The sequence below is a fragment of the Doryrhamphus excisus genome, linkage group LG20 (genome assembly GCF_037039965.1).
Source record: "Doryrhamphus excisus strain RoL-2023G ecotype Guam linkage group LG20, RoL_Dexc_Guam_v1.1, whole genome shotgun sequence".
Lineage (NCBI taxonomy): Eukaryota > Metazoa > Chordata > Actinopteri > Syngnathiformes > Syngnathidae > Doryrhamphus > Doryrhamphus excisus.
In genome coordinates this window covers 14,903,065-15,047,243 of record NC_136376.1, presented here as the reverse complement: position 1 = coordinate 15,047,243, position 144,179 = coordinate 14,903,065, and the positions used below count along the sequence as shown (strand labels likewise).

Below are 144,179 nucleotides of genomic sequence, written 5' to 3'. Positions count from 1 at the left end.
GAAGAACTACTTTGTGCAGATGCGCAAACCAAGGCAGAACCGAGTCCACAGAACCGAGTCCACAAATAGTATTCTAGAAATGTCAACAGTTTGAAACATGCACTTCTGACACCTCCGGGCCTTAAGTGGAACAACGTCAACCCAAAACAAATACAAGTGCTCACTCCTTGTGAAAGTGGATAAGCTCGGTACACAAAACGACATCAAGCCCCCGACATCGTGTGCGCTCTATGAGTGTTGTGGACCAGATTAGCCGGCACCGTCCTCTCTGCGGTCAGCTAAAACGCCACGCATGATTGAACAAGGGCGGAAAGCCTTAAAGACGGAGATGTTTCCAATCAGTGCTAAACAGACAGAAGGTACCCTGGCAGTATTTGGACACAAAAAGTGTTTCAATGCTATGTGGAATCTCATCCACCCAGGTCTGACCACCTGACGAGGATTTGTATGGCGTTCTATCAAAGTTTTCCTCCAAAGTGAAAGTGAACACTTGGTCAGCTTCCCCAGCAGAACAGTGACAGTCCTGCATGAGCTGTTTATGAGGCATCCCTGCCTCTACGGAGTAAAAGCTTTTACAGGGACATCTCCACTCCATTAAGGCATAACCGTGACATCCCTGAAGGACGCCCAAGGTCAGTCAGTGCGCTGCAACCCTTTAGCCTTCTCTCCCATGCTCGTATACAGAATGCACTGTTGTTTATTGTTGGCTTTTTTGCTGTATAAGTCTATGTTGTGGGCTATCTGGAATGAAGGAAATGCCCGGAATGCCCGGAATGCCCGTGACCCTCTTGAGGATAAGCGGTACAGAAAATGAATGGATCAATTATTTCAGATTTTAGATCAACTATTTTTCTTCTACTTTTTATATTCTGATGAACAGCCCGTTAAAGGTTGTTTACAAGAAATTAATTACAAAAAAATGTGAGTACCAGTGGTGCAGAAAATGGATGGATGGATTGTACGTGCAGAAGAGCCGCACCATGCAGCTATCTCCCATTTATAATTCAGAATCCCATCCACCGTCCATGTGAATAACCGTTAGTTGTACTCAGTCATTGCACTAATCCTTGCTGATTCAAACTTCATCCTCTTCCATGGCCTTTTCCCTGTAGCCAGACACAAGCCTAAGATTTGCACTGCCAGCTTAAAGCAGGATCACACACAGGACTGTCATTGTGAAGATGTGATCAAAGCCGTTTGCACAAGGCTCCAGTGCTCCACGCTAGCAGCAAACCTTCAGTGCTACTTTACAGTCAGAGACCTCAGAACAGCAGGGGAATACCAAAACCCCACTGATTCATAATACACTAGATGGCCTTACTGCTGGCAGCACATATTCTACGACTGGGAAGTCATGGAAATCAGGGAGTCCATGACCACATCGCAAAGATATGTTATGATTATGGATGGAAATTCTCCAAACAAAGCTGATTTTTTCACCATGAAAAAAAACCTCCTTTAAAATTGAAACAGGTGACTTTGGTAATGGTAATGGTAATGGTAATGGTAATGGTTTTATTTCATTTGAACATGCATCCCATAATCAGTTCCCAGTTCCACATGTCCAAAAGGAGTAGGAAGAAGCAAAGCTTATTAAATCCTACCCCTCCATCTGGTACTTTTACAATCACTAACTGTTACATTTGTTCACTTCCTGCTTTCCATGATACAGTTTAAGGCTTTTTTGTTTTTTTTTTTTAAATAATGTACCTGGTACCGAAGTACTGGGTGATATGAGCATCCAATGCCATAATGGGTACCATAGTGCGTGTCAATATAGTGATATATATAGCACATCATGACTGGTTCAAGACTCTTCATCCTTGTATTTAGCAAACATCAACTGCTTGTATTGTTTCTTGAATTGGCTCATCGTTGTGCATTGTTTGATTTCCTTACTCAATCCATTCCATAGTTTGATTCCACATACTGAAATGCTATGGCTAGCATAACGTAGTCCTAGCATAGAAGTGTTTCAAATGTACTTCTTCCCTGAGATCATATTTCTCCTCTCTTGTAGAGAAGTATTGGATGACATTTTTAGCTAATTGCTTATTTTTAGCCTTATGCATTATTTTAGCTGTTTGAAGATGAACTATATCAGCAAGTTGAAGTATTTGGAGTAGTATGTTCTCTGTAGGCGCCATTATGAATTATCCTTACTGGCCTTTTTTGCAGTACATTTAGCAAGTGAAGATTGCTTTTGTAGTTATTAGTCCATATTTCCACACCATAAAACTTTAAACTGCTACAAATTCTTTAATAATTGTATTGGTCTGACTTTTTCTTATCGTTGTGGTAAAAATTGCTTCATCAAGTTAAATTTGGGGAAAAAAATAATTGTCTGTTTTATGATATTGCAGCCCAAAGATACATTTAAATTAAAAAAAAAAACATCAGACAGTACTGCAGTTTTTAATATACATGTAGGCTGGTGATGCGCTACCAGACATACACAAACATTTACTGACATTCTACATGAGTGCTAATTTATGTGAGCACCGGTGCAAAAGAAACATATGGCCACCCGCAAATTATTCGTACAAATTGCACACTTTAAAAAGAAAAAAAACTAATAAAGGCGGCTTAGTGAAGCGAGCTCTATTTTACAGTACATTACATCTTGAGATTGTGACACAGGGAGTGAGAGAGACACACACACAGAATGTGTTGTCATGGAATGCATCGCTTTGTTTTGTTTGTCTTCTCCAGAGCACCTAGCAAATTTTGGATAATTTTGGATTTTGGATAAGAAATTGGGTTGAAAATATTAGCACTTGTCTTCGCTATTGTTTATTTTGCTTTGCTATGTATGCTCATTTGTTTCCTTGATATACACAGTGTTCCAAATTATTATGCAAATAGGACGCTAGTATCATTAACATATTTTTTGTTGTTTTTCAAATAAATTCATGGATGTCATTGTGTCTTGGGGCTCTTGGGATTACTGATATCAATCCCTGATATCAAAAACGTAAGCGCGATCACCGTACGGCAGCTGAGTTTGTGCTGACAAAGGCTGATATATGATAAGAAAGGTAAGTTTATCGACTCAAAAAGAGCGCCTGCTAAAAAGCCATTACAAAGCAGCAAAGTGCTTTTTGAAGCTGCTGCTGCCTCCGACGTCCCATGAACCTCAAGGTGTAGGATTCTCCAGAGGCTTGCAGTTATGGATAAAAGTACTATTTGGCTTCCCCCAACCCATACTCACAAGCACAAACAAGTGCGGTGGGCAAAAAAATACATAAAGATTAATTTGCAAACAATCCTGTTTACTGATGAGGTCCGTGCAACCTTGGCTGGTCGGGATAGATGAATGGCCAGTACGGCCAGTATATCTCAACGAGGCTGTGATGTCAGCTAGTCGTGTTTTGGATTGGAATCATTGGCAGAGAGCAGAGAGATCTTTTTTTTTTTATTTGGGCAAATATATGAAACATTATAGTGCATTTCTTACATCAATCAAAATATAACTTTCCATTATTTACATTTGTATTCAATTATCTGATCACAAGCCCGAAAGGAGTAGACTGAAGCAAAAGCTTATAAATGCCTACCCCTTTTTGCAAGATATAATCATGTTCATGCCACTGTCTTGTTTTCCCGTTATTATTATCATTGTAATATTATTATTGTTATTATCATTATCATTATGTTATAATCTTTAGCATTATTACCATCATTATAATCATCATTAATATTACCATTTTCATTATTATAGTTAACAATTTTTGGATTTTTTAAAAATTATTTAATTTTCCAGACTTCATTGCTTCTTGTAGAGTGCTGTATCATTCCATCTGTTGTTTTCTGAAATCCGCAGTATTTGCTAGATACACAGCTGAAATGGTCCTACAGATGCTGGATGAAATCATTCCTGTGTGGCCCTAAATATAATACTAAATATCATACAAGTGATTATTCCTAACCAAAATGGCAAAATTGGCATAAAAAGGCATTGATTCTAGTATGGGTCATATTTGAGCCACTTATGGAGTCCAGTCACTCGTGCATCTAAGGGTTAACAACTAGTGAAATGCTTGTTGTGCATCATAATGTGGAACAGTGCATAGTAAGTTATTATTTTGGAACAAAAAGTACTATTATTATAGGGATGTTTGTTCAATAACATCAAATTGATAACTTGAAAATGATGATGACCGTAATTTATATTGACTATTTAGCAAAATCAGAAAAAAAGTATAATTTGCATAATAATTTGAAACACAGCGTATACTGTGTGCTGCTTTTTACTCAGCGAATGTGAGTCGGTATCAGCTCTCGGGGTCATGAACAGGAAGCTCCTTTGTGGGTGTAGCAGCATTCATGAAACCCACCTGACGCCATATGTGGACCTTGAAGTCTTGCGCGCTAAAATATATGTGCATATGTTTGCATGCCAACACAAACCTTGACTTGGGCCGGGGCTCCCGTAACTAACACCGGTTGATTAATGGAGGGAGCCAGTCATGCTCGAGGAGGAGATAAGCAGCCACTTTCTGCTTGACCTTGAGAGGCAATACTGTACATGGAAATAGACCTGGGGCAGCTATTAGTTCAGCCCTTGCTCATTTGGCCTAGCTCCAGTGTTAAAACCACTGTCTGCTCAAAGTCATATTACTGCCTCAAGAGCCAGCCGTTGAGGAATGACACCGGAGAGATTTGGAACTGGAAAACATGAGCTCCTTGGTCGTAAATCCGTGAATAAATACATTTCAAGGGTCAGTTCATCCAGCGCGCACAAATAGCCTTCATATTTCCTCCACTCTCACACACAAAGACAAGCGATCAGATCATCTTGGTGTGATTTGGAAATAGAGGCCGAAAGGAGTTTGGTGGCAAGTGAACAGCGCACTTAAACAACCGACTGGCGTCATTATGGAATCACTTTAACCGCTTGAAGTCATTTTGTCGCTGCCTCACTTAACCACAGTCATTCACATGTATTATTTCACCAACACCTTCACAGATTATAAACCATAAAGGGTTGGACCCTTCTTATCTTCTATATATCATCAAATGACCTTGACATTTGAGAATTTGCCATTTTCAATCAGGAAAACGGTGCATTCCAATCTGATGCAAGAAACTACCACTGAAGGTTTGAAGACTGATGATAAAAAAAATGAAAAAAAAAGTCTTAGAGGTGCCCCAGCGGTGTGTTTGAAGTGTATTAGCCTTTTAGTGTCTAGCTTGAATGCTGTCACCAATACACCCCAACTCTCGCCTGACATCAACTGGCATAGGCTCCTGCATGCTGGAGCATACCCCATACCCTAGTGAGGACAAGCGGGAAAGAAAATGAATGAAGAAATACTACAAACTTTAAATTATTGTTATTTATTCTAAATTATTTAAATTATTTGAACAAATTACTGTTTATGCTGTACATTGTTGTTCGTATTTATTCTCCACATTATTATTTATTTATTTATTTATTAATTTATTTATTTATTATTTATTATTTATTATTTATTATTTATTATTTATTATTTATTATTTATTATTTATTATTTATTATTTATTATTTATTATTACATGGGAGCCAGGCAACGACATTTAATTGGCAATTTCACTGCTGTGTTATTGTGCAATGACAATAAAGAAAGTCTATGTCTGTCTAAGGTTGAAATGTCTAATTTAAGGTTGAAATGTAGATCGGTGCCTCTGGTCATGGTTAGGCCAGCAGAGAAGGCCCTGACTGCACACCACTGCAATAATCCCTGAAATTCAAGACTACGTCCGATGACAACAACTGGCTTATGTTTGACAAATCACACTGAGCTGTGATCAAATTCGTATTAATGATATTAATGATGAAACAGGACATCAGCTGAGTGACCCAAAACGGATATTTGCTTGTGTTTTAATTGGTCCGTCTTATCTCCAGTGACGTTTGGCTGCGGCCGTGTTGGATTGCAACAGCAGAGGGACTGAAAGGTCAGTCTGTCTATTCAGGTCTCATCTTGAAAGAAGAGTGTGGCGCTGGAATATGACGTGAATGTGCCGTGTTTTATATGTTCAGATATATGGATATGGTCAGATTGGATCATTAATCAGTACAAAAACATTTGAATTAGCCTAATTATGCACATATGTATAACAAACACATTTTTACACTTCTATTGAGTGGATGATCAAGCTGATATTTGACAAGCCGCATATGGCCTCTTTATTCGTGCTGACAGCTGGAAGACATACGAGATGAAGAAATGCATTTATGTCTAGATCACACATTTCTACACAAGCGCGTAGAAACGTAACCTTTCAACCAGTCAAGCACGTCTGTCATGTTACATGGAGTCAAAAAGATGTTTGCTGTGACTTCACGTGACAGAAAAAGGCTGAAATGTGAATCATGTTCTTTTCAACAATGGCATTCGGATCAATATGAGCTGCATCATTTGCACACTAGGAAGTTTGTTTTAGTACACACGGTGCACTCAAGACAGTGAATAAATAAATAAAATATATCTGGCATGCCCTCTGAACCTGATAGCAATTAAAACATGACAAGGTTTAAAGTTTAAGTACCTTTTGAGTTAAACCTACATTTATTTTTTATTATTTTTTTTGCAGTGTTCGATCACCGCCATGCACGTCATTGTGAAAAGATTACTGTGCAATGTTAAGTTCATGAAAAATAGTGACAAAAACCTTGCACTCACCAAAATATATGTCAATGATAACAATCGTGATGATTGGACACCGTATGATTTTTACCTCCTTGCATTCCAGTTGGTGTGAAGTAAAAGGAAAACCAAAGGCGTTCAAGACGCTTCCCAAGCTTAACACTTGCATAAATTGCTGAATAACACCCCTCCAGTGGTATTCAATCTCAGTTATCTGATGGTGTCAGAAGCTTCAGTAATTTTTTTCATAATTAATGTTTGTTTACTATGTTTTGGGTGGGGGGGCAATATTGACCCTTCATTACCTAGAACCTCAACCTAGTCGATGTTGCTGTTAGGGTCAATATTCTGGTTCCTGAAACATTCAGAATAACCGTTTACATGTCTGAGCAAACAGGGTTATTCCTGTTTACACGATCATTTCATTGACTGAGAGCTAGATCATTTCAGTATTGAACAAAACAAAATTTGTTCTCAATCAGAAATCACTCCACACTCTTTATTGCTCTCTGGTTCTACCATATCTTACTTATTGTGTGGAAATATGGGCTAATAACTATAAAAGCAATCTTCACTGGCTAAATGTACTGCAAAAAAGGCCAGTAAGGATAATTCATAATGGCGCCTACAGAGAACATACTAACTCCTTATTTCAAAGCCATAGCATTTCAGTATGTGGAATCAAACTATGGAATGGATTGAGTAAGGAAATCAAACAATGCACAACGATGAGCCAATTCAAGAAACAATACAAGCAGTTGATGTTTGCTAAATACAAGGATGAAGAGTCTTGAACCAGTCATGATGTGCTATATATATCACTATATTGACACTTACTATGGTACCCATTATGGCATTGGATGATCATATCACCCAGTACTTCGCTACGAGGTGCATTATTAAAAAAAATTAAATAAAAAAAACCTTAAACTGTATTATGGAAAGCAGGAAGTGAACAAATGTAACAGTTACTGATTGTAAAAGTACCCGATGGAGGGGTAGGATTTAATAAGCTTTGCTTCTTCCTACTCCTTTTGGACATGTGGAACTGTGAACTTATTATGGGATGCACTCAATTGGAATCTGATGCATGTTCAAATGAAATAAAACCATTACCATTACCATTACCATTACCATAATTGTAAACAATCGGGATATCCCGCTCCAAACAGCGACGCAATGTGCATCATTTTCACGTCTTCTTCCTGTATACAAAAACAACACCAGAAAGGTGTATAATGAACAACCTGGGCCCGGTAGTACTTGCCTATGCAGAAATGTTCATCTTGATGATTCCTACCATCCATGACGTGTGGATGTGAACGTCTGTTATTGTTTGTGAGTGCTGATAAAAAAAAAATGTCATTTAATCTAATAATGAATGAACTAATGCAAGAGTAATGAATGTTTACTAACACTATCTCTCAGTCAATTAATCATATGTATCATGTAATTAATCATCCAATATATGACACGGGTGGACTCCTTTTCATTTTTGTTCAGTAAAGCTTTCACAAGAATGTCCTTTGTAACTTTGCAACATTCCTATTTTAGAGCCTTGTCCTCTCAAAGACACGTCTGCATTTATGTTGTGAGCCGTGGTGCAAATACAAGAAGACAGCAGAGACGGTCAGTGACACCTCCAGTCAGCCTCGGGCAACATGTGTGAGATGCTCCACCCCAAACCCCCACTGAAATTGTCATCCATGTCCTCCAAATATGACAAATATATTTGCTGTGAGTCTACAATGGTCGAGGTTAGCAGTGGTCCACCTCACCATCGACAAATCCTGGTTTGAACCTTGATTTGAACATATCTGTGTGGACTTGGTATGTTCCTCAGTTAATTTCATTGAAATTAACTGGGTGTGTGGGTTTTTTGGAGGGAGGGGGGTCTCTAGACAGAACACTTACTACAAACGGTCACGTAAACACATATAGGGCAATTATGTGTACTATGGGAAATAAAAAACAAAGGGGACCCATTATGCTCATTTTCGGCACTTTGTATTGAATTGTGGACTCCCACAGATCAGCTACACAATAACCCACATAGAAAGCTTTCTAGATCTTCCAGAATCTGCACTTATTCCAGTCAGATTTCCTTGGATTTCCAAAACTGGCTGTTTTAATTTATTGCACTCATGGCCCACCTCCGAGTAAGGTACAGCTTGTACCCGAACACGCCCATATAAGGAAATCCTGTTCACTGTGACGTCACAGTAAGCTGGTGTTAGAAGTTACTCTCTGAAACCTGATATTCAGAGTCATGCCAAAGTTCTTTCAGGTCTAACTTCCGAATACTCACATTATTATCTGAAATGTTTGCATAGTTTAACCCGAGAATGCAACATTTATAGGTCAGAATACTGGAATAAACTCAAAACACATCCGCAATTTTAGCAACTTTTTACAAAACAAATGCCACAAAGCCTGCAAGGAAGCCAGAAGCACCCTCGATGCCAGCTCCCAGCATGCCTCACCTCATCTACAGTCGGTACAACTTGGACATTCATTCATCCCAGAATGAAAGAAGAAATATTCCAACTCATTGCACTTTTGTACTTCCTGTAGTATCTGAACCTTACACTAATGACGGTACAGTTCTCATCATATCACTGAATAAATGCATTATATTGGTGAATAGTACTGTAATATGGGGTTAATTGTTTCTGAAGACCTTGTGCAAAAGCATCGCCCTCTCCCTTGTGTCACTTTTAAGGCTTTGATGGATGCCTTCACCTCGTAAATAGAGTGTATGAAGAAGCGAGGTTGAATACGTCGGGAGAAGCTAATTACCTCTAATCTTTCTCTTTGTGTCATGAAAGAGGGCATCATTTCCCAGTGCCACCTTGGACTTTTGCAGATTACATTCAAAATTAAACGTGACATGTTCACCCCAGCTGCAAAATGGTATTAAGTGCAAATAATAAGATATGACGATTTCTACTCTGAAGCACAGTTCAGGATGCTCCATTGCAGATCATTTGACATTGATCAACCAAGCAAGAAAAGGAACACTGGTATGCAGCGGCAGCAGCAAGCGGCTTATGTCATGGTCATAGTGTTTTGCTGCTGCTGTTCCACTTTGACAGTCGGGGCGAAGGCGACCGCTGTGCCTAATGAGACAAGCAACACATGACTATCTTCTTCAGCTCTGAGTACATACTGTACTCGGGGCATACTGTATACCAAAATATTGATGAGAATCATCGCACGTTTTGTTGCATTCCTGCAGTTCAGGGTGCAGACCGTCTGCTGGGATGGGCTGATCAGAATTCACAGCATTGAAAATTGATGAATGAATAGCATTCCTCTGAGATAGATTGCTTCAGTTCTCATGTTCTCGCCATGGCTGCAGTCTGAGAACATAGAAGAGGAAATCGCCCATCATTTACAAAAGCCTGCCTGTTATTGTCGGAGACATGCTGTTCTCTAAGACCTGCATACTGTCAGTATAAACGCATTCTGTAAGAGTGTTGCACAAAGGGAATGATGCAAGAAGGACACAATGACAAACCGGTTTGCGCTTTTAGTCACTAAGTTTATCAACTAAACAAAGTCATCAAAGAATGGACCAAAGAAATCCTTCAAGATGCCATAGGTCTTAGCGCTTTACCTTCACCACAGCTCACACAGAGTTAGTCATCTATAAGCCAGGCATACATTTTTTATTAATCACATTTCCTGCAATATGAACTCACAGGCTAAGATTTTCATATACATACTGTGAGTCTGCGTTGATTACAATTCCTAGGCATATTTCCATAGGGTTACTTACTATCAGTCCAAACTAGTTATTAGAGTCTGCCAAAAATCTATAAAACCCAATTTTCAAATAGAAATGCACTCCACTTTATTCTTCAGTGAACGAGGAAAACACATAAACCCATACCATCCCTGCAAACTGAGAAAAATCAATGAAATAAATGGGTTAATAAATAAAGAGGTTGAAACAAATGAGTTATAAAGAGGTAACGCAAAAAATATTGTATGAATTGGCATAAAAACATTTTTTAAACACTTGTGTAAACACCTTAAGGAGATGGTATTTAGATTAGCATACTTAGATTTTGCGGTAGGATACTAGGTCTGTTTTTTGCATGCCTGTGCGACCAAAGAGCAAGCGGTGTTCTGCCTGGACAGGTAACGTGGAATTAATTTTGGCCAGGTGGGTCATTATTGTGTTGAAATTGCTGAATGTTCGATGTACGTATGTACACCAATATTAGCCGTTCAAGACAATATGTGTCTATTTGCTGTGGTTGTAACGTTAGATCCAATCTGAATTGCAGCCGAGCCATTTACATATGTGGAGAAAAAGGGTCTTCCATGAGAGGCAGTCCAATTAACCTAGCATGTTTTTTGGAATGTGGGAGGAAACCGGAGTACCCGGAGAAAACCCACGCATGCACGGGGAGAACATGCAAACTCCACACAGAGATGTTTGAGAGGAGATTTGAACATCTTGCTGATCCAACTGGTCAACTGGTCTTGAAATTGTGATCAGGAGTGAATAACACAAAAGCCAAGGTGTTTTTATTCGAATAGCTTTAGCAAATGTTGACCTGCATTAAACTGGTTTTAGCAACTGGTTTTAGAAATGTATCAAATTGCCCCTGAATAAACCCTGGACTAGTCGCCAGCCAATCACAATGCAGAAAAATTCAAACAATCCTTCACACTTATGGTATGATTTAGAGTCGCCAATTAACCTTGCATGAATATGTTTGGAATGTGGGAGGAAACCGGATGCCCAAATTTTCACACATATCTTCCCGATCTACTGGCTGTATGGTCGACATACTAACCACTAGGCCACTGTACAGCCCACTCACACAAGTCATGCATATTTGCAGTAAGACATGGAGACAATGTCGCCAGGTCATCACAAGAGAAACAATCGACAAGCTCTTTAAAAACATCCTCACGACAACAGAAACTTGGGAATTCTGAAGCAAACAACAGAGAACTTTTCCAAAATAATAAGCAGCTGCCTCGGAGGAACCAAGTTAACACGGCATGAACTGTACGTTGCCTTTCTTGAGTGTCGGGGTGATGGTCAAATCCCACACGGTGCAGCGTTACATCTAAGCCGTCACTGCATCAAAATGAGCGAACATAAAGTGACGCCACAGCTCCAACCAAAATATAGATGATCATTTAGTGTCAAACTAGCTCAGTGACCTTTACACTCTCGTTAAAGAGATGGAAATGTGCTGATTAATGGATGAATTATGTATTGGAGGATAAAGCACCACCACTGCCATGGTGTGAATTTCTCCTACAAGCATACAAAATGTTAGTCACACTTATTAGCATATTCTAGCACAAAGTGTGCGTGATGGGATTGTGTTTTTTGACTCACAGTGGGTGTTTTTTTATTTACTGGTTGCTTGTTTTTAAGTAGGCACATAGGTGTTTTTTTTTTATTTTAATTCACCATAACTGTGTTGTTTGGGTATGCACACTATGTGAATTGTATCACTTCAAACATGTAATTGAACTCCAGTCTTAGTTGTGTTTACAACATATGTTGTCTCCTCAACCGCTTCTCTGATTGCACACACAAGTTTGATAGCAGCGGCAAAACAAACACCAGGTGAATGTCAGACTGATTCCCTCTAAGCCTCGTTGCTCTTTAGATGGTATTTGAGATTCAATGTGACATTTACTGATTGCTGGAACATTCTAAGAACTATTATACTGTAACTCCCGTTCATTCAGAGAAACATTTCATCGAGAAAGAGAGGATTGTCATTATGTAAATGATCATTAGGCTTCACATTCAAACCTGAAGTCAAAGTAGCACAAAACGAAAACAATTTGATCCCAAATGGAGCGACCATCCATCTGTGCGGCTTCACTGCTCTTTAATTGGGTTCAATCTTCAAACAGGAGGCTTTGGACGTGAAGAAGCCTGCCGGTGTCCATTTGACCACAAGCTTAAGGGGTGGAGGCAGCTCCCTTGATCGAACCCCCCCCAGTACCCCCTTTTATTTTAACCTCACAAGGGGGATATGAAGGGTGACCACATGGGTGTTCATGCGATGCTCTCTGTCTTTGAAAGGTGCTTGTTATGGGATGCAGGCCAGCAGAGAGCAATCTGCTCCAAAGGCACGGTGACCTGATTTAAAAGCTGCTCTCCACTCTTCTTCCAACTCGTTGTGTGTGTATATGTGTGTGTGTGTTTTCCATAACCCACTTTAACCTTACACTGTACGACAAAAACATACACCTGTAATGATGTTAATGACTAGCTGCAGGTAAAAATGTTTCTTCATTTTGGATGAAAACCTCTTTATGACTTTCTAAATATGTTTTTTAACAAAAGAAATTAAACAACACTTTTACATTGCTATTGTTTACACCACACAATCACCGCACGGACATAATAGCATAATAGCACCGCTAGCATAGCAATCTACCAAGCAAACTCGTTAACCTCTAAGATTTATTCATTCTAAGCTGAAAATGGGTTTCATACATTGTGGGGAAGGACAAAGTCAGAAGCAAAAAAAATGACCACTTCCACACTTTTTTTCACTCTATCATGTAAGACATGCCATGCAGGTTCTCATCAATGTAACATTACAGATACCCAGTGACCACAATGCTACGTACATGTATTTTTCAATATTTTTATAATAAGCCATAGCCAACCAGTAGTATTTTTAAAAACTGCTTTAACTACGATATAGTAAGGGATGACTAAGCACATTTTAGACAAATCACCTGAAATGAATAAAGGTGGAATGATATACTGGAAGGTGTCATAAGGTGTACGTAAGGTCATGGTACCAAGGCCCATTTTCAGCCCACAGATTAAAAAAAAAATCATCATTAAATTAATGAATGATTAATATTGTGTATTATTAGAAACTGATCAAAAGCTCCCAAAGACCATAAATAAAAACATTTGAATGACTCAGCTGTGCCAATCTTTCAATCACCTGAGATATTGGTTTGGGGAGGCTTGATGCCAGTTTTTCCAGGAGGCGAGTGGGAATGTTGCTGCATTTGGTCAAGACGGATTCACAGTGGGCCTAAATCCATCTGAAACTTTCCATTCATCCTCAAATCTTCTCCACTGGATTTAGATCAAGGGAACCTGCAGGATGGTCAAAAAAAACGAGGTTATTTCCCTCGACAACTCCACATAGCCAGGTGCCATTTAACGCCCCTGCACAACCTGAAACGCCATTGTTCCATTGAAGAAAAAAAAATCCCAGATCATGACGGCGACCTCTCACCCCTCACGCCCTCACTGTGCCGTGTGGAAAACATCTCAGATGGGATCTCCTTGTCGCCAAGCTCTGCTTTTGTATTTATGTTGTTAGCAATGGCTCACAGGAAGTGTTTCTTTGCGAGTCAGGAAAAGCTATATTTGTTTACGATTCCTAACGGTGCATCAGGCACAAGTGGTTGGAGTTCCTGATTCCCTACCAGCAAAAGAAAAATATTTAAATATGTCAATAGCATTTCACACCGGACTGTTCCGTGAAGATGGGCCACTATGCAGCTGGACTAGCCGACAAACTGTTGCTGAAACCTGACCATTTTCCAACATTACTTGGTCATGTCGAAGAGTCAGACGAGCAAACAGTAAGTAACAATTTATAAGTGTCCTAACTATGTATCATTATAGAGTGTGCATACAGGAAGCAGGGTTGCTAATTGCCATTTCCTGCCACAATCAATGGGTCTACCCAAGTTTTTTAAACACTGGTAGTCCCGTGAAAAATGTAACATGTAATTACACGTTACTAATGGTGTAGAAAACCTAATGCTAAAATGCTAATGCTACTTACAATTGAGAGACTTCTTAAGGTAATCTCTTTTCTTGAGAAACTATCAAGTCTTCCAGTCTTCGGGATCCGATTTGGGATCCAACACATACACATGCTATATGTTAAAAGCAGACATTTTGAAATATAAACCACTGTTACTCTTATACTATTTATTAACTCCTATAAAATTGGGTTCACAGCTAGCGACACAGCACCAAAAGTCCTCCTAAGCATTTGAGAGTATGACAAACCACAGCAGAGTGGTCCTGCCTGGAGACGGGCCGTGGGTAGAATCAATTAAAACAGACCTTTTTTTGCGGGAAACACAGAATTCAGAGAAATACAGCTGGAATAGGTGCAGATTCCGGAAAGTCTAGAAAGCTTTCTGTGCTGGTTATTGTGTGTAGATGCTCTATAGGAGTCCACAACTCACTACAAAGGGCCGAAAATGAACATAACAGGTCGCTTTTAAGCTACCCATTGCCGACTATTTGGAAAAAAAAGACAAGCATTGAACAAACAATTTTAATCCAGCGATAAAACAGAACATTAATAAAGTATTTACACCGAGATGGCTGGGGCATGGTAAGGGTCAACTATGAAGCAATACCTTTCCCATCACACTCGTGCTGTCGGGCATTGCTGTGGGCTGAGAGACCTGCCCTGGCCGGTCAGGAGAAATGTAAAACAACAACTGGTTTTGCCCTCAGGCATGTTCACGGGAGCAGCTGGTGCACACATAGTACATACGTATGTACCTGACATGCTTTGACCACTACACAGTTACATAGCAGCGCTATATAGTCTCCCTTGAAGGGAGCAAAATATCTTGATCTTGAATTGTGAATTAAGTTAGAATGCAAAATTTTTGCGTGCTGTACACATGCTGTACACTAACCAAGGTTCTAACCAGGGCTGTACACTAACCAAGATGAAGTATAAATGAATGCCAGACTGATCATCTGTTTCTCCTTTTTGCCTTTAATCAGAACCCCATGAAATATCAGAAGATAGCAAGCAACCTCCATTGGTATTGAAAGTGACTTCCATTAATAGCAGTCGTTCCCTTGATGGATAAGTGAGAGCATGCAGACAACAACATAGTCTCGCTCTTGGTAATGTTATGATCCCCGAGGAGAAGGTGATAGTCTGCTTCCTCATGAGTTGTCTGGATGAAAAGCATCGCTGGTGTTGCCTTGCCGCCTTCAGACTCCAGGCGGGGCAGCCTGCCACCATGTTGATAAAGTGAGTCATTGTGAACACGGGCAAGATTATTCTCAAGGACAAAGATTAAAATAGTTTCTGTCTGAGTAACAAACCCTCACCTCCTCCCCTCAATACCATTTCGAATGATTATTTTCACTGTTAGAACAGCATGAAGTTTATATTCACTTTTGCAATGACACATTTTCTATTAGAAGAAGCACGGAAGAAGGGGTGTCCAAACCTTCTCCACCAGAGGCCATATAATGAAAAATGAGAGGATGCGAGTTTAGAGTTCAAGAAAAAAATAATTGATTAATTTAATCAAAGTTCAAAGATAAAAGTGGTAAGATTTTGCTCTTTTTCCCATTTTTGCTGTTGTGTTTGTTTTTTTAATTTTCCAAATATTGCAACATTATTTTTAATAAATAAATCGAAAATTAATGAATGAATTAAATATTGCAACATTATTTTTAATAAATAAATTGAAAATTAATGAATGAATGTTTTCCTTAATATTATATATATATATACCCATAATATGGTTAATTATATTTAAATTTTTCCTCAAACTAATTTAAAAAAAAATACAACTTTATTTTGATTTTTTTGTTTATCACTTTAAAAAATATGTATTTTTTTTAAATATTTCAATTCTATATTTCTAAAATTTTCTAATAATATTAGGTTTAAGTTAAGTGGTTTTTTGCTTGTTCGAAAAAGACATTTTTCTTTTAATACTTAGACAATAACTGTTCCACCCATGCTACTTTTTTTTGTTTACATTTTATAACTATTTCAATTATATTCTTATAAAATGTCTTCTTGTAATTATGACTTTATTCCCACAATATTTGGACTTCATTCTCAAAACCAAATAACTTTTTCCACAAGCTAAATTTTAAAAAAATTATTAGTTTCTTTTTTATTAGTTTTCTTTCTTATATATATATTTGGGGAAAAAAAGGTGGCCTTTTTTCATATTTCAACGTCAGGCTACGAAACTTATGATCTTTTTAGTCATAAAATAACATTGTGACTTTTTCTTAAAACTTTTTGAATTTGTTTTGTAAAATTACTGTTGATTTTGTAAAATGTTTTATGTTAAATTATATTTTAATTAGGTTGCACGACGGTCGAGTGGTTAGCGCGCAGACCTCACAGCAAGGAGACGCGAGTTCAATTCCACCCTCGGCCATCTCTGTGTGGAGTTTGCATGTTCTCCCTGTGCATGCGTGGGTTTTCTCCGGGTACTCCGGTTTCCTCCCACATTCCAAAAACATGCTAGGTTAATTGGTGACTCCAAATTGTCCATAGGTATGAATGTGAGTGTGAATGGTTGTTTGTCTATATGTGCCCTGGGATTGGCTGGCCACCAGTCCAGGGTAGAAGCGGTAGAAAATGAATGAATGAATATTTGAATAAAAAAATAGACATAGATGTATGTAAAACTCTCTTCACTGGGTGGTCAGTGCTCATTTGGGAAATTCACCTGCTTAGCGCAAGGATAGGATGGAAAACTGTCCCAAATTCACATGACGCAGAGGTGAAAAAGAAAAAATCTGGAGTAAAAAAAAAATCCTGTAGCAATCGCCTGTGCCATGTACAGTATACTTTATGTCAGCTGCTGACAAGATCTTTGTACAGTATTCGTTGCACCAAGCTGTGTACATAAAACATAAAAGTATGACCCATCATGAAGACCTGTCTTCATTATACCGTAGGTGTCAGTCTCCATCTTTCCTTCCATCCATCTTCTTCCGTGTATCTGAAGTTGGGTCACGGGGGCAGCAGTCTAAGTAGAAGCCATGACTTCCCTCTTTCCTCAGCTCCCTCTTCACCATCATGGACCTACTGAGTCCACATCAGCGTATGTGGCGCACAAATCCACTGTGACGCTGAAGAAGACGACTTTAGTGGTTTTACTACACAAAATCCAGTTTAGAAATGAAACTTTTTCAAGGAGAAAGAAAAACCAAACACGTGGCCCTGTGTGAAAAAGTGATTGCTCCCTCAACGTAATAACTGGTTGGGCCACCCTTTGCAGCAGCAACTGCAATCAAATGTGTGTAATAACTTGCAGTGAGGCCCTTACATAGCAGTGGAGGAATTTTTGCCAAATCATGTTTACCAAATTGTTGTAATTCAGCCACAGTGAAGGGCATGGGCCGCCTTTTTAAGGTCATGCCACAGCATCTCATCAGGATGTAGGTCAGGACTTTGACTTAGAGGTGGTCTTGCTGGTGTGTTTTGGATCATCGTCCTGCTGCGGAACCTAAGTTGGTTTCAACTTGAGGTCCCAAACAGATGACTGGACATTCTCCTTCAGGATTTTTTGATAGGCAGCAGAATTCATGGTTCCATTTATCACAGCAAGTCTTCCAGGTACTGAAGCAGCAAAACAACCCAGACCATCACACTACCACCACCATATTTTACTGTTTCTCTGAATGTGGTGTTACTTTTATGAAACATGTAATGGGACACACACCTTCCAAAAAGTTAATAATAATTAATAATAATACATTTCATTTGTATAGCGCTTTTCAAAATACTCAAAGACACTTCACAGAAGAATGGAGTTGAATAATAACATTGATTGGTTAATACACAGTTAAAACATGAGTAAAAGCGGGGAGGGGCGGGGCACAGCAGTCAGATATAAAAAGTTAGACATTAAAAACAGATTTAAAGAGGTGGCTTTTTAGTTGTTTTTTGAAACTGGGAAGGTCAGGGCAAGCACGGAGTGAATGGGGCAAAGAGTTCCAGAGGGTGGCGGCAGCGATGGAGAAGGCTCTGTCTCCCCAGGTTCGGAGCTTGGTCTTACAGGGGAGTGCCAGGAGGTTGGAGTCTGAGGATTGTGTGGATGGAGCAGGTCTGTGAGATAGGTCTTGGGGGTGATCATGTTTAAAATTAAGATGAGCCTTAATGTTCTTTTTGTTCAGCGACGTCTTTCACCTTGAATGCTGTTTTTGTCCAGCGTCTTTCTTGTGGTGAAGTCATGAACACTGACTTAATTTAAGTGATGCAACTGAGGCCTGCAGTTCTTTGGGTGTTGTTGCGGGGTCTTTTATGGCCTCTTGGATAAGTAATCGCTGCACTGGGTCATTTTGGTTGGTCAGCCACTGTTCCATTTTTTCACCATTTGCAGATAATAGCTCTCACTGTGGTTTGCTGGAGACCCAAAACTTTAGAAATGGCTTTATAACCTTTCAATGCAAAACCCGGTAGTCTCTTCAATGCACATTTAACAACTCCAGCAAGATGACACACAGCACCCTCTTTTCTTGGCTGCTACTTATCAGAGCAGAAAGCTTTAATTAATTCATGGCTGGCTGATGTTCTGCACACTATAACTGGGATTCAACAGACAGCATTGTGCCTTGTAAAAATAAAACATTTAATGATGATGATTTTAATAACGGGATATGATTTTGTGTTGTACTGCACTGTATTACATATGTAACATTATTATGTCCACATAACATTCCTTTAGATCCGGTTGTTGACATTTTATCAGATGCACTAAACCACTTTTATTGATATTTGAGTATTTACTCAATGTTGCATATGTCTTTCATACCGTGGAGGATTTTTAAAAACGAGTTTTAAAAAGTCTATGAGCCGTTCCATATTAGTAGAAATTGCCTTCTGGGGTCATCCACTTACAGCAACGCTTTGGCTACTGATAATAAACTAAACTGAAACAAGGTCTTTCCACAAATAGCAGTTATGAAGAGGAAAAATATCCGCTTTTGGCCCTGCAGGACAAGCCTCTCTTGTGGAAAAATGTTATTTTCTGGGTAAGCAAAAACATATTGAGGCCTTTTAGAATTTGAGTAGATATCTCATAATTTACTTGTTGCTCAAGGGGGGATATTACTTATTAACAGCATGAATATTTATGTGGCGTATACAGTATATATATATCTGCCAACAACACTCGGGTTGTTTAAGGCTATTAGAAAATAATTGTGCTTGTGTATTGAACTTCAGCGACTCCCACTGGATCCGTACTGACTTAACCACTTTTATGACTTTGTATGTCAAAACCCACCACTTTAAACTGGCCTTTAATGTTTCATCCTTACATTTTATTATGTGTTTATTTGTTGTTTTTTGCTCACAAACTACACAGAGTCTAAACGTATATACTGTAGAACAGGGGTCTCAAACTCAATTTACTTGGGGGCCACTGGAGCTAGGGTCTGGGTGAGACTGGGCCACATCAGGTTTTCCAAAAAAAAAAACACATTTATTAAAAACAGACAAATATACAAACTTTTTCAGTGCTTTGGTTCCAATTTTCTACAATAAAAGCTCTGATAAAACATTCCACTGTTCTCAAATATCTTAATTTTTATTTTTCTGCACAAAATAAGATGAAAAATAAACAAATCAAATCAGTAATAAATAAATATAATAATAATAATAAAACAGCAAATAATAAAAACTTAAGAAAGCACATATAGTTGGTGGTGACAAATTATTTTTTCAGATTAAAATGAACAAAGCATTATTAGAGCCCTGTAGACATGACAAAACACGACTATAGTCACATTTATACTCTTTTTATTTACAACATATTGCGCAACTGCAGGGTCTTGAGACACATGCTAACTCGCAAACTAGACAGCTAGCGACCTAAACGGTAGCCTTCGAGTTATTTCCTTTCAACTTAAATAGCCAAAAACTTACCACTTCCACACGGATAGGGAGGATAACTATTAACAGTTATTTAACCTTTAACATGAACATTAATGAAACGTAATAATTTTTTCTGGGTACATGATACCATACAGCATCCATATCAAACTTGCATGGGCCGCACTAACATTAAACTTTCATATCAAGGCGGGGGCCTCAAACTAGTGTCCTGCGGGCCACATTTGGCCCACGGGCCGCGTGTTTGAGACCCCTGGTGTAGAAAGTTCTGTTTGTGTAGAAGTAGGAGTTATGCTTGTGTGGATGAAAATCATAAAGCTGCAGTGTCTCCTAGTATTTTTAGATCAGTCATATGTGTAACTGTGATTGTGCTAAGTATCTGTGGATGCGTGTGTCATGGAGGCCGTGAGTGAAAGCCTCTGTGAGAAGCAATTAGACTAACAATGCACTAAGCTAATTAGACTGGATCTAAAGGTGTAACGTTATTATACTGTATATTATTCACCATAACAATATTTAACAAATAGCTCATTTCTGACTAATACATTTTACCACAGGATTATGATCAGGATTATTGTTGTGGTTTGTGTACTTACTGTACATACAGCCATCGGCCAGCCTAGATGTCTAGATGAACCCAGCTAGATGCTTTTTATGGCAAAATGTTTGGACAGAAATAAGTAAGATACTTTGGTCTTCTGCAGAGAGAAAAAAGACAGCAGAGGCTGTGGAACAAATTGCAATTTTGAAACAGTAATATTGTTATAAAGCCACTTCATTTCAAACAGGAGTAATTAGTGTGATATAACCTTGGCTAAAACTACAAGAAATTGTACTTTGTCATTAATCCTCGTGAAGCTTAAGGCTACCAGAAATCGTGAAAGGACCGTTATCTGTAGAATACACTGAAATGTCCTGCAATTTTTACCCACTTACTTATGTTTCCATCAACGAAGGGTTTTACTGTATTTACTCCCAAACACTGGTGATTAAATGAAGGCGCCTGTGGGTGTTACATTCCAAGAGTTCAAGAGCAAACTTTAAATAGCAAGGTCATCTAAAGAGGATTGTGGAGGAAAGTACTGCGGTGTAATGTCACAAAGATGGATGTGGTTCATTTACTATTCGCTCAGGTTCATTTAAATTGCTATATCATGAAAAATACTTCCTATTAGTAATACGTTCTATAAAATTAGAGAAAGTTCAGGAGACCCGTGTAAGAGAGGCAAATGTAATTTGGTAGAGTCATTATCTGTTATCTTCATGGCATGGTTAATAATATAAGAATTTAAAACCAGAACTGTGTAGAGTTTATTAGCAAATTTTCCAAGTTCATTCAAGTTGTCATGTTCGGTTATGTTGGAGTTAATTTAAGGTCAAATTGTATATGACACCTTCTCCGAATCGGCAAAAAACCTGAAAAGGTCGTCCAAATTTAAAAAGCACAACTTGATGTTCATGAAAAACACATGGTTTGTTCATTTCATCTAAATTTATATTTATGGGTGAACCTAAATATTTATGTGAAGCCAGTGCTTTAAAGGGCAATCGAACATGAAAGTGACATTTTTCATTTAAGCAAGGCACACAGCGTATATGCTTTCCACTTTAACATATAAGTGTCAGTAGAACTGATTCTTGTGCACATAATTACAGAAGAAGAAGTCCTATGCGACTTTTTAACACAAGTACGTACCTAAAAGTGAACATAATAATACTTAAATGAAGCCATTGGAGGGTATTTTGTTACATAACCTATACAATAGGGCAAGATGGAGTTTTTTTTATTCAACAGTATTAATTACAAGTGTGCATATTTGAACAACAGTATTGATAATAATCATGTTCATGAACTGTAGAGTTACTTTTGGGGGGAATTGTGCCCATCTTTCACAATCCTGATGTGAAACAGATGACATTTTTCCGTTTCTGTGCATTTTAACAAACGAAAACGTCTTAGTATGAGCTGGCTAACAATGCACGTCATTGGGACGTAACTTATTTTGACTACGGATCCCCCTAAAAAAACATCTAAGAACATTTTAGCATTTGATATACATGGTGTGATCATGCATTAGCAAGTACACTGATGATATCAGTAATATTATCACTGATAACATGTGATACTTGCAAAAATGTAATAATTTTAAGGCTTAAAACGGTACTAAACATGATCTCTTCTATTGTGCGTATGCATCATCACCTCTTTTACGTCATTGGGATGGGGTTGACACGGGGTAATGAATGAGTTACTTGCCGTAATTTCCAGTTTTTTAAATGGCTCGTTTTAGTTTAAGTGGTGGGGCTAATATGTGGTCACGTTCTGGTCTTACAAAATCTTGTGTTCCGACATTTCTGCTACTACGAATAATACTCATTTGCATTAAAATGATCTAAATGTTTACTCGTTGATGGTCGATGTCTGCAGAGGATTGTTCATCAAGTTCCAGGCTGGAGAGGTAGGATTTAACTTTATGTTCAGTCATAAAAACAGGGATTCTAACTTTATGTTTAAAGATTTCACACCACTCCCAGATCCTCAGGCGGACTCATGCAGACTCTGCCGACCATAAAAGCTAAAAGCTGCCTCCCAAAACCTTTTAGTTGTGCACTTCTGGAACAAACTGGCACCGGAGGACCTCAGGGGCCGTACTAGTTCATGAACTCCACTTTTAAGAGACTCACAAGTCTGAAAAGTGACTGACAGTTCTGTTTTAGGACCAGATGCGGCCTGCTTACATTTTCATATTTCTGATTTTTTTTTAACCTAAAACAGTATGGATGCAAGGGGAGGAGGCTGGAATGATGGAACAGAAAAAGAAGAGAGCAGAATGTGTCGTGATCTAAAGCACATCAGCTGCCAAAATCCAGTGATTTACACGGTTTATTTCTGGCAACATTTGTTGTTCTTTGTCTGTTGATTTGTCAATCAAATCGAACTTCAATGTGTCTAATTCTAATTCTTATTGTATATTTCCATATGACTGGTACCTCAGATCATTTTATTTTGGTATCCTGTATGGCTTATGCACATGAAATCAAAAATCTATTTTCTTTTGCACCAAACAAAACACAATTGTACTCCTTGGGAGGGGCTTAGCATGGCTTTGGTATGAACCAGGGGTCGGCAACCTTTACAATCAGAAGAGCCATTTTAACTCCCTCGCTTACTAAAGAAAAATAGACTGTACTAAAAATAAAATATACTGTAATAAACGTGATTTAAAAACGATATCTTATAAACTTTTGAAAGTTTGAAGGTTTTTTTTAATTGTATCAGTTTTAACAAGTGCAATGTGTATGTATGTGTAATGGATGCCAACTCATAGGTTCATGACAGAATCATCGTGGTTAAACCACAATACCTGATGTCTGAAGAAATGTGCAGGGACATGATCACATCCAGAGAGAATTGCGGGTCTCCCAAGATTTTGATTGACTGCTGGATTTGGAGGGAATTTTGGGGTGTCAAAGTAGTTCAGAGGAGAAAAAGCGGAGTCGATCGAGTACTCTTGCTAGTATCGGATCTTGCTAATATTGAAGATAAATGTAATCTGTTTAAATTTTATGTAAAGTTACTTGGTATATTTACTCTGGCGCCAACAAGTTCCCATGCCACTGCTTTTTTCCTTATAATAATAATAATAATAATAATAATTATTATTATTATTATTATTATTATTATTATTATTATTATTATTATTATTATTATTATTATTACCAATCAGGACTTAGTTGACCAACCAATGAGCGGAAAGGATGGTAGGGTCTCATAGGTCAGATTTCCTGGAGTTATTTGGCTTTTATTAAAATAATAACAATTATTAATTATTAATAATAATAATAATAATAATAATAATAATAATAATTATTATTATTATTATTATTATTATTTATAATAATTGTTATTATTTTAATAAAAGCCAAATAACTCCAGGAAATCTGACCTATGAGACCCTACCATAACAATTATTAATTATTATTATTATTATTATTATTATTATTATTATTATTAATAATAATAATAATTATTATTATTATTATTATTATTATTATTATTATTATTATTATTATTATTTATAATAATTGTTATTATTTTAATAAAAGCCAAATAACTCCAGGAAATCTGACCTATGAGACCCTACCATAACAATTATTAATTATTATTATTATTATTATTATTATTATTATTATTATTATTATTGTTATTGTTATTAATAATAATAATAATAATAATAATAATAATAATAATTATTATTATTATTATTATTATTATTTATAATAATTGTTATTATTTTAATAAAAGCCAAATAACTCCAGGAAATCTGACCTATGAGACCCTACCATCCTTTCCGCTCATTGGTTGGTCAACTAAAAGTCCTGATTGGTCCTTATCTGGGCGACAGCTATCTGGGGTTGCCTCACGATTTGCAAGCCAGAACTCGGCCAGGTTTCATTCACAGAAAGTTTGATTTATTTTTAACTCATTAAAAAGATACATATTTTCCCTATTTGGGTGTGTAAAAAGTACTAGCGAAGGGAGCCACAACAGCGACTCTGGAGCCATGGGTTGCTGACCCCTGGTGTATACCATACAGCCCTAGAACACAATCAAAATCATAAAAAATGGCCAGTACCAAGTGAGAAAAACATTCAATGCAAAAAAAGGCACTTTTTTTTTTTTTTACAAAATGTAAAACACATGTTTGACACATGTGTCCTTCCAGCACACAGTAACCTTGCCACCATTTCCTGATTGAGTGGAGCAACACAATAGAGAAACGAAACGAGGTTAGCATCATTTAGCTGCCATATGCTGGGTCGTTCCCATCACACAAACATCCAGTATTATATGCATGCCGCCAGACCTTCAAACTAGGACACACACCGTACATGACACGGTGCTGCGTTTGTTTGATTTCTTTCACCATGAGCCACTGTACATATTCATGTCATGACTGAAATATTTCAGACTTCTATCTAAGTCATGATCCCATCCACAAAGCTATCATCGCCCATTTGAATCTCCTGAATAGGCGTTGAGGTCACATCAACGTCTTCCTGCAAAACCGGACCTTGAAACTGCCAATATCCTCTCCAATCTAGTTCTGTGCAGGCTCTCAATCAAAAAGAAACTGTTTTTGCATTCAGCGCCCGCATAATCAAATATCCCAGAGGACGTGCAGGGTCAGTGCAAACCCAACCATGGGCATGGAAAATAAAAGTTATGGAAATGTGACCAAATTCGGAAGGCAGCAGTAATGCCCAAATGAAATTCAGTGCAGAGTGGCCTCCACTGAAATCCTCACAGACGAAAAAAGGAATCTATCCTTGCCGCACACGGGCCTAAACCACAAATGATACCTTTGTTGTACAGCACTAATTAATTAGTGTGTCCATTTTACCTCTTCTTGTTTGGGACAGAAAGCTATTTGAACTACATTCATGTCATTCATAAAAGAAACATCCCTTTTTTTGGCATATTCTTTGTCATCTTGCTTTTTCTTAAAGTAGGGATGAGCAATAATAACGGGCTGCCGATAACATTGGCCCAACATCCGCATAAAAATATATCAGTATCAGATTTTTTTCCCGAAAATGAAAACCGAAAAATGCCTAATAGATGATAGGTGACCACGCCACTGTTATTATTAGACCAGCCTTGTTTCTTCAATTTCTTGTTTAAATGGCTGGTACCATATGTGATGTTACACGTCCGTATCGGCTGATATTGGTATCGGAAATTGAGAGCTGCACAATATCGGCATATCGGTTATCGGCAAAAAAGCCAAAATCGGACATTACTAATCTCATTTTAAAACGCATGGCGCTACTGTGACGAAACATTATGTCATTCATCCACGACCATCACCTTATGTTGCAGCACGATTACGCACGGCCCGTGTTGTAAGGTTCCTTACACAATTCCTGAAAGCTGAACATTTCATTGTTTTGTTTGTGCAGGTTGCGTACGTAAATAACATGGCGATTGTTACGCTGAGTGGCACTCGTGCCAGGTGTTGAGGACTCCAGAGGAGACCAAGGCAATCATAAACGAAGGCACTCACAGAGGAGGAAAAACAAAGTACAACAAAAGACACTAAAAGTACAAACAAAAGAGTACAAAGTAGCAAATGAGGATGTACAAAGTTGCTCAACTACAGAGAGTAGGCACCAAAAAATACAAGTACAAGGCAGAGAGATAAAAGGTCAGCAGTAAAAATGAAGCGTGTAATGTGCAGGCAGGACGAGGCATGGCAAGGCAAGCGATGTGGAAGTGGAGTGGTACTTGAAGGCCTAATAGCTGATGAGTAACAGGTGTGCAGACCAGGAGAACAAGGCAGGAGTCTGCTGAAGGACAGAAAAGAGACACCAGGCGGCAGCAGACCAAAACAATTGCTAACATTGACAGTGATAACATTACATTACAATAACATTACATCGTGGCATAGTAAAACTAGAAAAAAACTTGATTTTAGATATTAAATCGTGCTTAAATTTAATAAGTTTCAATGCCGAAATGAACGCATAATGCACACGCTCCCTAAGTGGATGTTTCATTTACAAAGAGAGCAAAAAAGTGGTGTGGTGTTTTGTTGTCACTTGTTAAATTATAGTTGTTGTTCACTCTTCTGCTTGCTTTTCCCGCTGTTGTCCAAATGGATTTGTGCGACTGTTGTGTCAGGTCAGCAGATGTCGCCTGGTGATAGACACCGACTGGCGAACACGACGACTCTGACAAGGCCATCCAAATCTGATTAAGAAGCGCATATAGTAGAACGTCCTTGATTAAGCGCTGCGTGGTTATTTACGTAGTTACACGGGTATTGGAGATGAGCAGCCGATGTAAATAATCATCAACTACTGACTGTATACCGCCACATCATAAAGAGCACATAATGTACATTAACTTCAACATCAAGCAATTACGGCGCCAAGAGGCTGTAATGTATTTTATGGCTCTTTATTTTTGAACAGCTGCTGGACTCAAATGGCCGCCACGTAAGAACAACAGCTCATCTGAGAGGAGCAGGGAAGAGTAAAAATAGACAGTCCTTTTGGGATTGTTTTTATGAGAGCATCATCATTATTCACAATTCTTTAAAGGGCTTTAAGGATGCCAGTTCCCAAAGGATATTCTAATGGAGATATTTTGTCTTAATCACAAAGGCTCGCAGTAAAAATTCATGACAGAAGAAAAGTGAATAATTAACACTTAAATGCACTTGTGTTATGACCTCATAATCTGCTCTTCTGCAGGCATTTCCCCAGTTTTTATGGAGGCAATTTCCTTCTTTGCTACTGTTCCCAGACACTTGTCTCACGCCAGACCTACTTTCAACTGTTTGCAAAGTTCATCCTCAATACTGCCTCTGTTCTTTCATTCCAACTGTGAAAACAAAAGATCGGCTGTCAACTGAACAAACTAGCCTGACGGAAATATGCTTGGCGTGTTATTTGAAAATTAAGTTTGATGTGTGGCTGTACGGCTCGAGTAAGGAGATGATTGGATTACCTTAGCCTTATATTGGAAGCGAGGGGATAAGAAATGACTTTCTCATAGCGACAACACAATGAGTACCACGATAGAAATTTTTGCTTCTTAGCTCGGCCACGTCACATGGGAAAATGTACGTCAAATTCATTTGGGTGACAAACGGGGCGACGGATGTCCATTTGTACCACGACAATAGGTCGCTCTACTGTATGCACATAACTACTGTATCACCCACCGTAGGCCCCGCTGCTCCTCTTCAAGGATGGATAATCTCCTTATGATCCACGTTGATAAAACCACTGATCCATCACTCTCAGATCTGCTGTCAAAAGTTGATGTGGGGCGAATGTTTAAAAGCCGTCAGTTTGAGTACTATGGAACCTCGAATTCAGTTTTTGAAGAAAATCGTTGCTGATTTTCGTACACTGTCACCACTGACCGCACGGTGGCCCAAATCAAGCATTCACACGTTGGTGACTCAAATGCATCATGGTTGTTTTATAGTTGGGAAAGTCTACACTATAGATTTGTCTTTATTATGTGTGTGTGTGTGTGTCCTTTGTGTGTTCGTAGAATACACCCAAAAAAATAACTCATATCTGTCTCAACAATCTGTCTTTTTTCAGGGCTGAAAAAATGCCGGAATATTGACAAAGAAAGTGGACAACAATATTGAGTTTAAGAAAAAATTGTACCAAAAAAAATAAATTGTACCAAAGTACAAAGGTAGATAATAGCAAGGAAAAGCAAGGAAACTACTGTGTTAGAGTGTTCAGTATAGTACAACATTTGGTAATGGTAATGGTAATGGTAATGGTAATGGTAATGGTAATGGTAATGGTAATGGTTTTATTTCATTTGAACATGCATCAGATTCCAATTGAGTGCATCCCATAATCAGTTCCCAGTTCCACATGTCCAAAAGGAGTAGGAAGAAGCAAAGCTTATTAAATCCTACCCCTCCATCTGGTACTTTTACAATCACTAACTGTTATATTTGTTCACTTCCTGCTTTCATAATACAGTTTAAGATTTTTTTTTTGTTTTTTTTTTAATAATGCACCTCGTAGCGAAGTACTGGGTGATATGAGCATCCAATGCCATAATGGGTACCATAGTAAGTGTCAATATAGTGATATATATAGCACATCATGACTGGTTCAAGACTCTTCATTCTTGTATTTAGCAAATTTGTTTTATTTATTAATTTATTTTATTAATTTTTAATAATTTTTTGGGTGTTTTTAAACATTTTTTTATTTTTTTTATTTTTTGTCCCGTACCAAAGTACTGGGTGATATGAGCATCCAATGCCATAATGGGTACCATAGTAAGTGTCAATATAGTGATATATATAGCACATCATGACTGGTTCAAGACTCTTCATCCTTGTATTTAGCAAACATCAACTGCTTGTATTGTTTCTTGAATTGGCTCATCGTTGTGCATTGTTTGATTTCCTTACTCAATCCATTCCATAGTTTGATTCCACATACTGAAATGCTATGGCTAGCATAACGTAGTCCTAGCATAGAAGTGTTTCAAATGTACTTCTTCCCTGAGATCATATTTCTCCTCTTTTGTAGAGAAGTATTGGATGACATTTTTAATTTGAATAAAACGTGGGCAGTCGTGACTCAGGAGGTACCGCAGGTCATCCAGAAACCGGATGCTTGGTGGTGCCACCCAGTCCCCGGACAAGACACTTCACCCACCTTGTCTCCAGTGCTGCCCACACTGGTGCATGAACAGGAATGAATGTCTGTTGGTGGTCGTAGAGGCCGTAGGCCGCGATTTGGCAGCCACGTTTCCGTCAGACTACCCCGGGGCAGCTGTGTCTCCAGATGTACAGTAGATTCCCACCACCAGGGTGTGAATGAATAATGGGTTCACTTCATTATGAAGCGTTTTGGGTGTTTTAAAAATGAACTTCACAATTGATCTCATGTCCAAGCCATTGGAAATCAAAGACGTATTAAACTTTCAACCTTTTGACACAATATTAATTTAGATGACAGTGTGTGGCATGTTCATTTGTTCGGTTAAATTTTCCAATTAATTATCCATCAGAAGATTTGATAAGGTGGAGGTTATAAAACACTTAACATCTGTATGGAGGATAAAAGCGTAGATACTGAGATTTAAAAAGGTACATGCAATGTACCGGCGGCCTCTTCTGTCAGCACATCTTTAAATAGCCGACGTTAATCACCGTTAGAATCCCAGAGAGGCAGCAAGCAAACTGGCCTGGGTTCTCCAGTGGTTCTGGTGATACACCTTGAGGGAACCATTCTTTGCTCTTCCCAGATGCTTAGCTCTGCTCCATTTCACACCAAAGCAAATGTTGATCAAGTCTTGACTTCATCACACTCTGGTGTCTAATTTTTAAAGAACCATGACAAGAGGAGACCGTTTCATGCGCTACTTCCTTTTCCTGCATGATGCTTTGTGCAAGAAAAAATTGATTGATAATTTGCTGAGAATATTGATATGGTTCAGCCTCGACTTCTAAAATTGAGGTTGTTAAATATAAAATCTTACGGGTATCCAGCAATTGCCTTTGTGTCTTTGATTGCATGTGGGAGACATATTGGATTGCAGAGTTGCAAGAGAAAAGTCTCCATTGGCCATAATGGCACTATATTGATGATGATGATGATGATGATGATGCAGGACTTTTCACTTGATGTCTCCAAGCTCCCCAGTTGAAAGAAAGTGGGGCACTTTGCTCTTTTTGAGCCGTGACATTCTCATAGTGTCGTGTAGAACAACCTGCCCTGCTTAGTTTATGAGGTGACATTTACTCCAAACACTACATCTCACTTCAGCTCACTATGGTGCACAACAGGAACATGTGGTGGGGACACAAGAGCTTCTGAGATTAAAACATTTCTTGTTGAGAAAAAAGCTGTTTAACGGGCACACCACAAAAAGAGGCTGGCCAAATCAGAAGCTGAAGTGCTCATTTCATAACATCAATATTAGCTAGTTGCTCATGTAGTCATTCATCTGTATTGGTTGCCATAAATGGTTTACAGTATCTGATTACCTTTCTGTATTCTGTTGAATAATCCATCCATTTTCTGTGTCACTTATCCTATGCTGGAGCCTATCCCAGCTGTCTTTGGCTCAGAGGCGGGGTACACCCTGGACTGGTCGTCTGCCAATTGCAGTGTTTAATCTTTCAAAAAGAAAAAACATGGTAATGGTAATGGTAATGGTAATGGTAATGGTAATGGTAATGGTAATGGTAATGGTAATGGTTTTATTTCATTTGAACATGCATCAGATTCCAATTGAGTGCATCCCATAATCAGTTCCCAGTTCCACATGTCCAAAAGGAGTAGGAAGAAGCAAAGCTTATTAAATCCTACCCCTCCATCTGGTACTTTTACAATCACTAACTGTTACATTTGTTCACCTCCTGCTTTCCATAATACAATTTAAGTTTATTTTTTAATTTTTTTTTTAATAATGCACCACGTACCGAAGTACTGGGTGATATGAGCATCCAATGCCATAATGGGTACCATAGTAAGTGTCAATATAGTGATATATATAGCACATCATGACTGGTTCAAGACTCTTCATCCTTGTATTTAGCAAACATCAACTGCTTGTATTGTTTCTTGAATTGGCTCATCGTTGTGCATTGTTTGATTTCCTTACTCAATCCAATACTCAACTCAATTCAAGATTGGTTGCGGAAACCAAAATAACTTATTATGAGAATGATTTGCTCAATTTTAACACACAAAAGTATCCCTTGTTCTAAAATGAAGGTTATACTATAAAGTCGAGAAACAAATAGTCCTTAAAATTAAGGAAATTATCTAACACGTCTAAAAATGCGATTTTAAATCTTGGCAAGTGGCAAATCATTTGTGGCCTGGAATAATAACACATGAAATAATTAATGACACAATAAATGACATTTTTCATTGCACTTTTGTGAGAAGTAATGTTAAAGTCCCATTTCTTCGACCCAATTCTCATTTTGTGACCCAGCTAAAATGAAAGGAAAGGTATACAAAACTATGGTGAGACCAGCCATGTTGTTTGGCCTAAAGACAGTCCCACTGAGGAAATAACAGGAAGCAGAACTGGAGGTAGCAGAGATGAGGATGCTGAGGTTCTCATTGGGAGTGACCAGGATGGATAGGATCAGGAAGGAGTACATCAGTGGGACATTACATGTTAGAGGCCTTAAAAAGCCACCTCTTTAAATCTGTTTTTAATGTCTAACTTTTTATACCTGACTGCTGTGCCCCGCCCCTCCCCGCTTTTACTCATGTTTTAACTGTGTATTAACCAATCAATGTTGGATTTTAATGTATCTTTGAGTATTTTGAAAAGCTCTATAAAATAAAATGTATTATTATTTTTGCATGGATGAAGAAGTAAAGTAGCATCTTGCCAGAAGTCCAAATTTGACTGTTGCATATCCCGTGAGAGTTGGATGGTATAGCTTCCATAAAGTGGTGCAGGAGTTCCCGTGGCCTTAAGCTAGCGGTGCCACATGCTATCAGCAGCACAGTGAGCAGCTGCTGGAAGCCAGATGGCCCTTTGAGCTGCAGAGGGAAAAATCCTCATTAAAAAAGCTCATGGACCATTGGCCCAAAGACCTAACTGCTTCTCTGATGGTCTGCATTATCCCTGATATATTCTCACCAAGTGGACCAGGGAAACCACTTGTGTGTTTGTTGCTGGAAGTAAATCTGCTATATTGCAAGCATATTATGTACAATAAGGTGAGCTCATATCTAGATTGGGAAGGGCATGAGGATGCAATTTTTCAGTTTTATTATATGGTTACGAGCCAATAGGAAGTCAGTGGAGGTCTTAGAATTGTACTAAAATAAAGTTTTCTCAAAACAGTTTTACTGTGCTTATTTATTTTTATGCTTGTGTGACAAGAAACAAAAGCAAGTCCTCCAATCGGCCGATATCAGTTAAAAGGCACAGTATCAATATCGGTTTGTACTTGTTTTAAAATGCTGATACCTTCCGTCAATTAGCTCCGCCCATTACTGCAGTATCCAGAACAAACAAGTCTGCCTTGTGTGGGACTTCCTGTCTTTGTGAGAGTTACAGTATATAAGTTTTGCACCCTGCAAAATGTGCCTCAAAAAATATCTCACCAGGGTGGCGCTTTGAAAAGCTTTAGATTAGGGTGGAGCACTTAGCAGGGTGCGGCGAGTTTGAGGCTAACGATGTGCTCATCCATCAGGCGGCAGTAAAAGCGCCTGTCCCAACCCGCTGGACTTGCAAGTGTGGGCAAAATTACTGAGTACCAACTCAGGACAGATTTGGGAGCATTCAGACACAATGTAGCACTTTTAGTGCAGGAGGAACTTTAGTTGGATGCAAGGCTGCGTCGGGCTCTCTGCGTGCCCTCTGTAACCACTTCTTACTCAATGGGGGGTGCACATCAGTCTTGGCTTGACTGTCTAATGAGCGCGACGTGACGAGTGAGTGTTTGCCCCGCACTTGAAATGCACGTTCTGCACACTTATTTCAGCAGTGGTGCCAAGTTGACGGATGAGTGCCGGCATTTTGTGTTCTCCCCCGGGAACAAAAGAGGGAGTCGACTGCATTTGCGGTTTAGAAGGCAGCGGATGCAGCTGGAGGGGCCTAGCAGAGGCGGGCAAACCTGCTTTTCATTCAAGTTTTCCGTTAATAATGTGAGAAGACTAGAAATAAATGCGTGAAATAAACGTAAAATACAAAAGGTGAGTTGTGGATACCAGCATTGTGTAAATGTTCATAATGTTAATGTTGGCTTGAAATAAGCTATGAAAATTCCAAAAATGAGTAGCATAAAATCCTAAATATAGGGAAGATATGTGAAAATATCACAATCTGCATCCCTGCTTAGTGTGGCAACAGTGAGTGATTCGGGACAGCACTACACTGTCAAAAAAGTACTTAAGATCCTGGATGGAAGTTAAACAAGGCAACGATACTTGCCGCAAATTTCCAGTCATCTAATCACATATCTAATATTTTCTATTAATTTAGCAGACATTACAGCCTAAATGGATTTAGATTTGAGTGACCTTGGCACAACACTGGGCAATTGTCTTTGTCTTCCTCTGAGTGTTTTAGCACGCACGTGATTCATCTGGAGCTTCTTGATATTCAGCAGCATGTTGAGTGAAGTGACAGCGCATAACAATGAGTGCGATTAAGTTTCCATGTTTTTGGTGATCCGACTTGAATGCCTAATGGAAGTCATGCATCCTAACGCAGATGATGACAAAGACTTTTTTTAAACTTGATAAATGCATGATTACTCAAAAGAGGACATTTCCTTTCACATAAGATAGTTGAACTTATGGCAGTTACATATTTGAAATGTATGGAAGGACAGTTAGAACAGTAAGACAGTAAGAACATATCATACATTTTTAGAGTTTTGTACTCAATAGGCACATATATTTAGAGTCATTACCGAGGAACTAATAAAGAACTAATTAATGGTAATGGTTTTACTTCATTTGAACATGCATCAGATTCCAATTGAGTGCATCCCATAATCAGTTCCCAGTTCCACATGTCCAAAAGGAGTAGGAAGAAGCAAAGCTTATTAAATCCTACCCCTCCAATGTAACTTCTTCGTCGTTCTTCATGAACTATTCTTGTTTTCAGGCTGTAAAACCTTATTGTCATGCACGTCATGGCCATTTTTCAGACAGGCATTAACATTTTCTCACATTTTTCTCTTTTTTTAAAACACTACCCAAAAATGTCAAATGTTGAAACATTGTGAGAATGTATATTTTGCATATTTGGACCTTAATGGGTTTTTAAGTAGAGCTATAATATTCAAAAACAAGAAGGGGGAGTGAGACAAAAACATTTGGAAAGTGTAATTAAAAATAATAATAATAATAATCAACTGAAATGGGTTGTTTTTCCACCTAATTTGATATCACAGGCTATAAAAGTCTGTTCAAAATTCTTATTTTCTTTCAGGCATCTACACAGTCATGCCCTCCTGATGGCTAAAGCGAAGAAGCTTTCTCTTCTTGAACGTGGTTAGATCGTCGAGCTGTTGGATCCTTGTTAAAACATATTGCTGCAGTGCAAAACAACATTATTTTTTCCATACGGCGCCCTACTTCGACATCCTTTCAGCATGCCCACAAGTCCAACGTTTTGTGTGATGGTTAGCATCCTTCTCTGCCTTTTGGGCACAGAACGTTTTGTCGACATTGTGTTTTTTTTCAGTGAAAAACTTGCAAACATACAAAGACTGCAAGCGAGCAAGTCTTTGTAGCTTGCAACAACACAGGAGACACGGCAGGGCAAGGAGATTGATTGACAATAGTCTGCAGCCAATCAGTACACAGAACACAACGGACGGTGCAGACTGAGAGGGAAGACACGGAGACCATCCCGCTAAAGCACAGAACGACAAACCTCAACTTCACACGATGCAATTATTTCTTAAAGGGACGGGCTCGACTTGTAACGGCGTTCATAAGCTTTAACAAACTGACTGGTGTTTGTTTTCATTAGTCCATTTTATGTATTTATATGCATTTTGAATAGTTTTCTGCTTCTGAAATTATAATTGTAGGGCTTTAAAAAAAGTTTTATGCAAAAGTTTGATTCAGCTAACGTTCGTTTCAGTTACAGTCAGACCTTCTAGAACAAATGAATGATTCTAATGAAGGTTCCATTATTTATTTCCCTTAATCAAATACAAATTCATTGCTAGATTTTATTTAATATTTTATTTAATAATTTTTAGATTCTGTCTCTCACTGTTACAATAAACATACAAATCTTTCCAGGCTTACAAAATCAGCAGGAACTCAAAATTTTCCCCACTGCACTTCCATTGCATAAGAACATATACTGTATGTACATAAACAAAGTAATAAGAACGCAGACATGAGTTTGAACAACAAACAGGAATAAAAATTGTGTCTGCCTGATGATAAATAACACGACTACTGCGACAGCATTTTAATTGGCAACCCAATAAAAATGGACTAATTTGGGTCCCGACCTTAAAGACTTTGTGAAACCCTGCAATGGAGGATGGTCGTGTAACCTTATCAATAATTCGTGACATTTTGAATGCTTAGTGAAATGTTAAGACTTGAAATACTGTAGCATTAAAAATGCAATTTGGACAGTCCATTCAACCAAACCACTACAGGATTACAGTTAATGCAGACCATTTATGGTGATTGCTAATATTGATTAGCCATTATTATATATGGAGAGTGTGGATTAATTCCATGAATTGAATTATTACCATGAAAAATGACTTAAATTAAAAAATAATATGCTATTGATTACTGCTAATAAATAAAATAATATATATTATTTATAGGTCGCTGTACAAAACAAGTTCAATCACAATAAATGGAACATTCACAAAGTAAAAATGAATTTAAGTGTTATGAAATATTATTTTGTGTGTGTGTGGGCAGTACATGATGGCAGTGGTTTTAAAGTGCGACAACTGCTTATGTTGACGGGAATGTCAGCTTAAATCGGGTCTCTGTAATTTTGTTTGCAACAGTTTCAACAGTAAGGAAGTCAAACAATGCACAAAACTTGTCCTCCTTCACTACATCCATAAACCTCTTTGGTCTTCCTCTACGCCTCCTACCGAGCAGCTCTAAACGCAGCATCCTTCTACCAATATATTCACTATCTCTCCTCTGGACACGTCCCAACCATCTCAGTCTGGCCGATAACTGACTTTATCTCCAAGGCCTCTAACATGTAATGTCCCACTGATGTACTCCTTCCTGATCCTATCCATCCTGGTCACTCCCAATGAGAACCTCAGCATCCTCATCTCTGCTACCTCCAGTTCTGCTTCCTGTTATTTCCTCAGTGGGACTGTCTCTAGGCCAAACAACATGGCTGGTCTCACCATAGTTTTGTATACCTTTCCTTTCATTTTAGCTGGGTCACAAAAGGAGAATTGGGTCGAAGAAATGGGACTTTAACATTACTTCTCACAAAAGTGCAATGAAAAATGTCATTTATTGTGTGATTAATTATTTCATGTGTTATTATTCCAGGCCACAAATGATTTGCCACTTGCCAAGATTTAAAATTGCATTTTTAGACGTGTTAGATAATTTCCTTAATTTTAAGGACTATTTGTTTCTTGACTTTATAGTATAACCTTCATTTTAGAACAAGGGATACTTTTGTGTGTTAAAATTGAGCAAATCATTCTCATAATAAGTTATTTTGGTTTCCGCAACCAATCTTGAATTGAGTAAGGAAATCAAACAATGCACAACGATGAGCCAATTCAAGAAACAATACAAGCAGTTGATGTTTGCTAAATACAAGGATGAAGAGTCTTGAACCAGTCATGATGTGCTATATATATCACTATATTGACACTTACTATGGTACCCATTATGGCATTGGATGCTCATATCACCCAGTATTTTGGTACAAGACAAAAAATAAAAAAAATAAAAAAAAAATTTAAAAACTAAAAAAAAATTTATAAAAATTAATAAAATAAATTTATAAATAAAATAAATTTGCTAAATACAAGGACGAAGAGTCTTGAACCAGTCATGATGTGCTATATATATCACTATATTGACACTTACTATGGTACCCATTATGGCATTGGATGCTCATATCACCCAGTACTTCGGTACGTGGTGCATTATTAAAAAAAAACAAAAAACCCTAAACTGTATTATGGAAAGCAGGAAGTGAACAAATGTAACAGTTAGTGATTGTAAAAGTACCAGATGGAGGGGTAGGATTTAATAAGCTTTGCTTCTTCCTACTCTTTTTGGTCATAATTGGCCACAATTTGAAAACAGCCTGGTGTGACTTTGTTCTAAGAAATAACACATCCAAGATCCCTTCGTCATCTAATTAGTGTTAATATTGTACCCAAGTGAGCAAACAACTACCCTGAAACGAAACTGTCTAATAGGAAGAAACCTTATTTAGTTGCGTCCCCCCCCCGTGTGCGCGATCAGTGATGGTAGTTGTTATATAATCCTTGATGTCAGCCGTTACCACACTTATAGGTCAGTGCTGTCCATTAACAGCATGTCTATGGAAATACTACAGCAAAGGTCATTGCCTCCAGGAGCAGTCAGAGACGGCAAGGGGAGAAACGGGCCCGAAATAGCTGAAGCAAGGTGCAATGCTGATAGGGTGCTTGTGTTGTTTGCCATTGAACCATTAGTGAGCGTAGTTGGTAATCCCTACGGCTCTCATCCCCTTTTTAACCATCATTTATTCATAGTTTTATAGCTCTAATTTTGGTTATTTAACCAGCAAATTAATGATAAACTGGTGATTTTCATCTTTTTTCCCAAATGTGTCTACTCTGGCTGGTAGTCTTGTTTTCTGACAATGTGTCTCTTTTTCTCCATTCTTTTTATTAAAGCCCCGATTTAAAAAGGGAGCATGGCATAAAAAGGCTCTGCCTGAGTGCTAGAAATGAAATGAAGGTGATAAGTGATAGTTCACGCTTCAGCGGTCCCCAGTATCCACCGTGATAGTGAGCTCAGATGAGCTGGGTCTAATCCTTTGGATTTTAGGTGTGCCGTGAAAGAAGATGGAAAACTGCTTTTTAATTTCTTTAGTCTTCTCTGTACTTAATATTTCAGTTATATTGTAGAACTGAAACCTTGGTGATGTCGGAATGATTTACAGTTAAAGCCAAAATGATCACATCGTGGACACATTTGAAGTTAAAATTGCTAGAAATGATGATGGGAAAATATCTCACTCAAATGAAAAAGACAATGAAAAAATTGTATTAGAGATTTTTTATATTCATAACCCAAATCTTCTTCCCATTAATCTTCAGACTTTACATGCACAAAATGTTTCGGAATTAACCAGAATACACGCAAACACTCTTTTCAGAAAATCAAGAATCAAGAATTTGTTGTTTTCTGGTTATTAATGCAGCCTTTTTTCAAAATGTAACCACCTCAGCACCGATTTGGACTGACTTTTCATTTTGCTCTAAGGCCGTATAAACATGGAAACCACCAAAAGAAAGATTAGACTCTCGTCTGTCATCAGAAAAAAAGGTTTGTTTCCGGTAGAACATGAATAAGTTTCAGGAAAATGTTACTTCCCAACAAAAAAAAGGACAAAAACAGCTTTTTTTTTGCTTTTGTAAGCTCAATTAAGCTCAAATATTTAAACAATTGCACCACAACATAAACAACACAACAAAAGTTTGTTTCACATGGAAATAGCAATTTATTTACAAATATAACACCATGAATGATTTATAATTGTCACATTTGGAACTTATGTAACCGTGTATGTGCGAAGCATGACCTTCTGCACGCTACACTTTTCCACTCTTTGTCACCTCCTCCTTTGCTGTCTAGCATGTTAAAACATGGAAAGCATGCATGCAAAGTTCTCATCAGCACTTCTGCCATCTTGTGGACATTTTTACTGCTTAAAACTGCCTGAAATTCAGTTTTGTATTCATCTTATACATATAAACATTCATTCATTCATTTTCTACCGCTTATCCTCACGAGGGTCGCGGGGGTGCTGGAGCCTATCCCAGCTACATTCATTCATTCATTCATTTTCTACCGCTTTTTTCCTCACGAGGGTCGCGGGGGTGCTGGAGCCTATCCCAGCTACATAATGCTCAATATTTGCTCAATTGTGCTAGCTAAAGATATAAGCTAAAACAAACATATAGTCTCACAAATACAGACAAAAGATACTTATACACGCACCCACACAAAAAAAGGACTAATGTGACAACTGACAGTTAAGGTGGAAACATCGAGTAAGCATATGACAGCTTGCTTTGCAACAAAGGAAAAGCAGAAACTTCCAGACGCCTTGATGCCCCAGCGAACAAACGAAAGGAGAAACACCATGAAAGCGTTCAAGCAAGGGCAGTGGCGAAAGCTGATTGGTCCAGGACTCCAGCCTCGAGTGTATAAAAGACCAGGCAGGGAAAAAAAGGGTGATTTTTTTGCAGCTGCGCTGTAATAATACCCGCTTACTTGTAGGCATACAGGGACTGCAGATAAGCCCGGACGTCTGTATAAGGTATTGTTGTCAGGAATAAACAATCTGGTTCTCATTCTATAATTTGGTTCTTTAAGATTCCCTTATCCTCTATTCGAAACCCACTTGGAGTCCTCGGGGGAGGATTTCTACAATATAAACAGTTTTGTTAAAAAAAAAAAAAACTCTTTACCCTGTATGTGTTTTGTGGTATTCCATGATGATTGAGGATTTTAGCTTTTTCTTTCATGCTGACTCTGACATTTTTGCTACCAAACTAAAAACCGTGGATGTCCTCACCCTGAGCTATTTAAAAGCAGGGCACCTTGTTGGCTTCTGGTGGGAGCAGCGGCCCAGTTTATGTCACAATTGATTAGGGCCTTGAAGTCAAAGAGCAGCAACATAATAATCTTATCAGTAACAGATGATTGAAGTCTTCAAAGGCCCTGGTCTGCTTTGGCGTCTGCTCATCCAACTGGCTGAGGAATGCAGGCTGATCAAAGACCTCCAGAACATGGCGCTTCAGCGGTCCACATAAGTCGTCATCTGTAGCATTAGTACTGACAGGTGTCACATCTTGCTTTGCTGGCTGGTGCAATCTGACTACTGATTTGGGAGAGATTAGAATTTCATCTAAAATAACCAGTGTTGACGTTAACATGGTGTACTTTATGCATTGTATCATATTTCTTCACACATAACCATTTCCCCATTGGCATCTGGTGGATCAATACAAACATTTGTAGATAGAAAAAAAACAGCGATGATTTTACAAGAATTAATTACAAATATTTTGAGAAAAAGTTGTTTATTTAAAAGAAAAAATGCTGCAATTTTACGAGAATAAACGAAAAATAATGTCATTGTAGTAGCATAGAGTTGAAATATTAAAGAAAAAATATGTTACTTAACATTACTTTTAGTTTGTATTATTCATTCATTTTATTCACTTCGGGCGAGAGGCGGGGTACACCCTGGACTGGTGGCCAGCCAATCACAGGGCACATATAGACAAACAACCATTCACACTCACATTCATACCTATGGACAATTTGGAGTGGCCTATTATAGTGGCCAAAGTCATATTATAAAAGTTCTCCTCCCATTCCGTGTGGAAGTGGTACGTTTTGGCTTCAATTTGAGGCTGACTGGTTAGCTCGCTTGCTTGCTATCTCGCTAACAAGCGACTATCTGGAGTCCCTGCAGAATAAGAGTTATGCAGTGTGTTGTAAACAATCAATAATAAGAGTGTCAAAGTGATATAGTTATTTCATTTCATTCTCTAATAATAATAATAATAATAATAATAATAATAATAATAATACATTTCATTTGTATAGCGCTTTTCAGACAAAGACACTTTACAGAAGAATGGAGTTGAAATTAAAATACAACATTCATTCGTTAATAAACAGTTAAAACATGAGAAAAGCAGGGCGGGGCACAATAATGTTCAGAACATTTATTTAGCAAGTGACAAACAGGTTTTCTATGCCCTAATCGTCAAAATGGCTAAACTTCCAAGTCAAATGCATGAATGGTTTTTATGCAACCATGGCTGGGAATTGAACCCATGCCCTCTGCCATGAGAAGCAGAAGCGTGGTACCATTACACCAGTCCCTAGGTTCTCCTAATTATTTGCTGAACACATTGAGATTTCTTCAAGAATACAAAGAACGTTGTAGTGCTTGATCAAGACAAAGCGTACTAGAATAAATGACTCACTAATCAACTGAAACGGACGGTGTGATTCAAACGATTCAAACGATTCAAACTACCATTTGAACTACAGTTGAAGAGGGTACTTGGTTATAAATAGAGCATTATCTAGTACGGCAAGTTAGCATATTCTTGCTCAAATCAAGATGGGGCACCAAGGTGATGGATTTTCATAGGTGTCTTACTTGATGGCACATCCATATTGAATTTCAAATGAGAACGCGTGGTAAAAAATAGAGCTGATCGTTGCACCGAGGGCACGTTTATGAAGTTCTGTTCAGACACAGTGAGCACATTTTTTTTCAGCGTGGGTTTCAGCCCAGGGTATGAATATATAAATATTATACTGTATTTTGTCTCTGCTTGGTTTCTCTGTAACGGAGAGCTTATTTGATACCTTGAGTCCTGTTCAGTGGACCTTCTAAGTTTGAACGCAGTCCATTCTGGGGACTTCAGATTTCAAAATAAATTTCTCCCTTTGGAAAAGATGGCAATAAAAATCATTCAACCTTTTCACTGTATGAACAGTGTTATATTACATGTTTCACTGATAAACAAAGAAATGAGAAATGTTGTTATCTGAACTGAGGAATTGAAGATTTATTGACTACATTTCAAACTGGAGGCGTAACTACACAGGCATTTTTCCTGATTTAGTTAGAATTCCAAATAGGGGGAGGCACTGGATTTGTTTTTCTTCTATAAAAAGATAAGACATTGATATTCCAGAGCACAATGGCAACAATAATAACAACAACGACAAGACCCAACCCAGAATTTCCCCTATTGTTGGAAATATCTCCCTTGCTGATAGAGTCCCAATGATCTCTGATAAGACTGCTAAACCTAAGATTTGATTGTCTGGTGTAGCCTGTAACCACTCTAATGTGCTGGGAAAGAAAATGTGCAATTAGTAAAAACATCATGAGTGTCAGAAACCTGTGTGTTGTAATTGATTGTGACACATGTTTATTATGCATGAACACACACGCTGCAGCTCACACTCCCCCAACACGGTCTGCAAAGGCTGGTCTTTGCCACTGGCTCCATCTCTCTTTGTGTCGCCACGCTTTAAAGACATAAAGGTTAGCGCTTTATCATTTTCAAATCACATCAAGTATATTTTCTTATAGTTAGTATTTTATTCTGCGAAGTTTCTTGGCACTTAAAGACACAATATGATATACACATATATGTATGCATATGATTTATCAGAAACAAAGATCAAATATAGGACATCAAAGGTCAGTTTAAATAGTAAATCAATTTTCCACAAGACAAACATGAACAAATGACTATAGAAGTGAAAATCAATTCATTTTGCAGCGGTCATGTTATTACTTTTTTTTTAAAAAAAAAGTGTTTACATACATGTGTGTCATTTTGGGATTCAGCAGCTGATCCTAGATATGGACTTTCTTTATTGTCATTGCACAATAACAGCAGTGAAATTGCCAATGAAATGTCGTTGTCTGGCTCCCGTGTAATAATAAATAATAATGAGAATAAATCCTTGAGTTTGGCTGGGCATCATGTTCAAGGGGCATAATAGGACCCTACTTTTGTCATCCTCATTAGAAGTCTGGGCGTGTCTTGTCCTGTCAAAGCAAACAACCATGGTTTCACATGTCAGAGCTCCACTCATCTGAAGCTGCTGAAAGCACCTATTGCTCTACCGTCGCTCCCCCACTCCTCCCTGAGGAACCTTGGTGTCAAATAATAAAATAAAAGCAGAGATGGGGGCCCTGTGAGAGTCCATCAACGCTGAGCGTTACAGTGGTGCTAATTGGATCAGGCCAAGGGTGTCGTTCAAATGGAACGGATGTTGCTCCGTCGTTGTCTCTCATTTGTTTACAGTTGCTTGACGCATAATTACCATTTGATCTTTATAAGTTGTTGACAACATGGCTGAATGTTAATGTGAGCCTGCAGCGCATTTGTTTATTTAAGGTTTGCGCATGTAAAGTCATTTACATGCCTTTTTGTCTCATTTGAATAAGTTCCATGTGCGACTGATAAGGATACACTCACAGTCTCTTTGAGCATCTGGTCTTGTAATTCCTGCGTCATTTAGAAGTCCAAGCTGGGCGGCTGAAGGAGGGCTGAACCGGTGTGACGGCCACCACGTATTCCCATTAAACCCATTAAGTGGGAATCTGCTGCCACTTGCTGTTTGGGTCTGATCCGAGCCCTTACGCCACAACACTTTCTGCAGCGTACAAGCCGAGTTTGTGACTGCTACATTCAGTAGATTCCCAGGTTGCGATCCCAGACTACCTTGGAATACCGAATAAATGTGAGTAATTGGGATGCCCATAAACAAGAATATCACATTTTTGAAGCTACTTTTCAGATGACAAGATATGAGCTTTTGCGGGGTTGCATGGTAGGTGAGTGGTTAGCGCTCAGGCCACACAACTAGGAGACACAACTGGGTTCGATTCCAATCTCTGTGTGGAGTTTGCATGTTCTCCCCGTGCATGCGTGGGTTTTCTCCGGGTACGCCGGTTTCCTCCCACATTCCAAAAACATGCTAGGTTAATTAGCCACTCCAAATTGTCCATAGGTATAAGGTATAAGTTATTTAAGTTCAAATGGTAGTTTGAATCGTTTGAATCGTTTGAATCACACCGTCCGTTTCAGTTGATTAGTGAGTCATTTATTCAATATGCTTTGTCTTAGTCAAGCACTACAACATTTTTTGTATTCTTGAAGAAATCTCAATGTGTTCAGGAAATAATTAGGAGAACCTCGGGACTAGAGGGCATGGGTTCAATTCCCAGCCATGGTTGTATAAAAACCATTCATGCATTTGACTTGACAGAGAAAACAAGGAAGTTTAGCCATTTTGACCATGTTGAATGAATATAGGTGAAATTTACCAGTGGATATTCAGTTTTAAAATGATAAACCTGTTATGTTATATTGAATATTTTGGTAGTTAGGGCATAGAAAAACTGTTTGTCACTTGCTAAATAAATGTTCTGAACATTATGAGACAATGAAATGAAATAACACGTCTATCACCTTGACACTCTTATTATTGATTGTTTAATACACACTGCATAACTCTTATTCTGCAGGGACTCCAGATAGTCGCTTGTTAGCGAGATAGCAAGCAAGCGAGCTAACCAGTCAGCCTCAAATTGAAGCCAAAACGTACCACTTCCACACGGAATGGGAGGAGAAATTTTATAATACGACTTTGGCTGCATGGTGGAAAGTGGTTAGCGCGCAGGCTACACAGCTAGGAAACCCGAGTTCGAGTCCACCCTCGGGCATCTCTGTTAGGTTAATTGGCGACTCCAAATTGTCCATAGGTATGAATGTGAGTGTGAATGGTTGTTTGTCTATATGTGCCCTGGGATTGGCTGGCCACCAGTTCAGGGTGTACCCCGCCTCTTGCCCGAAGACAGCTGGGATAGGCTCCAGCATGCCTGTGACCCTCGTGAGGATAAGAGGCATAGAAAATGGACGGGCTAACATCGACATTCCAATGAGTTGCATTTGAAAAAATCCAAATTGTGCTGTTCATGCTGAAAAAAATCAGATACAGTCGTGTGAACGTGGCCTTTTAAAATGAAATGATATATTTTCTCGCTTATTGACAACACAGCATCAGGATCAACTGCGGGTTCAGTATCTTCGCCAAGGATGGGCTGGGGATCAAACCAGCAACCTGCAGGCAGGGAGACAAGCGCACCACCACCTGAGCCATGCCACCCCAAAAATAACGATCCTTAACAATGATTTTTGTGCAATTTTGATGTCACCTTCCCACAAGCGCAGAGGCAATTGCTTCATATTTCTTACAGCGTGATTCATTTTTGACTGACAAATGAAGTGTTTTGATTGCCTATCTATATTTAATATCCATCTCACTGAATAGCCAGTGCCTCCAAGTCGTGATTGTAATTGAGTATAATTTCCTTTAATGTCAAATGCTCTCTCAGTGAACACTTAATAATCCTGGAGTGGAATGACTTGTCATAACTTTTCTCAATGGAAAAATATGGCAGTAATTAAACTCTGGAAAAAAAAAAATACTTTCATACCTCTTGAGTGGTTGCGGGATTCCATCTCACAGTATTTGTGCAGTCGTTGCAGATTTATATTTAATTTAAAGAATGACGACCTAACATCGCTGTCAAACTGTTACTTTGCTTATGCTCCAAACATGCAGCAAACATTATTATAAACCTGTAAAAAATAAAAAATAAAAAAAGGGCTAATCCATCAGTGTTGCATGTTGCGTAAGGTGCGTGATGCAGCACTGTTTCTCATTAGTCTCCTACATGTTAAAATGCCAACTGACAGCACTCCTGGGGGATAGCTTTGTGCTGCTCCCTTATTTATGTGCCGTGTGCAGCACAGGAACGTCTCATCCTACATGCTGTCCGCATCCCCATCTTCATACATTAAGCTCAACCTGAGCAGCCCCTCTGGCAATTCAGAGCCTTGCTACTGTATATTCGTCTACCCACTCAGAGGTCGCCGAAGGTTTCAGACATTTCAGCTTTATGTAAATGAAATTCATGAATGTATGAAAATGTTCATTTCAAGTTGTTCTGAAATAACAGCACTTTCTATTTTTGTGAAATGTTGATTTGTTTATAATAATGGTTTTATAAGCAAAGAGAAGTGAAGGACAATTGTCTCGAGATTGTTATCTTTCACAGCAGAGATGTTGGTTTCTTGCTTAGTTGTTTTGTCGGTTGTTGGGTTGCTTGGTTAATTAATAGGGTTTTTGTGTTTGGTTTGTTGGCTAGCCATTTGATGGTAACATGGTTTGTTGGTAGATACAGTAAAGTCTCGTTATATCGATATCGGTTAAAACGAATTACTACTTATTACGATACTATTTTCATTTCCCGGCAAATTTCTAGTCTTTTATGATATAATTAGCTCAGTTAGTACGATACCCGGTTATTATGATAATCCGGTTACTACGATGCCCTTTTCATCTCCCGCCAGCCAATTTGGTCTGCTTATATCGATACAAAAGCAGCTTAAATCAATCTTTGCTTAAGGATTTCAATACCAAAAAAGAACACGGCGAACGGCTGCTTCCAGTCAACTTTATTTTTCACACTTCCACCACCAGAGTGCAGCACACACAGCGGAAAACACCCGTCCCTCGCGCCTACCCCTCCGGGTGGCAACACCTTCCCTATCGATAGTTCCGGGGTGAATTATGTTCCGGGGTGAATTATGTCCCGGTAACCGGTAATCACTACAGCGTAAGTTTATTTTTATTTACTGTAGTACAAAATGTATTGTAGTACAAAAGCATGCTAGATACGCAATCCATGAACTCAAGGAGAAAATTACATGCCATATCAAAGATCCGCCCACTTTTAATGCAGTTCGGCGCAGGATCGGATATATGGATAGTCCGGTTATATCGGTATTTTTTCTGACTCCCGAGAATATCGATATAACGAGACTTTACTGTATATAGAATGTTAGTTCAACATGAAGCCCTATGTATTAAAGATGACTGCCAGCAGAATAGTGTTACGCATGATGTTAGTTTTCCGCCTGCACAGAAGACCGAGCAACCAAATGCTCGAAGGTTTGCCTGTGCTTCACATGAAAAGACGCAGACTCAGCCACCGACAGCAAGTGCTTGAATGCGATATTGTGAAACATTGTGTGATTTCATTTTGCTCAATAAACACACAACTCTTGCATGTAGAATTAATTAGCAAACACCATCATCATTGTGTGCCAACAATCGCTTTTTGCTCGTCTTGTGTGGAATGTATGCTCTTCAAGCACAATCATCCTTCGTTTATCGCGGTTAAATGGTTCCAGTCCCCACCGCAATAAGTACATTTCCTTGAAATAGGATTAAATATTAATAGTTTTGTAGTTTGAGGGTAGGAAACCTGTTTATGAAAACATGTTGTTACATCCCTGTATAAACAAAATAACACCCCTATAGTTACCTTCATACTTGTATTATGGTAATGGTAATGGTAATGGTAATGGTAATGGTAATGGTAATGGTTTTATTTCATTTGAACATGCATCAGATTCCAATTGAGTGCATCCCATAATCAGTTCCCAGTTCCACATATCCAAAAGGAGTAGGAAGAAGCAAAGCTTATTAAATCCTACCCCTCCATCTGGTACTTTTACAATCAGTAACTGTTTTAATTTGTTCACTTCCTGCTTTCCATAATATAGTTTAAGGGTTTTTTTTGTTTCTTGGTTTGTTTGTTTTTTGTATACGACCATACAATGACATAATGGGTACCATAGTAAGTGTCAATATAGTTACTATGGTATACCTAATATTACCTCATTCATGTATTCATTTTCTACCGCTTTTTCCTCACGTGGGTTGCGGGGGTGCTGGAGCCTATCCCAGCTGTCGTGCAAGAGGCAGGGTCCACCCTGGACTGGTGGCCAGCCAATCACAGGGCACATATAGACAAACAACCATTCACACTCACATTCATACCTATGGACAATTTGGAGTGGCTAATTAACCTAGCATGTTTTTGGAATGTGGGAGGAAACCGGAGTACCCGGAGAAAACCCACGCATGCACGGGGAGAACATGCAAACTCCACACAGAGACGGCCGAGGGTGGAATTGAACCCTGGTCTCCTAGCTGTGAGGTCTGCGCGCTAACCACTTGTCCGCCGTGCAGCCCTGAGTTAACACGTTAGCCTTCAATTTATTTCTTCCAAACTGAGTTGGGAAGATAAACAGCCAAAAATGTACCACTTCCTCATGGAATAAAAGCCCACGATCAATGACAAAACAGCGATCGTTATTTAATTATAGTAAGAGAGCGATGTTCGACCCACCGTGTAGCTAGACACCAAAATATTGTAGAATCTTTCCCTGTGTTGTGTATTGCTGCAGGTGTGATAATATGACATTCATTTGTTGTGAATACTACTTCATATTACTAAATGCATTAGACTGCTGTAGTATTTCATTCACGTATTATCTATGCATGTCACATGTTGGATGTGACATGCATGTCACCTGGGTGTCACAAAATTTGTGTCGTCCTATTTTTAAAGTAGCCGTTCGGGCATCGGTATTGAATAATATGTATACAATACAATATAAAACGATTTATGAATAGTTTCAACACAGAAAACCATCTTGGAAGAAAAGCTTGAAAAATAGGTTCCTATTTTATGGTAATGATAATGGTAATGGTAATGGTAATGGTAATGGTAATGGTAATGGTTTTATATCATTTGAACATGCATCAGATTCCAATTGAGTGCATCCCATAATCAGTTCCCAGTTCCACATGTCCAAAAGGAGTAGGAAGAAGCAAAGCTTATTAAATCCTACCCCTCCATCTGGTACTTTTACAATCACTAACTGTTACATTTGTTCACTTCCTGCTTTCCTAATATAATTTAAGTTTTGTTTTTTTTGTTTTTTTAATGTATTTTTATTTTTATTTTTATTTTTATTTTTATTTTTATTTTTATTTTTATTTTTATTTTTATTTTTATTTTTATTTTTATTTTTATCAGATTCCAATTGAGTGCATCCCATAATCAGTTCCCAGTTCCACATGTCCAAAAGGAGTAGGAAGAAGCAAAGCTTATTAAATCCTACCCCTCCATCTGGTACTTTTACAATCAATAACTGTTACATTTGTTCACTTCCTGCTTTCCATAATACAGTTAAGTTTTTTTTTGTTGTTGTTTTTGTGTTTTTTTTTAATAATGCACCTCGTACCAAAGTACGAGGTCATCTGATCTGTTTTTTGAACAGACTTGCTTGATGGAATTGTGTATCATGCCTCAAAAACACATAGTGCTTCATGTTGGGAACTTACTGGGAACTTACACACAACAACCGATTGTACCAGTAAAGTTACAACAAATATGCATTTCAGATGGTGTGTCATGTAAATTTATGTGGCGTGGCACCTGGGCAGACACACACCATTTCTCCGAAAGCTCCACAGTCACGCCTGAACATCACACGCAAGCCCCCAGCCCGCCTCCCCCGCTGATGGCCTCCTGCTTTGTAAAGAGAGGGGCTGCCCTGCTTTGCAAGCCTCATTGATTCTAGACGGGTCTCCATCAATTACATCTTTTACATTTTCACATGAAAACTCTCACATATAAAATTGCCTTTAATTGAAATTGCTGCATTTTCATTTGTTAACAAAAGAGCAAGTGGTTTTCTGCCCTCTTTGTGGCTTCCAGAATTTGTCCAACCCAGATAGATAGATAGTGAACACACACGCGGAGTGATGGCTTATTCATGTGTAAACAAATGCCTGCTGGAGGCAACCTTTTGGAAGATTTTTTTTTTATTTTTTGCTGCCTCTGTAGACATCGTGCCTCCTGCAGACAGGACAAAAAGAGGCTGGATCACTGTTGATCTTAAACTTCATGTTCACTGTGTAACACTCATGACAGGAGCTTGTTTAAGCTGTTTGGTGCGTTTAAGTACCGCTGCAACATGGCGTTAAATCAAATTGTCAATTGATACCTTTTGGACAGCGGCGAGTTTTGCCACACAATCTGCACGGGAAAGCAAAGTAAAGTTGACAAAATCACTTCTATTAAATGTGTCTTCCTTGTTTTCATATTTATTAACATATATTTATATATTATGCCTCATGATTTAAAATTCCCTGTAGTGATATTTGTAGTTACAATAATATATGTTCCCTTACACCAGGGGTCTCAAACACGCGGCCCGCGGGCCAAATGTGGCCCGCAGGACACTAGTTTGAGGCCCCCGCCTTGATATGAAAGTTTAATGTGGATGCTGTATGGTATCATGTACCCAGAATTAATGTTCATGTTAAAGGTTAAATAACTGTTAATAGTTATCCTCCCTATCCGTGTGGAAGTGGTAAGTTTTTGGCTATTTAAGTTGAAAGGAAATAACTTGAAGGCTACCGTTTAGGTCGCTAGCTCTCTAGTTTGCGAGTTAGCATGTGTCTCAAGACCCTGCAGTTGCGCAATATGTTGTAAATAAAAAGAGTATAAATGTGACTATAGTCGTGTTTTGTCATGTCTACAGGGCTCTAATAATGCTTTGTTCATTTTTATCTGAAAAAAATAATTAGTCTACCCACCAACTATATGTGCTTTCTTAAGTTTTTATTATTTGCCGTTTTATTATTATTATTATATTTATTTATTACTGATTGATTGGTTTTCTTTATTCATGATTTATTTATTTTTTATATTATTTTGTGTAGAAAAATAAAAAGTAAGATATTTGAGAACAGTGGAATGTTTTATCAGAGCTTTTCTTGTAAAAAATTGGAACCAAAGCGAAGTTTTTTTAATTTTTTTGTTTTTAATAAATGCGTTTTTTGGGTTTTTTTTTTTTGAAAACCTGATGCGGCCCAGTCTCACCCAGACCCTAGCTCCAGTGGCCCCCAGGTAAATTGAGTTTGAGACCCCTGCCTTACACCGATGTTGCTTCTGTTACTTTAGAGCCCAAACTAGTTCTAATACTGTATCAGTGTTTTCTTGTGGAAAAAAACATTACACAAACACACTTATTTTCGAACCTTGTTTGCATTATGGATATTTTGTCTAAGATGCTAAGGTTATAAGGAGTCAAGCAATACTACAGTATTCCGACTAACAAACTACAAGGCAGGAAGAAAAAAATATGAGCTGAAGCAAAGTGCAGAGCACGTGTCCACCGAGAGCGAGCGTGGAGGGCAAACAGAGCCATGCTGCTGGAATTTACACTACTCTTCAAATATGATTTATTATTTATTCCTACTTTAACGTCAGAACTGAGTCCAGTCGCAAGAGCATCTTTCTGACCAGAGATTCTTCACTGCTATATTTTATTTATCACCATTTCATCTCTCTTGACAATTGAGAGCAGCTTTGTTTTTTTTCTGGTTAGTCAGTTGACTTTTGACTCTTTTTACAATTCATTGACTTGAAAACTAGAAATAATAATCTGGTAGATTTAGGCTGTTAAGTGTACCATTACAATACAGTTATTAGCGTGTAGCACTTTACAATAAAGTACCCAGAAATACAGTAGTTACTGAGGAACTGATGACTAAGGCACATCATTTTAGAGTAGTTACTAAAGATTTAATGAGTAGTGGTTAGGGTTGACCGTATTGTAAAGTGTTACCCAATTATTATACAATTAAGTACTACTAAGTAACAAACCACAAATAATGAATCATTTTTATCACCAATCAACATAAGTCTTTGAAGATGATCAGATGCAAAGTAGTAAAACATTACCTTCATTCATTTTCTACCGCTTATCGTCATTATTAAAATATAATTCAACAAAAAACATTTTACAAAACAAAGTAAAAATGTTGGGAAAAAAAAGTTTTAATCTAAGACGAAAAAGTCACAATGTTATTTTATGACTAAAAAGACCATAAGTTTCGTAGCCTAATGTTGAAATATGAGAAAATACACCTTTTAATATAGCCATAATATTATGAGAAAGAAACTAATACTTTTTTAAAAATTAGCTTGTGGAAAAAGTTATTTTGTTTTGAGAATGAAGTCCAAATATTGTGGGAATAAAGTCATAATTTTATAAGAATAGAATTGAAATAGTTATAAAATGTAAACAAAAAAAGGTAGCATGGGTGGAAGAAAACAGCCCACATTCATACATTCACATTCATACCTATGGACAATTTAGAGTGGCCAATTAACATTTAATTATACAAAAATTAAATGTACTCTGTACTCGGAGTGGGCGGGGCATAAGTGTTTACTCGTTTATAACGAGTATCCGACTCATCCCTGGGACAGAATCATGAAAATATAAACATTTTCTGCTCCTACTTTAACTAATAGTCTTTTTAATACATATGCAGTATATATACACACAATATACGTATACATTTCATATTTACATTTCACGTAATTTCTTTGGCAAATAATACAAGTATTACAGTTGTATTTATTATACCATAAGGATGCTTTATATGCTGGGTCTAGAGCAGGAGTGGGAACACTTTTTGACTCCTGGGCCACTTTATTTTGACAAAATAGACGAGGGGGGTTTGGGCCTGACGATATATTTTACACATAACAGTCCATCTGGAATTATTGTATCTGTAAAAGTGTAAAAGTTTTCAGGAGCACTGAGTAAACAGCAGAACACATCAAATAACCAAATTGATAAAAAAAAGTGACTTCAACCATGAAAAGGTTGGCTGATGCCAGCTTCTATGTTACGTTTCAATGAAATACTTTGGAAAGAACGGGCGAGCCGTATTCAAACACTCGGCAGGCCGAATGTGGCCCACGGGCCGCAGTTTGTCCACCCCTGGTGGAGAGTCAAAAACCTCTCCCCGAGAAAGTCAGAGGTTTTCTTCCTGTCACTCACACACACCAGCAACAGGGGTGGTTATGATGCTTATTTGAAGATTATGGTGGTCAATGAAACAAACTAACAACTATCAAACATCTAAAAAAATATATAATTTACTTTTTATATTCCTGTTTTTAATCTTGCAATATACCAGTTATGTACAGTACAACCCCATGGTCCCAACCCCATGGTCCCAACCCCATGGTCCCAACCCCATATAAGGCAAGAAATTCCACTTAGTAATCTGAGAGAACACCAAAAAAAGACAAAAAATATATAATATAAAATATATGTCTATAATATAATAATAATTATTATAATATAATATAATATAATATAATATAATATAATATAATATAATATAATATAATATAATATAATATAATATAATATAATATAATATAAATCTATATAAGACATATATACAGTTATTTCACACTTTTTTGTTAAGTACATAATTCAATCTACAACATAAATAGTCATGAAATTAAGAAAATGCATTGAATGAAAAGATGTGTGGAAAAGGAAAGAAAAGAAATCTACATTATGGATAATATAATATAAATATAGTAATTATCTGCTGTTTCATTACAGCTGATGATGTTGTTGTCATACCACTAACCCAGCCTAATTTCTTTTATTGACATAGAATAGAACATAGAACATCAAGAACATTATCATATCAAGCACATCCACATTGATAACCTGCTTGCCACCACTTCAACGTGCTTTTTTTTTTTTTTATCCCAACCGTAGCTTTCATGTTGCTGCCACTCACTTGGGTTCTGCACAACTGTGATCAAATTAGCACTTCAGAAATGTTCCTCGGGCGAACTCAAAGAGCCATTCCTGAGTGTGTTTAATAATTCTGTATTCGGTCTTCTTATAGTTTTTCAAGGTAACCGTTTTCCATCTTCTGCACGGTTCTAATGGAGGTAACTTCTTTGTGTTGCGCGTGGAAGTCTTCATCTTGCTTGGGTGGGCATTTTAGATGCTGTGTGGAGCTGATGATCAAACGGTGGTTTTCATTGGAAAGATGTTTGATGCTCTGTGATTTGTTGAATAAATACAGCATGTGTGAAATGTACATGCATGAGATTTCTCTGAGTACTCCAGTTTACTACCACATGCCAAAAGCATGCATGTTTGGTTATTTGGAAACTCTAAATTGTGTGAATGCTTTGTCTGCATACGTGACATGTGATTGACTGGCGACCTGTCCGGGTCAATGGTGTTGTTAATGTTTTATTTTTTTTTCTTGAGTTCAGTAGTGTAGACATTTGGTTTAGGTGACTAATAAAGAAAAAGTAAGCCAGAAGGGCAGATTGGCTATAGTTTCCAAGATACATTATTGTGTCAAAGTAGGAAATATATGCAAAATAAGGCAAACATTTTATTTTTTTTTATCTGAAAGCCTGTCTACACACTCCAATAAATTCAAATACAATCTCAAAATGGACAAAATGCATGTATGGAGAGACTTTTGCATCAGAGTTTCTTGGAAACTACAAGGCAGATCATTATAAGCAGCTGGTGGCAAACCTCCTGAAGTCCTACAAAGCCCATGGCTGCAATATGTCACTAAAGAAACATTTTTTGCCTAAATCTATTATATAAACAAAGGCAATTTTGATGTAAAACAATAGCATTCAATATTTTTAATACATGAAGAATTATGAATTATGAAGAAATATCACATCTCGAAAAATAACTCATGGCAATACTCGAAAATGGTGTTTTGGTGACAGACATTGGGACTGACTGTAGTAGCAAGTACTTTTGTGATAACAGTACTTTGGAACCTCATTCACCAATCGCCCCTGTTAGCATGTTTTTACGTCTAAATTTAGCCTTACCGAAAGAATAGACAGTATGCAGGTTGTGCATGGTTAAAATGTACTTTTTAAAATGACATTTGCACAATTCAACATGTTTTAAAAGAAGCTTTCCCTTCACCGTGTTTCTTACTGATAATTCTTTTACATGTCGATATTTGCAATATTTCATTTACTGACATTTTGGCATTCAAATTTTGTTCACTTCCTGTGTAAAGCCGGTAAGGAAAGTGTGAAAGAGGAATGTAACTTTTTCTACACTCGTGGTTATAAGAATGTTTACGATGAAGTTAATCGACAATGTGAATCGCATTTGCATCCCACATTTGTTTGTAGAACTCAGCACAGTGGATAAGTGGTTAGCGCGCAGACCTCACAGCTAGGAGACCAGGGTTTAATTCCACCCTCGGCCATCTCTGTGTGGAGTTTGCATGTTCTCCCCGTGCATGCGTGGGTTTTCTCCGGGTACTCCGGTTTCCTCCCACATTCCAAAAACATGCTAGGTTAATTGGCCACTCCAAATTGTCCATAGGTATGAATGTGAGTGTGAATGGTTGTTTGTCTATATGTGCCCTGGGATTGGCTGGCCAGTTCATAAAGCTAGTATAACGTTGACAGTTTGGCACTAAAACACATTATTTTTTTGTTATTTCTCAGGGGAAAATAATTTCAGAATCCCCCCATTTCAGATTCACACTGAGGATTTTTAACATGTTACCTCGTGATAGAAAATGAATGAATGAATGAATGAATGAATGAATGAATGAATGAATGAATGAATCTCTTGGACTGAGGCTCCACCGATGAAATGAACATATTCCTGGAATATTCAAGAAGATGGAAAGGGTCATGCTAAAGAAAGACCTTCAGCAGGATGTTCCTCCTTTTTTATCCTTTTAGCCTTCTGTTAAATTAACTTGGCTTCCCTCTGGCATTGTACTGTTCAATTCCCACCATGATCTTTTTGGCTTGACTTTGATGGCCGTAATTAAATGATAGACTTGAAGGCTGCTTGGCTTCTTCAAGGCTGCCTGTGACCGCGAGTTGGCTTCATTCAGCCAAGTTCACACCATTTGGTGCTGAAGTAGGGAGTAAAAGAGTCCAATTCCCCGCTTGCAGCCTGGAAGGAGGCGGCTGTGATCCGCTCGCTTCCATCCAGATGTGAGCTGTGATCCACTTGCCTCCATCCGGATGTGAACTGTGATCCACTCCCTTCCATCCAGATGTGAGCTGTGATCCACTCGCCTCCATCCAGATGTGAGCTGTGATCCACTCCCTTCCATCCAGATGTCAGCTGTGATCCACTCCCTTCCATCCAGATGTGAGCTGTGATCCACTTGCCTCCATCCGGATGTGAGCTGTGATCCACTCCCTTCCATCCAGATGTGAGCTGTGATCCACTTGCCTCCATCCGGATGTGAGCTGTGATCCACTCCCTTCCATCCAGATGTCAGCTGTGATCCACTCGCTTCCATCCAGATGTGAGCTGTGATCCACTTGCTTCCATCCAGATGTCAGCTGTGATCCACTCGCTTCCATCCAGATGTGAGCTGTGATCCACTCGCTTCCATCCAGATGTGAGCTGTGATCCACTTGCCTCCATCCGGATGGGAGCTGTGATCCACTCGCTTCCATCCAGATGTCAGCTGTGATCCACTCGCTTCCATCCAGATAGGAGCTGTGATCCGCTCGCTTCCGTCCAGATGGGAGCTGTGATCCACTCGCCTCCATCCAGATGGGAGCTGTGATCCACTCGCTTCCATCCAGATGGGAGCTGTGATCCACTCGCTTCCATCCAGATGGGAGCTGTGATCCATTCGTGATCCGCTCGCTTCCATCCAGATGGGAGCTGTGATCCACTCGCTTCCACCCAGATGGGAGCTGTGATCCACTCGCTTCCATCCAGATGGGAGCTGTGATCCACTCGTGATCCGCTCGCTTCCATCCAGATGTGAGCTGTGATCCACTCGCTTCCATCCAGATGGGAGCTGTCATCCACTCGCTTCCATCCAGATGGGAGCTGTGATCCACTCGTGATCCGCTCGCTTCCATCCAGATGTGAGCTGCGATCCGCTCGCTTCCATCCAGATGGGAGCTGTGACCCACTTGCCTCATCCAGATAGGAGCTGTGATCTGCTCGTGATCCGCTTGTGATCCGCTCACTTCCATCCAGATCCAGGGAGCTGTGATCCACTCGTGATCCGCTAGCTTCCATCCAGATGTGAGCTGCGATCCACTCGTGATCCGCTCACTTCCATCCAGATGGGAGCTGTGATCCACTCGTGATCCGCTAGCTTCCATCCAGATGTGAGCTGCGATCCACTCGTGATCCGCTCGCTTCCATCCAGATGGGAGCTGTGATCCACTCGCTTCCATCCAGATGTGAGCTGTGATCCACTCGCTTCCATCCAGATGTGAGCTGTGATCCACTCCCTTCCGTCCAGATGTCAGCTGCTTGAAGCTTAGTCCTAATGAAGCAAATGGGTTTAAAGAATATATATTTTTTCTTCCAATTTAGAATTTTGCCTGGGCTTTGGACTGCTCGGCACGAGCGCGATAAATTCTTCTTTAGCATGCAGATACAAAATGAGCAAAATGCCACGTCACAGCCCATAAACACACGGAATGTACAATAATTCAAGCAGGCAGCGGTTTTATTGCCAAGCGGGTTTAATGTTGACTGTGTATTACAAAGATTTATCTGCATACTGTTCACTACAACGTAATACACTTGAGAATTTTAATAACGGTCTTAATTGGCTTTAGCGTTGTGGAATGTCAATTATAATGCGGCATACACTTTATTTTTACACTACATTTTTGTGGAGTATGGATTGAATTTGTAATAAATATACTTGTATCGTGGAATAAACTAAATATATATAGTGTAGGAATTATATCTTTAAATGACTGACATGTGGAGAAGTAGAAGAAGTTCTGTCATTACCATAGCAACACTGGATCGCCTACTTTTCTTATATTTAATATATTCATGGACCAGGCTGGACACCTCTCATAGAGTTTATATACCCTTTATTAGACGAGCAAATATGATTATTTTCAATATTCCTAAACAGATTTAATCACATGCATGTTACAAATAGGTACGAAGGAAGGGTTGCCACCCAAAAACGGAATCATATTGATATGGAAACTAAAGTATGTGTCCCGCATTGATCTGAAAAGAAAAGTACTTTGCCCAACAGATACTGCAACACTAATATATAATATATTTAGCAATGCAATGGAGAAAAAAATAGTAAGTGGACTTTTTCTTAATGACATCAGTGGCCACTTGCCTGTATTCATAACAGTTAAATATTCATATGACACCCAAACACAGGAAACCCTGATAGCTACAAAATAAGATATAGAACAACTGAATCCACACTTAAGAAGGACTTAAGAGAGTAAAGATGGACGAGTATTAACTCAAACAATGACCCTAATACCGCTGGGGTGCTGGGCACTAGGTGGGTGCACTCAGGGACTGGGGGGGTCGGGGCCAGGTGGGTTGGTGGTGTGCTTGGGCAATGTCCTGGGGTTTTGCTGGGGTGTCCGATGTTCCCACTCTTCTTTTGTTTTGTTTTGTCTTATGTAAGATTCTGTGATTATATGTGTGGAAAAATCACTTATTGAATTGGTAACTGCTATGGGTAGGATTTAATAAGCTTTGCTTCTTCCTGCTCCTTTTCAGACATGTGTAGTAATGAGGTGTTGTATGATTGATGTGTGTGTATGTATGTATATGTATATGTATATATACAGTAAAGTCTCGTTAAATCGATATCGGTTAAAATGAATTACTACTTATTACGATACTATTTTCATTTCCCGGCAAATTTCTAGTCTTTTATGATATAATTAGTTCCGTTAGTACGATACCCGGTTATTATGATAATCCAGTTACTACGATGCCCTTTTCATCTCCCGCCAGCCAATTTGGTCTGCTTATATCGATACAAAAGCAGCTTAAATCAATCTTTGCTTAAGGATTTCAATACCAAAAAAGAACACGGCGAACGGCTGCTTCCAGTCAACTTTATTTTTCACACTTCCACCACCAGAGTGCAGCACACACAGCGGAAAACACCCGTCCCTCGCGCCTACCCCTCCGGGTGGCACCACCTTCCCTATCGATAGTTCCGGGGTGAATTATGTCCCGGTAACCGGTAATCACTACAGCATAAGTTTATTTTTATTTACTGTAGTACAAAATGTATTGTAGTACAAAAGCATGCTAGATACGCAATCCATGAACTCAAGGAGAAAATTACATGCCATATCAAAGATCCGCCCACTTTTAATGCAGTTCGGCACAGGATCGGATATATGGATAGTCCGGTTATATCGGTATTTTTTCCAACTCCCGAGAATATCGATATAACGAGACTTTACTGTATATATATATATATATATATAGATATTGTAAGTGTATTGTATTGTAAGTGTATATGTGAGAAACAATAATGTATAGTAATAATAATGTATAGTATGCATGTCTGAAATAAATTAAGAAGAAGAAGAAGAAATTCCAGCAGGACAAAGGTTTCAAATATAGTTAGATTTGGTTAAGCAGGACATAGTTCTCAAAAAAATAAATATTTGAAATACATTTCATTTTGTTATGTTGCATGAGCAAACAGTCAACATTGATATTGTAATATGCTAGCCACAAAACAGCAATAGCAGCAGCAGATTCCAAAACAGGATTGGGAAAGAAGGACTTGTGTTATTGTCGAAGCCTGATTTTTGAGCTGATTCAGTTTTTGAGCGGACTAAACATGTTTCTGCTAGCCACACGCTAGCTGAATCACAAGCTAAAAGTATCCGCACTGCAGGTGATCTGTCAGGGATGCTGACAGTACCAGCTGCTCTGTTCTGGTTGCCAGGCGTACAGGCAGGTTAGAGGGTGTGCCTCCCGCAGGCACGGTTCTCTCCGCTAGAACAGGGACTGGATGTGGAGCCAAGCCTCTAGTGGTGCTGTGCAGACCCCGTAGGACAACACAGTAACAGCAGAACTGATCCAAGAGGAGGAAAAAAACAACAACAACAGCAGAAGGAAAGGAGGAGCAGGTTGCCCTTGTAGCTATTCCTGAACATCACTCAGGGTCCCGGGTTCAAAGTGGGTCAAGGAGGATGTATCGAAAGCAAGTGGGCAAGTGCTATTAATACGACAATGTTGATAAAACATTCCAAATCATCACTTCAATTTAATATACACGATAAAGGACAATATTTTTATTCCCCTTTTGAGAGCTTTTTTTTAATCTCTTGTGAACTTCTAAATGCCACGCTCCATCCAGCATGGTTGTAGGCTTGTGTACACGCAGGTTATCCAAGCTCCTTACGCCCAATTATAAATGAATTTGATGAGACCAGCGAACCAAAGCAGTAAAAGCTGTGAGCTATAAAATGAAAATATTGAGCCGAAAGACAACACAAGGAACTCCAGCATCAGGTGATAATTAGTCACCGCATGCGGCTCCTTTCTTGTCATGCGTGGTCCTTTCAGCCATTGTTGGTGGAACAAAAGGAGTTTTGTTAAGCTTTTAGTTAGAATTATTACCCTGCATGTGTATGAGCAGTCAGGCCTATGGATTCACACAAGCCAAAAAAAAAAGTTTTTTTTTTCAACAAGCCCAGCATCAATTGTGCTGCAAGGAGGCTAAGGTTGAGGTGAAGTACAACATGTAATGCAATGATGGGCTTTCATAAGACAAAAACATTACAAATGACAATACAGTCATTCCTCACCACTACGCACAGTTTTTCAAAAATACATTAATCTTCCTCTTATGTTAGCTTTCTGGTATCATCTCTTATGTTAACGGGTCGGTTTTGACCCATGTATTAAATCAGCTATAAAATACACTAAAAACAATAAGTTACCATCAAATTTCTCATGTCTTGGTTACCTTCTTAGGCTTCCTCATCCATGAAAATGTTGCTTTTAATACTTTTGGTGTAGGCATTTTTTGTCACTATACCGCTCCATTTCTATTTCCAAAAATGGTCAAATGAACCTCAAAAGAATCATATTAATAAATTTAAGGTTCTTTTGTTACCTGGCTATTACTGAGAGCTATAGAACATATCTCTTAAATCAATTAGTTTTATTTATTTTCTCATTTTAGTATTAATCACTAAAGAAACATCTATAGTGTTGGGGTGAATTTTGACCCATATATATTCATGTCAAGAAAAGGTATAAAAAGTTATTGTTTTCAGCAACAGAACTTTAGTATAAAGTGAAATGAAAAAGCAGAACAGGTCCAGATCTTGGTTCACTGTACTTCTTGCCATTCTTTCCATGATCCAAATTGTAAATGTGAAATCAGCCAATCAAATGAGTGAATTCCCCTCACATGTCTGGACCTTGTTTTTCTGCTGGTATACTGGAAAAGCGGTCAAAATGAGAATCCCCTGAAGCTTCCATGATGAGAAGAGGAGCTGGTTGGCATTGTGTTGGCTAATTGTACACTCAAAATATTGCTTTATAGTCATATTATTATAACCGGGTCCAAACCCACCCTAACAATACAGTGGTCATAATTTCAACCAGAACATTTTAAAATGTAGTACAAATTATTTTTTTGTTTTTATTTTGTTGAAATAGAGTTTCCTGACAAAGTCAAAAAGCCTTGATGCAAAAAACAAATGTTATGTGATTGTTTTTATGCATTAAAATGTAAAACGGGTCGGCCGACCCTAACACAAGAGGAGGGTTAATAAATAAATCATGCTGTTTCATAGTTGAATATGGCCTATTATTAGTAAAAATATATACGTATTTGCTGCACTAAATTAAGTATTTTCATGCATAAAAATGGCTAGATGAATTAAAGCACTGAGAATATGCATTTAAAAAGGACCTATTATACTTCTTCCACTTTTCTGTCCTATAAATGTCGTTAGAATGTTGCATTCTCAGGTTAAACGATGCCAACGTTTCAGATAATGAGGTTTGAGCCCTGAAAGAAGTTTGGGATGGCTCAAAACGTTCAATTTCAGAAGGCGTGGTAAAACTTCCTTATATGGTTCATAGTTAGGAAGCACCAATCACAGCAAAGTGGGCATGCCCGGAGGCCGTTTTGACAGGAAGCACAAATGAAAGGAAATACAGCTGGTAGAGGCGCAGATTCTGCAAAATCTAAAAGGTTTTCTGTTTTCTGTTATTGTGTGTCACTGCTCTATAGGAGACCACAACTCAATACAAAGAGTTGAAAATGAGCATAACAGATCCACTTTAAAGACGTATGATAGGTAGTATTCCACACTGGTCATTAGGAGTCCATATTTGATCACCAAAACAACAGGCTTTAATTGCAGGGTTGAATTATCTCACAACAGGCGAGCTAATCTGAAACATGTGCTACTGTTGGGGCCGTAATCCATCTTTCAAAACTCAACTCTGGACCTATACATCCTGAAAAACATCATGACCAAACAGAGTGCCAAGTGTGTATAATGAATGACATGATGGGTTTAAAACCCGGGTGAGATACCATTATTTAGTGGTCACAATAAGTGGACACAACCTGTTTAAAACAATTCCTTCAAAATAAACGACACGTCACACCAGGAAGGCGAGCATGGGAGCGAAATAACTAATGTTCTTTTCTGCTCATTTGAAACCATCAAGTCACAATAACACCTTTAAAAGCACCACAGCCAAAATCCAGCCCCTTAAAGAGGGTCACAATTTAAGTGTTCCAACAGTGAGGCTAATTCTCCAAGATAATTACCCGCCCTGAGACACTTTCTGAAAGGAACTGACAATTAATTTTGTGCTTTCCTCCAGAAGGTCTTCTGTTTTTTTTCTAAAGTTTAAAAAGTGTAAGAATCACATTTTCCACAATAAAAACAAAGTAAGTTCACTGATGAGGAAGGAGGAAGAGCTCAGTCGTTTGGCAGGATACGGAACGTCAGCAGTCCTGAGGGCGAGAGGCCATGCGGTACGCTGTGAGGGGGGCTCAGGTAAAAACTGCAGATGCGTCGTTAATTTAAGCAAGATTAAATAGTGGCAGAAAGTTCAAGTTTGCTTTCTTTTTCTTAAGTCTGGTTTGTGTCCTCGGTTTTCCCTTTGGCCCAGACCAGCTGCTCCTATAAGGAAAGCACGTAGATTCTTCCAGTGACGCATAGTCCAATAGGTTGAATGACCACTTCCTTCTGGACCAACTGGCATTTGACCAGGTGGCGTCAGACTGAAGGACTCACCTTGACTCAGGCTGCTGGTCTTTTTGTAAGTCCCTTCTGTTTTATCCAGGAACTCTACTGAGTTTCTACATTTAAATATTAAAATGTGTCCCGGGTTCAAACTGTTCAAACAAAAGACATTTTTTGGGTGTCCTTTACCTATTGAAGCTTTGACAATTACGCACTGAGTATTCATTTACCATAGAAAGGAGGCGCTACTATTTATTTTTCCGTTTGGTTACTACCGTTTACTTCGGTCTGGTATGATACTGTACTTTGTATTAGTAGTACAAACAATGCTTTAAATAATTTGACCACTGTTCATATTACAAACCAATAAAACACCGATTATTGACTTTAGTGACACATTATGGTAATGGTAATGGTAATGGTAATGGTTTTATTTCATTTGAACATGCATCAGATTCCAATTGAGTGCATCCCATAATCAGTTCCCAGTTCCACATGTCCAAAAGGAGTAGGAAGAAGCAAAGCTTATTAAATCCTACCCCTCCATCTGGTACTTTTACAATCACTAACTGTTACATTTGTTCACTTCCTGCTTTCCATAATACAGTTTAAGGTTATTTTTTATTTTTTTTATTTTTTTTTTAATAATGTACCTCATACCGAAGTAGGAGGTGATATGAGCATCCAAATTTAGCGAGTGAAGATTGCTTTTATAGTTATTATCCCATATTTCCACACAATAAGTAAGATATGGTAGAACCATATTATTTATATTAATTAATATTCAACTGATCTGAGACACAAAATCACTTTTTTCTATCATTAAGTTGCCATAAAAGTGTTAAAATAAGTTAACCACTATAAAAAAACAAACAAACAAACAAAAAACACAAGAATATACTAACAGATGCTCATGCTCTTCCTTTCTTACATCATTGTTGTTTTATCCTTTTACCCTTATTGGGTGAGGCGGGTCCTTCATTTGGAATACATTTTGAAGAATAGCCAAAGAAAAAACGTTAATCCTTTGAGATATGCTGAAATCCTGTATGACATCAGCCATAGGACCTATAAGTTTCTAGTGCTTAATTGAGAAACTGAGATAAATGACTTTCCACATTCAGTGTTAATGAATGGAATATTTTTGAAGTTAGAGAATATTTGAGCCCTCTAGACATGAAACAACACCCCTATAGTCATCTTCACACTCCTATTATTCATGGTTTACACCACATTGAAGGGAAAATACATTTCTGGGGATCACAAAAGATGAAAATATGAGCTGGAAACCTCATATTACAAATATACAACATAAGGTGGCCAGAAATATTTCAGTATTGAACAAAGCAAAATTTGTTCTCAATCAGAAATCATCTATGCTAGGACTACGTTATGCTAGCCATAGCATTTCAGTATGTGGAATCATGGAACCATTACCATTACCATTACCATTACCATTACGCATCTCTTGTGCATCTCTTATGCTGCAGGGCCTTAAGATTGCTACTAGCTAGCAAGCTAACCAGTTAGATTCGAATTTATTAACTAAAAAAAAGCTTAAAAAAACACTTCCACACGAAAACTGAGGATATTTTTTTTCCACTTTTTTCTGCCAGACGTGCCATGGCTGACTTCATGCGGTGTTAAGCTAATGTAACGTAACATAATGTCTCAATGTTTTGTGTCATTACTGCTGCCTGGTGACTACAGTAAAGTCTTGTTATATCGATATCGGTTATATCGATAGTACTGCTTATTACGATACTATTTTCATTTCCCGGCAAATTTCTAGTCTTTTATGATATAATTAGTTCCGGTTAGTACGATACCCGGTTATTAGTTCCGGTTAGTACGATACCCGGTTATTACGATAATCCGGTTACTACGATGCCCTTTTCATCTCCCGCCAGCCAATTTGGTCTGCTTATATCGATACAAAAGCAGCTTAAAGCTGAATCAATATTTGCTTAAGGATTTCAATACCACCATTAGCGAAATCTGTAAACGGCGTATTGTTTGATTTTCGGCTAACACCGTTTCGGCTTTTCCACCGACAGACGGTAATTAGAGGATTACAGGTAATTAATATGAGGTAAGTATTAAACAATCTTTTGAAGTAAAGGAGTAAATATTTGTATAATTTAGAGGGAAGATTCAGTGAATAGACTTAGTGTTTTCAGATGTGTTCAATATTTTTGGCACTAGCTTTACTGATAAATTATGAAAATAAACTTACGGCATTGCTTGATCAAAGAAGCAATCTCTTGTTGTTTGAAATAAATCAATGCATCAGATTGTTTAGAAATGTTAAACAATATTGAATCTTTTGTGTTAAAAGGTGAAACGGGGAAGCAGAAGAAGATGGAAGATTTTTTTAAAGTATTGCAGAATAAGTAAATGTAAACGTTGCAGTTTTTGTTTTCCATACATGTATTTAATTGTGTTGTATTCAGATATCTTTTTATCGCTTGCAATAATCACTGTTTTTCATATGTACATGCTGGCGTTTGTGGTTTCTCTCGTGTGTATAGAACAATGTCGAGTGCATTATTGAATATTTACTCAGAGTCACTAGGGGAATTGCACCTCCGGTAATTAGTTGATGTTTCACATTATGATTGTGAGTGATACATTGTGTTATGTATATGAATGCAATCATTTTTTGCAACAATGTCTATGGTTTTGTCTGCTGAAGCGTGAGGATTTTGCATTGGTTGAATTTTAGAAAAGAAATAGTCATTAAAAAAGTGTAAAGACGTTTTTATTTAATGCATAAGTTTATTTTTCACTTCACTACAGTACAAAAGCATGCTAGATACACAATCCATGAACTCAAGGAGAAAATTACATGCCATATCAAAGATCCGCCCACTTTTAATGCAGTTCGGCGCAGGATTGGATATATCGATAGTCCGGTTATATCGATATTTTTTCCGACTCCCGAGAATATCTATATAACGAGACTTTACTGTACATATCAGTTGTATTTGAATATGTTTTGGCTAAGAACAGATCATATTATACCACGAAAAAGCGATCATTTATTGAGTAGTTCATTAATAGTGTTCACCTCTTTGCATTCCTTATTCCAGCTGGAGGTGGGGACACTCGGTTCCCCCGCTGCTGATTGGCTGTCTGGCTAATTAAAACCAATTGTGTTGTCAGTAGGAGACGCCGGTTCTTTCTAGTTTCTTCCATGCTTGGAGGATGCACTCGCTTGGGTGTCCTCTATTTTTGGGACATCTAGTAGTTGTCGCATGTTTTAGTACATCAAGTCTGAACTGGTTCTGTGCCTAGTAGGCACAAAAAAATAGCATACGAAAACAATATAATAACCCATTGTCCGTGCATGCACTTCGCATTTGTGCTACTTGTTGACTACGCTATAGTGCGTAGTCGTAGAGAAAATTCACACGAACATTGCGATGATTCTCTTGAACAGATGTTGCCCTCTCTACTTTCATATGATGGTATTATGATCCTTTGTTTTGATGGTGTGTCCATCAAAACAAAGTTCTGTCCCTGCCCGCATGCCAGCAGAGCTGAGAGTGAGAGCTGAATGTGCAAAAGGGGAAAAACATGCGAAGCTGAATTTCACTCCATGGGAATCAGCACTTGTGATTCACTTCAAAGTGATGACACATCAATATTGTCAACACAACTTCACACCTAAACAGAAAAAGTTCATTGGCAGTCACCAACCAACTCACAGTTTGACTATTTCTACACCGTACCAGCAATATTGTACGTGGTGGACATGTTATTTCACGTGCTCTATGTTATTTTATCCTCATTGGAGTCACTTTAAATGCACGTTTCAAAAAATGCACGACATGATGGAATTCGAACCAAAGAGCATCACTGAGCAAAACACCTCACTGTTTTTATTATTATTTTTAGCTCACACGATCGACAAGTTTGTTGAAATGGCGGCTCTAACTGACCACGATGCACAAAGGTCATCTTCTGACAGCCGCCATATCTCCCAAAGGTCAGCCTACTTGTGCCATTTGAAAAAGAGGCGGACCTGCCAATACTCTTCCAGCATGTCTGTTTCATCACTCTGCTAAAACCACACCTTGTTTGCCAAAGACTTTCCTGATGGCAGAGACACTGAAATTTACTGGGTGCGGCTGTGGTCGACACAAATTTGGACTTCATCACGCAGTCAAGTAAGACATGGCGATAAACAGGTTTATACGATTTTTGTTATCAATCCTTTCTAAAGGGTCTGTAAAAGACTGAATTGTAGAATAATTTTAAAAGCGTCCAATTATATAAAAACACTAAAACACACTAAAAAGATGGTTTGATGATAATAGATTGTCCTTGAACCTAAGTAAAACTAAAATCATCAACAGCTAAAATAATGCATAAGGCTAAAAATAACCAATTAGCTAAAAATGTCATCCAATACTTCTCTACAAGAGAGGAGAAATATGATCTCAGGGAAGAAGTACATTTGAAACACTTCTATGCTAGGACTACGTTATGCTAGCCATAGCATTTCAGTATGTGGAATCAAACTATGGAATGGATTGAGTAAGGAAATCAAACAATGCACAACGATGAGCCAATTCAAGAAACAATACAAGCAGTTGATGTTTGCTAAATCCAAGGATGAAGAGTCTTGAACCAGTCATGATGTGCTATATATATCACTATATTGACACTTACTATGGTAGCCATTAGGGCATTGGATGCTCATATCACCCCCTACGAGGTACCAGGTGCATTATTAAAAAAACTCAAAACAAAACAAAACAAAACAAAACAAAACAAAACAAAACCTTAAACTGTATTATGGAAAGCAGGAAGTGAACAAATGTAAGAGTTAGTGATTGTAAAAGTACCAGATGGAGGGGTAGGATTTAATAAGCTTTGCTTCTTCCTACTCCTTTTGGACATGTGGAACTGGGAACTGATTATGGGATGCACTCAATTGGAATCTGATGCATGTTCAAATGAAATAAAACCATTACCATAAATCACAAAATGGCATATTGTGGCACATCCAAGTCCATGAGGACCAGGCAGCTCTTTATTGACAGTAGCCAATCAAAAACTATAAAATACCTCATGATGAGCCTGTCAATCCATTGGATATTGCAGGAGGTCATTACTGAATAACGTTATGGCTCATGGTTACATCTTACAAAGAACACTAAACTCATCACACAGTAACCTAACACTCAAAAGGTAACTAAGAGATATACAAGTACCAATACGAGTTCAAAATACAACTATTATACGTATAACTATTATTCAAATATAACTATTTTAGCTTCTTCCCATAATCCATTCATCCAGAAAAGCATTTTTAAACTTGTTCATTCAGGTGAATGATGATATATTAAAACCGCTTGGCATTTGTCACAATGCCTCCACTTTATTAGGTTTGCATCAGTTACTTGTTCCGTAACTTGCAGTGCAGCGCTGTACAGTGCTGGCCAGAACATTAGGTACACTTGATACCACGCAACGGGACGGCATGTACAATATAGCTGATATAAGAGTGCTCAAATATTACAATACTGTCAATACGTTGCACTCTGCACCTTGCAATCTTCAACTTGTTTCCTATAAAAGCAAACTGTCTTTTTAACAAGACATTGGGCACAATCGTGCATCAGTCACAGACGGTGTTTTTTTTCTTCGTCTGCTTGCTTGCTGGTGATATAAAGTCCGTTGGTAAACTGCTTGTAGTACTGAACGCAGTGCTTTTGAGACAAATACCGTGAACAAGGCTGACAGATTGTTTCCCTTTTTGCCATGTTTGCGTGGACCACCGACTTCACACAGCTCATTAAAAACAACGAAATAATAAAGTCTCAATAATCATTTACACACATATGGCTTAAGAAGCCAAACTCTTTACTTAACTGTCCCCAACAACTAGCTGGAACTACTTTCCTTAGCACCAAAATGCCGCCAGAACTCGGCTTAGAACACAAAGTAGGGGGCGAGTCGCTGTTGACGGACTTCACTGCTTATGGGGGTGTCATACAAGTTCATGTCAAAAATTCCAAACTATCCCTTTAAAATGCAACAGTGCCGAATGTTTTCAACTGGTGATATAATCGTCATGTAATGTAAAATTTTACATTTTAAAATTTTACATTTTAATGCATAAAAAGAATCACATAACATTAGTTTATTGCATCAAGGCTTTTTGACTTTGTCAGGAAACTCTATTTCAACAAAATAAAAACAAAAAAATAATTTTTACTACATTTTAAAATGATCTGGTTGAAATTATGACCACTGTATTGTTAGGGTGGGTTTGGACCCGGTTATAATAATATGACTATAAAGCAATATTTTGAGTGTACAATTAGCCAACACAATGACAACCAGCTCCTCTTCTCATCATGGAAGCTTCAGGGGATTCTCATTTTGACCGCTTTTCCAGTATACCAGCAGAAAAACAAGGTCCAGACATGTGAGGGGAATTCACTCATTTGATTGGCTGATTTCACATTTACAATTTGGATCATGGAAAGAATGGCAAGAAGTACAGTGAACCAAGATCTGGACCTGTTCTGCTTTTTCATTTCACTTTATACTAAAGTTCTGTTGCTGAAAACAATAACTTTTTATACCTTTTCTTGACATGAATATATATGGGTCAAAATTCACCCCAACACCATACATGTTTCTTTAGTGATTTATACTAAAATGAGAAAATAAAAAGCAAAGTAATTGATTTAAGATATATGAAGAACCTTCAATTTATTAATATGATTCTTTTGAGGTTCATTTGACCATTTTTGGAAATAGAAATGGAGGGGTATAGTGACAAAAAATGCCTACACCAAAAGTATTAAAAGCAACATTTTCATGGATGAGGAAGCCTAAGAAGGTAACCAAGACATGAGAAATGTGATGTTATTGTTTTTAGTGTATTTTATAGCTGATTTAATACACAGAGATGATACCAGAAAGCTAACACAAGAGGAAGGTTAACCAGAGGGGAGTTCAAAGCAGGATAAGAATCACCAGGGTAAATAGTGACTGCTGGTAAACGTGTGCTTGCTTTGCTTTTCCATTCAACTAGAACTGTCTCTCGGGCACGTGTGCAGATAAATATGTATGAGCAAATATCTTCTGACATGCTTCCTATTTGGTAAATACCACAAAGAATTCCCATGTTGCTTTACAATCAACTTTTGTATTCCAAGATTACCGTCAGTGAAAATCCCATTTCCAGCCTTGATAATACATCAGTGTTCCCGTAACGAAATATATGAGGAGCAAAACGCATCATGGCTCTGCCATTTGTGAAAATCCCAGCAAAGGTTTGTGTACGTTTGTTGTTTCTAAGGAACCAATCCTGTCAGCTGTCGTGGAGCTGCTTTGAGTCATCTCGATATCATTAGCACGCTGCAGCAGTGGTTTGAAAGCAGACGCCAGATGCTGCACTGCAGACTGAGAGCTGTGTTGATCAAATTAGTTCTCCCTAACAGCACATCTGGGTGTTTACCTTAGCAGATCTGGACCGAGGAAGACTTCAATTCAACGCAGCCAAAACTCCTGTCAGTATGCACCGCTATGCTCATGTTGTACACATTTCAAATACGTTAGAATGTGTATTATTTTCTATACATGCCACCGTTCTTGCTTTTGTGTTGACTACCATCTATCTATCATGGCGTCCCTGCCAACATGGTCTAATTCTTCAACAACTTGATGAAGCAGTGCCTCCTAAACAAGTATTTTATTAGCGGCAGCAAATCAAATGATGGCACAGGTGAGTGAATCACATTGCTGTGACAATTTGAAGTGGTCACAATGAAACACCACCCATTAGATCCAATACCAAGTGCTGATTTTGCACAAGCTACAAAATCTAGCGCTTCCATTTCTCTGTATTTTTATCACCTTTGCTTCACAAATTATTGTTTGACCATTGAGCATTTTTGTCTGGATTAAAAACACTTTACTAGTACACAAATGTGTCTATTCAATAATGTTTCATTGTGGTGCACAACTTATAAATATCACTGCTTACTACGACTACCATGTGTAAGGTAGTATGGTATGCCATGTTAACATACGTTTCAGACATTCCTCCATGTTAGCTTTGAAGGTTTGAAATAAAAAAAAATCTTATTTTTTGTCAAGCTGCTGCAACTCCCCTGGCATCTTTTGGTGCATTGCATCACACTTTGAAAAGCCATGCTCTAAATACTGTAACTGCTAGTTTAGCCTTTTATACCGCATATTTATTGGGCTCTTGATGTACTTTTGCACATGTTCAGTCGTCTCTTGCAACATGCGATTCGAATATCACTCCTCTATTGAGGTTTTCAAAAATGTATTAATCAGTAAACACTGTTGGCCTATTATTCAGTGTGGAAGTGGTAGTTTTTGGCTGCTTAATTTGTCCTTTTTTCTCGCTCATTTTCAACCCCATTCTTTTGTTTAGAACAAATAAATTTGAGGCGAACTAGTTAGCTCGGTATATTGCTATGCTCTCTTGTCACTTCAGAGATCCCGTAGCCTGCGCACAAGCCTCGTGCAATGTGATGGAAACAAAGCTAAAGTGACAAACGTCATCGTAATAATGAATGATGGTGCATCTTTTTTTAATGCCGTGTGTGATTGACCCACATTATTTTCTCAATACTGTATGTTTACAGAGCTATAATGTTAAAAAATAGGTTTTCTATGCCCTAAGTAGGAAAATATTCCATTTATTAATATTGAATCCTACTTTGCAGAAATTCACTTGAGCAGGAAGCACCTTTTTAAGGTCATGCCACAGCATGTCAATGGGATTCAGGTCAATACTTTGACTAGGCCAAACCAAAGTTTTCATTTAGTTTTTCTTCAGCCATTCAGAGGTGGACTTGCTGGTGTGTTTTGGATCATCGTCCTGCTGCAGAACCCAAGTTGGTTTCAGCTTGAGCTCACAAACAGATGGATGGACATACATATGGCTTCAGGATTTTTTGTTAAACAGCAGAATTCTTGGATCCATTTATCACAGCAAGTCTTTTGGGTCCCGAAGCACCAAAACGGCCCCACACCATCACACTACCACCACCATATTTTACTGTTGGTATGATGTTTTTCTGAAACGCGTTGTTACTTTTATGCCAGATGTAATGGCTATTCCATCAGTGTAGAAAAGGCCGGATGACCTTTTACAGACTGATAGATCTCAATGAATCACAGTTAAGTTATGTTTTGATGGGAGGCAGGTGATCAATTTTTTCTTTTAATGATTCAATGAAGCTGTTTTATCATGTTTTATTTCATTGTCACATAATTTATAGAGAAATGTATTATTCCCTTATAACATAATATTACAACAACAATGGGGTCAATAAACGAACAACTCAGACTTGCACTAAATGACTCTTGAGTAGACATTTGATTGTTGGATCGGTGCGGATTTGTGTAAATCGGGCTTTCGGAGTCTTGAGGATGCAGCCTCTTCACTGCCCTTCTGTTGTTAATCTCTTCTAAGAACTCAGTCAAAGTCAAATGCGGCAAGGACTCGCTCTGCTAATATCTGGAGCCAAACCAGATTTGAGCAACCAAGCAACAATATTCTCTCATTATCTTCTCTGCGGGGATGGAGAAAAGCTGCTGGCATGATTACTCTCATTTTTTTTCTTAAGTTGCACCAGCTTGATTTTGTTTCTTTAATAGAGAATAGTCACAGCTAGTGTTCACTTTTTAGACCCTAAGACAGCATTAGCTTCATTTCTTGCTTCAGTTGTAATGAATATGAGGCAATTGTTTACACTGGGTCGATTTAGTACGATTAAAAGCAGCAAGTCGGTGACTCTTGTGTCATTGACTCGAATTTTGGAGCAAAAATTCAGGCCAATCTCATATTTTATCTATGCTATAATGCTGCACGGACAAGCGCTTTCGCTTTCAAAATAAACTTAATAAACTTACTGCTTGCGTTTCTGACTCTTCCACACGACCAAGTAACGTTGAAAAGGCGTCAGGCTTCAGCAAGTTTGTCGGCTAGTCCAGCTGCATAGTGGCCCCTGTTCACAAAACAGTCCAGTGTGAAATGCCGTTGACAGATTAAAATGAATTTATTTTGCTGGTAGGGAATCAGGAACTCCGACCACTTGTGCCTGATGGTGGCGTCTTTAGGAATTGTAAACAAATTTGGCATTCCCTTTTGAGGCATTGCTAGCAAGTAAACAGCAAAGCAGTGCTTGGGGGAGGGCAGAGTGTTTATATGTAAGGAAGTACGCCCCTTTGTGACATCACAAAGGAACGTTTTTAACACGCCTTTTCTAACCGAGCATTTTAGAGCTCACTTCTAAATGTGCAAATCTTATTATCTGAAACTGTCACGCCCTGTGTGGGTTCCTAAGTGACAGTTTGGGTTTGAGTTACCTTCTTGGGCTTTGGTTTCCGTTTTGAACTCTTTTTGTATTGGACTTCCTCTTTTGCCCCGTCTGCCTTAGTTGCCATGGTCACCCACACCTGTCCCTAATTTGTACTCTATTTAGTTCAGGTGTGCGCTTCTCCATTTGTGGGATCATTGTTAGTTTGTCCTTCAGCTAGTTGAGTTGTGTTTCCTTTTGCTGCTATTATAGCTAAAATAAATATTATTTTACCTGCATTTGGTCCTGCTCTCTGCATCCGGGGGTCGCACCGCAACACAGACATGCCGTACCCTGACAGAAACGTTGGCATAATTTAAAATGAGAATACAACATTCTAACTAAATGTAGAGGTCAGAAAAGTGGAAAAAGCATAATAGGTCCCCTTTAAAGCAATCTGACTTGACTATGAGCATTAGGACCACATTGGCAAAAAATGTGGATTTTGAGAATAAGCTGTAAATTTAGAGCCTATGACATGATGACACGTAATATTACAGCTTTTTTATTATTATTATTATTATTATTATTTACGACTTTATTCTGTTATGTGTTTTGAGTGTTTACCTTTTAGTAGCCAAGACTTTTCTTAATAGGCAAAACAGTAACATTCAGTTGCATTAAATCCCATAACTTCCCATGTATTTCTATAATATTCCAATACAAATGTTTGACTTTTATGCTACTTATTTATAGATGAATTACTTCATACCCTTTTCCACTCCATTGTCATTAAAATTATTGCAATGGTGAGATATAATAAAAATAAGTAAATAGGTCTCACTTATATGCAACCTTCATAATGTACTTTCTACATGGACGCAATAGTCAAAGTGATCATTACATTATATAAAATATATATCAATATGTTGTCAATAAACATGGAAAACCACCCCGCTGTCCATAAATCATAAATGTCGTTAATAAAAAGACTACAGAAAGTGAAAATATTGATCTGGCATCAGGAACCGTCAGTGTGGGTTTTTGTGACAGCTCAAGCACAAGAGCTCTTCTTCTCGCCCGGACACCTTCAAGTGTCAACGTGTATTTTTCTCCACTCTTCCTCTGTATTATGTTAATACGGTTGGAGGAATGACAGTTGTATCAATTATGCATCGAGTGAGGTTGTATGAAAGGCATCAATGCAAATCAGGTTTCACGGATAGCAGAGTGAAATGAATTAAAATACATCATTTCGGAGCAGTGAGTTCTTGGTTCTGGGGGGCAAAACTGTGTGGAATCACAGGGGAAGACTCAGACGACGCACTTTGAATCTGATCCAATGTGATACACACATTTTGACAACCTGTTCTTTCCACTTTTTTGGGAAGGTTATCTGCACATTGGTGTGTATTTTTGAAAACTGTTGACCATCCACATTTGTGAGTTACCTGAGATCACGTCTGCTGGCTTGCAATCGCCGTCCAAAATGATTTGAATGACAATATAGCAAATATAGAAAAGGGATGTTATGCAAAAAAAAAACATTACAAATTTTGTTTCAGGTCAAGAATAAGCTTTGGAAAAAGTAAATTTTAGACTCAACACCAAAACTATGAGAAATGACCCTGACACATTATTAGAGTTACCATGGAAACAAGCCACAGCCACTGGCTGTATCTGTCCATCAATTGATCCATGAAAGTTGCATACAGACATGGATCAATAAGTAATATTGACACTGTGGGCAGAATGAGTCATAGCTTGGTAGGTGTGATCTTTGGGGAGATGTTCACTTCCTAGTCCACAATGTGCTTCTCTTGTTTCTAATCCTCTCTCTGTCGTTGTGGCTCAAACGTTATCATCGCATGGGACTCATTCTCGTATCAACAGCGCCACCAAGAGGTATTAGAGTACAGTGCATATACTGTATATGTAATATAGTGGCTGTTTTTGTAAGTTGTCTGTATTGAAGAGATCCAGAAAACAAAACCTACATGTGTCCACGTGAAAAATACGTGTTGTCAATCAAAATAATATTATACTTTTTGATAGAGAGCTCATGGAACTGATTTGTTTGTGGCCCGAGTAAATAATTAGCACATACAATAAAAAAAACACAATAGTAATATAAATGTATAATGTAAATTTTGAACTTTTGGGGTAAACCTTACTTCAGTTCAGTTGCTAGAACTTCCGTTTCCTTCTACTGTATGTCGCTGAGAGACCAATAAAGTTGTTCGAATTGAATTTTTTTTTTAACCCAAATGCTGCCACTAGATGTCACTGTTATTTCCATCGTTCAAAAACAAGACCGGAAAAGGACGTGGCAAGGAAGCACTTTACTTCCTGTCTTTAGCTGGTGAGTGTTGACATCAAGCATTATCCAGGTAAATTGAAAGGGACGTCCACCTGGATCATATCGGACATTGGATTAGCTACACAGGCAGGAGTCAAGTGTGACGGATAGGCCGGTGTCGTGCACATGTGGAGCGGGCCGCTGGCGCTCAGCGTCCGGACGTCTGGAGATGATGGCAGGGCTACTGCTGCTTATCTGCGGGCTTCTGGAGCTTTCTGTTAGCGTCTTAGCGAACGGAGACGGTTATCCCATCTTCACTGATGAGATTCCTTTCAAAATCACATGGCCTGGGGCCGATTTTAAAATGGTACGTCTCATTTGGGTCATGAAATATAATGTTACAGGTGTGTATTTTAACACTTATGTGTGGATTTCAGCCCACTTCTGGTGCACTTTATAAAGAAGACAACTTCGTCATCCTGACCACGCTGGAGAAGGAGAAATACAAGTGCCTCCTTCCTTCACTCACAGCTGGAGACGAGGTTTGTTTGTCTTTCATCATTTTTCATTCCAAGCTAACAAACGTGATGTAACAAACATAACATTAAACGTTGTTTATTGTTTATCCATAGCATCACCAATGTGCCTTTGCAAAGATAACAATACAGTATGTTAGTTTGTTGCTAGCCTAAGTAAAAATGGATGCAGAGCGCTTATACACCCTACTGACAACAATAGTAAACATGTTGTTAAACTGTTAAACACTCACTGACATCATTGTCATTGGCTTCATCGGTCGCTCACGCCTGTCAGGATGATGTCAAGGAATACAGCGGTCCCAGTCCAGCCGAGCTTCTGGAGCCTCTGTTCAAACGAAGCAGCTGCTCATACCGGGTCTGTAAGCCCAGTCTTTCTTTTCACTTCTGATTTCACCATCGCACAGCGCAAACTAAACCCTTGTTCATCTTCAGATTGAATCCTATTGGACTTATGAAGTATGCCATGGAAAACATGTGAGACAATACCATGAAGAGAAGGAGACGGGTCAGGTGGGTGTCCTCAGCAGAACCCTATACCTAACCCTAAAGCTATACCTTAGTAGAGGCAGTGTAATGGATCCATCGTTAGCTCACGATGGATATAACTGCCTTGCGCTGGAGACCGATGCTTTGACACTGCGCTGATGGCGGACAAAGCTTTGCAATAAAAGTATCTCATAAATACATGAGTTCATGTAGGTTTGTGAAATAGATATTTGTTAACTTGTAGTTGTTCATTTTATTGTCTCTAAAAATATATATTGCCTTCGAAAGCTAATAATTATAGAATACTTTTTTTAGGGTTAGGGAAATGTTTTGGTTTTATTAATTAGATTATCAATGTTATTTTAAACAGGGAGATACAAGGTCATCATACACAATGTTTAAAGTGAAAACGTAAAAATTATAATGACAATCGTTGATCTGCTAATTGCATACAATGACATGTCTAAAACGGTAACAAAGTGAACTGCTTGACAATTAATCAAAGATTTGAAATTTGCATGCATCTACTTCTTGTTGATTCTTTTAAGTAACAACGCTCAGTGCTGCCATCTGTTGGCATCTAAACAAACTACACACATCCATCCCGGGCATGGTAATATACCATCCATCGTGAGCGCAGAAATCGATCGATTTGTGCGCTAACGATGGATCCATCTCAGGCGCAGTGCTATCGATCGATCGCGCAGATCCATCGTTAGCGCGTAACATAATTATTATTGTGTTTATCTACAGAAAATAAGTGTTCAGGAGTACTTCTTGGGAAATATAGCAGACAAGAAACAAAGTCCTGAAGCAGGTATGGTTTTTGATTTACTTTGACCTCTAACGATGTGGATCTGTTTATTTCTTTGGAATGATATCAGTTATCAAAGTAGGTGGTTTATAGGGGGGCTATTATGCTCATTTTTCTGCCCTTTATTTTGAGTTGGGGGCTTCTAGACCGACTTGACACGATAACCAACACATAAAGCTTTCTAGTTCTTTCAGAATCTGCACCTATCCAGCTGTATTTCGGTCAGTTTTAATGTTTTTTTCAATTAAATTTTTTTATATTACAGTAATTATGTGTGTGTTAATTTGACTTATTGCTGTTCTAGTTCTCTTTTGTTTCATACCCGAAATGGAAATTCTCTTTGTGTCGTTTATATTATGAATGTTGAAGCCGTACATCATACTCGTTGTCTTCTGTTACAGATCTTTCAGCTAAAAGTGAGGAAACTGAAACTGCTCAATCGACGCCTGAAACGGATGTAAGCTTCACACCAAAATGTAAACAATTCAAATGTGACACGTACGACAATCCGCGTGTTGTACGTTTTGCGCTAACCAGGTTCCGTCTAAGAACATAGAAGGTCAGCTGACTCCTTATTACTCACTGGAGATGGGCTACGGGACGCCGTGTGTGCTGAAGCAGAACCAGCCACGCTCCACCTCTGTCCTGTACGTGTGTCACCCGGAGGCCAAGCACGAGATCCTGTCCATCGCCGAGGTCACCACCTGCGAGTACGAGGTGGTGGTGCTGACCCCCCTGCTCTGCACACACCCCAAATACAGGTGGACTTCTCAACCTGCCATGATTGTAAGCGTACATCAGGTTCAACTTTTTTTTCCTCTTGCAGGTTCAAGTCATCCCCGGTTAACGCCATCTTCTGCCAAGCGCTGGCTGGTTCACCGCTGCGGCCTCAGCGGCTGGCCCAGCTGGATAAGGAGCAAGAGGAGCAGCTCAAGCCTCCTTTCATGGCGACTACGGAGCCCAGGGAGGTGAGCACTTTGATTGTAACTCCTGTGAAAAACAACCAGCGTACTGTAATTTGTCTGGCCTGTCACAGGAGGAGACCCCACCAATGAAAGAAGAGGCCTTCACTTCCACTCACAAACCCATGGCCGTGGGCGGGCAGGCCCAGGTAGCCGTGGGCACCACCCACATCTCACGCCTGACTGACAATCAGCTCATCAAGGAGTTCCTCAGCGGCTCCTACTGTTTACACGGGGTGAGACTCCACGGCTCATCTCCATGAGGGTCTCACCAGGACGTCAAATGTTCTCCTCATGGTCTTCATGTGTCTTCTAGGGGGTTGGATGGTGGAAATATGAATTTTGTTACGGAAAGCACGTCCATCAGTACCATGAGGTAAGGAACGGACCTGTGTGTGTGTGTGTTCAACATAATGTTATTAAACAACCAAACATCACCTTCAAACGGTGATCATTCCGCCCAAAGTTCTTTCATTTTTAATATGCACATTATTGCTTAATGTTAAAGTAGCCGTTTTTCCAGTATTAATAACACTTGTAAAATGTTGTCAGGTGTTTTTGTAATGCTGAATTACATTTCAATTGCGTTACACTGAATAAAAGCCCAACTAACAAAGTAAATAACCTAATTTGTAATTTAAAAAATATAATAAAATAGATGCATAAACATGCATAAAGGTACATTTGTTTGGACAAATATAATGATGATAATAAAAATAGATCATTAGAATTAAATTTAAATATCGATATCGAGCAACAATAGTAACCAACATCGCTTAGGTTTTAGCTTGTACCGCCAAAAAAATGTAACTCTATTTGCAAGATCAGCGTTCCATCAGTTCAAACATCAGGACCTTTTAGTTGTGCCAGGTATCAACAACCCTCAGGTTAATTTATGCCATAGGACGCCGCCTTCTGCCACGCACATCAAACACAAATCTTCCCTGTGAAAATCTCATCCTGGTGCAGCATTCATTTTGTGCTTTTAATTAGATTTTGTCTTAGTTTTACACGCAACATCATTAATAAGACACATTATATTGTTGTGTTTTGCTTTATTAAACCTGCCACTTCCCCTCTTTACGTTTTCAGCAAGTCAAGTCTTCATCTTGAACGAACTGCATGTGGGATTATTTGCGTTGCTTTCAGGACAAGGAGCAAGGCAAGAACATTGTGGTGGTCGGGAGCTGGAATGCAGAAGAACACATGGAGTGGGCCAAGAAGAACGTGGCTCGATCCTACCAGCTGAAAGACACCGGAGCGCAGAAAGTCAAGTATGCTGATATTCCACAAGCAACTGCTGTTCCTTCCGCCGACCTGCTGTCTTGCTGTGTGTTTGAACATCTCTCCGCAGGTTGGTCTCGCACTTCTACGGCCATGGCGACCTGTGCGATATGACTGGGAAGCCCCGACAAGTTATCGTGAAATTAAAGTGTGTGATCGGCGTCACAATATCGTTAATTAGGCCTCTGTTTTCATACTGACTCGCTCTTCTTATTCCTTTGTCAGATGTAAAGAGTCTGAATCTCCCCATGCCGTCACCGTCTACATGTTAGAACCTCAAACCTGCCAGTACATCCTTGGGGTACGAGTCCTCCAGGGATTCTGAGGTCAATGATCAATGAAAGAAATGCTTCCGTATTTCATATCTTGAACTTTCTCTGTCTTAGGTTGAGTCTTCAGTTATATGCAGGATTCTTGATTCAGCAGATGAACAAGGACTGCTCTCCATCTCCACCTAGCCTGCCCAAGGTCGTGTGATGTCAGGCAAAGGAGAATCCTGAGTGGGGTAGTTGCCAAAAAATGCACATGATGTTCAAACTGTGGTGTCGTTGGCCGGGCTGGACTTGATGCCACCAGGCAGCAGAAAGACCCCCCAGGCTTCCTGACACGGTGCAACAGGGGTCCCACCGCATCACTGGGTTGTAGCTGAAATAAATCGCTCGTGGATTTATTGTCCATATTTTATATCTAGGCTTTAAAATCGAATGAAGAAGATGAAATCTACATTTTTCCTGTGTGTGTGTTTGAGTGTGTCTGAGGACTAATGATTGACAGTCTTAGCGCTTGTAATCTGAATCATGAGGGTGAGTGTAACTTATGCATCAGCGGCTGCTGTCAAATGGGTAAATGCTTGAAAAGCTTCATTAAAATTTCTTTTTATTACATTTTGTCTAAAATTTATTTATAACACACCCGCCTTTGTTACTGTCACGTCACAAAGACCGAACAAATTTCCAAACATCACAATGAAATCTACATTTAATTCAGCTACACTCATGGGATGCAACATTTGGTACATCTGCGCTGTGTGATATGATCCACCAACAGTCTACTTATTTAAATTTTTATAATAACTACACTAGGTTAGATTTCCATTTGTCTCTCTCCAATCCTATGCAAATATTACATCTTATTCCTCGTGAAACAAAACCTATTTACATATATTGTACGCTGTACAATGTACAGTATCGAATGTTAATTTTAAGGCCACCAGAGGGTGCTGCTGCTCAATTAATCGTGTGATATACTATTGAAGCAAAAGTACCCTTTGTTTGCCCCGAACTATCAGAGGCGGGTTTATCATTAGGCAACACAGGCAATCGCCCAGAGCGCCGAGTTTTCCAGGAGCCCCCAAAGGTCTGCTAAAAACCCATTATTGATGTTCTTCTTCAATTTAAAATAAATATAACCGTTTTAGTCTTAATTCCGTGCTTAAAACTACATCAAAATGCTTGATCTATCGTGATCGTTTCGACTGCTTCTCCCCACCCCTCAAGCAAATGGACTATTCCACGATGCTGCGCATGTGCAGATTAATACAGAAAAATGGCAGCAAAGTAACTCAGCGGTAGAAAATGAATGAATGAATGGTGGTTGTTCTCAAACTTTTTCCCAACAAGTATTACCTCAAGGGTACTCTGTTTTGTGAGTACCACAATCTTAGATGTGAATATGTGGCTTGGACTCGCAGACATTTGGCGTGTGGTACATGAATGAGTTGAACATGAATAATTTAGCAAAAGGAAGTGTTGAAATCAGTTTCAGCAAATATTTTGATAATACATATGTGTATGTATATCATATATTCATAATCATAGCATAGAAAACCTGTTCATGGCATGTCGGGACACGCCACAGCTGCCTTCATGCAGTGTTAAGGTAGTGTAATGTAAGGTAATAGCTCATTACTGCCGCCTAGTGACCAGAATACCACACATCACTTGTATAATAATGGACTTATAGCAAATTTATTGGCATGAGGCACATTGTAGGAAGAAGTACAGTTAAAACGACAACAAACAAATTCACAAAAGGAAAAAAGATGTAAATGTTGATAGTAATAATACACAAAGCTTTGTCTTGAAATATATATATGTATATATTTCAAGACAAAGGTTGAAATGTAGCTTTTTTACAAAATTTTACAAATCTATAAAAATATCAAAGTGGGCCCCCACACTACCGTCCATTCATCCAAGTTTTTTTTTTACAGGAACTCCCTTCTTCCTACGCACAATTCAACAATAAAACACTTAATGTTCACTGAATATATACTACTAACAAATAATATGTAAAGCATGAAAACTCCAAAAAGATGCTTTGCTTGGTAACACGTACGCTCACTGACTACTTGACAAATGAGACGCTTTAAATAAATGTTTAAAAAAAGAACATGTGAGAATAATTCTACCATACACCGGGAGCACCGCACTTGCCAAACATTTATTGGGTTAAAACGTGTGCATGAGATCCACAAATAAATGTGTTGAAAAGCAGAAACGTCCCAGCAGCCCTGAAGGCCTCAGCAGCACCAGCATGAGCAACAAAGCAGGAGGATTCATAGGAACATCAGAAATACTCCAAAATCTGGAAAAATCTGTTTTTATCGTCACGGTCAACACTGCATCCATTTTCTATACTGTTTATCATGTCCTGGGTGATTGATCACCTGTCAATCACGGGTCTGACACATTCCCTTCAGGCGCATTACAGCCATTCTTCAAGTGAAGGGCTCCCTCTTGTGGTGGTGTCGTGACATTGCATGACGTGTATGAACCACTCGAGCGTAACAAACCAGACCAAACTTGGTGCGCATGTGCGTGTATCAAGGCCAAGGGGCTCGGAATGAAGTAAAAGTAATGAAAAAAAATCCATACATGAAATGTATTCATAAAAATAAATAATAATAAAAAATGTTCATATGGGACGTAATTGATTAAAAATCAAAGCCGAAAATCGAAGCCAACTGTGATCCCAAATGAAAGCTCAGACCGAGGGGACGGGGATCTGCTGCACAGAGGTGCTCTCAAAGTCCTGCAGGGTGTCGTGATGAGTGTGGTAGTGCATGGCCACGTAGGACTTGGCGAAGGCAAAGGTCTGCGAGCTGGCAGGCTGCAGGCTGGTGGGCGAGCTGGGCCCCACCGAGGGGCTGCTGTTGTAGATGCTGTAGTACGGCTCAATGCGGGTGTTGATGGGCGTGGACGTGCTGGCGGGACGAGGCCTCCGCGCGTTTCTGGGGCTGGCGCCGCAATCCCTGGATTGACTGGGCCCGCAAGCCTGGTCCACCAGCCTCTTCTGGGTCTTCGGCGAGAGAACATAGGCCGAGTTGGTCTCGTGGTGAGAGGATTTATTCCGGTTGACCTCTAGGCTGCCCTTGCCCATGGCGTGCAGGCGAGTCTTTTGCTTGCAGCAAAGCAGGCCCAGCGACGCCCAGTGCATGCAGCAGAGCACACGGCGCCGCAGGCCCGCGCTGTTGCGCGAGTACACAAACGGGTTGATGCCGGATTTGAGGAAGATGAGCACAAAGCCGCACAGTTCGAACTGGTAGTGAGCAAAGTTGCTCTCCGGCGACAGGACGTCCTGCGCCAAGCACACGCCCATCGGTAGGCAGCACAGCAGGACGGAGAACACGATGACGATGCAGGTGACCACAGCTTTGGAGTCTTTGGCGGTGGCCAGGTTGACCGTGGACACCAGCTGGCAGCACGTTGCTCCCTGGGCCGCCCCTGGGACCAAAGGTTGGGTGGGCCCGTCGGCGTAGGAGTGGGTCTTAACGTTCTGTAGCTTCCGGTACAAGGGGGGGCCCTGAGCGCTGCACTGGACGCCCTCAAAGCTCGGGGCCACCAGGGGCGGTGGCGTCGGGGTGCACCTGGCGGCCACAGTCATGATGGGACACTTCCTGACTTGCGCATTCTTCTTCAGGGTGTGAGCTATCATCAGATAGGACACGGTCACCACGGCAACGCAAAAAGCAAAGTCAGCAAGGTAGGCGTACAGCACCGGCCGGGCCCGACCCCCTCCCAGACCAAAGTGGGGCAAGCAGGGGCCGTCCCTTCGAGGGTACGCCCGCATGGTGAGCAGGGCGGCCATGGTGAAGCTGGACGTCCACAGCAGGGCGGTGAGGGCCAGGGTGCAGGGGAAGGAGGCGGTGCGGTTGGGCTGCTGGCCCAGGACCATCCGCAGGCGGTGCAGGGCGATGACGGCCACCGTCTCCAGGGACATGATGATGAACCCGCAGCTGGTCAGGTGGAAGGCGAAACAGAAGCTCTTGGACACGCCGTCGCCTCCGCCCGCATCCAGGTACAGCACCAGCGCAAACATGGGCGCCGTCACGCAGCACATGAACAAATCGCAGAAGGACAAATTAAGGATCATGAAGTCAAAGTTGGTACGGAACTTGCGGAACGCCGGGTCAAAAAAGGACAGGAACACCACAAGGTTGCCGTAGGAACCCAAGCAGAAGATGAAGACCAGGAGGAAGGAGCAGATGGTCAGGGTGGCAGTGTGGATGAGTGCCCAGGCTGGGGGGTCATGTGACGCCTGGCTGCCGTTGAAGTTCACCTGCTTGGGCACATCCGTCGGGTCGGATGGCGTCACCGTGATGTTCATCGTATTCTTATTAGCCCGCCGTCACGGAGTCGCACTCGAGTCCTCTGGAAAGATCAGACGCCGGAATGATGGCAGGTCCGTCATTTCTGCCTCCTGCAAGACAGATGCGGTTGTTCAAGCTTAATAAAGCTTAATAGTCAAAACAATCAAACAAAGCATGCACGCATGTAAAAGCAAAGGAATCATTTACTTGTCAAATATCAACAAATCCTACCGTTATTACTCGATCCTTCGTGTGGTTTAGCCCATCTTCCTTGTTTAAGCTTCCCCGCGACAACTGAAGACACGCCGCAGCTTCGAGACAAAAAATATCCATTTATGCTCCATGAAGATAACATAAAAGGCATCATCACCCTCGTCTTGCTTGTTTCTAAAGCATTCTCCGAGCGAACTCAGTATTTGTGTGGTTGGTATCTTCTCCCCCTTCCTTCTTCTTCCATTCTTTTTACCCAGGAGCCACCGGACGTGCAATGGATTAAAAAAAAAACCGAGCATGAAGTCACAGCCGACGTATGCAAGCAATTAGCATCAAGTACTGCATTCAACTAGTGTACTCTCTCATTACGCCTGTTTACTAATCACCTTCACTTGTATTTTACCGTAACACTCGTTATCGATAGAATTTACTGTTTCCGTTTTTGACAGGAGATCCTGAACGCCACACAAAAGCACAATGGTTAGCGCTTTGTTGGACGTACATATCAATATACACCTTATTTGGTCATTTTAGTGTATTAATGCACTCAATATTATGTACGTCATTAAACTGAATTAGAAAAATATTAATGTTAAAAACGTTTTTTGTTCATTGACATATCGCAGATTATGGTAGGCAATATCAACGCCATTCATTTTTACCTGGTTTAAATAGTTGGGCTGTAGAATCATCATTTTCCAACTAATAAGTCATGTTTTTACAACATTTTTCATTAAATGTAACCAATGTAAAAAAAAAACAAAGTCTGTTTTTTTTTAAATAAACAATTTATTCATACATGGTATTATCATCCAACAGGTAAACGGTACAACTACAAAAAAAGCACTGCATTTTGGCACTACGCTATCAAACGTGAGGTACTAAATGCTTCAATGTTTGGACTCTCTTCAAGTCAACAGGGGAAAATTAAGTTCTTAAGCAAAAGAGTCAGTTATAGATGAAAAAAGTGGGCCAGCGTAGTGGCCGCTGTTTTGCACTGGGAAACCTTGGAAAGAAAAAAAGATGCTCAGGTCCTCAAGAAAACAAACACATCACAGCACCGCAACAGAGGGAGCGCACCCTCTCCCTGTTCTTCCGTGAAAAATTGGCTTTAGTGCTTGAAAAAAAATGGCTAAACCTGCCGAAAAGACTTACCAGGAAATAAAATGCAGCATTTTAAGAACTTATAAATAAATAAATAAATGTGCATTTGCTATAGCATGATATATGTATATACATATACATGCCTACAATGCATAATATTCATATCTTGATCAAACAGCACACAAACATTATGTTACAGTCTAGTCCAAAGAGTTGCCAACTTTGTGTTGTTCCCCTTAGGGAGATAACTATAACAAGCATGTCCTCCATTGGGACGTTGTGTTGGCTCAGAGTCGAGTCTTGGGATATAATCCTGAGAAATGTGTCCGACACTGCACAGGTCCTCAAGCGTCTACACGCCATCAAAGCAAACAAAAAAACTGTACAGAAATGTTACACACTGCAGGCCATTCATCCCTGCGATGAGTGATCCTTAAATATTAAGTATAGAAGAAATGGAAATGGGAGACATACTATACACAAATGACACAACATTTCAAATTGCTTGTGTGGGCCACTTCCTGGAGAGGGTAGGGCGATGTCCCCACCACCATCCTCATGCGGCTGGCGACCACTGAAAAAAGGGATGGTTCTCCCTGAAATATCATAATAGAAGTGTGAGCATATGTGTCGAACATACTGTATCTCACCAAAAACGAAACTTGTATATATTTAATTGAGAGCAGTTTTCCAAGGGACGGGCTCAATTGCTGCCAGAGTGTCACAGTACAGGTTCAGTACCAGCAGCTATACAGGCTGTACACTGACTACTCTGAAGTATATCCAAGTCTTATAAGTATTGTACCGTCTCTTAAGATCTACTGCAATAAAATGGTTGCTATGTGCAAGTGGCAGTGGTGAAATGCTTTACCGGATGTTTTCAGGCATAGTAACAGGGGGACACCAGCAAGTCAGTGAGCACCAGCAGCTGGTCGTCAGTGAACTGTTGCTTATGCTGCTGCCAGTTGTCATGGTGTGTCCTCCGAAAGTTGGACAGGGTTTTCTTCACCGTCATCTAGAGGAGCATAAACACACATTCAGGTTACGTTTTACTTTGAAATCACAAGCTTGCACCTAATATGGTGTACTTCAATAGGTTGGGTATCATTAAGGTGGGCGCTCAGGTCCATTAGCAGCTGGGGCATCCAGGTGGGCACATCATACGGGCTGGAGAGAATACAAGCACTCAAGCCGAGAACACCAGCATGGCGCCGCACCAGGTCTGTGACAACATTAACAACATTAAAGCGAGGCAAAAAAGGTATAAAGACATTTTGTGGGGGTAATTAAGTGCCTCACCTGCAGAAGGTATGGTGTCCACTACTGTGCCGATGCCCCTCTTCCTCTTTTTAGGGAGCCGAGTCTTGCACAGAGCCTCAAAGTGAGCCTGCATGGGGGCGTCCATGCACAGGAAATTGCACTGGAGGAAGCCACTGAGTGTGGTGGCGGCCATTTCTCGTACCTGCAGAGGAAGTGGGGAAAAAAAAACATGTATAGTCGCTGGTCACCTGCACAATCTGATGGAATCCAACGCGAGCATCAGTCAGTCTTTTCGCATTTTATTTCTGGAACTACTTAGCTAGAGAGCTCAATTGCTCGTCAAGCTTAAATAGTCATTGCAAAGGAAATGGTCGCAACATTAAAAACGATGGTGTTTCTTTGGTGCATGCGGCTGCAATGGATAAAAGATCCATAGGAAAACTCATTTCATAATGATGCTGTTTTTTTACACCTCAGTCTTGAAATGGAGCAGGTCGTCATGGAGGCCAAACAAAAACGACTACTTCCATCCATCCCCCACTCCTCTGTCTATACTCCATCCCTCTCTTCCTCTTTCAATCTGAAAGTTATCTCCATAGCAACAGATTACTGCAGCCTGTGGTTTCCATAGCAACAGTTACAGGACTGGAGGTAGGGTGGTGGTGGGGTGGGGGAGCCGGGAGGTGAATGCTGAATCACTACAGTGAAGCTAAAAAGGCCGGCAAAATAAACACGCATAGATTTACTGTACAACGATGGCTATCATCCGCTTTTTGTGTGTGGATATTTTTGTTGTCGTTTGTTTTTACCTCCAGCTGTTCATCTTCCAACAATCTTATGACCAGAGCTCGTACATCGTTCACAGCTTTCTGGTCACTCATGAAGGTGAACAGGTTGTAAAACACCATGATCTGGAGATACGTCAGCACCGTGTAGCGAGCGTGCCAGGAGCTGCTGCCAGCGATCTGCAACACACAACAGCGTCATCGCATGTCAATAATGGGCTGAGCATGTGACACAGCAGAGGTAACAAAGTGCACCGTTTCATGGAGCCTTGTCTTCAAGGGATTTGAACAATTCTGACAAGCAAAGGCGGCCTGATGAATTTGAATACTAGAGATGACATCAAAATTAGCTGTTGGGGTTGTGTAATTTTGTTTTTTAGTTTTTTCTTTTCACACACACAAAAAATAAAATAAAATACACCTGAGCATGGTCTTACAACCCTGCAGCAAGTGCAAACTTGAATGGCAGAGTATGAAAATTTACATAAGAAATTCTTCTTCATAAATCAGAACCAAAACTAAAAAGGACACAAATGGTAGTTACTCATTTCATTCCCACAGTAACAAAGAAGTAATTCTCTGTTGAATAATAAACACCAGGTACTCTCACAGCACTTGGCCACTTTTTCAGGTTGTACTGTAATCCCGAAGTTACACTGCTGAAGTCGGCTGTTGTTGGCTTACCTCCTGCAGGGCATCGAGTACCATAGGGATCTGCTCCGTGTAGAGGAGTCCCTGAGACATGAGAGACAGGCAGGTCTTGGCGTCCCTCTTCAGCTCATCATAACTGTCATCATTTTCAACTGGAGCAATCTAGAACCACACAGAGACGTCTGAATATTCAAGCGCGAGTTATTTCAAGCCACTGGAGTGAACAGGTGACAAGGCCTTAAGGAAGCTACCTTGAAGAGCAGAGGAAGTAAGCGCAGCTGCTCCGGGACGGCCGTGGAGAAGGAGCGCCCAGCACTTGCAATCAACCACTTTAACACTGCAAACGTGTTCAAAGGTTAGGCTGTGGATAAATGTACGGTAAATGGTTTGACATGGATCATTCTTCGTTAACTTGCCTGTTTTGAGCAGTTTGATGGCTTGAGTCCTCTCATCCTGCTCGCCCACCTCATTCTCCTCAATCACGTGGTTCTGGATCTCCTCATCGCCCTCAGTCAGGGGCTTCAGCTGTAACAGAATTCTCTCTGTGAAGTCTGAAATGCGAGGTGAGGTAGTCGGCTGAGTGTAAGGCAGGTTGACATCTATCATGAAGATGTAGGTCAGGACGCTGAAGGGACAGAGAAAAGAAAATGCAGAGTTCACACACCTCTTCCGGGGTCGAATTCAATCTTTGTTGTCCAGCACATTCAATATAACAACATCCACCCATGTTTATTAAGGATGCAAATACCTTCCAATTCGCTCCCGTACATTCTTGTAGACCTGTGTTAGTTTGGGCTCAAGGTACTGCAACAATCTGTGGAGAAGCTCTGGCACCCGCCACTCCTGCTGAGCGAGGCCTCCCTGTAGCACGTACAGGCGGCTGGAAAAAAAAATGAAAATAGTCATCATTGTCATTATTACAAAAGGGCAGCAAGCTTTCTACTGACCATGCATCAACAAAGGAGCCCCCTTCTCCATTAACTGGAGACTCCATTAACATCTCAAATAGCCAATGAAGTTTGCGAGGGTCTCTACTCTCCTGTAGGTAGAACAAAAAGGTCAGAGTCGGGTAAATAAGTGGACATGATGAATGGAGAGAAGGGAGACTTACACAGGCTGTGGCGATGCAGGTGCCCCAGTCTGCATATGTTTCCACTGTAATGTTGGACAAGGCAGTACGGAGGAGAGGACATAACACTTTCCAAAGACTATCAACCTGGAAATCAAGCATTTGCGACGCAGATGAATCAAAACAATGTTGAATGCAGCACCTTTTGCTCACATTTGTCAGGAACTAAACTAACTAAACTTAAAAAGATCTGCAAGTTTTTCAGTGCACACAAAAGGCATCTATCCTATTGAGCATGTTTGGGCTTGTCCGTATCGGCCCATACAACATGATTGTGTCGATATCCAGCAACTTCACACAGCCATTGAAGAGGAGTGACCCAACAGTTTGTTGGAAGTGTGTCACACTGTGTGACGCAAATAGATACTCCCATGCCCCTCCCAATACAGTCAAACTTTTAGGAGAGGCCTTTCGTTGTGGCCAGCCTAAGGCACAGCTCTACAATAATCATGCGCTCTAATCAGCATCTTGATCTCTTTTGTGTACAAAAACAGTTTTACATCTTTGAGTTCAGCTCATGGACATAGGAGCAGGTGTTGCAATTATATTTTGGTTAAGTGTAAGTATGGATGCTTAGTGAAAGTGTACCTTAGTGTAACTCCAGTGCTTACAGCCTCTGATCAGGCCAGATATGATCTCTGCAACACAACGCTGTTTGCTCTCGTGGGAGTCTGCTACCAAGCGCTCCATGTGTGGTTGCAGCAGAGGCAGAAAAGTGTCGCTGAAATTACGGAACAAACCCTGCATAGAAAAGGGAGAAAACAAAAGTGGTTTTCATAATCCTCTTTTTAAATTGAATGCAATCGTGGGAAATACAACTCACCTTGAACAAACAGAATCTGCGAGTGCTAAACTTGTCTTTGCCCTTTCGTTCCTCCAGAGACAGAAACTCGATGAATTGATTAATGAATACTGGGTCTGAAAAATGGTCATAGATGATCTGCTCTCGCTGTAATGAGGAGAAAGAGAAGGAAGCCTTTTGATCAAATGCATCTACATTATTTTGCCTATTATTTGAATGTGCAAACCTCTGTCATTTCCTCTCTGGTCAGGTTCAGTTTGGGCTGCTCTTCCTCTGGAGCGTACATCATCAGTTTCCTAGCAAATCATGTGATACCAACTCAACCAAACAACAGCCAACAAAGTCAACAAAATGATAGAAAGGTGGAGCATTGTCAAACACAAACCGTGGCCAACTGTAGTAACCCCAGTGAGTCTTTTCCACGAAAACACAGAGATCCCACTCTTGCTGTGTCCGTGGTAGACTGCTGCTGTTGTACTGCAACCACTTGTTATCAGGACGATCACCAGCCACGATACTGCTTGTCTCCTCAATCTCACCTTTTTAAAACACAGGAAGCATTTCTTAAAAAGCATATTTGTAAAGTCAACAAGAAAAAAGGATACACAAATTAAACCTTTGTGCTGATTATAAATCTCAGAAGGGCTGACGGGAACTTTTTTATGAGGCCTCTTTATTTGCTTCATGATCCCTGCCACAGCTGATATCGCCACCTATTGGAAAGATTGAAAAAAACAGCAGAGCTCTTCATCCATGTAAGTTATGTAATCATTATCAAGTGGCCGTAAGTTGAGGAGCCACTCACCTTCCGGACGTAGAGAGTGTCGTGGTTGAGGGTTTTGATGAAGAACAAAACAGCTGCTGGTGGGAGCTGGTGGTCATCTCTCAGGAGCAGCGACAATAAGCCAATAGCAATATGCTCAAATTTCCAAGGCCTGCAGCATCAAACAATGTATTAGATAGAAACAAATGCACTGAACCGGAATGTGGTGTTTATCAAATCAACGTACAGGTTTCTGTTGCCAAGAGAGTCCAGCAGATCCCCAATGAGCTGCTGGTACTTCCTAAAACAAGTAGATGCCCAATTAGTTGTTGCATTTGTAACAAAAGCTCACATCAGTAATGAAAACCATGTATCTCCACGTTTTAGGGTGCATGTCCTGTTAAGTGTGTAGCTGATCATGAATAAAAGATGCCATATTTAAATTGAGTTTGTGTATTAGGTGCCAGAACTCAAAGCCGATCACTTTGTTTTAGTAAATCAAGTGCACTATGAACATAAGGTTTTGACCAGATCACTGACCTGACATATATTTCCAGTGAACGGGGTGCCTAAATTTGCAGTTACACTATGGATTACACTGATTTGAATGTAAAATGTTGATGTATTTTTTAAGAAATGTCCTTCTACTTTCATACACATTAGCTGGTATGGGTGTTTTGAATACAAAACATAAAAATGCACACTTACAACATATTGTGATGGCTGTAAACAGACCTATTTAGTTGGTCAAATAACAGTAGTTTGTAGGGTGGATCTATGATGTTACTCTTTTTTTATTGCCCATGAAAAGAAAAAAGGGTCAAACACCGTTTTCAACTTACTCTACAGATTCAGAATTTTTAAGTCGCTGTCTCTTTACACCTTCTGACGTTTCTTCCTCTGACGGAACGGGATCTTTAGGAAGGGGGTTTCCAGTGATCATAAGTTGTTTGGCCACACCGCAGCTCTCTACAGGGATCTACAGGACAGAAAGATGGGAAGAAATTAATGACGTGGTTTCTGGTCCTGCATGGCACACCACAACTATTAGATGCTACTGTTCTTCTTACAGAGAAGTCGATGCCAATGGTCTCATACTGCCGGTGGACTTTGTCAGCAAGGTCATCAAAGAGCCGCACAATAGAGGGCTTCTCCAAAGACATAGCTGAACTGAGGCCAGATCGAACAATAGCAGGCCACGTCAGGGCAATGCACTCCCAGTCATGCAAATTGGCCAGGCAGACTCCACTGTGATTCCCCAGAAGACAATACAAGGCACCCTGGAAAAGCACAGTCAAACGTGCCAAATTCAAAACATACTCTCGGACATGTGACAAATTATAAATGGAGAAACATAATAGTTTGAGATGACATACTTTAAACTGTTGCTGTGTGACACTGCTGTTGTCTGGGTTGAGAAACTCAAGGACATGGGGGATCACGTCTCTGCAGCAGAAATTATACGTACCAAGGGCAGTGAACAGCACACTTTGAGCTTTGCTGCGTACCTACAAAGAAATTAAGTTTGATTCCATTACAAAATAGTAAGGTAAGGAGTGTGACAAACACAGAATCAATTTTATAAAGTGTCCTCACTTGGCTGTACGTGCTTGTGGAGAGGCGTAACAGATCCCTCATCAGCTCCTGATGAATGCTTCTGTACTGACACCCTTCCACTGTCAGCTTGCGAAGCTTATAAACCACCAAATGTTAAAGTTATGAAAAGAGCGAACATATAGCGAAAAGAAGACTTGCAAAAAATTCCTCATGATCAACTTACTTCGTGCTGGAGCATGACTCTGTCTATCAGGAGAGCTCTGATATGCTGCTTTCTACCATGCAGCTGCAAACAAAAGTTGAATGTGAGCTTTGCTTTGAGGGAACTTAAATCTATTGATTATACGCATAATATAATGTACACATAAAATGAAAGCGCAATGAAGAGGTTCACCCTATTTTCCATTGACTTCTTCACAAGACTGAAGCTCTTCCAGCGAGAGTCAAACTCATGCTTGTGAGAACCCTTGAAGTGCAGCAGGTCACTGATTATCTACAAGACAAACACAACGGCAAAATCTGGTTTGTATTGGATGGACTTTAACATGACACAAAATGGGGCAAATTAAACGACACCATCTCCAAAATGTTTTTTTACATTCAGGTCTCATGCACAGGGACTTTAACACAACAACCTCTGTACTGGCACAATAATGATCAAAATCTACATGTACAACTTTACTGTTACCTTGATGATGGAAAAGAGGGATTTGGTGTCGTCCTCAGAGTGTTCTAGTATATAATCTGCAAAGAAGGTTAAGAGAACTAGTCGATCACTTTGTTGGGGCTGTGGCTACAATTCAGAGGGAACACTTACGAAGCAACTGTCTCATCACACGGCAGATGGAATCTCTGTAGTTCTGTTTAGACTGATCTGTAAATAAATATTAATATCGCAATGTAAGCATATTCAATATTAAACATACTTCACCATTCGGTTTCTGAAACCAAGAGTCACACATACCATAATCCGTTCCAGTATAGAGAAGAGTCTCATCCAGTTTCACCATACTATGCACCCTGTTTCAAAAAGCATATACTGTATGATTGAAACATTTTATGATTCATATCCATATTATATTCATCACACAATACTGTAAACATAAATTGTTAAATGCACAGTACTTTCACTACTTACAGTTCAGGAATAGGTTCTCCTTTCAAGGGAGGCATCAGACCACCGGCTCCAAGGAGGCAGTGCTGAATAATGGTCAGACTCTGTAGGACATCATCTCTGAGGGAAGAAAAACGAATGAATAAATTAATAAATAAGAAGTGCGAACAAATAAATGAAATCTCGGAAAAACTGTACAGGCTGTCAAGAAGGAAATCTGAATAAATATATATTATATATGTATTATACCTGCTCATGTCTTGGTCTCCCTCTGCATAACTTTGAAGTCGCATGAGTTCTGGCTGCAGAATCAGGTCCAGTAGATAATAAGTGAAAGTGATTTCATCAACGCTGGGCACATGCCACCGTATGTCTAAGTTCCAGAGGTCACCTGGACGACCCCAATCCTACATGGGACAAAAACATAAGGAAAGGTTGCTGCAATATCACGCTACTCTTTCATCACCGGAGAGGGGTACAGCACATTGCAAAGCAATCATGTACAAGATTTAATAAAGACTGGGTCATCCATAAAACACTCATCAGTGGCTAAAGCACTCCTGGCTACAGTCAAAGTGACAATCAAGACTTCTCTTCTAAAGTGCACAGGACAGAAATGCAACCATTTTACAAATACTTCTATTGAGGAATTGTAAAGGAAAAATGAATGAAATCTGCACTGAGGATTGATCTGTTTAAAGATATAAAAGGGCACAGCTATTTTCTCCAGATATTTTGTGAAAGTATGATTTTATACTAATGATTTCATGAAATATAAATCATTTTTATTACCTTAATTGGGAGGTAGTCCGTGATTGGTTGGCGAAAGCCGCTTGGTACACTGCAGTACTCAGTGGGGTAAATGAGGGCAGTGGAGCGCAGGATGTGATGCAGCAGGTTGCATGCTAGAATGTAGCCCTGCTTACACTTGAGGCGGAGCGTCAACTGCAAAATGTGGACCAAGTCGGAAGAATAGGGCAGGAGCTTGTCACCGTCCACTCGGGTAACCTGGGGTGCAGATTGCAGGATTATGCAAAATCAGTGCAGTTGCTGACACCGATATGAACTAATACCTAATTTTTTGCCAGTATTGTCTGATAATATCAGCTGTACAATCATCTGTCTTACCTCAGATAGTAACTGAAGGTTCCATAAAAACTCCTTGTCAAGCTCCTCTTCATGTAAAACCTCCTCATCTGTTAATTAAAAAGTGTACATCATGCGACAACGGCATTAGGCTAAGTACATTAAATCTGGAAAAAACTGTTTTTTGTCAACAGTGTGCTTACTGGCAGCAATTTGGTGTATTTGACTGCAGCAGTGAGGCACAAACATTTTCAGAGACTCTGCAGGGTGACACTGAAAGAACAAAGACACGGACAGTGAGCAGTAAGCCACAATAACATGATTGCTGCATTTCCCCATAAAGTGGCTATTAGGGGTATGGCATCAGTTATAATATAGATAATTAGAGGCACCTCATGGATACGTCAGTGTGTATGTGTATTTTTCCTGTTTGTTCAAGTGGACTACACACCTGGTGGTTAATTGAGCATGGTGTCAAGCAAAGCGGAGGCCGGCCTTTGTGGAAATACAGTGCTTAATAACTAAATTATTGTGGACAGTGTGTACGTTACCTTAGCAGCAGCACGACACATGTCCGCCACCATCCTCCCAGCTACACGCGTCTCGAAGATGTTGGTGGTTGCAAAGTTAAAAACTTTTTCCAGAGCCACCTGTGAATAAGACAAACACGCCCATAAATAAACGTAACATTTTAGTAACCGACTACTATTTTTTTTCCTGTGTTGACCTTGAATATGTCCAATGAGCACTGAGTGAGGATAGTGCTGAAGGTGGAAGACAAGCCAAGCTCCACCAGACTCTCCAAATGGGTCATTTTTTCAGTTTCAGTTTCCTCGCGTGTTTGTTCCAGAGTGCTACTGTCGATCAGGGCAAAGCACCTGCACACATTATCAAGCATTCATAAAAATGGTCTTTATGGTAGCCACTGTGTATTAACAAATGAATGTTGTATTTTAATGTATCTTTTACTCTGTTTACTTGCTTTTATTCAACTGCATTCTTCTGTAAAGTGTCTTGGAGTATTTTGAAAAGCGCTATACAAATAAAATGTATTATTATTATTATTATTATTATAACCCTTAAAACATCCATCCATTTGTTTTCTATGTCGCTTATCCTCACTACGGTCACAGGGGTATGCTGGAGCTTATCCCAGATGACTTTGGGCAAGAGGCGGGGTATACCCTGAATTGGTCGCCAGCCAATCACAGGGCACAAATAGACAAACAATCATTCACCTATGGACAATTTGGAGACGCCAATTCACCTAACATGCATGTTTTTGGAAGAGTGTTCAAAATTCCTCAACATACCTGTCCATGAACTGAAGCACAAAGTCTTCAAACTCTGCAGATGCCGAGCACATCTCCCTTTCCACCTTAAAAGTTACAAAGTTTCAACAAATTAATATGCACATTTACATTATTCAAAGTGATTTAACAGTACTTCACCTCTGTCAAGTCAGTTCTTTCATGTAGGGCAGACGAGCAGTCCACCAAAGGTACAAGAGTCACAAATGTAGCAATAAACTGGAAAGTAATCTGTAAGGAGGGCAATAATTGGATATTTAAGAAGCTAAATACAATTAAGGGCAGAAATAGTTGAGATATGCTGGACAAGGAGCCCACCATGCACTTGCTGAAGTCATTCGGGTCAACTCCGGGCAGGGCCCTCATGAGTAAGGGCAACATGTGAGTTGGGCCCTCAGGAAAGTACTTCCCACCCGACACAAGGCTCCTCGCTACGCCGATCATGCAACTTAAGGTGGCTGTCAGCTGGTGGGGCTCTGTTAGAGTCTCCAGTGCAGGGTATGTTCTACAACAGAGACAACAATTAGCCCTGTGTGTTGATTCCAAGGAGTGGTCTTGTGTGGAGAAATAGCACCAGCCACTCTGAGTAAAGATGCAGAGCTTAAACTCATAAAACAAATTATTATTAAACTTGCCTCTCTAGCACAGGAGGAATAACCAACTCAGGCCTCATCAGAGCAAGGTTCTGCAGAGCCTGGGCGGCATCGAGACTGCCTGTTTTGCTGAACATGGCCAGCAGAACAGGCTGCATCATACTCGTCACAAAGTTGGTGATATCCTCTTCCGTGAGCTTGTGAGTGTCTGGAATGGGAGTAAGCCACGATGGCTTTCGGTAGCGCTCTCTATGCAGCCGACGGACCACAGTGGCAGGGAGACGTTGGAGCAATTTCATGAGCTTCATCTGGATGGACCAAGAGAGTGACACATGATATTATTTATTTATTTATTTTCCCCCAGGCCACACACCACTGAAAACTGCTCCACAATCCATGTATGGGTTGCAACCCACCCTCTGAGAATCACAGGCCTAACCAACACAGGAAGGGTGTTAGTGACGACAATGAGGAAAAGTGTGATGATTACTTTGACTGAGGATATGGTCCGGCTGCTCAGTACAACATGCACAATACACACGTTTGGATAATTTAGTGCTTAGTGAGTGAACATACATGTTTTGTGAACTAAGGGAGGAAAGTGAGAAGCCATGTGTGTACAGGGCAAAGCAAAGTGCATACAGAAAGATCCCAGGTCATAAGTGAACTTGAGAACCTTGTTGCAACAGTTCTATCTACCGGCCAACTGGGCTGCACATCTTATCCCCGGTCGCCAAAAATAAAAGTTGCACGTTGGTGCCTGTGTGGTTACAAATCAAGAAGAGGGGCTTCCTCGAAACAGAAAGGCATGTGCGCCTGCTACTGGGGACATTTAATACTATTGCAGAAATCTCACTCACATGTTTTCTTGTTATTTCTGACCTAGATACCTAAACCTAGACTGCCAATAGGTCTCAGGAAGCGCTCTTAAAAAAACAATGACAAATGTGTTGGCCCCAATGACACCACTACACATTGCTGACATGATGTGGAAAGAATCACACTTGGAATAAACTGTGGAAAAGTAACATCGAGATGCGTGCTTATTGTCTGCTTGATCACAGACTGTCCAAGTGTATTTGTTGTCTAAAACTAAGAACTACCAAGTACAGGAATGCAGCAGGCTTCATCACAACAGCCTGATCACTGTCATGGTAAGAAAACAACAGAGAAACTCACCAACCAGCGACCATGGTTTGACGGGTGAAAGAAAGACGTGATACTGTTGAAAAGGCCAGTGAGTTGTGCTTGAGTTTGTTTACTTGGTCCACCCTGAAATTGACAGGTGAGCGGTCACAGAGAGACATTTTTAAGGTAACTGACTGCATCAAAATACATGGGACACCAGACAAACCAGAAGTGACGATATCCATAGCACCACGTGGCCGATGTCATAGGCATTGGTCACGTATCGCGGGACCATCATCTGGCTGGTCCCCACAGGAAGATTCAAACTCCTCAAAATTCTTGTGAAAATCTGAAACACATATGTACATTTCATACATAAACAAAAGTGTACAAAATATGCATTTGATGAAGGAAGGAAATAACACATGTTGATGTTTCTCACAGACAAGTCACATGGCTGGAAAATACCAAGTCACTTTATATCGCTGACCCAAAGGATCAACAAGGAAATTCGATAGTTTGTTTCTCTAACAAGCAGTGGTGGCTGTGAAACACACCTTGGCTCATGCTCCACATGGGAACACGTGCAGACATTCAAAACATTTCATTTACTGTAATTATTTTGACAAGTGGGGCATACCTTGGGGATATAAGGATCCCAGTCAATGTAGCCAATGTTGTCATTGGCCAAGCGAGCAAAGAGATTGACTAGGTTCTACAAAGAGAGAATAAAACATGAGAGAGATTGAAATACTGTTCAGATGATGTGCATAACAGGTCATGAAGACTCATCTGCTGTCCTCACCAGTTCCCAGCTTGGAAGATTCTGCACAGACACCCACAGGTTGATCAACTCATCAAACCACAACCTGCAGAACGTTTTTGCAAAAAGGTTTATTTGGAATTCAATAGCACAAAATTCCATTTGTCAGTGGCAGTTGTAAGAAGACCTGAAATGATCCCACATCAAAAATGAATACACTTTAATTTCAGGTTTATTTAATGCACTTGATAAGATAAGCAAATTATGTTTTCTTTTTTTTCCTAAAACATTGTCTTTATTCCATTTTAAGCACTTGAGTTTTCGGTGTTGCCGTGGTTTATTTGGTCAGTGGAGAACATATTGTATTATATAATATTATATTTATTATATATTTATATATATAAAGATATTTTGTAGTTCGTCTTAGTTCAATTAGATTTTTTTTTTACTCTGTAAAGAAATCAAACTGGGGCAGGACTCACTGGGACCAGAGAAAAGTTAATTATAAATGCACTCTTACTTGAAGCCTTTATGATGCAGCTCTGGTGGTAGGGTTGTGGGTAGAAAGAGTTCAAAGTAGCTGATTGCCCTCTGCATGGTGACGTCAAAAGGGCAAAACAGTGGTCTCCATTCTTCCAGCATTTCCTGGGTTGCAGACGCTGGAAAATAGCTGTATGAAAACAGAGCAACGAGAGAGAGCAAGAGAGAGAGAGAGAGAAATAACATGGAAATGTGAGTGAGGGATGGCGCTGCCACAAAAGTAAATCCTGGCATTTAAAGCAACAGAAATACAAGCTTTAAAGACCACATTCTCACACACAGCCTGGACCATTTACTACTTTAATGCAGTTGTACTAAGTGTAGAAAAATATAGATACATTTGTTTCAAACAATCAGTACAAGAGATTGCCAAATGAAAGCGTCACTGAATTATATGACCAGCAGCGGGGAGATGACAGGTCACACACCTGGCATATTCTAGCTGTTAGCATCCATTTTAATGGGCTCAAAGCCCCACTGGAGGGTTTTTATGGTTCATTATGTGCTTGTGTAAACTCAGTGGGTTATGTCAGGTGACTAGTCTCCTTTGGGGAACGGCAGCAACTCGAGGAGGCCAAGGAAGAAATGTTACTTCCAGCCGAAGGCCATTTCACCCTGCCTCCCTCTGAACTACAAGCTCACCACAAATCACGCTCACCTGTCCCAGTGACAGGACACTCACACAAGACAGAATTAGAAAAGATAATAGGATTATCTGACTAAGTGAGGGACGTCCTAGTGCTGGCACTGACACACTCACACACATTGCATATACACAGTGGTGGAAAAAGTGATTTCATTTTTTTGTGCATGTTTGTCATACTTAAATGTTCTAGATGAAATATTAACTGGCTGGATCCCTTAGCGACAACGATCAAGCAAAAATGAACTCTGGTGTGATAAACCACAGTCAAGTTTTAACAGGGAAGGCAATCCTTTTTCAACTGCATTTTGTGTTCAGTAGTGTCGTCATGAATTTGTGTGATCTGAAACATTTAAGTGCGACATATACAGTATATACGAGCAATGCTTCTTTTAATATGTCACCTGTCACTGTTGTGAAGTTGTGGAATTGGCGTTTGCGATAAGTGTTTTTTTTATTGGCAGTTTGTACTGTCTGTCAAACGTTTGCAGCATTTCTCAAAATGCTGGCTTTCCAACTGTACTAAAGATCAGCAATCATTTTGTGTGAGCGCACACCATTTTGCATTGTTCCGTTTGTATTCAGACAGTTTTGGCTGTTAGAATGAAGGCTCGGCATCTTGATGTGGTGGTTATGGTTTCAGGTTGGAAATGTTGTCACCACCTTCAAACAAACTCGGAACACTGCCTCGTCCGTAGGAGATGAGGAGACTGTATGACTGATAATAGGGCTCACTTCGTTCAAGCCGTTGTTTTATGACGCAAACGAGCCCAGGGGCTGCAAACAAGCAGAGAGTGAACCCTCCTTATGCCTGTTTGGAGGCGAGAGAAGAGGAAAACTGAAAATTTTATCGTGTGATTAATTTAAATATTTATTATGGCGAAACTGTTTTTATTTGAAAGAAGAAATCATGTGACATTTTAATCTTTCGACACTCCTAACATTAAGGATATTCTGGAATAATATACTGCATTTTATTGTTTAATTAAATTGTTGGGGGTTTTTTTCATATTTTCATTTTCATCATGACTTTTATTTACTGATTGGCTGGAGGAAATCACATGTGTGGCATCCATTTTTACATAAGGTTTAACTCACAAAATGTGCTTTCTTGTCCTGCAAAAACCTAAACCGCTTACACATATGCCAAATGCCACTGTTGAAACTGACATTTAAAATAAAAGGAATTCTCATGTTGGCATGGATCAAGATACGAGGTGTACTTACGGTCTGCAGTTTTTTATTAACGTCTTCAACACACCTTCCACGGAGCTGTAAATAAAAAAAAATGAAAGAGGTGTCATGGATATGTTCAAAACATTTAAAGACTGATGCTACACTACATTCCTTCACAGCAATGCCACTTCAGTTTAGCTTCATGCATACATAAGCCCTGTCACACACCTGAAAAGTACAGCGGCTGAATGGTGATATTGTTAAAAAAAATTATGGGAAAAAAATATTAAATATATGAACAGTTTATATTTACTAACATTTATGTAAACACATCACTTGTTTGTAAGAACCTGTGCTGTAGTTGTGACTCGTAATGAATTGTATCTATAATCCTAACATGATGACCTTTGGTACATACTGGACGCCGGTCACATAAGAGTGTTAAAAGCAGTAGACCGATATAACCACAGCTTTGGAGCGTCCCACTCTCAAGCCCACCAATCTGCTCTCTGTCATGCACGCTGAAGCCATGCCTTGTTGGAAATGGCCTGCCAAACCAACTCACCGATCACTCAAGGTTTGGAGCTTACACACGCCTAATGTAGCACTCTTCCCATGCCAAATCATGGGTTGAGCCAAAATGCAACTACAGCAAACAAGTGCATGGAAGCTGACCAATGTTTAAACACTGTAAGCTCACAAAATGATACATGTGTTCCAAAATCATCACTCAAGAGCCAGTCACGAGGGGGCCATTTCAAGCACGTAGAGACCACTGCTCTATGATGATGATGACCTTACTATGTCAGGAATGAACCCTCCACATTCACCCATGATGGGAAGAAACGTGACGGGAGATTCTGCTGCTCTAAGACTTGTGTAGTGTGCCAGTTTAGTCTATGCGCAAGCTCTTGTTATAACGGTAGGAGGGAGTCTTGTCAGCACAAAAAATGACATTCAGAAACTACATTAAAAGGTGACTCCTCAACAGGAGAGTGGTTAAGGGGGAAAACATTGTTAGCTGCAGTGCGACAGTCTCCAATATGAGTGAAATGTTAACATTGACTCAGCCTTAATGTATCTTCTATCACAAGCTGCGTATGGGCTGTCCAGTTTGTTTCGCATGCAATGTGTAAAAACACGAGTGAGTGTCTCAAAAGAAGAAAACACAAAGAGGAGTGTTGTTCTTACCACCTCTGAACCATTTTTATCATAATGAGTTTAGCTGACGAACGAGGCCGGGGAGAACTGAATGTGAGAGGGGGGAAAAAGGCATAAAGAACACATTCAGCACCAGACAATGTGCCAATTACGCAATTATATGAACATATGACACATAGCTGTATTATGAAATGAGGTTTTCTTTTGAGTGTTTTTTTGAAGAAGTTGAATTGGCTATCACAACCCAAGCAGCTTGTTCACATCGGCGGTAAGCAACACAGATACGACAGCAAAGCATCACTGGACCTACAATGTTTCCATAGCACCATAAAAGAGCACCTCGCACTGCTTGTTTTAAGAAAACAATGAACAACATTTAAATGCCCCTCAAAAGCATGAAATGTGCATGTCATTGTCAGTGTAGTGAAAACAAATACTGGGAAGGTAAGTCTCATGACTCCATGCTCATTCTGAGCATACAATCCAGTTAAAACATGAATTATGCAGATGGTCTGTGTGTGTGTCGATTTGAAGTAACCTTCGTATTAGTATCATTTTGGGAATGTGGGAGGCCCACATAAACACCAACAGATGTCCATCTGTGTATTTTTGGTAAAAGTATACCTCAAATGTTACACAAAATAGTGGTGGTCAAGCCATCACTGGCGCATCTTCTAAGACGTCAGCTCAGTGAGCAACGAGGGAATTAACTCTGAAGGTGTTTTATTTTATTCTGTGGCTTTTTAGTGAAGTTTCCACACAAGGGTACCAGTATTGACAAACAGGAAAACTGTGATAAACATAGAACGTAACTAAAACCTACAGCAACGCAGCCGTGGTTTGGGCGTTACATACCTTTCTATCCTTGCTGTTCAGTACAATACGTGAAAAATAAAGCAATGTCTCATTTTTTACATAACCGAATGCAGAGCTTTCACGCCCCATTCCAGCTACCTGACCCCATTGCGGCACGTCATCTTATGCTAATTAATCAATGTGGTGGGTTGTTCAATACGCACGTCTCTGGCAAGGCTGCTCAATGTGCACTGCATGTGTTCTCTGCTTGTTAATAAAGTGATTGAAGTGCATTGTGAGTTTCTGCTCAACCATAAACAGTAGAGTAGTCCTCTACGCTGGTCTACACTGTCAGTAAGTTACATTGATAAGACAATAGCCAGCAGGAAGTATGCTGTAAATGCTAACATGTGAGTGTTATCTATGGTGAAGATGGCTTATTTTCTATTGTTATATCTACTATATTGGGTATGCGGGCTCTACTAATGTCAACAACAGGATTTAGGTCATGAAGAAGTTTTCTATGAAAATATTAAATTTTGCAATATTGAATCCTATTTGCAGAAATTCACTTATCACGATGAGATCTGGAACCAATTAACCGCCATAAGCAAGGGGCGACTATTAACTTATTGATATATATGGGAGGTGTATTAAAATGTATGAAAATAAAGTGCAATCAGTTCAGAGTGCATTTAGTAAAAAAATAATAATAATAATAACTGTCAAAAATAAATAACAGTAGCCGTACTTGGGAAACCAATTGAGGCCCAGATGCTCAGTCTTGGAGAAGAGTATCCTGTCATGCAGCTCATACAAAGGCTTCCAAGGCAATTCCAGGTCGTCCCTTGACAGAAGCTCCCTTTTCCTTAGAAGGACAGGACGCACACAGTCAGGCTAATATGTAAACAAGCTTGCTTCGGACCTTGTGACTCTGTCTTACTTGAGCAGGTTGATGAGGAGGCGAGCCAGGCCCTGCATCATACTGATCTCAAGTCCAGGGATAGTCACTAGCTCATAGAGCAACTTGATAAACAACACATGGTCTTCTTTGCTGAACTTCCGGCCGTACAGACGCATGTACCTACATCAGAGAAGAAACAATTTACAAATGGTTCAAATTGCATCATGTATTATGAGTATTGATGTTTGTGTTTGTTCATGCCCTAAAGGGAGAGAGGCTATGACAAAAAACTTTTATCGATGACCGAGCAGTGAAATTGATTGTATTGAAATGGCTGTATCCACGGCTGTATGCCACAAAACCAGTGAGCAGAATCTGGGTCAAACCCCATAGTGAACTTTCTATCTCTCTGAGCCGGTAGTGACTCACTCTGGGACGGAGCAATGTGCCAACATGGGGACAGAAACGGATTAAATAACCCAGCAACAAAGTACAATTTTGAAACAGCGCTCTTAAGTAATCCACTGCCATATTGACAGATGTCACCATGTGACTCACCACGAAGTAAACAAAAACTATTTCAGGGCTCACCCAAAGTCAGCACGGATAGGCTCCAGCTCAGCTTTGACCATAATGATGATATGGACGAGTGGGTGATTTGCTGGTGACAACGTTAATAATGTCCCATTTGGGTTTGGACCAATGTGGTGGCGCTGACTTTTACATAAATATTCCACAATGCTTCATCGTTACAATTCCGTGCCAAATCCCTCATACTGAGAAGTAACTATTTTCATGGATTTGAAGTGTAACGATATGCACCCAATGAGTTCAGATTTAGCTAAGAAGCTCAACTTATTAACATAACTTTCGTAACTGCGGGTTTGGGTATTAGCAAAACATAGCATGAAGCAAGGTTGGCTGACTTGGAGAGCCCCGAGGATGCAAACAAAGCACGTTTGGATGCTGATGACATTTTAATACTTACGTAGAAAGTTTTCTTGTCCAAAACAGCACACCGGGCCATATTTCTCTGAGCTGGACAGCCCGGCCTAAGTTGCCCTTAATTCTACTCAAAATGTCATTGGATTCTTCATCGAGCTTATCCGCATATGGTAGAAGTTTGTTGTACACGATGTCTTTCTGAGGAACAAAACCCAATGTGTCCGATTGTACCTTTTTCATATTACCAAATAAAAAAAACGACAAGTTCAATCTAGGTTTAGATTCCTTACTATCGTGCTATCTGACAAATGTATAAAAGAAAGGCAAGCTCCTTGCTAGCGTGTTAGTCCACTGGTGTGACTAGAATGCCGTTCACAAGTTGATATGCTCGGTAGCCATTACTCCAAGTTTAAATAGCTACTCTCCATTGTGAACGTTAGCAAGAATCAATGTTAAAATCTTAAACACCAAAATCGTCCGAAGAACGCGTTGGCACTCGAATACTTAACGTAGTCCTTAAAAAATATGAAAAGCAGCTAGCAGCTAGCAGCCTAGCTAAAGTTAGCACTGTACTAATAGAGCTCAGTCATTCCCCAAAGACAGCTGAACGTCGACTCATTCATCCAACTACAGAGGAGCAGCAGGCAGACGACACCCAGCGACTAGCCACACTTCTGACGTCACATCCGCTTGTCGGCGCGGACCACATTGCAGACTGTTCCAGTGGCCATATATTTGTTTATATATATATCGTCTTACAGATGTACGAGCAGTCCTCGTGAGCCTCGTCTATTTCTGGTCGTGAGCCTCGTCTATATCTGCTACAAGACTTGTTTCAGAAACAAAGGACGGCCATGTTGAAAAACGCTTTCACTTAGCGCTTTTATCTACACTGTAATATTATGTTAAATAAGATGACCTTAAATAATATACTTATTCGAAATGAATATTCCCATGTCCCCGAAATTATCCGAATGACGGCGCTTTGTTAATTCAAGACAATACTAAAATAAACATACAGTAATGTTTCTGTTGTGACGGTGTCATGACAAAAAAACAGTATTGACTGCCATCTGTTGGTAAAAAGCAGTGTTACATGCATTAAAGACGTATGGTAGTGAGAAGACGACGTCACACTCCTAAACGAATTTCCCTAACGGAGCTGACGTCGCAAAAGGGATGATAAATGAACATCACTTCAATAGACAATCTTAGCAAAGCCCAATCCACACGTCTCCTAGCAACCACCACAACTTTTGGTCACACGAGGCAGTGTAATGTTGCGTTCTATACACTTTCAAAGGCTAACAACAAGCAAATGTTTAGCGGTTTGACAGGTGAAGGATGATCGTTGAAAGATTCAAACTGCCTTGTGACAAACTTGTGTCACACCAGCAGCTAGCTTGTTGTGAATCCTACACTGGCATCCCTCGGGGTGGCACGGATATTCTCATTTACACTAATTTGGACGTTGACCAGAAGGTTTGTCACCTACGTTTATCATGTAACGGGTGCTAGTGCGTAGAAAATGTTAAAATTGATTCACAGTCTAGATGTATATTATATAAACAAAAACGTTTGACTGGTCTTTACTTTTTTCACGAAACGGGGTTATTATGCTGCTTCCGTATTACTTCCGGTGTACTGTCTTAAACCTCCTGGTTTGTTTGGAGGCAGTATTATGCAGAACTACACCTCAAAAATCGAAATCTCGTGGAGAGCTGTTGCATAAAAACAAGAAACGTTATAATTTGGGACGAATCTAGAAAATATTTACACTAGGCAGACTCCGAATTCGATACGTAGAATTTCCTTTCCGTATTGAACACCTTGTAATGGCTATTACTGCCACCAACAGGACTGGAGTGGAACATTACGCTCATAATTAAGACCCGTTACCCGTTACAAAAGGACGAGTTTTTAAAAACACGCATTTTCTTGGGCGTTTTCTGAATGATTATATGATACGATTTTATATTAATCACTGTAATCAGCAAGCTGTACACATTTTTTAATAGCTCACATGTAAGAAAACTCTATAGAAGTAATTGTTAGGACTTGTGTCTCCACAGGCCTTATTGCTCTCCGGCCATCATGGTGAAATCACCTCCATGACTTTTGGGAAAATAAGCTTTCCTGTCCACTTCTGTTCTGCATCTGCTGATTATGTTATTGTTTGGAATTTGCACATGTGTCAGAGAAATGTCAGCCAAGGTACAGAAAAAGACATGATTAATTATTGTGATTTTTAGTTTGCATGTTGCTAATTGAATATGGTTACAGATAAAGTTGCAGCTGGAACAGTCATTGGGACCTCTCTTGGAGAAGTGGTCCATCTTTCCTTCTGTTTCTCAGATGAGAGAGTGGCTGCATGCTCAGGACCTACTGCATATGTTCTCAGCTCACGGGTACTTTGAGAACAGCAAGTGCATATTATTCACACTTTAAATTTTGATGTTAAGGCATTCTGATTGTTTTTCACACCAGAAAGAGGAAATTATTTCAGCATTGACTGGTCACCTGGGACCTGTAACATCAGCAGAGTTCTGTCCATGGAATAAGGACATTCTTATAACCACATCAGAGGACAGAACATTCAAGGTATTTAGTTAGCACTATTTATTCTGTATGTTTTGATGTACTATGTTCAATGTGGTTGGGACATAATGACAATCCGCTTTTTTCCCCCGAGGTGTGGGATTTAAACACTGAAACTGTGTTTTACCAATCGTATGTGCTATCAGGTAGGATATTTTGGGCTAAAATAGATGTTTGCATTTCAAGGGTTCAATGTATTTAATACACGCTATTTAATTTCCCAGCTTCCCCTCTGCTCAGTGTGCTGTTCCTGCAGGACAACAGGCACGTTGTCACCGGCTCCACAGACGGGCAGGTTATTATTACACACAGCCTGTGACAGCTGCAAAATGATTATCATGATGACGAGTCATTTCGCAGCCCTGAAAGAACATTTTTGTCTCTCGCTATAGGTTTGGTGCTTTTCTCTCCGCGAAGATTTTACATGTCAGCTCGTGACCAAATTGGATCTTCACAAAAGTGAACAAAGACATCAAGCAGGTGACATCATAACCAACCATTGGACAGGAGCAGAGTACATCAAGTCATTGAGTTGATAAGCTTACTTTATTATATTCTTTAGGAATGGTTGAACAGTCATCTGAAGCTAAGGTGGATATTTCCAAACCTGTTCTGAAAATGGCTCCTTTTGGCTCATGCAATGACTTCAATGGTACAGAGAAAAAGTAAGTGAAAAAGCAGCACATCTACAATTTCTCTGTGGGATTAATGTACTGTAGTATTTGTCTACCGACCTACCTGCCTACCCATTTAACGATTGGTGGGGTGAAATCAAATTGTTCTTCTGTCAGGTCTAGGTTTCTTGCTATACTGTATCCATACACTATGTCCCAATTAAACCATACTTGTCAACCACAAACAGTAACAAAATATAACCAACAAAGACGCTAGATGGCAGTAAAAGCATATTCATAAAACTAGGGCTAAATGTGGGAGTTTATTTTATTTTAAGTAACAGGGCTTTATTGTAATTGTATCAAGTCTTCACATATACAGATAGATACATGGGCTCTACATGACAGCAATGACTCCCCAGTATTTCATATTCTTTATGCTATTCTAACCTCAATCACTGATTCCATGCAGTTCCTTTTCTGTTTTCCTGGTCTGCAAACTGTACACATTTTTTCTGCCACTGTAGGAACAAGAGCTGGTTATGTATTGGAAGCACTGACGGCCTGTATGTGGTCGATCTGGCTACATCAGAAATGCTCACAGTTCTGTATTTCAAAGGTACGGTGGATCCCTGTATATTCCCAATTCCATTTTTTCCCTGAGAATTGTAGTGGCCAATTAACCTAGCATGTTTTTGGAATGTGGGAGGAAACCGGAGTACCCGGAAAACATGCAGACCCCACAGAGATGCCCAAGTAGAAATGTAAAAAAAAGTAACAATGTGACATCAGGACAAGATGCCAGTGACCAATGTGGTTGTAGTATTCGATGATGTTGCAATATGACAATTATTAAACAGGTTACATTAATTATTAAACAAATGTGATAGTTGTTTACAACGTTGTTTTATATTTTAACTGATTCTAGACTACCTCAGTTTGAGTGTCACGATGGCTGGATCTTGGGTCTTCTCTGAGCAGTGTAACAATTCTGTGAGTATACCTCAAAGAACCAAACACATTGCTTCATTTTTACATAATACATTTTGTTCTTGTATATGCGAGGTCAATCCCCTTTTGATTGTTTGATGCATAGCTTGTCTAATGTAGAAGAGTCCTTTAAGTGGGATTGTATAGAGACCATGATGGATGAAGGAGCCCAAATTCAAACCAGCACATGTTCACTTAAAATTCTCAGCCAAGACTCTTTGAATCCACTGGGTTATTATGTAATTGCAATACAATAACCCTATTCATTTTTTAAAATGCTATCCAAACTAGGATGGTCTTTGGCACAAATATATTTCCAGCATGACATCAATGATATGAGAGATTATTATCAAATATTTATTCAATATGTTTCCAGAAACATCACATTTTTACCCGCTCAGCATTGTGCTAATTTTTCCCTGTTAATGTTGCCTGACGCAGCTTCCTAATTCTCCCATGCCAGTAAGATCCTTTGTAATGGAGGCTACTAAATACTATAAACTTTAATTGTGTGAAAATTACTTTACAACTTACCCCATAAAACCAGATTTGTTAGTCAACAGAATAAGAGATTTAGCTTTCTGTCAAGTGTTTGAATTTGTTAATAGCCCCCTAAACACTGGCATTTCCACCACACTGCAATTACAATCTTAAGTACTCACAGTTTACTGCTGGATTATACGTGTATATAATATGTGATTGGGGTTTTTCATTTTATTAGCCCTCCAAGGAAGAAATCATGTGTTTTAGTACTATAAAAGTTAACACCGCTATTAACACATTTCCCATTCTACAATAATCATGGTCTGCATTAGCCTCACAATTGTTTTGTATTGACTCATTCATGTATTTTTGCCAGGTTTTGTTTTTAGTGAGCTCTTTGTTTACACCGTGTGTGAGCCTGTTGGAGTTCCGTCCGTGTGATGCAGGGACCGCGTGTGCTGGAAATCAAGGCTTTTCTGTATTTTCAAGGTATACATCTGTGTTTTCACAATACATCTGCGCCATTTTAAAATTGAAAATTGCACTGGACAAGCTTTCCAATGAGTCAACAACGTCATGGCACTGAGATTCAGAGGGACTAATAATCAAGTGATGGAAAAGTTTGTAAGCCTTCAATTCCAGTAACTCCTTTCCCTCCCTTGTTTCCAGTTCACCCCCACTGTTGGATTCTCCTCTAAATGCCGAGCTGAAGAAGAAGGAGCCCAATCATGCAAAGAAAAAAGGTCAACGTGTCTGCTTATCATGGTTACACAATGACTTCCTGTTGGTAAAGCAACAATATGTAGAAATTGGTATTTTGAAAATGGTTTTGATGGTACAGTGGCTTGTGATACGGAGACTTGGATCACTGTCATGCCAACTTTAGTGGTTAATGGCGGACCAGGATGCACACGTGATGTATTGGCGCTAATATGGCCAAATGTATGAACGTGCATTTACTGGACATACGCATCTTTGTCAGCTAACAGAGGCATGTTTAACCACTGTTGAGTTCTATTTATTCAAAAGATATTGTGCAGGGAGAACGCTCCAGCTAGAGCAAACCAATTCATTTGATTGTTGGTCTATACAAAATCTGTTTGGCTATAAAGTTGCATAGAATTTCCACCTTCCATACAATCGGGTAGAAAACATTATTTCCTTTGCACTCCAGGAGGTGTTGGTGTGGCAATGACTCCCTTCAATTTGAGCACTTTCAGCACTTTAACTGGTACTTGAAATGTAATAGCAGACACGGACACATTTCAAACAATATGTTGGTACTTATTATCCAAGTTGGAGGGTTTGTTTCATGCAGTCATGGCTTCCATGGTCAAGTAAGCCTCTTTGTGACTCTGGTGTATCATTAGGCCTTGGCAGCTTGGTTCTATTCTCCAGGGGGTCTGCGGTTCTCTGTGGTTTGCACATTGCTCTCACAGAGAGGTAGCAGCGGGAAGGGCAATATTATCCTGACTCCTCACAGCTGCATGGAGGGGAGCTGCTGTTGCCAGACCGTGCAGGAGATATGCTGCACGACTGCTATGTCACACCGAATGCTACAAGCATTTACGGACTTGTGTCAGTCTTAGTAAGTATATCAGCAGAATCCTGAACCATAAACCTCTCAGGCTCTTGGAAAAGAAAACATTCTTCCATTGTAAATCTGGAACGAGTCTGCAGTAGCCTAAAAGAGCTGCATGCAGATGGACGTGACAAGGCACTCTGTCATCGTAAACAGGAAGGCCCCTCCAAACCATGATAAGGTTGACTCATTACTTTTAGTCTGTGGTTGTCATTCATTTCTTATTTCACTTAAATATTTTTCCTGCAGGAACATTGTACATTATAGACTACATGCAATAATTGATCCTGTTTTTTGTAGAATTGACTATTTTCTGGTATTTTTCTTCGACTTTCATTCATTCATTCATTCATTTTCTACCGCTTATTCTCACAAGGGTCACAGCGGTGCTGGAGCCTATCCCAGCTGTCTTCGGGCGAGAGGCGCGGTACACCCCGGATTGGTCGCCAGCCAATCACAGATTTTTCTTGGACTTTATTGATGTAATTTGGAGAAAAAAATAGTATACAGAGATGGTTATGGTTTAATTCACTTTGAACATGCATACAATTTATCACAATTCCACATGTCCACAAATCTTAATGTTAAATCAATCATTATCTTGTCTTAAAAATCCCAGATTGTCCTTCGCACGGCTTGGATGTCGCTTCTTCAGTCTTTTTTAGAAAATGTATTAATAAATCATGCTTTTTTTTGTGGTTGATTATATTCCATAACGATCGATCTCTCTCTATATATATATATATATTTTTTTATTCATTCATTCATTTTCTACCCTTTTTTCCTCACGAGGGTCGCGGGGGTGCTGGAGCCTATCCCAGCTGTCTTCGGACGTGAGGCGGGGTCCACCCTGGAATGGTGGCCAGCCCTATATATATCTATATATATATATATATATACATGTTAGATATGTACGTGACCTGGGGGGGTCTCAAGTTTGAGCAGTGTGAGAGGGGGGTGATGGGGTGAGAGGCCGTGGACCGTGGACCCCTGATCAATCGAAACAGGCATAGGCATAGTCAGGAAAGAGGATGCGGAATCCGAGCTTATAAACCAAGAGGAGGCGCATGCACACCTTTTATTTATGGAGTATTTTATTAAAAGAAGCCTATGGTTCCCCACTGGAATTTATCATATTCAAAGCCCCTGAAATACTGTATGGGGATGAAGTGATGTTTTTTTTGTATTCCTGAATTTGGCATGTGGAAAGCTGAGTATGTTTAATGACTTTGGGAATAATGAGCTGATTGTAATATGGAAACAGACTGACGGCTAACAAGGAGCAAAAGCCCCACCCTTCAATTTGTGGTTGAAGTAATTAATGCTTTCTGGATGAGTGGTTTCTTGTATATAAACTGGTGAATTTATGAAACCCTGCTACTGTCAACGCAGCACTTCTGTCTTAATGATTTCCTACAAAAGGGTAATTACACTTTCACACAGAATCAGTAAGTTTGCGGAGGTGTAGTGGCATAGGAAATGACAAACGACTCAATAGGAGAGCATGAGATTATAAACAAATGTAGTAATCAAGCCAAATTAGGACAGAAAACAAAATGTTTTTTTCCGTGCTTTAGAGGACTTCAACTGTAACAAAATCTTAATTTTGATCAATTTTCCACAGGTGGAATAAAGGAACAGCCACTTGTTTTCCACTCAAATGTCAAATCATCTGGATACACCAGCTCCCCAAGGTAGACACACGCTCACATTCATACCAATGGACAATTTCCAGTCATACATGCATTTTGGAATGTGGGAGGAAACCGGAGTACCCGGAGAAAACCAATGCACGCACAGGGAGAACATGCAGACTCCACAAAAAGATCCCCAAAAGAGTCAAATCCAGATCTTCCCGACCTCCTGACTGTGCAACCAACATGCGCAAAGGAAATTGCGTGCATGCAAATCCACATTGTATTACTTAGCCCGTTTGTAGTGGCATCCAGCATTTTGCTACTACTTTACAGCAGCACAGTAGGAACAGAATCTATTACACAACCATAAGACTACAATGACAGTAAGTTAAAACGTATGAGGAAAGTTGTATTTTAGAAATACAGTAGAACCTTGGTTAGCGTCATTAATCTGTTTCAGAATGTCCGACTCAAAACTGACACAACAACTTGACTGAAGATGTCATCGTTTACAAAGATGGCAATGTGGCAGCACAATCCACATCCTCAGACGGTCCATAAACTTTTAAAGTTTATTTCTTAAATAGAAAGAATAGAATTATCTTTTAAGTTTTAGTAATTTTTTTTTTTTTTACAGGAAGCAAATGTTTTCGTGTAAAACAAGTGCACAAAAAAATCAGTCCTCTATGAAGACCAAGAAGAAAAAGTAAGAGCTTTATTATATAATGTGTAGAAATCTTAAAGGGGACCTATACCTCATTTTTCGGCCCTGTGTATCGAGTTGTGGATGCTAATAGTGGAGCCGCACACGATAACCAGCACAGAAAGCTTTCTAGATCTTCCAAAATCTGCACCTATCCAGCTGTATTTCCTTGGATTTCGTGCTTCCCGCAAAAGCGGTCTGTTTTAATATATTCCACCCACAGCCCGAGAGAGCTTATCTGTCTTACAGCCATGCCCATATAAGGATGTCCGCTACTCTGTGACGTCACAAAGTGGCAGTTTTACCACGCTTTCTGTAATTGAGCGTTTTGAGCTATCCCAAACTTCTTTCAGGGCTCACTTCCAAATGCGCAAACGTCATTATCTGAAACTAAGAATACAACATTTGAACTACATTTATAGGTCGGAAAAGTGGAAAAAGCATAATAGGTCCCCTTTAACAAAGAAAAACATGTTTTTAATGTGACTTTTAATAAACTTTTCTTTTGCCATGAGGGGTTTACTCCTCAAAGATTACCCAGAAGACACCGCTGCACCGACAGTTCTTCGTGCCAATCTGAGTATTACGAACAAGCCAATGTATTGCCTCCAGTATTCAGGTAACATTATGCAATACTGACCAGCATATTTACTTTTTATACGCTCTTCATTTCAAGTCTGTGATAAATAATGAACAATTTCTTTGATTTTGTGTCTTGTACATTTCTCAGGTGATGGAAAGCAAATCCTGTGCGGTCTCGGCGACAACTCAGTGTTGTTGTACAAGTCTTCCCTTACCGGCAATCCAGCTGTGTATACAGGTACATGAGCATGTACTCATCACCTACCCGTGCCCTAGCATTGCAACGTGCTGCTTTACAAAAGAACGCATGTTAGGTAACAGTGTTGTTTACAGACAAATCTCAGTTTTCACACGATTCGGTTTTTGATGAAAAAACAAAATTTGCTTCAGTTTCGTACACTGCCTCGGTTTTTGAATGCCCCGGTTTTTCTGTTCACTCTCACTTTTTGCACAATATCCCACATTTTATAAAGTGTTTTCTCTGTACGGTATCGTTACGTGAAATTGAGTGCTCAAACAAAGCACCCTATACATTGCTGACTCTTTGTGCATGCTTTTTTTAATTGATGCCAACTGATAAATAACTGAGCATGGGGCCCAGAAAATTGCAAGTGCCAACACTTTGATAAAGAAGATGAAGCTCTGCCTCTTCATACTCCTTAGTTCTGCTTCTTACGACTCTTTTTCGGTCATTTGGAATTATAAATTGTATAATGAAGCATTCAATGTAAACTCTACGCATATAAGTTACCAAACCACAACCACGACACTACTCAATTCGAGCTTGCCAGGGTGTATATGGGAAGCTGGCATCAACGAGGTCCAACCATTCATCATTTATAATTATTTCACATTGCTTTGTGCATGTAAAACTATAATTATTCTATATAAAATATATTTGTGGGTGTCTGGAACCGATTATTTGGATTTACATGATTTCTTTAGCAAAAAAAAGCCTCGGTTTTCATGCGCTTCGGTTTTCGAGGAACCTTTTGGAATGAATTAGTAACAAAAACCCAGGTACCTCTGTTGAGTCACAAAGAAGTCACACATTTCCAAGTTGTAATGTTTTTAAATGATATTAATGTTGCTTGGATTGTTTTTTTTTGTTTTTTTTTAAAGGAAAAACTACTCTGAATTGCATACTTCAACGTGGAACTTTGGTTTCAGATGAAACACCTCACTGATTTTCAAATATAGCTTGGAAAACTGTAGATAAAGTTGGTGTTGTTGTTCAAACGTCATCTTATACCAAACACACCAAAAGGGGGCAGCAGAGATACAAGGAGCCGCAAGGATGCCGTGGCCCTCACTCTGCACATGTTTCATAAAAGTAAATGTTGCAACCACACTCTGTATTTCCAGGTGATTATGAAAGGCTCTCTTTATGTGCAGGACACGACAAGCCAGTGAGCAGCGTGAGCTGGAGCCTCAACAGACACTGTTGGTTAAGTGCATCGCACGACCAGACTTTGCGACTCTGGACTCATGACATCCCAGAGCCTGCTGTCGTTATGGTAAATGTCTTATGTTCACACTTGTTCATCTGCCATTGCTCTGAAGTGACTACTCACTTGATGCTGGCACACTTTGGCCCTGAATACTCGTCTGAAGGTAAAGAAAGCGTAACTAGAGATCAGAGCTTCCCAAATAGTGGGTTGGACCCCCAGGGGAGCACATTCAGCTGTCACAGGAGGGCAGGGGAGACTTGGAACGTTACTGCAGACCTGCCAACATGTTGGAATTTTTCATACTTTGGGCACGGATTTTGACCCTCAAATACTCTCCCAAAATAAAAATGTGGTCAGAGCAGCTCCCCTGGAGGCACGTTGTGATTTTTTGTTTCAGAAGCCCCTGGCTGTCTAAGTATGCATTTTGTTGCTTTCAGTTTTGAGTTGTTTCTGTGAAACCCGGATGATGCTTCTGTATCGAGGCACCAGCGCACACTACACCAGCTCACGCCAATTTGAAAATTCTCTTGCTTCCTCTTTTTCAGGAATGGTCGGAAATGGGATATGGAACAACTGATTAAATTTTGGGTGTGATGCGAATCGTAATCAGGATCCAGGATTTTTTTTAAGGATTTTTAAACATTGTGAGATAGGACCATTTGTGCATATAACTTCACAAAAATGGTCAGAGCACTTGGAAAAAAAATATATGTATATATATATATATACGTATGTATGGATATTCCAACAGGTTGTACAAAATATCAAAGACTGATTATTATTTTAGTGTGAATCATAATATGGGAGGAACCACGTTCATCCTTGAAGGACACTACTGCCAGAAAGTCACACAGGACGCATAAATAAGTAAACATGATCAGGTTCGCAATAGTATTTCAAATCCAGAGGGGGTGTGAATAAAATTCTGGGACACGACAGATCATAATTGAGCACCACTGCTATAGACACAAACAGATCTTTTTTTCCGACATTGTGGAAAATACTTTATTCCACAGTTGCCATGATGTCAAAGATTGATGACACAACAGATAAATGGCAGTAAAAATGGATGGATGTATTTTGCTGTCATTTGCTTTTCTCAGAAGCTCTCATGGTTATTATGTTAATATCGAGAGAGTCAATGCAGATGTTTTTAAATTAAGCAAACATTTCTGATTTATTGTATATGTTCTATCTATAATATGCCACAGCTTTTTACTGGTTTAGCACAGACCAGGAGTAAAACGTTACTCTACATGTCAGGTATTTGAACAAAATCAACCGAGCCAATTGCTAATTCCCAAAGGAAATGAAAGTGCAGTGGAAGATATTTCACACAAGCTTTATTCAAAGTGTTGTTTTTGGCTGTTCTTTTTATTGATGAGTATATTTTGAGCTAGGACATCTCTGTGTGGAGTTTGCATGTTCTCCCCGTGCATGCGTGCGTTTTCTCCGAGTACTCCGGTTTCCTCCCACATTCCAAAAACAATGCAAAAACATTGGCCACTCCAAATTGTCCATAGGTATGAATGTGAGTGTGAATGGTTGTTTGTCTATATGTGCCCTGTGATTGGCTGACCAGTCCAGGGTGTACCCCGCCTCTCGCCACAAGACAGCTGGGATAGGCTCCAGCACCCCCGTGACCCTAGTGAGGATAAGCGGTAGAAAATGAATGAATATTTTGAGATAATGGCTTTGTCTGCTATTTGTTTTTTTCTTTCAGAGAAAACAAATGTTCTCGAAACCTATCAAAGGTGCCCAGTTTTATTACCTGGACAAGTTTTTGCTCATGGCATCCGGAGATTCACTGCACTTGTATTTGTACCATGTGGACGTAACACACGATGATATCAAAAGGTAAAAGTGCTTATTTTAGCATCACTTTCTGCATGTAAAACTATAAATATTGTTTATAAAATCTGTTTTGTGTTAACATTTTTGGGTGTCTGGAACGGATGAATTGGATTTGGGAAAATTTGCTTTGGTTAGAGTCCATTTTGGTTTGAGTTGGACCTTCTGGAACGGATTCATGACATAACCAAAGCACCACACTATTTGTATTTTAGTGCCATTTTTATACTTGAAACTGCAAAAAATATGTAACATTTGATTAAATATACATATTTCTTGACTAATAGTACTAATATTACTATTATAGTACTGCTAATACTCATAGGCCATACTGAACCAAGAAATAGCAAGATTTATTCATATAGTTTTGAAAAAACTTTACAAAATTAAGCCAGAAAATTCAAAGCGTGAAGAGGCGAGGCATTACAGTAATGCCATGTAAAACCTACTTTTTACCTATATTTAAACTTTTTAAGTTATATTTTGCAGGAACCAGGTACCGTAATTGATTCAATATCTGCTTCAACTTGTTTCTTTTCAGATACGAGCATCGGAGTTTTGTCAAATTGGCAAAACGCTTTTCAACGTCCTCTGGAGCAGATATCACAGACTTGTCTGCTATCAATGATTTCTTCTCCCGTATCCTTTTTACTGCCTATTGTTGTTTTGCGCAGACTTCATTGCAGAATGAAATGTTTTAGTTAACAAATCAATCTGCTCACCCACCGAAGCTTGTTTTCTGGTTTTACTGGTGAATGCCTACATTATAATTCCTTATGGACCACCGGCATACTTTTACCTGTCTTGATGATCTCCCCGACATGCATAAGCACAGCATGATACAGATCTCAACTATCTTTTTAAAAAAAGATTCCCCTAAATTTCAACTTCATTTCACGCTTGTCTTGCTTCTAGTTTGCACAAAATAAATTCCATAACTTTCTTGGCTCAGACATTGTTCTGGCGTGTGCCTCTGATCGGTCCATTCAAGTATTTGACATGAACGCAGGTAGAGTGGCTGCAGAACTGCCTGACGCTCACAGTAGAGCCGTCCACTGCATAACACAGAACAAGGTGAGCATGTCCAAATGTTCCAGTCATGCATGTCTTATGTTGTCCATAGTAAGAGTTAAGGCTCCTGCACACCAGGGACGTAAATCTCTTTGGTAGACCATTTGATTTGAATCTAGATACACAGGTTATGATACAATTCATCAAAGTGCTATATTTTAAAAACTGAATGGTTCAATACGATTCGATGCAATTAGATTCTACGGTTAATGTTTGTTGATATAGACATTAATCTTACATTCTAAAATAAAGATGCCAATTATGTGAAAGTGGCATTCTTACAGTATTGTCAAATGTGTAAGAGAGAACATCATATCATATATTGTGTTTGATGGGATCATTAGCCGGATAGCACACTGGGGGGCAAACTTTTTGACTCGAAGAGTTGTAAAATTTGGATGACACACAAGATCAAGCTACTTTGTAAATAAACCCCCATTCTGCTTTGTATCAAAGCCTTTTGGATTACTGTAATGACCCATCTACATATATCAGTTTAATTTCAAAAACTGTTCATTTTGTTTGCAAAAGCGTTTCAAGACTAATAATTGGTTTAAAATATCATTGCAATTTGTAACAATGCAAATTCAGGCCATGATATTTCTATATACTATATTACTATAGTTCTGTCCACATGAATATGCATTCACATATCAAAGTAAAGGAGGTCCTGTTAAGGCAATTTTAATTTGAATGTCATCCCATGTCATATCCGTAGACGAACCGTAACAAACATGGCGATTCACAGGAGAAGACACATGTGGATTGCTAGCTAAGCAGCGTCGCTTGTCAGTAGTTCCATTTCACATTTTGTCAAGAAAATGAGAAAGAAGAAAAACATGTCAAGAAAAACATTAAACTGAAAATGCACACATTAAATTGTCACATCATCTGTCGCAATACGCATACGCTGAAGCCAGAGTGTTCCAAAAGTTCATTTTTTTAAGTTTAAATTTTGTTTGCGTGTGGAGGCGAGGCCAAGATGCATAGAAAACAATTATTCATTATAATTATTCATTATTCATGGACCTAAAGTTACAATAGAAGACCCAGCTTCTCACATTTATACACAAGTACACGCTCCTATTATGACACATTTAATCTCCTTTCCCAAATTTATGTTCCGCTCTTTCCACTGTTTAAACCATGAAGTTCATTTAAACTAACAAACAGGATTTATCTCCATATGGTCAATCACAATATTTAGTAGTAGTTTTACTAAAGTGTATGTAAACTTTGCGATCGGAAAGAGGCTAAACTAACCAGTATCTGACTCAGATCCACACAGAGGAAAATGAGTTTTTGGCATCGGGGGGTAGCATAAGCGTCATCTTCATAGTGAAGGATGGGATATTTGGCAGATGTTACTGTTGCATAAGACTTCATAGTGAGCGTTATGAGGGTTGCATAAGGAGCACATTATGTGTGAGCGAGTAAACGTGTTAGCTTGTGGTGTGAATGAAGCCGGTGGCTTAAAAGTGGTCATTATCATCCATCTGGCTGTGTATTGGAACCTGTGGTGTATTGGCGTTAGAAGTGCCATTCGAGATGGCAGGGGGAGATTATACGCAAGATGATGGCCTTGGACCGATGCTGTTCCATGATGCAATTTGGGTTTGCAGCCTTACTCCCACATCACTGTCTTGGACCAGTGTGGGCCTAATTTGCTGTTGTCTAACAAGTTGACAGCGTGGGCCCACATCCACAGCCATTATTGTGCGCCGAAGAAGAATTCTGCGTCACTCATCATGAAAAGTATAAATGTCAGCGATGAGTTACAATTGGCCATTTATTTTGATGATTTGCATACAATGGAGGAAGCTTTTTACATATTGCAGTAGGTTTTCTCTTCTGGGTGGGGGTATTCATACTGATCCTTTAATAATAATAATAATAATAATACATTTTATTTGTATAGCGCTTTTCAAAATACTCAGACACTTTACAGAAAAATGGAGTTGAATAAAAACAAGTAAACAGAGTAAAAGATACATACAAATACAACATTAATTCGCTAATACACAGTTAAAACATGAGTAAAAGCGGGGAGGGGCGGGGCACAGCAGTCAGATATAAAAAGTTAGACATTAAAAACAGATTTAAAGAGGTGGCTTTTTAGTTGTTTTTTGAAGGTGGGAAGGTCAGGGCAAGCACGGAGTGAATGGGGCAAAGAGTTCCAGAGGGTGGGGGCAGCGATGGTCTTACAGAGGAGTGCCAGGAGGTTGGAGTCTGAGGATTGTGTGGATGGAGGAGGTCTGTGAGATATGGAGGGGGTCAAGTTTTAGGAAAACTTGACAGAATATTTCAGATTAGTGTGAATCTGTTGTGTACCCAGTGACCCTCACGCTTTTGACTTTCCTGACTTTTGCATGTTGACCCGTGCGTGCTCGTACTTTGGATTAGTTGGATAAACTGCTGCTCGGGCCATGCATGCACCCATCCAAGTGTGATGCACACAGCTGACTTCACGCCCATGCCTCTTTACTGTCACACCATCCATTGTATGTGCCATGTTGTTTCAGCTGAGCTATTACGTCAATGCATGCCCAGCGGTCTTTGAAGCACTGGGTCGTTAATACCAGAGGAGCATGCAAGTGTTAATGATGTGTTGGTTGGGAACGAAATTACTCTTTGAAGTGTAGCTGTCATTTTTTTACTGTTGAAGTTGCATGTGATTGGTCAAAATTGGCGTCGACACTAGTCATTGGCTGTATGGACATCTGACAGAATGATATGAAAATATCAGTGTTTCACAGGTGTCATTGTGTTATAATTATAGCTCTAAAATATACATCCATCCATTTTTTGTACCGCTTATCCCCACGAGGGCGCGGCCATGCTGGAGCCTATCCCAGCTGTCTTGGGGTACACCCTGGAGTGGTGGCCAGCCAATCACAGGGCACATATAGACAAACAACCATTCACACTCACATTCATACCTATGGACAATTTGGAGTGGCTAATTAACCTAGCATGTTTTTGGAATGTGGGAGGAAACCGGAGTACCCACGCATTCACAGGGAGAACATGCAAACTCCACACAGAGATGCCCGAGTGGGGAATCGAACCAACGTCTCCTAGCTGTGTGGCCTATATTTTAAAATATCTTTATTGAAAAGAGAAAGAAATAAAAATAGGCATTTTTAAACATAATCGAACATGACAAATGTGGAATTTAAATTCAGTAAATAACAAAACATTTTGAATTCTTTGCAAATTAATAAAATACACTTATTAGCCCAGTCATTCAGAAATCATTGCACATATTTTGTTCACTAATCAATAGCAGGGAAAGCCCCAGCCTGGAACTGCACATATAATGTCCTTCTTCCGTAGACTTGCTTTCGAGCGTCCAAGTTAGTTGACTGTGTGGAACTGCAGCTTACGAAGCAACATTTCCATCACCTCCCCTGTAAAAATTCACCTGGAACTCATCAGAGAAGAGCTGAGGACTTCTCGGAAAATTCAACTGGAAATGCCGTCTCAGACTCCCGTTCTCACACTCTTGATGGAAATCCAAACAAAAAACACGCCGCCGCTTTCGCTCCCCCTCGATTTCACACACACGTTTATGCATCATCTGAGAAGCTAGCAAAGAAGTCATATGAAATAGGTGCATGCGTGTGCTGTGGAAACTCGAAGTGAGTAGAAGTGAGTGCTATCTTGCTGTGGTGGAGATGGAGGGTGGAAAACTATTTTGAAAAGAAAGCATCTCACATTCCTGCTTCACTACCATTGGCTTTAATTTCACTTCACTGCACTCTGTTGTGCGAAGTGGAATGAAGTGTTTGGATGTCGTTTGCTTATCCAGGCTACGTATCGTGGAAAAGCACTTCCCAACACTGTATATGCTAAGAAGCTTCATCGCATTCTATTCCAGTCATTCTTATCCTGATATTTATTTGTGTGTATTTTACAGGGCTCAATGTTCAGCACACAGGCACCGGAATCATACAACCTCTTCCTCACCAGTGCAGTCACGGATGGCGTGAAGATGTGGGACCTTCGCACACTTCGGTTTGTGCAAAACTTTTCTTTGCTATTGAATAGTTGACGGTATTTAATGAAGTACACACAGTAAGAAATGCATTTTCAAGTACTTGTGTTACATTAAAAATAAGTACAGTAAAGTCTCGTTATATCAATATTGTCGGCAGTCGGAAAAAATATCGATATAACCGGACTGTCGATATATCCGATCCTGCGCCGAACTGCATTAAAAGTGGGCAATAATGCACTCGACATTGTTCTATAGTATAGAACAATGTCGAGCAGCTTAAATCAATCTTTGCCTGCAACAGAAGAACCAACTGCGTTCGTGGTTTCTCTTGTGTGTATAGATTCTATACAGGCATGTGTTTGGCCAGCTATGTGGGGCGGGTTGAGCATGACCTGTGAACCAGGAAGTGCGGGAATCGGTGTGTGTGCTGTGCTCTGGTGGTGGAAGTGTGAAAAATAAAGTTGACTGGAAGCAGCCGTTCACCGTGTTCTTTTTTGGTATTGAAATCCTTAAGCAAAGATTGATTTAAGCTGCTTTTGTATCAATATAAGCAGACCAAATTGGCTGGCGGGAGATGAAAAGGGCATCGTAGTAACCGGATTATCATAATAACCGGGTATTGTACTAACGGAACAAATTATATCATAAAAGACTAGAAATTTGCCGGGAAATGAAAATAGTATCGTAATAAGCAGTAATTCGTTATAACCGATATCGATATAATGAGACTTTACTGTATACAGAGTATGGTTATACAGTTAATCCTAGTCAGTTATGAAAGTCATTTTATTCGGGCCGAACAAAAATCAGAGGATCATGGATGGGTACGACAGAAAGACAAATGGCTTAAAATAATAAGACCTCATGTACACACTTTACCATGTAGTGAGTGGCACAGACTTGGCAAGCATCAGGAAACATTTACTATGATGACTTAGCAATAAAACATTATTTGCTGCACAGTCAAACATGACATTTTAACTCCCACCAGGGCGTTTATTGGCTGAAATGTTTTTGTTAAACAAGTTCAAAGCTGTAAATGTTAACCATATCAAACAACCAAACATTTTTATGTGTTTACTTCTCCCCAAATATAACATAAATATCCTCTCTTTTAAAGTTTCCTCATTTGATTAGATGTCGTGTCAAAGCGCTGTATGTAGCCAGAATTGCTTTTTTCATCTTTTATGTGTAGATTAATACAAAGGGGATTGTTAAAAATATTGTCTTTGGCCCAGTTGAAGGAATTCCTGACTAATTCATTCCTTCAAGTCTGAAACAGCCTCTTTGTTTAAATCCTCATTCCAAATTTACTTAAAACCTTAATGCTATTGAATAAATATTTGGGCCTGCTTTCAAACTTCTGGTTTTGGGAATTGTCACCATGCTTCTCTCAGAAGATAAATCCCACAAAGATTAAGCACATGGAACCGCTTTTTTTAAACATTTTATAGTTCTTCTTTTTACGTTCCAAATGATGAAGCATCCATGCCATGGACAGAGATGAAAGACCTACAGACCTACAGTTTGTATAGCTATATGTAGATTAAAATAACTGAAAGCACAGTGTCATTATTTAGTGTAAGTACCATTGTCATCTGCCACTGCGTTAATCCTTTTGAGTATGGAATTCATCAGTGTCAACAACGCTCATGCAGCCCCAGAAAATGACGTTAGTATGCTTGACTGTAAGCGAGTCATCTTGATACTCACACGTGGATAGTAAAGGATGCTGTACAGTAAAGTCTCGTTATATCGATATTCTCGGGAGTCGGAAAAAATACCGATATAACCGGACTATCCATATATCCGATCCTGCGCCGAACTGCATTAAAAGTGGGCAATAATGCACTCGACATTGTTCTATAGTATAGAACAATGTCGAGTGCATTATTGCTCCTATTTTCAGTTCACATCCCATTTAGCATTTAGCATTGTATCAAACTACAAGGAGAAAACCTCCAAAAGGAACATTTGGAAATATACTCAAATGTTGATAGTAGTCAGCTGACCAACTAAAGTACATCAAATTGTACCACAGTCTTATCCTCTGGGCACTGCGGCTCTTTATGTCCCGATTTGTCCACCATCACTCTGGAACAGGGTCAAATCTGACCACACGGCACTTTTCAATCGTTCCGGAGTCCGATCGTCCCTAACAAATGGAACCTTTTCTCTTCCAATTTGCCTCAGTCATAAGATGTTTTCTTAAGGCCACACAGCAGTTTAGAACAAAACCCCCTGAGTTCTCTTTGCATTATGGTCTTACTTTCTTCTATTAAACATAGCTGTTGATGTTGTACCATCTGATCTCACCAAACATTGAAATGGGCTCTCAAGATGGTTTTCCAACCACGCATCTTCCCACACAATTATGGTTTACCGCTACTGAATAATTCATTTGACACTTCTTAACCCAATTTTAGAGGCAATTCAGCAATCTCCTCAGTTGTTTTTGACACGGTTGTTGATGGTTGGGAAATGAGAATCTAGTCACTGCATCAGTGAGCATTAACATGTTGCCAGTTGAAACAACAAATCACTCAAATAATTATCCATTCAGGGTTTTTTGGTCTCACATAGTTCCGTGTCCCAACAACCCAACAACCACCAAGGCTGCCCTTTGTCACAGATTCTGTTCATAATTTTCATGGACAGAATTTCTAGGTGCAGCCAAGGCGTTGAGGGAGTCCAGTCTAGGGGCCTTAGGATCTGCTATTTGCAGATCATGTGGTCCTGATGGCCTTATCGAGGTGTGACCTTCAGCATTTACTGGAGAGGTTCGCAGGTCCTCCAAATCTGAGGCCATGGTTCTCGGGGTCTCGTTAACAAGTGAGGGAAGGTCGAAGCGTGAGGTTGTCAGGCGGATCAGCACAGTGACTGCATTGCTGCAGACCTGGTACCAAACCATTGAAGCGAAGAAAGAGCTGAGCCGGATGGCAACTCTCTCAATTTACCAGTCGATCGATGCTCACAGCCTCACCTGTGGTCTTGAGATTTGGGTCCTGACCAAAAGAATGAGATTGCGGATTACAGCTGGAATGATGCGGTTGGACTCACCCCAAGAGAGCCGCTGCTCCTTCACATTGAGAGAAGCCAGTTGAGGTGGCTCGGGCATCGAGTCCAGATATGCCCCTGGGCAGACCCAGGACGTGCTGGAGGGATTATGTCTCTTGGTGTCCTCCCGGTGGAACTGGAAGAGTTTGCCCGAGACCAGGAAGTCTGGATTTCCCTACTGAGACTGCTGACCCCATGACCCCGATAAGCTGAAGAAGATGGAGGGATGGATGTTTGTTTGCATAATTTAAACTGCAGCAATGTATTACAGTAGCCTGCCAATTACCTCGATACCTGACACTGAATACTCAGAATCCTTTGGCCCGCCGCTCAGGAGGATCAGACCCTCCAGTGCAGTCTGTTAGTCAAATACCGCACAGTCATCACTCACACAACACCAACTGTGTGTGTGTGTGCGTGTGTGTGTAGGGGGGACTCCAAGCCAAGCATCTCCTCCTTCAGTCAAAACATTTCTTCCACATTCTGACCTAGAAAAAGTGAGCAGTGTTTTTGCGCCAACTAGTTAGTCTATTGTCAGTGTTGTGATGGCAGGTGGACACTTTTTCACAGTTTTCACGAATCGTATGCTCCAATATTAATAATTGAGGTCAATCACATATTACACCCAACATATGAATAGTAAACGTTAGCCATGTTCTCTTCCCAAATGGGAAAGCAATTCAGTGAGGTCGAAGACTAAAGAATGATTTTGATTTTCGACTTTCCTCCCAACAGTGCCGCTGCTCTGCTCTGTTTTTCCCATCTGATCAGATTTTAGTAGCTGCCAAGTACTTGACATGTTGTCACCGCTATAATATGTCACTGTAATTCACATTTTCATCTGTAAATGTCTGTTTTCTCCATTTGAAGGTAACTGGGTCTCAGTGCTGGGAAATTACCTTTTGCTAACTGGGATGCCAGAACTCATGCCAGCACATTAGTGGACGGTGATAGTCAGTCAGTGTTCCTAGAGAGACCCTTAAATCCTGTTTTTTGTTGTGTTGGTTCTTTTTTTACAGCTTTGTCAAGTGAGATTAGGTTGGACCTCCATAGCCAACTATATGTAAATAATGACCAAAAGAAACTACAATGTACGAACACCAAAGCCATTTTTTGCATAGATAATAATGTAAATCCAATTACTCCATTACAGACACACCAAAAATACCAACAAATAGATTTTATAGAGAGTGATTATAGTTTTGACATCATTTTTACCTTTATGGAAGATTCTTGTTGGCAAAAGCGGTGCTGGATTTGGAGGGAGGAAGGGAGAGGATGCCATCTTTGTACTTTGATTCGTTAGTGTTTCTATTCTTTATCAAATTGCTTTCACTAGCAACAACTTTCTCTGGCCCCTTGATGGGTTAACGAGCAGTTTTTCAGTCATTAAAGTCATTAAAGCCACTCTAAAAAACTAAGCTACAAGAAGTTCAGTTTTCACCTAATACCATCATCTTTGTCACAAGTTCAACTAACTGATTAGAATGTATTGACCTAGATTGCATTATAGACAAAAGATAAAGACATTATGTTTTTTTAATGCAGCAATTGGTGACAAAAGTTTGGACACCCCGGTCTAAATGAATTTGATGTTCCGTTCCGCATCTGTAGACATTTATCATGTTTTTTTTCCAACTCCTGAATCACATTGCGTTATTGGGGGATGTCAGATACTACTACTACTTGATGATAGCGCACCTGCCTATATCAGTATCAGTAATGACTTGCTGGACGATATCGGATATCGGTGAGAAAGCCAATATCGAACGTATAATTATTGTTAGCTGACATGAAAATAGTGTACATGAAGTCCATCATTAGATCATACGTCTTGAAAAAGTGATTGCGACACTCTTATTTCTGCTGAAGATTACAAATTAAGTGTGAAATTGACCTTTGACCTGAGGTAATTGGTCCACTTTGTCATCAAACTGTGTGATATCAACTGTTCCCATGGTGAGAATGAGAAAACACAGAGCAGAGAGAGATGCTGACATGAAAAGAGATTTCCTCAATGCATTCCATGGAAGTTCCATTTACAAGAACGAGACGGGGACTGTGACCCTTGACCTAAGATGTACTAACATGACACAACTCGCCACAGTTGAGTTCTTTGACACATTTTCAACAACAATTCGACACTCTAATCTTCAAAAAACTTGGCATTCACCTCTTAAAAATATGTGTCAGCTTGTGGGTTTTTTTTTTCCTGCCCCCCTTTCCCCCCCCCAACTCATGCAAACTTTCTAACAGGAACGATGCCTCTGACCTACTTTTAGCTCGCTTGGATGACTCGGACACGAATGTCAAAGCCATTTTCTCACCAGATCCTGTTAAGGCTTGGATCTGCCAACATTTCAGCTCATATGGAGACCTTTGCTCAGCTCTTTGCTCAGCTGTCAGTGGCATCGTAAAGACATTTCATGCTGTTGCAAAGCAAACCAAAGAGCCCAGTGTGGGGCGAAAGGCGGCCATTAGTCATTTTCTACCTCCTCACTCTTGTCTTTTACTTCAGCCATACTCAACTTCTTCGTCTTCTTCACGGATTTAGATGTTTGTGAAATGTTAAAAAAAAAATGGCCATGCAGCTCTTAGCTAGCGCACCTTAATGAAGAGACCAGCACTTGGGCTTTAAATGTATGCATTTGATCCCACCAGAAGCAGATGACCCCGATATCTGCACACGTGTGCATGTGTATGCGTTTTACAGAAGTTCTTCAGGTTTTGTTACTTTTTTTCCAAAAGGTCAGACAATAACTGAAAAAACTTGTGCACCCTTTATAAAAAAAACCAAAAATATTAGCAATACATTCCATTGAGGATAATTATAGTTTTCATTTCAGAAAACAATAAAAAGTACTTGTATTTTTCCTTGGCCCCATGGTGAGTTATTTATAGGGTTGGCTGATATTTTTTATCTACCGTATAGATTCTTCAAATTCTGAGAAAATGACTTATACCGGCAGAAATGATAAAACGCAGACCGCTCAATTGTGGCACAAAATCATTCTAAATACTAAATAATCCCCTCTTGACCTACACAGGTTGAAATGCCGGCAAAAGTTATCTAAAACTCCTCTTCCAGAGCATAAATGGAAGCTAGCAAGGTTGACTTGTGTGGTTGTGTGTGCACGACTCGGGCTTGGATGAGTATATTTTCACCATGTTGTGTTTTAGGCTTTAATGTAAGGAAGATTTTACAATACAATACATGATGACATGCTGTTTCTAAGAAAAAAAATACGAGCAGCACGTTTACTTTTGAACGTTGCTCGTCTTAGCTGCAAATACTCAATACTTCCGTGACCATCCTTCAAAATAAGAGTGCCGTTTGCTCCATGTCTGCGTAAACAAAACAACATAAGCAGTTGGAATTGCATGGGTGTTCCTCACCATTGTATGCATTTTGTCTTCAGGTGCGTGCGGCGTTATGAAAACCACATCAACCGCTGCCATTCCTGCTCTTCCGCCATTTCCCCGTGTGGTCGATTCATCGCCTGCGGCTCTGAGGACAACTGTGTAAGTTTTAAACACATCCATTTTTCCAATGAAGAGTGCATATTGAGAAATGAATAGCGTGCTAACACAAGCTGACATAAGAACTTAGTGCAGCTTCTGGATGTAGGAGGTGATTTACAGGGTGATTAAGACTTGTGTCATCCATGTGTGGTTTGGATATTTTCACAACATCAGATTTAGTACATAAATAGATCGAAATCTTGGACAGGAATGACTAATCATGCCATTTGAGGTAAATGATTGCAGAAAGCTCGTTTATCTTCCTTGTTATGGTTAATTTAACCATTTAGAGTGAACTTGCATCTCCTCCATAAGGTACTTAGTACGCAGAACATACCATCCATTCATGCATTTGATTCATTCATTTTCTGTACCGCTTGTCCTCATTAAGGAGAGGCAGGGTACACCTTAAACCTTAAATTACTGGGCATACCAAAAACGGTAAAAAATGAATGAATAAAACAAATTTCAAAAATATTGCTCATTCTATTCCTAAATTACCATTCTTCATTGCTGATTGGTTGGGAGAAATCAGGAGATTCTGACGTCTCATATAGAACGAAGAACTCCTACTTGATGGTTCCTTGTCTGACAAAAGACTAAAGCGAAGGTTTTTTTGTTTTTGTTTTTTTTTGTTTTTGCACTCAGACACTTTTAATTGGTCTCAGCCTTTTTTCCAAAGTCTAATTCAACATTCATTTTGAAATAGTGCTGTTAAATTGATTTTCCAGACAGTGACTTTTACTTGCCTTCAAAGCAAAGTAAAAAACAGTGGAATAAAATATGGACAAAATAACATTTAGTTGGACTCAGGACAGTGAAAACATCAAAATAATACCTGAAATGTGCATCATTAGTTGTGGAGGGGGGATATACTTTGTGAAATAATCATATTTTTACATCCCAAGCATAGCTTGCTATGTATTTGTGTACAGTATATACACTCATATTTGACTTCTTCCAATTATTATAAGATGATGTCAGAATCTCTTTAGTAACCTTCATACAAATGAAGACATCTGAGGTTCAATGCTGCACTGAATTGACAAAAAGTCTGTGCCACACACACACACGACAGGAAACACTTTTACCCACGCACTATTTGCCTCACTTTTAAGCATTTCTTTTCAGTCCAATACAAAACAGCTGCAGGAATCTGATGAATCGCCGTCTGATAACACACGTCTATCTATGTATCTCCACATCTGTTTTTAGCAAGCACCCGGCTCTTAAAGCTTGATGATTGTAGCCAGAGACTTACCAAAAAAAAAAAAAAGTTGGGCAGTTGATAACACATTCACGTCTCCATGCTGAGAGTTCTCATCACACACTGAATGTAAGAGCTTCTAAACAGCTGTGTGTGCATGACCTTTGGGACACACAACCTTATATTGTCATGTTCTTGTTTTACCCTGATAGACCCATCACGCCATAACACACCCAAAAAACCTGGACTAAGCAGGCTACATGACACTTGACACACACACGTTGCACCCGAGTCCATTCCATTCACCTTACTTATACAGTGCATCCGGAAAGTATTCACAGCGCTTCACTTTTTCTACATTTTGTCATGTTACAGACTCATTCCAAACTGAATTAAATTAATCTCTTACCTCAAAATTCTACACAAAATACTCCATTATTACAATGTGAAAAAAGATTTTTTTGACATGTTTTGAATTTATTAAAAATAGAAAACAAAAAAAATCACATTTACATAAGTATTCACAGCCTTTGCTTAATACTTTGTTGATCCACCTTTGGCAGCAATTACAGCCTCAAGTCTTTTTGAATATGATCCCACAAGGTTAGCACACCTATCTTTAGGCAGTTTTGCCCATTCTTCTTCGCAATAAGTCTCAAGCTCCATCAGGTTGGATGGGAGACGTCTGTGCACAGCCATTTTCAGATCTCTCCAGAGATGTTCGATCGGATTCAAGTCTGGACTCTGGCTGGGCCACTCCAGGACATTCACGGAGTGGTTCTGAAGCCAATCTTTTGAGATCTTGGCTGTGTGCTAATGTCTACTGTCTATATGGTCAAGGTACATGACCAGTCTACTGAGGTCAAGAGCGCTCTGGAGCAGGTTTTCATCCAGGATATCTCTATATATTGCTGCATTCATTTTTCCTTCTATCCTGACTAGTCTGCCAGTTCCTGCTGCTGAAAAACATCCCCACAGCATGATGCTGCCACCACCATGCTTCACTGTAGGGATGGTATTGGCCTGGTGATGAGCAGTGCCTGGTTTCCTCCAAACATGGCGCCTGGCATTCACACCAAAGAGTTCAATCTTTGTCTCATCAGACTAGAGAATTTTGTTTCTCACGGTCTGAGAGTCATTCAGGTGATCAGTGGAAAAAAGATGCACCTGAGCTCAATTTTGAGCTTCATGGCAAAGGCTGTGAATACTTATGTAAATGTCATTTCTTTGTTTTCCATTTTTAATAAATTCAAAAAAAGTAAAAAAAAAACCTTTTTTCACATTGTCATAATGGAGTATTTTGTGTAGAATTTTGAGGTAAGAGATTAAATGAATACAGTTTGGAATGAGGCTGTAACATGACAAAATGTGGAAAAAGTGAAGCGCTGTGAATACTTTCCGGATGCACTGTAAGTGACGTAAGTTAATAGTGTGTTCTTTTGACAATTGTAGTACTTAAACTAGTAACGGTTTGATAAAACTGCAGTAGTAGCCAATTTTCCATGACCACAGGAAATGGTTAAGAAGTGACATTTTACGAGCAACCCTGATATATCATAACAGATGGATGAGCTGGTGGCATAGAATGGATAGTCACTGGTTTTGATTTAGTTCCTTTTTTCTCCTGTCAGGCTTATGTGTACGACGTCAGGAGCAGCAGCTACCTCCACAAACTGCAGAGACACTCGGAGACGGTGCTCAGTGTGACTTTCAATCCTGCTACACCACAGGTGACAACGTATTTCACATCTGTTTAATGGCATTTACATAACACAATATTTTATTTTATGTATTTAATATTGAAAACAATTGATGGCTGCACGGCAGACAAAGTGGTTAGCGCACAGGCCACACAGACCCGCGTTCAAATCCACCCTCGGCCATCTCTGTGTGGAGTTTGCATGTTCTCCCCGTGCGTGCGTGGGTTTTCTCCGGGTACTCCGGTTTCCTCCCACATTCCAAAAACATGCTAGGTTAATTAGCCACTCCAAATTGTCCATAGGTATGAATGTGAGTGTGAATGGTTGTTTGTCTATATGTGCCCTGGGATTGGCTGGCCACCAGTCCAGGGTGTACCCCGCCTCTCACCCGAAAACAGCTGGGATAGGCTCCAGCACCCCCGTGAATGGACACCACAATGTGACGCGTGGATGCTTTGTCTGCACTGTTGTTTGGCTGTACAATAACCAAGACATTGTATGAAAACTGAGACATTCGGGAATTTTGGAAATAATTTTCATCAAAATCTGAATCTTAAAAAATATGACCTCCAAGACTCCACTGCACTCCATATTATGACAGTCTCTGTCACATGAGACTTGTTTATTGGGAATGAACCTGTTTTAAATCTGCAGGTCCTTTTTTGGAACACTATTTTGCAACACAATGGTACATTCACCTTCCCCAGTGGAAAGTTTGATCCATGGCCGCTGGCTGAATTAGATGAATCTGCAAAGTGGGAAACACACTTAATAAATCAGTGCTTGCTTACTCTCGGTCAGAACCCCTGCATATTTTATTTTGCAGCTCTAGCAGAAAATCAGCAGCTGTTGCCACTCGTTTATTTTCCACACAGGTGTCAGGGAGAAAAACTTCAACATGTTATTTATTATAAATATTCCTCTGTTTGCAGCAATCTTCATTCATATGATGAGAAAATTCCAAAAGAATAGTGTCGAAATTGTATCTCACCACAGTTGTAGCAATTCATCAGGTCATGCAGTTAGATTATTATTATTATTTACCTTCAACATACTTTTAGTCCTATCAAGTGCAAGTGCATATGATAATAGGAATCATTTATTCAAAAATAATGTTCTGTCGAGACCAGCCTAAGTGCCTCAAATGGAGATGTGCACACACACACACACACACACACATATACAAGGTCACTCACTCTCCGAAAGATCATGTCGACTCTTGTACTGCTAGTAAAGGCTACATTCTTGATTGACAGGGATGTTATTTACATTACATATATGTGGTTTATTAGCCCCACTTTCTCCACACAACATACTGTATATGTAGCTATGTGTTATCTATCATACATCTCTATGATTTATGCGAGTACCCTGAAGGGACTATCATCTCATCCAATATATTTACCAAAGCAGAACAGGGTCAGTGGTGAAGGTTAAAATATATATTTTTTTTTTTACCTTGTTGCACCTCAAAGATGAGCTATTGAACAGATAATTTGCACAATTTGATAAAGTGATGATATATACAGTGAAGAAAATAAGTATTTGAACACCCTGCTATTTTGCTATTTCTCCCACTTAGAAATCATGGAGGGGTCTGAAATTTTCATCGTAGGTGCATGTCCACTGTGAGAGAGATAAACTAAAAAGAAAAATCCAGAAATCACAATGCATGATTTTTTAACAATTTATTTGTGTGATACAGCTGCAAATAAGTATTTGAACACCTGTGTATCATCTAGAATTCTGACCCTGAAAGACCTGTTAGTCTGCCCATTAGAAGTCCACCTGCACTCCATGTATCATCCTGAATCAGATGCACCTGTTTGAGGTCGTTAGCTGCATAAAGACACCTGTCCACCCCATACAATCAGTAAGACTTTAACTTGTAACATGGCGAAGACCAAAGAGCTGTCCAAAGACACCAGAGACAAAATTGTACACCTCCACAAGGCTGGAAAGGGCTACGGAGCAATTACCAAGCAGCTTGGTGAAAAAAGGTCCACTGTTGGAGCTATCATTAGAAAATGGAAGAAGCTAAACATGACGGTCAATCTCAATCGGAGTGGAGCCCCATGCAAGATATCACCTCGTGGGGTCTCAATGATTCTAAGAAAGGTGAGGAATCAGCCCAGAACTACACGACAGGACTTGGTCAATGACCTGAAAAGAGCTGGGACCACCGTTTCCAAGGTTACTGTAGGTAATACACTAAGACGTCATGATGTGAAATCATGCATGGCACGAAAGGTTCCCCTGCTTAAACCAGCACATGTCAAGGCCCGTCTTAAGTTTGCATATGACCATTTGGATGATACAGAGGAGTCATGGGAGAAAGTTTTATGGTCAGATGAGACCAAAATAGAACTTTTTGGTCATAATTCCAATAAGCGTGTTTGGAGGAAGAAGAATGAAGAGTACAATCCGAAGAACACCATCCCTACTGTGAAGCATGGGGGTGGTAGCATCATGCTTTGGGGGTGTTTTTCTGCACATGGGACAGGACGAGTGCACCTGCATTAAAGAGAGGATGACTGGGGCCGTGTATTGTGAGATTTTGGGGAACAACCTCCTTCCCTCTGTCAGAGCATTGAAGATGGGTCGTGGCTGGGTCTTCCAACACGACAACGACCCGAAGCACACAGCCAGGAAAACCAAGGAGTGGCTCCGTAAGAAGCATATCAAGGTTCTAGCATGGCCCAGCCAGTCTCCAGACCTGAACCCAATCGAAAATCTTTGGAGGGAGCTCAAACTCCGTGTTTCTCAGCGACAGCCCAGAAACCTGACTGATCTAGAGAAGATCTGTGTGGAGGAGTGGGCCAAGATCCCTCCTGCAGTGTGTGCAAACCTGGTGAAAAACTACAGGAAACGTTTGACCTCTGTAATAGCAAACAAAGGCTACTGTACCAAATATTAACATTCATTTTCTCAGGTGTTCAAATACTTATTAGCAGCTGTATCACACAAATAAATTGTTAAAAAATCATGCATTGTGATTTCTGGATTTTTCTTTTTAGTTTATCTCTCTCACAGTGGACATGCACCTACGATGAAAATTTCAGACCCCTCCATGATTTCTAAGTGGGAGAAATAGCAAAATAGCAGGGTGTTCAAATACTTATTTTCTTCACTGTACTGTAAAAATGTATTACTACTAAATAACTTAGTAGTATAGAAAGGGCACAGACCTCCGTCAATGTCAAACCATTAGGGTAATTTGTGTTTGATGTGTTTGTCCATATGTAATAGGGCCACTTACTTAAAGCCAAAAGTTAACACAAAATATATTTTTGTAGTTTTACATGCATAAACAATTTAAAATGCATGTAAATTCATAAAAATGAACATTTAAGGATACTTTTACCCTCATTGAAGACATGATTCTTGACAGCTGTTCTCAAAGACATGATGTGGCAACAAGATCAACCACCACCTTCCTGTTTTGCCGTGAGTTATTTCTTGAATTCAGTAGTGTTTTTTTTATCTCAATAACTTAAAAGAAAGAAAAGGAAAAAAAAGCCAAATAAAGTTGCAAGTACCAGCATGTTGACAAAGGTTAGAACCACAATAGAATTCAAGAAATAACTCATGGGAAAACAGGAAGGTGGTCGTGGTTGATCTTGCTGCCACATTGTGTCTTTGGGGGAAAAAATCCCATCTTCAATGAAATGTTCATTTATCCCTTTCATTCATCATTTATATGCGTTTAGAATTGTGTTTTGCATGTAAAATAGTCAAATTGTTAAACTATAAATACGTGTTTTGTGTTAACATTTGTGAGAGTCACCCACTAATGGCAGCACGGCGGTCAAGTGGTTAGCGCGCAGACCTCACAGCTAGGAGACCAGGGTTCAATTCCACCCTCGGCCATCTCTGTGTGGAGTTTGCATGTTCTCCCCGTGCATGCGTGGGTTTTCTCCGGGTACTCCGGTTTCCTCCCACATTCCAAAAACATGCTAGGTTAATTAGCCACTCCAAATTGTCCATAGGTATGAATGTGAGTGTGAATGGTTGTTTGTCTATATGTGCCCTGTGATTGGCTGGCCACCAGTCCAGGGTAGGAAAAAGCGGTAGAAAATGAATGAATGAATGAATGAACCACTAATGACATCATAGGCATAACGTCTTTGTGGAGTACATTTTCATTGTTAACTGAAAAACATGCTAACCAAGGTTCCGCTATATCTAAAATGATTCCAATGATACAATACGGGGAAACAACCTGTGCTCAGCTTCCTTTTTAATGTCGTATCCCTGGGCCACATGTTGACCATATTTATTGCAGTGAGAACCCTCCAAGGCAAGGTCCATGCAGACAGATAATGCAATGCATATTTTCCAGCCATTTACCACTCATGTTTTCCATCCTAATACTCAAAAGACCATCAAAGCAGACCGATCCACTTCTTTGGTTATTTCCTTCAGGTTTATCTTGCTACTTCACGCTGGGATTTCACGATGTAAAATTAAAAAAATGCTATGCTCCTCTCTCTGTGGATCTGAATCAGTAAGCAGGAGTGCTGGCTTGCAAAGTACTTTCATACATGCAAAAAAAGACGTTAGTTTTTCCTGTGTTTTTTTTTTTTAGTTTGTGTGACAGAATTGTGGTTTTCCGATGCAAGCCATCCCTGAAAACCAAGGTAGTGCGCATGTTTTGCCTGCAGTCGCATCCTCCTATGTACGTATGCAAAGGCAGAGCGAAACTGTTGAAGCTCGCCTGAGACAAATCCACAGTCGGTTCTGAGAAACAGGTTACTGGGTCAGAATAGGGAAACAGTGTCGGTGTGTCTGCGCTTTATTTAGGATAGCGTGATAGCTGTGTTTTTAAAACCCAACCTGTCTGTTGATAGCTCCTCTCATGTTGTTCCACGCCAGAGATGGAAAACATCTTTATCACATTATACATCTACAAGATATGTTGGAAAGACTTGCGATCTGTTTTTAGTCATGTCTCATGCAGTTGACCAACTTTCTGTCTTTTCCATGACTCAAATGACCTATCCTATTTTGGATTGCGAGACATTTATACAATATTAGATAGATTTTGTTATTTGTATATAATAAACAAACCTACATGGCCATGTGTGAAAATGTGATTTGGCTCTTAAACGTGACTTGTTGGGCCATGCTTACTAGAAACAACTGCAATCAAGCTTTTGCGATAACTTGCAATGAGTCTCTGTGGAGGAATTTCATCCTATTAATTGTAATTTTTTGGCTTTTGGGCATGAACTAAAATTGTGTAAAGGTGATGAAAGAGCCAAGTAAAAGTACATTACACATGTATACTTGGATTGCTGGGTGATTAAGCATACACCTTTGGAAGAGCAAGATATTAGGACCTTGTAAACAGATGGAGAGAAGATGAGAAGAGCTTAGTGTGCTAAGTGAAATACCCAGACAGTGTAGGCCTACAGCAGAATAACTAAGGGATGATTCAGGACAAGCCCGAGCCAGCCCCGGCTCCAAACTTCCACTCATGCAAACACTGATCACGTTTGTTCAAATGCCACTTCCACGTTTCTCATCCATATTTTTCTTGCTGAAGTGGAATAAGGTTTATTATCCATTCCCAGATTCAACAAAAGTTGGCGAAATAAAAAGTTAACACATCAGAGACAAATGCTAACAAAAACTCAATTTATTAATGTTTTCATATCAACTACAAAATGATAAAATGTGTTTTAGTGTATTGGCAGACTTTAGTGAACATTTCTCATACGACATGGATTGTATCATTCATTTAAGTTGGAACTTTCCAGAACAATGATGCATTGGCTGCATTTACAAGTCAGAGACATCCAATAAAAAATTGAAATAAATCCAATTTTAAAAAACTTGTTTAAAAACTTGTTAGATGCATTGACTCATTTTCTTTTTCTTCTCTTGATTTTGTAAAATAGTATAACCACGTGGAGGCTACCTTTAAGCAAAGCATAGAAGAAAGCAAGTTTCTCAATCAGAAATCACCCCACACTCTTTATTGCTCTCTGGTTCTACCATATCTTACTTATTGTGTGGAAATATGGGCTAATAACTATAAAAGCAATCTTCACTGGCTAAATGTACTGCAAAAAAGGCCAGTAAGGATAATTCATAATGCCGCCTACAGAGAACATACTAACTCCTTATTTCTAAAATGACAAATACTTCAACTTGCTGATATAGTTCATCTTCAAACAGCTAAAATAATGCATAAGGCTAAAAATAAGCAATTGGCTAAAAATGTCATCCAATACTTCTCTACAAGAGAGGAGAAATATGATCTCAGGGAAGAAGTACATTTGAAACACTTCTATGCTAGGACTACGTTATGCTAGCCATAGCATTTCGGTATGTGGAATCAAACTATGGAATGGATTGAGTAAGGAAATCAAACAATGCACAACGATGAGCCAATTCAAGAAACAATACAAGCAGTTGATGTTTGCTAAATACAAGGATGAAGAGTCTTGAACCAGTCATGATGTGCTATATATATCACTATATTGACACGCTCTATGGTACCCATTATGGCATTGGATGCTCATATCACCCAGTACTTCGCTACGAGGTACATTATAAAAAAAACAAAAAAAAAACCTTAAACTGTATTATGGAAAGCAGGAAGTGAACAAATGTAACAGTTAGTGATTGTAAAAGTACCAGATGGAGGGGTAGGATTTAATAAGCTTTGCTTCTTCCTACTCCTTTTGGACATGTGGAACTGGGAACTGATTATGGGATGCACTCAATTGGAATCTGATGCATGTTCAAATGAAATTAAACCATTACCATTACCATTACCATTACCATTACCATTACCATTACCATTACCATTACCATTACCATTACCATTACCATTACCATTAGTTTACCATTACCATTACAAGTTTAACTTTTATTATGGAAGCAAGCTTTTTGAGCCTTCAAACTCGGGATGAGCGAGCACACCACTATCTGTATTGATCCGTATCTGAACTCGGGGTGGGCGGGGCAGATACCGTGCGCTTCTGGACCTACCTATGTTAACCTAACTGAGGTTCGCACAAAAGTCCAGTAACATCACACCGCACTGATTCAGTTCGGGGAAGCCGTTGCTCCCAGTCACGCCCCCTCCAGGCCACACTCATCGCCAACGTGGGTGTTGAAGTCTCCCGGTAGAACGACGGAGTCATCAGCTGGGGTGCTCTCCAGCGCTCCCCTGATGGACTCCAACATGGCCAGGTACTCAGAACTTCCGTTTATAATTAAGCCTCCCGTTCACCAGGGATGACTCCCAACACGGAGTCAGAAAGTTAGCTGGCTATTGTTGCATTCCATGTGGCTTGGATGTCCCCACAAACAGAATTATTATAATTATAATAATTCTATTTGCCGTCCCTGTCAGAACAATGTATAGAAAGCCTTTGGTCCATCAGGCCTTTGTTGGAAGGCTTGGAACAGGGTTGAATATGTTTATGTGTCTTTATCCCTTTAAGGAAGACGAGCATATAAAAGATCCAAATGCATGGACTTCTTTTCTGACACTTGTGTTTTTAAATGCATACATGTGTGTATTTTGGAGAGCCATATGCAGCGATACGGCCATACTATAAAAAGTGTTGACAGTCTTTTGACGAAGGGTGAATATTTTGGCCTATTGTGCTTCAATTACTTGTGACCTCATTTGCACCTCCTGTTAGCTGCAGGAGTGCGGAGCTGTGACCGCTTACTGACACCAGCAGCTGTCTCTGAATCTTAACAACTTCTACCCTAACTTGGAAGACCGAGTGAATCATCCCGTTGGCTCCTGTCTCCAAGGGTCCACATGTATCATCATTCCTCTTTCCAGCCTGGAAAAAAAAAAGCTGGCGTCACACTTGACTATTTTTTTCAGTCACGTGTCACTTAATTTGCGGCCAGTTGGCATTTGAAACTATTTTGTCCATATTTTTTATTTTCATGCCCCCAGGAAGGTCTCCGCTTGATGGTCAGACAGCAAACACAGGCGTCTGCTCCAGAATGTCACATCCAAGTGAGAGTCAGACGAATCTGAGACAGAACCTCTCAGAGTTGCAGGCATTGAACGGGAAGCTCACATTGTCTCTACCCCCCCCAAAAAATGATTGGGACACCTGGTGTTAGACCTATGGACTTCAGTATTCACTACGGACAAGAGCAACTGTTAGGTCAGGGGTCACCGATGCTGGATGTGGCTGACACGGCTCACGATCGCTGTTGTCGTCCTTCACAGATGTGTTTAATGGAGTTGAGGTCAGGGCTGTCAAGTTGGGCTGGAGCAAAATATCAATATTGCAATGCATCATATAGCTAGCTGTCACGCTGATTCCTCTGTGTTCTTATGTCCTGCCAACAATGCGTATCGAAAACACCAATGAAAACATATTTTCATGACATTGTGTTTTTAAGCTTTGGCTGCTCCGCTATGTGCCGCTCTTTGAACACCAAGTGCCAATAAGTTGCCAATAAAATGATGAACTCCATAATGTAATGTAAAATATGAATATAAAAAGACAATGCTTTGATAACAACATGACTTTTATGTTGCTATATGAGCGCATTCTGAAGGTCTGGAGTCCACGTAAATACATTGAAACACTAAGTCAAGCCGGTTGTGGCCCCCTGCTTGACATCAAAGTTTGGTGCAAGCCTGGCCCCTGCACCCTGGGGAGATGGTCAGAGGCCCTTCGCCTTACCTGTTGTTACATTTACTTGTTGCTGTAGCTATTGCTTTTTCCTGTTGTCACTTGTAGTCAATTACAGTAAAGTCTCGTTATATCGATATCGGTTAAAACGAATTACTACTTATTACGATACTATTTTCATTTCCCTGCAAATTTCTAGTTTTTTATGATATAATTAGCTCCGTTAGTACGATACACGGTTATTATGATAATCCGGTTACTACGATGCCCTTTTCATCTCCCGCCAGCCAATTTGGTCTGCTTATATCGATACAAAAGCAGCTTAAATTTATGTACCGGTAACTGGTAATCACTACAGCGTAAGTTTATTTTTATTTACTGTAGTACAACATGTATTGTAGTACAAAAGCATGCTAGATACGCAATCCATGAACTCAAGGAGAAAATTACATGCCATATCAAAGATCCGCCCACTTTTAATGCAGTTCGGCGCAGGATCGGATATATGGATAGTCCGGTTATATCGGTATTTTTTCCGACTCCCAAGAATATCGATATAACGAGACTTTACTGTAATTAGTAGATTATGAGGTGTGTTCTCATACTTTTGTTCATAGTTGACCTATACATATACCTTCGTATACCTATACATATCAAAAAGGACTACCAGAAAGTTAGTTGGCAGGTTCATCAACAGGTTTGCTTATGTTGAGATAGAGTCTAAAACCTGATAGATGATTGGCCAACCTGAACAGCAGATGATTGGTGGTGTGGGTGTCGGGTGAAATTGGGTGAGGTTAGGTTCGGTAGGTATGTTCTCTTAAGCGGTCACGTGTGGTTCACGTGCTGTCCTTGTCTCATAAATGACGTATGACACTCCCATCGCTCATGTGAGTGTTGCGTTTTGTCTCCGTTCAAGTGCAGAACATCCTGTTTGGTAATTGTCTGTGCTGTCATGTGATCACTGAAATCGCCGGCAAGGCTAAATACGTCGCTCATCGTTCATTGAAAGCATCACCACGGACATTTTCTATCATTCACGTTGTCAGTATTTAACACTTATTTGCTGACATGTAAATGAAACCCAGATTTTTTTCCTGCTTTGAACTTTTGCTGTATTTTTTTCAACGTTATTGAAGCAGCTTCCCAGCAATAAGTTCGATTGTGCAATATAGATGGCATTTCATGCAACCTTTCACTTTGATTTATGGCCTAGAGCAAAGGCTTCATATGCTTAGCTTATTCCATAATGACGTTCTGACCCTGTTCATAAATCTGTCAAAGAAAGATCAAACCTATGTAATCTGTGGGTTGTGTTTAAGGAAGATTCATGCAAGTTGATTAGCACAAGCGGCGTCCTAGCATGACCCCCGCATCTACAGTGGAACAGCCCACAGCAGACTCTTGATGACTTGCCCTTAGAAGCTCGGCGTGGCCAGTTTAGCTCCACTTTGAACAAAGTTTGGTGGAATGTCAAACATCACAGATGTTAGTTGCATGAGTGACCTCCACACCGTAGTTGGTGCTTCAGACGACCGAGTGGCTTGTTGAACTTGTGGCTGTTCTTGCTAACGGAGCTGCTCTTTGACCCTCTTAAGTCTTCAACGCACATCGCAGCAGCCCGGGGGTGCAAAGCGGGCCGTGAGGCCGGTCTAGATTCAGGTCAGGGAAAGGGAGGTCACGGTGAACGAAGGCTTCGAGAAGAATGATGGAAATGTCGTCCGGCGAGTCTCTTGTTATTGACACATATATTCTGGCTAGTACTTTAATTATATTTGTTTGCCATTTAAGTTGTTTAATTGCCACTTTAGTTTCGTTTTTTCATTTAGAAGTCATTGGTTTTGTTCCGGGCGGCACGGCGGTCGAGTGGTTAGCGCGCAGACCTCACAGGTGGGAGACCAGGGTTCAATTCCACCCTCGGCCATCTCTGTGTGGAGTTGTGTGTGTGGAGGGACGCCCATGTGAGTGCAGGCCAGAGGTTGATCACCTTGATTGGACTCTCCCAAGTGTCACCTGCAGGCGGGGGGTGGGGGGTTACCTGGGTAGTTGCGAAAATGTAGTTAAATGTAATCTAGTGTTTAAAATGTATATAGAAAGTGAAACTTTGGCGTGGCTGCACCTGCGTCTGGTGTAAACATTAGAGCCCATCATATGAAAACACAATCATCGTTATAAAAATATCCACACATTCCACACAGGGAATTGAACTCTGGTCTCCTAGCTGTGAGGCCTGCGCGCTAACCACTCGACCATCGTGCCACCCACAATTTGTCATACGTAAAAAAAATATTTTTTTCCTTTTGCCCATAAATGTGCACACAATAGTGGAGTTTTGGTTTTGATTTTGGTTATGCCGGATGTCGATGTTAGTGAGCGTTGATTTAAAAAGGTTCCACTGTATTTAATTGATGATTGAACAACAGGAAAATTATTTGTATCGCTTCTGTGGTAGTACACAAGACCATTTGTATATTTTTCATACTAGCTGGAAGTCAGTGCACATATGTTTATATACGTAATATACAGTACAGTAACGCTATATAACGCTCACAGTCAAACTGCTGCTTTGTGTCAGCGTTGAAGCGTAAGATCTGCTCTGCTGACCGTTAGAAATGAGGTAATGCTTCCTTTTACCGAGAAAACTAGCAATGATTGCATAAACATGTGCTGCATCCACCCGTGTGTGTTTACACGTGTACAAGTACGCCATAGGAGAAAAGTATCATTATAATGCAGAATATACATGTGGAACATATTACAGCTCCCACAGCTTCCTGCACGCATCACACTTGTTTTTACATCAAATCAAAGCAATCTTTTAGGGATTAGCAATTAGCGATTTAATTAGCAATGGATTGTTGTTTCTACAGCAGCAGCAATGCAACCTGTTTCTGTTTGTTTCTGTCGTAGCTGCTGACCGGGACTCTGGATGGGAAGCTAAGCCTGTTTGAGCCCAGCAGCGGGGTCCGTCTCCCTCGTCCGACGAGCTCTGCTGCACTTAACGCCTCCAACATGGCCGTGTGACCACGCGGGCTTCCGCTAAGACCACGCTGCTCCGATATCTGGCCGGTATTTCTTTTATTGATTTCCAGAAAAGTATTCATCGTATTACTTTGAATGTCAGAAAAATTCAGCAACGCTGCCATCATTTGTATATTTTTTCTTTTAAACCCACGCTTTGATTGACTGTTTGAGGTTGTCACCAGCTAATTTCCTTGTAATGTCTTGATATAATATTTCCTCAATTAGACTGTAATTAGAGTGACATTAGCCAAAAACAATCCCATCAAGTTCACCCACGCTGAGCGGCGGGCAGGTCAAGGATCAAACTGATGTAGAACAGATGTAGTCGTCCGGCACGGCCGGCTGCGATCACCGCTTAGCACGAGGCCCATGACGTCAACTGGGTGCAACCTGCGAGGCGGCCAGGCCCGCAGATGCTGCTACTACGGATCATCACAGTCAGCTCGACTCAGGTTTTCTCTCAGGCCGAACCAAAATGTCACACCTGCAAGCCAGGGGTTGAGGATGGAAGTTAACTTGGTTGCTATGGTTTCTGATGGATATAAATACAACAATGGCTGATTATGATGACTTGTTTCCTGCAATATTACATAGTCAACGCCAGGGGTCTCAAACACGCGGCCCGCGGGCCAAATGTCGCCTTGATATGAAAGTTTAATGTTAGTGCGGCCTGCGCAAGTTTGATATGGATGCTGTATGGTATCATGTACCCAGAAAAAATTATTACGTTTCATTAATGTTCATGTTAAAGGTTAAATAACTGTTAATAGTTATCCTCCCTATCCGTGTGGAAGTGGTAAGTTTTTGGCTATTTAAGTTGAAAGGAAATAACTTGAAGGCTACCGTTTAGGTCGCTAGCTCTCTAGTTTGCGAGTTAGCATGTGTCTCAAGACCCTGCAGTTGCGCAATATGTTGTAAATAAAAAGA

The 144,179-nt window shown here is 39.7% G+C and overlaps 4 protein-coding genes across 4 annotated transcripts; 2 read left to right on the top strand and 2 right to left on the bottom strand.

Annotated features, from left to right (window-relative positions):
- Positions 1-75,475: 75,475 nt before the first annotated feature.
- erlec1 (endoplasmic reticulum lectin 1) lies at positions 75,476-80,242 on the top strand. Its single transcript, XM_078787272.1, has 14 exons — positions 75,476-75,822; positions 75,893-75,997; positions 76,269-76,349; positions 76,427-76,504; positions 77,234-77,297; positions 77,696-77,751; positions 77,832-78,055; positions 78,121-78,262; positions 78,331-78,492; positions 78,573-78,632; positions 79,406-79,530; positions 79,611-79,688; positions 79,766-79,841; positions 79,927-80,242. Exons 1-14 carry the CDS (start codon positions 75,685-75,687, stop codon positions 79,996-79,998), a joined length of 1,461 nt encoding a protein of 486 aa, XP_078643398.1. The 5' UTR covers positions 75,476-75,684; the 3' UTR covers positions 79,999-80,242.
- Positions 80,243-81,508: 1,266 nt separating this feature from the next.
- On the bottom strand, positions 81,509-84,723 carry gpr75 (G protein-coupled receptor 75). The gene is made up of 2 exons (XM_058058535.2): positions 84,363-84,723; positions 81,509-84,241 (listed from the first exon to the last, which is right to left on the bottom strand). Exon 2 carries the CDS (start codon positions 84,146-84,148, stop codon positions 82,526-82,528), a length of 1,623 nt encoding a protein of 540 aa, XP_057914518.2. The 5' UTR covers positions 84,149-84,241; positions 84,363-84,723; the 3' UTR covers positions 81,509-82,525.
- A 1,336-nt stretch (positions 84,724-86,059) lies between these two features.
- On the bottom strand, positions 86,060-106,100 carry psme4a (proteasome activator subunit 4a). Its single transcript, XM_078799327.1, has 46 exons — positions 104,597-106,100; positions 103,648-103,788; positions 103,456-103,572; positions 100,800-100,844; positions 98,910-99,059; positions 98,432-98,495; positions 98,267-98,341; positions 97,853-97,975; positions 97,678-97,770; positions 96,541-96,806; positions 96,224-96,410; positions 96,047-96,136; positions 95,909-95,973; positions 95,323-95,473; positions 95,147-95,245; positions 94,799-94,868; positions 94,638-94,705; positions 94,302-94,517; positions 93,759-93,916; positions 93,534-93,629; positions 93,360-93,415; positions 93,213-93,269; positions 93,084-93,139; positions 92,790-92,888; positions 92,619-92,681; positions 92,435-92,530; positions 92,215-92,346; positions 91,909-92,118; positions 91,681-91,817; positions 91,086-91,139; positions 90,881-91,010; positions 90,692-90,788; positions 90,461-90,614; positions 90,302-90,371; positions 90,097-90,222; positions 89,862-90,014; positions 89,256-89,360; positions 89,092-89,183; positions 88,893-89,024; positions 88,561-88,769; positions 88,396-88,481; positions 88,178-88,306; positions 87,518-87,673; positions 86,748-86,910; positions 86,537-86,670; positions 86,060-86,463 (listed from the first exon to the last, which is right to left on the bottom strand). The coding sequence occupies exons 1-46, from the start codon at positions 104,791-104,793 to the stop codon at positions 86,329-86,331; spliced, it is 5,502 nt and encodes a 1,833-aa protein (XP_078655453.1). The 5' UTR covers positions 104,794-106,100; the 3' UTR covers positions 86,060-86,328.
- Positions 105,600-143,898, top strand: wdr27 (WD repeat domain 27). Its single transcript, XM_058058315.2, has 24 exons — positions 105,600-106,035; positions 106,626-106,767; positions 106,837-106,961; positions 107,041-107,154; positions 107,246-107,297; positions 107,376-107,446; positions 107,544-107,631; positions 107,714-107,816; positions 108,293-108,384; positions 108,694-108,758; positions 109,615-109,727; positions 109,908-109,981; positions 112,445-112,514; positions 113,095-113,163; positions 113,676-113,779; positions 113,891-113,980; positions 115,138-115,259; positions 116,917-117,050; positions 117,586-117,683; positions 117,997-118,118; positions 122,035-122,132; positions 128,592-128,694; positions 131,533-131,631; positions 143,139-143,898. The coding sequence occupies exons 1-24, from the start codon at positions 105,898-105,900 to the stop codon at positions 143,250-143,252; spliced, it is 2,400 nt and encodes a 799-aa protein (XP_057914298.2). The 5' UTR covers positions 105,600-105,897; the 3' UTR covers positions 143,253-143,898.
- The last annotated feature ends 281 nt before the right edge of the window (positions 143,899-144,179 follow it).

Excerpts from the sequence above, each read along its gene's own strand:
- erlec1 (XM_078787272.1), top strand. The coding sequence starts at position 75,685 with ATGATGGCAGGGCTACTGCTGCTTATCTGCGGGCTTCTGGAGCTTTCT. Across the intron at positions 75,823-75,892 it reads CTGGGGCCGATTTTAAAATG|CCCACTTCTGGTGCACTTTA; the intron begins GTACGTCTCATT and ends TGTGGATTTCAG. Across the intron at positions 76,505-77,233 it reads AAGAGAAGGAGACGGGTCAG|AAAATAAGTGTTCAGGAGTA; the intron begins GTGGGTGTCCTC and ends GTTTATCTACAG.
- gpr75 (XM_058058535.2), bottom strand. The coding sequence starts at position 84,148 with ATGAACATCACGGTGACGCCATCCGACCCGACGGATGTGCCCAAGCAG.
- psme4a (XM_078799327.1), bottom strand. The coding sequence starts at position 104,793 with ATGAAAAAGGTACAATCGGACACATTGGGTTTTGTTCCTCAGAAAGAC. Across the intron at positions 92,531-92,618 it reads GAGTCATGCTCCAGCACGAA|CTTCGCAAGCTGACAGTGGA; the intron begins GTAAGTTGATCA and ends GTGGTTTATAAG. Across the intron at positions 86,671-86,747 it reads GGACACCATACCTTCTGCAG|ACCTGGTGCGGCGCCATGCT; the intron begins GTGAGGCACTTA and ends ATGTTGTCACAG.
- wdr27 (XM_058058315.2), top strand. The coding sequence starts at position 105,898 with ATGATCGTTGAAAGATTCAAACTGCCTTGTGACAAACTTGTGTCACAC. Across the intron at positions 107,447-107,543 it reads CCGGCTCCACAGACGGGCAG|GTTTGGTGCTTTTCTCTCCG; the intron begins GTTATTATTACA and ends CTCTCGCTATAG. Across the intron at positions 113,981-115,137 it reads CAATCCAGCTGTGTATACAG|GACACGACAAGCCAGTGAGC; the intron begins GTACATGAGCAT and ends CTTTATGTGCAG.